The sequence below is a fragment of the Cupressus sempervirens genome, chromosome 8 (assembly GCF_028749045.1).
Source record: "Cupressus sempervirens isolate cs-2001-9-10 chromosome 8, ASM2874904v1, whole genome shotgun sequence".
Taxonomy (NCBI): domain Eukaryota; kingdom Viridiplantae; phylum Streptophyta; class Pinopsida; order Cupressales; family Cupressaceae; genus Cupressus; species Cupressus sempervirens.
The window spans coordinates 410,868,081-411,012,259 of NC_143125.1; the positions used below are offsets into that span (position 1 = coordinate 410,868,081).

At 36.7% G+C, this 144,179-nt stretch overlaps 1 protein-coding gene and 1 long non-coding RNA gene across 6 annotated transcripts; both read right to left on the reverse strand.

The window, feature by feature from the left end:
- Positions 1-13,329: 13,329 nt before the first annotated feature.
- Positions 13,330-14,061, reverse strand: LOC149543010 (uncharacterized). Its single transcript, XR_016355206.1, has 3 exons — positions 13,866-14,061; positions 13,700-13,765; positions 13,330-13,612 (listed from the first exon to the last, which is right to left on the reverse strand). It is a non-coding gene; the product is annotated as an uncharacterized LOC149543010 (long non-coding RNA).
- Positions 14,062-34,654: 20,593 nt separating this feature from the next.
- Positions 34,655-115,749, reverse strand: LOC149543011 (UV radiation resistance-associated protein). 5 transcript variants are annotated; one of them, XM_089797943.1, is made up of 6 exons: positions 115,434-115,749; positions 93,990-94,196; positions 60,154-60,292; positions 59,885-59,982; positions 59,518-59,748; positions 34,655-35,064 (listed from the first exon to the last, which is right to left on the reverse strand). In XM_089797943.1, the coding sequence occupies exons 1-6, from the start codon at positions 115,599-115,601 to the stop codon at positions 34,948-34,950; spliced, it is 960 nt and encodes a 319-aa protein (XP_089654069.1). In that variant the 5' UTR covers positions 115,602-115,749; the 3' UTR covers positions 34,655-34,947. The 5 variants fall into 5 exon arrangements, with proteins under 5 accessions (XP_089654069.1, XP_089654067.1, XP_089654068.1 ...); XM_089797941.1 differs by having other exon boundaries at positions 59,885-60,051; XM_089797942.1 differs by having other exon boundaries at positions 60,091-60,292.
- Between the last annotated feature and the right edge of the window lie 28,430 nt (positions 115,750-144,179).

Genomic DNA, 144,179 nt, shown 5'->3' on the forward strand with positions numbered 1-144,179 from the left:
AGAGAGTAGGGGATGGGAGAGAGAGAGTGGGGGTGGTGGAGAGTGAGAGTAGGGGATGGGAGAGAGAGTGTGTGTGTGTGAGAGAGAGAGAGAGAGTAGGGGATGGGAGAGAGAGAGAGAGAGAGTGAGAGTAGGGGATGGTAGAGAGAGAGTAGGTGGTGGGAGAGGGAGTGGGAGAGGGAGAGTGAGAGAGAGAGAGAGAAGAGGATGAGAGTGTGGGAGTGAGAGAGAGAGTAGGGGATGGGAGAAGAGAGAGAGGGGGGATGGTAGTGTGTGTTTGTGTGAAAGAGATAGAGTAGGGGATGGGAGAGGTGAGAGAGAGTAGCCTGAGAGAGAGAGTAGGGGATGGGAGAGAGAGAGTAGGCAATGGGAGAGGGAGTGGGAGAGGGAGAAAGAGAGGGGGAAGGGAATGTGTGTAAGAGAGAAAGAGTAGGGGATGGGAGAGAGTGTGATAATATGAGAGAGAGTAGGGGGTGACAGAGAGAGAGTAGAGAGGGAGAGAGTGAGAGAGAGTGAGAGAGAGAGAGAGAGAAAATGAGAGTGAGAGAGAGAGTCGGTGGTGGGAGAGGGAGTGAGAGAGGGAGATTGAGTGAGAGAGAGTAGGGGATGGGAGAGGAGAGAGAGGGGGGATGGGTGTGTGTGTAGGTGCAAGGGGATGGGAGAGAGAGAGAGAGTAGCTTGAGAGAGAGAGTAGGGGATGGGAGAGAGTGTCAAAGTGTGAGAGAGAGTAGGGGTGGCAGAGAGAGTATAGGATGGGAAAGAGAGAGAGAGAGAGAGAGAGAGTAAGACTAGGGGATGGGAAAGAGTGTGAGAGAGAGTAGGGGATGGGAGATAGAGATTTAGATTAGGATATGGGAGAGAGAAAGTAGAGAGGGGGAGAGAGAGTGAAAGAGATATAGTAGGTAGTGAGAGAGGGAGTCAGAGAGGGAGAGGGAGAGAAGGGGGTGATGGGAGTGTGTGTGAGAGATATAGAGAGTAGGGGATGGGAGAGGAGAGAGAGAGGGGGATGGGTGTGTGTGTGTGTGTGAAAGAGAGAAAGTAGGGGATGGGAGATGGGAGAGAAAGAGTAGCTCGAGAGAAAGAGAGAGTAGCGAATGGGAGAGAGAGATTAGGTGGTGGGAGAGGGAGTGGGAGAGGGAGAGAGAGGGGGGATGGGAGTGTGTGTGTGTGTGTGTGTGTGTGTGTGTGAGAGAGAGAGAGAGAGAGAGAGAGTAGGAGATGGGAGAGAGTGTGAGAGTGTGAGAGAGAGTAGGAGGTGGTAGAGAGAGAGAGAACAAGATGGGAGAGAGAGTGAGAGTAGGGGATGGGAGAGAGAGAGTAAGTGGTGGGAGAGGGAGTGGGAGAGGGAGAGCAAGAGAGAGAGAGAGAGGAGGATGAGAGTGTGTGAGTGAGAGAGAGAGAGAGAGTAGGGGATGGGAGAGGGGGGGAGACAATAGCCTGAGAGAGAGAGAGAGAGAGAGAGTAGGGGATGGGAGAGAGAGAGTAGGTGGTGGGAGAGGTAGTAAGAGAGGGAGAGTGAGACAGAGTAGGGGATGGGAGAGGAGACAGAGAGAGAGTAGTGGATGGGAAAGGAGAGAGAGAGTGAGAGATAGTAGGGGATGGGAGAGGAGAGAGAGTGAGAGAGAGTAGGGGATGGGAGAGAGAGAGTAGGAAGTGGGAGAGGGAGTAGGAGAGGGAGAGGGAGAGAGAGTAGGGAATGGAAGAGGAGAGAGAGCAAGAGAGAGTAGGGGATGGGAGAGGAGAGAGAGTAAGGGATGGGAGAGCAGAGAGAGTAGGGAGAGAGAGAGTAGGGGATGGAAGAGAGAGAGTAGGTGGTGGGAGAGGGAAAGGGAGAGAGAGAATAGGTGATGGGAGAGGAGAGAGAGCAAGAGAGAGTAAGGGATGGGAGAGGAGAGAGAGAGCGAGAGAGAGTAGGGGATGGGAGAGGAGAGAGAGAGTGAGAGAGAGAGTAGGGGATGGGAGAGGAGAGAGAGTGAGAGATTAGGGGATGTGAGAGAGAGAGTAGGCAATAGGAGAGGGAGTAGGAGAGAGAGAGAGAGAGAGAGAGAGTAGGGGATGGGAGAGGGGAGAGAGAGTAGGGGATGCAAGAGGAGAGAGAGTAGGGGATGGGAGAGAGAGAGAGTAGGTGGTGGGAGAGGGAAAGGGAGAGAGAGAGAGAGTAGGTGGTGGGAGAGGAGAGAGCGAGAGAGAGAGTAGGGGATGGGAGAGAAGAGAGAGAGTGAGAGAGAGAGTAGGGGATGGGAGAGGGGAGAGAGTGAGAGAGTAGGGGATGGGAAAGAGAGTGAGAGAGAGTAGGAAATGGGAGAGGGAGTAGGAGGGGGAGAGAAAGAGAGAGAGAGTAGGGGATGGGAGAGGGGAGAGAGAGTGGGGGTGGGAGAGGAGAAAGAGTAGGGAGAGAGAGAGAGAGAGAGAGAGTATAGGATGGAGATGGTGGGCTAGGGAGAGATTTATTTTCACATGGTGCATATGCACTATAGTGCGTACATGCTTTATAGGGTGTATGCGCTATGTAAAATCACCAAAAAAGGTCATAAAGAAAGTTTGGGTCCCTACTAATCCATATTCTGCTTTTTGTCTATTGTGCATTCTGGTGATCCGATAGAAAACACTAGTTTCAAGCTATCAGAAGTTAGCAAACACTACTTGAAGACTTTTTGAAGCTAGCAAACACCAAATTCAATCATTGGATATGCTATTTGAAGGCTTTTTGAATATTTTTTCTACTAAAAAGGTTAGTGTAGTCCTTTTTAAATGTTTTTTGTTGATATATAGAGACAAATTTGATTATAATTTGGCATGTTTACTATATTGTGAATTCATTGAAATTTGTATGTTTGAATGAATTGTTATTTGGAAATGGTTATAAATTTGGAAAGTTGTTTAATATATATTATGTATTCATTGAAAATAATTGTAATTTTTATATGTATTTGAATGATTTGTAATTTACAAATTGTAAGTAATTTAGGTGTTTGAATAATTTGACATATAGAATTCATCATCATGCCAAGGAAGAAACCAAAAACTCAAACAAAGGAAGAGAGGGAGACAGATTTGGCAATTAAAAAAGATAAAATGAAACTATTATGTGAACAAAGAAAATTGGAAAGCAATAATGAAGAATTGACTTTTGAAGATGAACAAGAACCATCAATACAAAGAAACAAAGAGAAAGAATTGGAAAGACAAAGAGAACGAATGAGATTGTTATGCTCAAGAAGACAATTGAATTGTAAAGCTACACCATCTTCCAATGTTGGATTCATGTCATCCTCTCATGTTAAAGAGATGCTAATTTGTAGATCCAGCAATGTACACACTCCATCATGTCATGTTGAAGGCACAACATCAGCATATCAAGTAGGTGATATTCCATCTTTTGCATCTTATTGTCAAAGCACGTCATCTTCGGTTCAAGGTAACCAAAACACTCAACCATATGTTAATGTTAAAAATGTTGAGGGAATGGAAGAGATTATAATACCTTCTAGAATTCATTTTAGAAGACCAAAATATTTGATTGATATTGATACTAACATTTTGAAATCAATGCCTGACAAGATTAGCAAGCGTACTTGTCAAAGAAAAGTTAATCATATGTGGAGATTATTCTTTGAAGAATTAATTATTATAAGTCAATGCCAATTATTTTTTGAAATGATGAAGAATTTGAAATTTAGGCCTATCATGAAGATTCTTGGACTAATAATGATGGACGATTCAAATGAAAAAATCATTATAAAGAATCTAATGAGTGCGTATGACAAAGTGGGTTCTAAATCACACATGAAAGATAGTAATATCATAAGACGAGTACTTACATCGACAATAGTAAGTACCAAAATGAAGAAAGCTCGACTCATGAGAAAGACAAGCAAAACATTGAAAATTGGTAAATGTACTTTAAGAAGAACCATGCGTGTGAGAGATTGGAAGATCCAACAAAAAATAAGTTATGGACATTTAGCGGTAGACTACCATGAAGGGATAAAGAAAGTAGTGAAGCTTTGAAATCATTGATCAAAGATTTTTGGAAAAATAAAATATGTGTTTTCCCTAATCAAGAGGATGTTGTAAGAAGGAGGATTGGTAGCCAAAATCATGACCCACATGCAAAACATTTTTTGGACTCAACTCAGACACAATTTATTGCAAAATTTATTAGTATGTATCCTCAAATTCAAATAAGTCAAAAAAAATTTGAGATGGGTAAACTTTTTTATGTGAAGATAAATCACACACACACACACACACAACTTGATGTTGTAGGATACATATTGAATTTTCTAACCATTTTGATAATTTTAGGCATAAATGTGTGTTTTTGCATTCTAAGTTTGTTTTGCAAGATTGTGACATGAATGAGCCACCAAGATCTTCAAGGGAATTCATATCCAACATTTTATGTGAAATAGAGGATAGCCAACAATTTTGCAAGACATCATGCTTGGATGGTACATGCTTCTTTTGTGGTTCTTCGCAACTTTTATCAACTTGTGAACATATGGATAGTAAACATGCAATTGGAAATGAAATAGTAGATTATAGAAAATTTAAGACAATGACATATGCTCTAAAAGATGGGAAATAAGGTAAAAGATGTGATTTAGTCATTAAAAAGATTCCAGTGTATGATTTCATGAAGATTTTTAGTGAAAAGATTATTTTTTGTCTAAATAAATGAAAACTTCAAATTGGACCTAGGTGTGGTAGTATGGGTATTGGATGCCATTTATTGCAAACTCGCAAACATGAAGAGTTTTATTTTTGCATTTCACCAATCTCACTGTGTCCATGGTCATTGTTCTCTTTTCATTCATGTTTGGGGGTATGTTCCTGGTCTAGAGCACCAAGGCACTTGGTTTATATTTTGATTTTCATTTTTTTTTTTACCTACTTAGGCTAGAATAAACAACCCTTGGATGAGAAGTCCATGGTTGTCAAAGAAAGACACCATTTTGTATGCTTAAGGCACTTTATGCAATTTATAAGCAAAAGTTACTCATTAGGAAAATTTAGGATTTTTTATTTTTTTGGTCAAGAAATCCTAGGAATGAGTTTTTTTTATTTGGTTTTAGGTATGTTGGAACCTTTTCCAAGTCCTAGAAGTGCAATCAAGTGAAAAATGTAAAAATTGAACTTTTTGTGCAAAGTTGCATTGTTGAAAGTTGTAAAAGTTGCTCAAATTTACAACTTAGTGGGAAAAGGGTTATAACTATTAAAATATTGGTTCTAACCATTAAAATATACATAGGAGATATATATACCTCATTTGTGAGGTCTAGAGGGCATTAATATATGGATTGGAAGAAGTTGCAAAGAAAGAAATTTAGTTTTCGAGTCATTTTTACTATTGTTTGCATGTTGCATGAAATGTACAAACTTTCAGACCAAATGTCATGATTTTTGAGATATATCTTTGAATCATCTTTCTTTTCCTTGGTCTCATAATTCTACGTGTTTTCTAACTCAAGTTATTGCATTTTTAGTGAAACTAAGTTTTTAGGACAGCATTTTGGTGCACACAACAAAAATGGGCCTCTAACTACAATTTATTTGGTTGAAATTTCATGGCTACTTGGTAAATGGTAGTTAGTAGGGTTCTTTTTGAGATTCTAGGGTTTCAAGACTAGAGGACGTGTTTTGTGATTTTTCCAATCAAGCCCTAGGTCAAGTACCATGAAGGATTTGACCTCTTATAGCATGTTAATTTGTGAATGGCAGGAGTTTGGGAATTGGTGAAGGGTTGAGCATTTGGAAATAAGTTACTTTAGTGTTACTAAACCTTCTTGAGCATTGATTTCATTTTCACAACCCTATTTCCTACTGGTTGCTTTGTAAACCAATCATCTACTTGATTGGGACATGTTTGGGAACTAACAATCTGAATTTAAGTTGAAGTCTCCATTTAAAGGTGGAAATGAGCTTTTTGTTTTTCTATTAAGATAATTAATATATTTTGATGAAAACTTTGAGGGATCGTACCCAACTTGAGTATAATGGCTTCCCAAGTCCTATAAATGCAAAGTTGCAATGTTGCTCAAAAAGATGCTTAAGCAACTTTTGTAATTTTTGCAAAAAAGTTTCAAATGGAAGTTTGGGAAGTTGTAACTATCCATGCTCGGGTATATGAGAATGGGAAACATTTTTTTGAAGGTTAGAAGGTTTCCAGTCATATTTTCATTTTTAAGCAACTTTTGCAATTTTGCACAAAAAGTGCAACCAATGCAAAGTTCACTAGATTTCACTTCTAGGACTTGGAAAAGGTTCTAAACTATTAAAAAAAACTAAAAACACCTAATCCTAGGCTATCTTGACCAAAAACTCAAAAAGACTCAATTTGGCCTAATTAGCAACTTTTGCTCATATCTTGCACAAAGTGGACTAGGCATACATATCATGCTCATATCCCTCTCATCGTTCATCGTGGGATCAAACTGTCTATTTTGTTAGCTCTGGGTGGTCGAGTAAACCTAGCCACAAGCTTGTCCTATCACGTTGAGCACTCGAATCTTCTTGGGCACATCAAACCGAAATGTCCCTAAGGGTCATTAATTGCCATAGGGTAGTAATCTTTGACACAGAATATCTCAAAGCTCGTGCAAGGTATGGATGTGATTCTAGGTCCTATAGGACTATGTTGTAGAGACCTTCAATAACCTCTCTCACTTTTTGGAGATCTTACTTTGTTTTGATTTTGCAATGCTATCTTAGGTGATATTGAAACTCGTAGTGTTGGCTAGTACAAAGTTTCCATCTGCCAAATCTCCCTCATTATTCATCATGGGATCGAACTGTCTATCATGTTAGCTTCGTCTATCTAGGTAAACTAAGCCCCAAGCTCATCCAATCTCATTGAGCACTCAAACATTCACGGGCATGCCGAATCAAAACATCCCTAAGGGTCGCTAAATGCCATAGGGCAACAATCTTTAACGGGGCATATCTTGGAGCTCGTGCGAGATATGGATGCAATTTTAGGTTACAGAGACCTACAATAACCTCTCTTTCTTTTCGAAGATCTTACTCTATTTTGATTTTGTGATGTCATCTCAGGTGATGTTGAAACTCGTAGTGTTGGCCAGTACAAAGTTTCCAACTGCCAAATCTCCCTCACTATTCATCATGGGATTGAAATGTCTATTCTATTAGCTCTGGGTGGCCAGGTAAACCCTAGCCCCAAGCTTTTCTAGTCCAGTTGAGTGCACGAACATTCTCGGGCACACCAAACCGAAACATCCCTAAGGGTTACTAAATGCCATAGGGCAATGATCTTTGATAGGGCATATCTCAGAGCTTGTGTGATGTATGGATGTGATTCTAGGTCCTATAGGACTATGTTGTGATTCACTCTAAGCAGTTGGTTAAACCCTAGCCTCAAGCTCATCCAGTCCTGTTGAGTGCTCAAACATTCTTGAGCATGCCGAACTGAAATGTCCCTAAGGGTCACTAAATGCCATAGGGCAGTGATCTTTGATGGGGCATATCTCAAAGCTCATACAAGGTATGGATGTGATTCTAGGTCCTATAGGACTGTATTGTAGAGACCTACAATAACCTCTCTCACTTTTTGGTGATCTTACTCCGTTCTGATTTTATGATGCCATCTCAAATGATGTTGAAACTCATAGTGTTGGCTAGTACAAAGTTTCCAACTATCAAATATCTCTCACTATTCATCATGGGATCAAACCATCTATTCCATTAACTCTAGGTGGCTAGGTAATCCCTAGACCCAAGCTTTTCTAGTCCCATTGAGTGCTCGAACATTCTGGGCACATCGAACCGAAACATCCCTAAGGGTAACTAAATGCCATACTATAGCGATCATTGACAGGGCATATCTCAGAGCTTGTACAAGGTATGGATGCAATTCTAGGTCCTATAGGGCCATGTTGTAGAGACCTACAATAACCTTTCTTTCTTTTTGGAGATCTTACACCATTTTGATTTTGCGACGCCATCTCGAGTGATGTTGAAACTTGTAGTGTTGGCCAATACAAAGTTGCCAACTGCAAAATCTCCCTCACCATTCATCGTGGGATTAAACTCTATATTTTGTTAGCTTTGAGTAGCCAAGTAAAACCTAGCCCCAAGCTTGTCCAATCTTGTTGAGTGCTCAAACATTCTTGAGCATGTCAAACCAAAATGTCCCTAAGGGTCACTAAATGCCATAGGGCAGAGATCATTGATGGGGCATATCTCAAAGCTCATGCAAGGTATGGATGTGATTCTAGGTCCTATAGGACCATGTTGTGGAGACTTACAATAACCTCTCTCACTTTTTGGAGATCTTACTCTATTTTGATTTTGTGATGCCATCTCGGGTGATGTTGAAACTTGTAGTGTTGTCCAGTACAAAGTTTCCCACTACCAAATCCCCCTCACTATTAATTATGGAATCAAAATATCTATTTGGTTAGCTCCAGGTGGCCAGGTAAACCCTAGCCCCAAGCTCATCTAGTCTCATTGAGCACTCAAAACATTCTTGGGCATATTGAATCGAGACATCCCTAAGGGTCACTAAATACCATAGGGAAACGATCTTTGACGGGACATATCTCAGAGCTCATGGAAGGGATGGATGCAATTCTAGGTCCTATAGGACCATGTTGTAGAGACCTATAATAACCTCTCTCACTTTTTAGAGATCTTACTCTGTTTTGATTTTGCGATGCCATCTCGAGTGATGCTAAAACTCATAGTGTTGGCCAATACAAAGTTGCCAACTGCCAAATCTCCCTCACCGTTCATCATGGGTTTGAACAATATATTCTGTTAGCTCTAGGTGGCCACATAAACCCTCGCCCCAAGCTCATCTAGTCCTATTGAGTGCTTGAACATTTTTAGGCACACCACATCGAAACGTCCCTAAGGGTCACTAAATGTCATAGGGTAGTGATCTTTGATAGGGCATATCTCGAAGCTCGTGCAAGGTATGAATGTGATTCTAGGTCCTATAGGACCATGTTGTGGAGACCTACAATAGCCTCTCTTTTATTTTGGTGATATTACTCTGTTTTGATTTTGTCATGCCATCTCGGATGATGTTGAAACTTGTAATGTTGGCTAGTACAAAGTTGCCAACTGCCAAATCTCCCTCACCTTTTGGTATGGGATTGAATTATCTAATCCATTAGCTCTAGGTACTTAAAACATAAACAATAAAAATAAGATATATATTATGATGTTGGTACCCAATATAGACACAGTTTTTTTTTTTTTTAAATTATGATTTCAAACTATTTTGAACTAAGGTTGAAATTTGTTCAAAATGGTTCAAAGAGGCATCTTGCAGGTTCAATTCAAGCAAAGTTTAGAATCCATGTTTGATTTAATACTAGAATTTAGTTGTTGTCAAGATTGAAGTTCAGCCTCTAGTTTTAGTCTGAATTCAAAAGGCTCAAGAGCAAATGTTCAAAAGATCAAATACACAGTTTTTCTCAATTCCATGTGTGATGTCATTGAGGGAGATTTAGGCTAAGTGTTAAGAAGAAGAAAGACATTGAATCTTTATTTTTAAAAAAATGGTAATTATAGTTGTCTATCATGAGATTATCGGACATTGATAACTTATAGAGACTAAAAGTGGAAACTCAAGATCTTTTCTTAAGATTCATGGTACTAGTTGTGAAGACCAAATTCATGAGGTATGCTGGGAAAATGGACTTAAAGAATATGTAGAACTATCACAGTTTGGAAGAAGAGAATAAAGTGCATTGGCTACCATTAATATCATGAGAGGCACTAGAAGCATTTACACATTCACTCAACAAATAGTGCAATTTACAAAGTAGATGAATCTAAAAATGCGAGGAATGATGATGTCAGGTTGCAAAAAGAGACACTCATTATTCTAGGATGTATTGATTATTCCCATGGCCAAATACAGCAATGCAGATATGCTCTTTCTTCATCATAACTTGTTTGTTTGAATATTGGTGGAGATTCAATAGAATGAATAAAGAGACTCAGGTACATTATCTCATGGATGGAATCACTCTAGGGTGATTAGCATCCCAATCTCCACCAAGCCATTCACATGAAAGATGCAGGTTAGTTTCCCTGCCAAGTATGGGAAGATATAATAGAAAGAAAAGCCATTCTACAATGACTAATCGGGACCCCCGATCCCCTCTAAGAGGCACAAATTGGTTTGGTGGTTTTTAACACCCAAATGAAAATCACAATTTATAATTTAACATTAAAAGGTGAGATTCAATGCCATCATCTCCATGTTCAAACACTCACAAGTAGAAAAACAAGTGTGAAGAATTATAAATTCATATTCACCATTCGGTTGGTGCATCCTGAGTTGAGAAGTTGGACTTAACATGAAGCCTCAACAAGGAGAAGTCTCGGATTTCAATAAAAGAAAGAATATTGATGCTCATCTTCTACCATGAAGAGGCAAACTTTTCCAAGGAGAATTTAGAAATCTCACCACAGAATCATCCCTCCTTGCTCTACACCAATCCTACCGCGGGTTTAAGAACAAAGCCAGTGACCCGAGTGCAAAAAAAGATTATTAGCTCAAACTTATTATGATAACTCATCTTTCAAATACCAACAGTGCACACTCTCCATTAATGGGATTGGATAATCCTTGCATAGACAAATTAAAGTTTAACCCGCATCCATCAAGTGTTGGTTAAAACACCTATGCACTTGGGTTGAACGTGATCTGACCCTAGGAGAACCCGCGGGAAAAGTAAAAAGAACATGTGCTAGATTTCATGGAAGGTTCTCCAAGACATAGAAGACAACCACTATATAAGAGATAGAGAACTTGTGATATTGAGGGAGATATGACTGTCATTAATGCAGATTTAGGAGGAGGAATGTTTGAGAACAGGCATAGACATGGCTATAGAGAAGGTTGATGATCAGAATCCATCTTTAGAAAGAATATTGAATACCTTTACATGGACAAGAATATCATAATACATTGTCAAAATTTGTAAATATGGATAAGAAAAAAAAAATTTATTCGAAATACAGACTCCTGCTATCACAAGAAAATGACATAAAATACTAAGATGAAGGATGTAGATAAGGAATTAATTGAGCTACTAAGATGGTTAGCATCATCCCAAGCCAACACATGAAGACTCAAAGCCGTGGCATTCAAATAAAAGGTGGGAGTTTTTCATGATAGGTCAAGTTATTAAAGATTTGAAGGAATCACAATTTATGGAGCACCCTTACCAAAGTTGAGCCTTCTATTCCTCATCAAAAGATGACTATCACAAATTAGAAGTTGTGGGAACCCAAAGAATGTGGTGAAAAGAAGATGTGGTTTTGGTAAGAAATGACATGTGGAGGTTAATATACAATGTACAGAGATTCCTTTAAACAAGTGTCATTACTTATTTCCTAACCAAATATAAATTTGAAGATGCTATCCATTCCATACAAAAGAAGCCAATGTAATTCTAAAAGTGAATCATAATAAAAATTTTAATTATGAATTAAGCATTATGCACATATAGAAGTATAAGAGAACAGAGGGAGGTGGTTTTCTTTCAAGAATCAATTATTATAACTAATATTACTCGTCAAAAAGATGAAAACTTATATAAAGGGAGAGAGCCAGAGGTAGAGAGTTCCATTTTTCTTTCCTGGAGGTAGATTGGGGTGTTACAGTAGGAAAGAGAGACAACAGATCATGGGACTGTAGGAGAGCTGATCTTTATTGTCTTTTCTGCACTTTGTGTTTGTAAGAATAGGAAATTTTGATTTTAGGTGTAATGAAGGGAGATTTTGTTTTATTTCAGATAGTGATTCTGATGCAATATGTGTTGAGGTATGTGTAATCTTATACATGTTGGGGAAGGGAAATTTGGGAGAAAATTGTATACCAAAACTTCAAGTTTGGGCAGATTTCTTTCCACTGACTATTATCTTGGTGTAACTTTCAGTTTTCTCTAAACACATTTAGTATCGCTATTTCCTGAGTATATTTGATTTCAAGATACCTTTAAAGTTTTGATTCTTCGCTTTCTTAGGATTTTCATTCATATTTTAATGCAACATCTAGGTAAATAGACTGTGTTATTTCCTATTCTTTTATTTCAGTCACTTCGTTTCTACATCTATTTCATGTTTATAAGTAGATGTTTGTAAACCTTTTGTGCTTTCTAGTTAAAAGAATCCATATTTAATTCATTGTAAATCATATACGGGGAGTTGCACCCAATAAAATTTCGAGGAAGGTTATCAATTCAATGATAACCCATCCAACTATTAGTGTTGATTCAATCTTCCTATCTGGGCATTTAGAGTTAATTTGTATTTATTTCTTCATAAGATAATCTATTCACTAACATAAGATAACCAATAATTTCATACATGAACAAACATATAATATACAAGGTTGCACGGGGACGAGGGTACTTGGGGTACTTAGGGTATGAGCACAAGTATGGGTACAGTTATTTTTTATAATAGGGGATGGGGGTACTTGGGTATGTCAAAATTTATTTTTAATTATAATTTTATATTTATAGAAAACCTAAATTTGTGAGTCATGACAATGATTTTTCAAATCAAGAGCAGTGATAAAGTTTGCAAATGTAATGTGTATTGTTTTTAGTTTCAGATTTGTCATATGTTTGTAACAATAATTTGTGATAAATGTTTAGATGCATAACATAGAAGGAAGACTTTAAACATGAACAAGAAGATCATAAATCATATGACAATGATATATTGTAAATGATAAATTTATGGCTTTAACATTGATAAAGTTTATTGTTGATCCATATTGTATCAAAGTTTCAAACTGATTAGGTATTGAATTAAGCTTGATAAAAAAATAATAGAGAAGGAAAACTTTAAGCATGAACAAGATCATAAATCATATGACGATGACATATTGGAAATGATAAACTTATGCTTGAACAGTGATAAAGTTTATTGCTAATCAATATTCTATCAAAGTTTCGAACTGATTAGGTATTGAATTAAGCTTGATAAACAACGAGTTAATACACAAACAAAAAATTGAAAAAAATAATCAGAAATCTCAATCAAGGTCCTTAGCTATGATGCTCTCCACCAAGTACCCAGTACTTGGGTACATGGGTACGAGTACCAGGGGTGTGGGTACAAGTACCCATGCAACCTCATAATATATTATGATAGCCAATAATGTCATACATGAACGAACATATAATATATTATGATAACCAATAATGTCATACATGAACAAACATATAATATAAAATAATAACCAATAATGTCATACATTAACAAACACATAATATATTATGATAACCAATTATGTCATACATGAACAAACATATCATATATTAACCAATAATGTCATAAGTCTAATAATGTCATGCATCAAATATATGTCATACATCAAATATAAAATGTCATATATACATCAATGTATATTGAATATGTCCACTGACATAAAATCCAACATATATGTCCATTGATGCCTATACATGTGTGTCTATCAACTATATCTTCTTCTTCCCACAAGGGGGAGGAAACAAATCCCTAGAGGTCTTCAATCATCGTGTGGAGGGAGATGATGGGGATGATGGGGTCTTCCTACACACTCACTCATCTTGTTGTTTAGGCTCTTCTCTAACTCGAGCTAATACAAAAAAAAGTAGATGTGAATCAATAATTAGTATACATTAAAATCAAATATATGTACACGCAAAATTAATTATTTTCTTACCGCCATTAAATAGTCACTTTGCAAGTCCACCTCAAAGGCTCGCGGATGATTGGGTGTAACAAGGCCCTACAACAATTCAATCAATATAATCACTAATAAATAACATTAAAATTTTTGATACTAACTATTATAAACAACAACTAAAACCAAGAAAATTCTTTCATACCTCAATCAATGGCTCTGAACTAGCCATTGTTGCAACAACTCCACAATCGATGGACTATCTAAGATGAGGAGGAGTCTCAGATGTCAAGAGCTGCATTTCATACAATAAACGTTACATGTAAAATGAAGCATGAAACAAATATAATCAAATGAATTAAATTAACATGAAACAAATGTACCTCTACGAAGCTCGTATCACGCCTAGGCTCAGAGTCCCTAGTGAATGTTGATGGTCCAATAGAGAACTAATACACATGCATAAAAAAAAATTTAATCCTTCATATGATTACTTAATAAATATATGTATTAATTTAAATGATTAAATCAATACATTCCTCTGGACTCATCGATGGGACAAAAAATGGGGCCAGGGGATCTCTATTAGGGTTGCCAACACTCTTACCCTAAATTTTGAACAATGTCAATACATGCTAATTAATTAGTGATTCACTATACATATAAAATGTGATCAAATTAGTTTATTATAATTGTAATTTACATGTGTGTCAATTCCAAATGTCTCATTCAAGAACTAATTAGTGACTAGCCCATTATCCATACTCTCTCCAGCATGACTGCCAAATGTGCATAAGGATCTGCATGATGTGCACATGTGACTGTGATGCACAGAGGGCTCCTCCTCAACCAATGGACTCATGCAATGAATGAGGGTCTACGTCAAAGCATTAATAGTCCCTAGAGTGTTGGTCTCTACATATTCCTTCACAACTGAAGGAATAATCACATGCTCACCTTGTGGCTTGACAACAGGTGCCATAACTACATTAGGGTCATGACATGCCCCTGGCCTCTCAAATGATGATCCACCACCTCTACCCTAAGATTCTAATATATCAAAATAATGGGGGATCTCTCCAAGGAAAAATTCACAATACAATTTCCTTAAGAAATACATTGGAAATTCATGATTATTGCAGGGAGGGGCATCAAAGATCATCCACCATCTATCCCAAAAATTATTTCTAATATCATCGTGTATGCACCAATGGATGGGGAACCGTTTAGTTGTCTCTCTAATAGCATTTTTTTCACCAGGCTTTTTAAACAATGCACAAATGCTACCTTTTGGTATATCTTTTTTTTTACATCTTGATATGATAATTTGTTTGCATAATATCTTTTTTGTTCCTCCCTCTTAACACACCAAATATTCGAGTGACCACTAATAGAAGCTACATGGGTCATAATGGACTCGAGGGAGGATGTCAATTGTGATGTCATTGGATTGGTATGTCCACAAGCTTTCAACCTACCAATGAGTTCTTCTAATTCATTTTTTCCTCTTTCTATTTCATTTATAATGTTGTTTTGTGTGCGAAGAGGAGGTCTTCCAATTAGTGCAAGTTGCAAAATTTCTTGTTCTTGTTATGGAGGGTTTTGATTCTCATCTTGTGAAGGGTTTCCATTTGGATCTTGTGGAGGGTTTTGGTTTTGATCTTGTTGGAGATTTACTAGTTCATTATTCACATTTTCTAATAAGAAACCAATTGCAATCTAAATAAATAAACAAATTTAAAGAAAAATTGAAAAAACCTACAAAATAATGCAAAAACAAGGGTAGAAAACATATGGCATGATCTCAATCTTGAACTTCGGCAATGAGGAGGCGAGTGGGAAAAATCTTCAATTCCTTCAATTCTCGTACATGCTGTGAGGAGGAAATCTTGCAAAATGAAGTTAAAATAAGATGGGTTGCAGGTTTGCAGCCCATTTATTTAAAAAAATTATTTCACAAAGCACATACACACTATGGCTTGGGCAGCCCAAGCCATAGCATGTGTGTGCTATAGCGTATACGTGCTTTGTAAAACTAGGAAAAAAAAAAAAAAAGGTGTCATCTTTTTGGCACCACAACTTGGTGCACTTACCCATTGCTTCATGTGCTCCCATAGGGGCAGCCATATATTCAGCTTCAATGGAGCTCTGAGAAAATACTAATTGTTTTCTACTAAACTAGGATATCATGGTAGATTCAAGACTAAAATAACATCCTGCAGTATTCTTGCAATCAATATAATTGCATCCCTGGTCTGAATCAGAATACCCTTTAAGTTGTAACTCTATACTCGTATACTTCATTCCAAGTCCAATTGTTCCTCGTAAATATCTTAAAATATTTACATATGAAATGACTTAACACATTCGTAGCATCGCACTAGGTATATAAGAGATTCATTAATTTGACAATAGTGAGTAGGGTCTATAGATTCTTGAATCTGCAACTTCTCTTTTAAGCTTATGAAGGTTAGTTTCCATTGGAGTTGAAAAAGGCTTACAGTCTATCATCCCAAATTTGGTCAATATATTAGCAGTGCATTTTCCTTGATTTAGGAAAATATAGTTCTCTTTCTACCACACTTCAAGACCTAGAAAATAATGTCGAAGTCCAAGATCCTTCTTATCAAATTCAATTATGAGGTCTTTTTTGCATTTAGCTATAAGGTGGTATGCACCTGTTATGAATAAGTCATCAACATAAGAAACAATAATTAACATGTTGTCATTAGATATTTTGAAATATATGTTAGGATCAGCTTCATTTTTAGAGTATCCTAACTTGGAGAGATAGTTGTATATCCTCTCATACCAAGCCCTGGGAGCTTGCTTAAGGGCATAGAGAGCTTTCTTTAGCTTGCATACATAATGCTTCTTGTCATGTGCGGTGAACCCTTCAAGTTGTTCTATAAATACTTCCTCTTCAATGATTTCATTTAAGAAGGTTGTATTTACATCCATCTGATGTATTTTCCATCCTTTGGATGTAGCAATGACATTTATCATCCTTATTGAGGTGTAACGTACAATTGGAGCAAATGTTCACTTTTGGTTGGATTTAGTCTTGGAGGTAGTGGAGGAGACCCTTGGGGATTTCTCGATGGTTGATTTGGCTTCCTCCAATATCTATAGGACAATGTATGCTCGCATCCTTATGGAGATTGATGTCTCCAAGGGGCTTCCAGAAAAGATAAAGTTGGCTTCTCCAAATGGTTCTTGGACTCAGCTTCTTGATTATGAGGGTATCCCCTTTAAATGCAGAAAATGTCATATGATCAGCCATCTCATTGTGCGATGCTCCTCTGACAGGGTTCATTCGAAGAAATCACCTTCTTAGTGATTGGGGGTTCTGGATGATCACTATACGGTTCAAAAAGTATCCACAGAGGTAGATGGGTCGGATAGCTCTTCTCATGATGATTTCGATGAGGATTCTATTGTTGTCTATGGAAATTTGAATTTCATCCCTTCGATAGTTTTGACTGTTGACACTTCTCTTGCTACTAACTATGTTGATTCGATTGATGTCCCTTTGGTGGATTTGAGTCAGAATGTTGATGTTGTCCCTTTTCTGTCGTTGACTCTATCCAGAACTCTATTGTTGGTGCTTCTCCTGCAGTAGGGGTTTTGGTGGTTAATGGGGATTGGCAGAAGGTTGTTGGGAAGGTGGAGGATGGTTGAATATCAGTTAAAGGAAAATCCACCAAACCCTCATTTGATATGTCTTAACATTCTCAAAAGTTGGGACCAAAATGTAAATCTTGATGGCCTATGGTTTCTTGAGTTGTTTTCCCTCTTGTGGGGAACTTAATTGTGTCCCTCTAGTTTTTCAGGTGGTTTTCCATAGTTGTTTTATGTTCCTCAATGTTATATCTTTCTTATCCCTTTGTACAAGGTTTCGAGCCCTTTCAAAACCTATTTTACTTAAACAAAACATAAAACTAGAGAAAATGTTTCTTCATAATCAATTCTGGCCTTTTGAGAAAAAAAACTCTTGCAACAAATTTGGCTTTGTATTTTTCAATGCTTCCGTCAAGTGTATACTTGATTTAAAATAGCCATTTTGAAAATACAACTAATTTGTCTTTAGATCTAGGGACAATATCCCAAACATCATTTTTTTAGAATGGATTGATATTCCTCTACCATTGCATCTTTCCATGCTTAACATTTTAAAGCATCCTCAACATTAGTCAAATCTATTTTTGTGAGTTTTATTATTAAGGCAACATAGGATGTTTTATTTGTTATTTCTATTTTCCTTATTTTCTCTATAAATCTCATCTAGCTCTACATTGTTCTCTTCAATCATTTTTCTAGCTCACAATGGTCTTTTCTTGTGATTTAAACTTCATCATTCTTAGCATTAGATGCAAGTGTGTCTCGCTCTTCGGAAAAACTCTCCCTCAAATTTCCAATTGAATCATCTTCTATAGTGTTCTCCCTCTAATTCTTAGTATTATGCTCATATTCTATGATGAACTCCCTTTGACTCTCAATTGCCTCGTCTTCTTTGTTTAATGATGTTTTGGAAGTGATATCTTCATCAAACTTAACATCTCTACTGATTTCAACAGAGTTTTGTCCTGGAATATAAAATATGTATCCATTAGTTGTTTCACTGTAGCCAACGAATATTCCTTTCTTTCTTGAAGGTTCTAATTTAGACCTTTTCTCTTTGGGAATGTGAATCTAGACTGGACAACCAAAAATTCTCAGATGACTAAGATCTGGTTTGTTCCCTATGAAGACTTCTTTGGGAGTTACATTTTCTAATGTTACATGAGGACTTCTATTTTGAATGTATATTGTTGTACTTGTTGTTTCAGCCCAAAAAGACATAAGGAGATTTTGGTCATGAATCATGAATTTTGTTGCTTCTATAATAGTTATATTTTCCTTTCTATAACCCCATTTTGTTGAGGGTTATAAGGTATTGTAGTCTCCCTCTTAATCTCAACATAAATATGGAATTCTTTGAAAATGTCAAATGTGTACTCATCTCCATTATCTGATCATAATATTTTTATTTTCTTTCTAGTGTGATTTTTCACTAGGGCTTTAAATTCTTTGAATTTTTGTAAAACTTCATTAGATTCTTTAAGTTTAAGAAAGTATATCCACGTTTTTCTAGAGTAATCATCAATGAAAGTCACATAGTACAATAATCCTCCTAGTGAAGGTGTTGACATGGGTCACAGAAGTCAGTGTGAACATGTTCTAGTACAATTTTAGACTTGTGTTTACTTAAAGGAAAATATCCTTTTTTATTTTTTCCTAGGGCACACCCTTTACAAATACTAATGTGATCAAATTTGAGAGTACGTATGCCTATAGTGATTTTCCCTATGGTAAGAAGGGCACTAAAGCCAAGGTGCCCTAATCTTTTATGCCAAAGTTCATTTGATTTATGGACTTCATGATTTAGTGCTTGTGGTTTTGCCTTAATTTGTACGGGCTTCCATCTCTTGATCCTATACTAAGGGTGTTGTTTATGCTAGAGTTTTTAGGCTATAGTAAAATTGTATCCTCATTGAAGGTGACACAATATCCTTGAGCAACTAGACCCAAAATAGAGATTAGGTTGTTTTTTATCCCTGGTACAAATAGTACATCTTTTAATTAAAGAGTTTCTCCTATTCATTTTTATATTCATGAGTTGTTGCTTTAAGGTCAATATTTTGCTTGCATTGTTTATTTCAAATGTATCTTTTATAGTTTTAAATACTTCATAAGTTGTTTTCAATCTTGTCATTGAAGGGAGAATATGATCTCTAATGGCATCGATTATAATTTTCTTGGCTTTTCCTTTTCATCTGTTCGAAATAGTCCTTTTAGGTTTTTTTTCAGGCATCTTTAGATCTTTTTCTATGAAGGATTCTAACTCAAGTTCTTCAAGTAAGGCTATAATCTGTATTTTCCATGAACAGAAGTTTCCAACCCCTTCCAATCTATCTTCTACTTTGATCATGTTCACCATCTTAGTCTTAATTTACTCTGACTGATATGATAAAATCTTATACTGGTATGTTTCCAATTATTTTCCTCAAACAAGTCTATGATACCATGTTAAGGAACTCAGATCTAGAGAAAGATCACTGCACATATTTATCTCAGACTTGAATGAATGTATATTTATATTTATTTCAGTTAACTAGTAATGTTCAATGTTCAGATCAGAATATTTATATAATGGTGATGACTTGTCGCAGGTGACTGTAATAATCGTTATGCCTTGTTATTGATATTGATCATTAAAGTCACCGATAGCATAGGGATATATATATATGCATGAAGAGTCAATGTCCACAGAGGGACATGAGACTCCCATGGCATATGCCACGGAGTTGTCATGGCCCTCTGTGGGCTTGACTTATAATAATCATAGACATCGATCTGGAACTATCGGTTAGTTTAAGCATTCATTAAATATGGGATTCCATCAAAATAACTAGATTAATCCAAATATATGTATGTCTATTTATTGACTATATATGTATGTATGTAGAACTATAGTAATAATCTGATAACTTCAATTTGAATGAGACTATAATCTTAATAGAGACACTTGCAATTTTACCACACTTCATAAATGCATCTACTAATGACTCTTCTTTAGGAAGCTTCAATGCTTGTGAGACAACTTCAAGGCAATTTTTAACAAGCACCAAACCATTCGAAGTTTTGAGTTTCACAACTCTTAGAATTGTAATGATTGAAACAAAAAATAATCAATCCAAGACAAAGAATAGCAAGGCAAACACCACTCATGTGCTATAAACTTCTCAACAATAATAGAGTTCTAATCTTCCTTCACTCTCCTCACAATTTCATAAACACCCACATCATGTAGTTGTGTGTCTTTGATCCCTTCCAAGCTAATATCTACAATTGGTGATATTAGAAAGGCTAGGGTTTGAAATTTGTAGTATAGAAGATGATGTATCAAGGTTTTTATAATTACAGTTTCCATACAATAGCTACACCTTAGAATATCATCATGAGGCACTCAAAAAATGACTACAAAAGCTAAAATTCATAGAAGCTTTAGTTGCTAGGTAGTTTGCAATAATAATAAAAATTATATAATAGAACTAATCGCAACTACGATGGTCATCCATTGTAAGTGACAATTAGTTCCGACAGATATTTGTCTTTTGCACAACACAGTTGTCGCATAGGCGTCACAAGTATGATAAAAAGTTTCAATGGATGGTCGTTGCTTCTACAGCACAGTAGTCACAATTGTAACGAAAGAGTCAAAACTCCAACTGTCATACTTACGATGGACTTTTGTAGTTGTTTAGTACTATTAACGCAATTGTGACATCCAAAACATGAACTCTTATCCCTCCCTTCCTCCAAGTTATGATTGTGTTTGATGTTTCCATTACAACAGATTCCTTCGTCATCGTAACATGCAACAAAAAAAGTTCAACGGGAGCCGACGGGAGAGTTTATCGCTAGTGCAATAGTTGGACGTTGCAAAATGACCCCAAATGTTGTAGTTCCTCATCCTCATCATGAGATGACTAAGAAGAGGCATGCTCCATCGAAGGATTACGATCATGAAAAACCATATGATCACTAAGGTTCCTAAAGAGAAGAGATAAGATAAGATAAATTTATTAATGTCCAATAGGAGACCAACGAGGGTCTAAGGGATTAGAAACAGTACAAGGGGAAAACGCTAGTAAGGGGGAACACCAAATGGTGTTCGTAGAAAGAGCATGAAAGCAAAACAAAAGAAGAACCAAGAGAAGAAAGAGCAACAACTAAGAACTCAAGATCTATGAGTGGGGCGAGAGGTGACGAAGGAGGTCCAGTAGGGAATGGAGAGAAGGGCAGACTCCCACAAGGCACACGCAAGTGAGTGGAGCATGGAGGTGACATCTCCAGAGTCAGAGAAGGTATCCTGGGGGAGAAGTCATCTAAGGTGGTGGATGAAGAGCTCCACGTCGCCATCAATGAAGCGAAAAGAAGTGTGAGCACGGGGGGGGAGAGGGGGGAGGCCGCTAGAAGAGGGGGGGAAGAAGAAGCAAAGGAGCAAGGAAGAGAAGGTTTTAGGGGAGAAGAATCTAGATCCAAGTGAGCCATGAGTCTACAACTTATCCTAATGGAAACACTATAAGTAAGACTGAAGGTAATAAATCTCACACACTAAGCAAGGCAACAAGACAGAAAAGAAATCTAATCTTATGATATGAATTAAATCACAAACCACACAATATAATATAATGAGAATATAAAGCAAGAAAAGATAAATCTAACACCACAAAAGAAATAGTTGACAAGCCAGGTTCACCAAAGATAGTAAACACCAAAAAAAATGCAATAATACAACTGCAAAATCGAAAGAGGAAATGTCAAAAGTTGAGTTCATTAAAGATGTTAAGGGGAAAATGTGAATCAAGGAAAGAAAATCCTAAGTTCATCACATAACCACACTTACACAACTCATAGAGGGAGTCAAGGAAATTGATCCTTTCAATCCCAATCCTAAAAGACTAGATCTAGAAATATTAGTGCCACCTAGGTGAGAAAGGAGCACCAATGCAAGCTAGATCTAGTGGGCTAGGATAATGGAAAAGATGCAAAAGTCCTTGAAAAAACTATGAAATAATGAGAGCTAGGGCAAGATATGTGAATGTAGTAAGTAGATATGCTGAAATGACAAAGGAGATAGAAGAAACGCCTTTTAAATATGATTTTATGCTTGTTAACTGCTCAAAATTGGTAAATAATGTCGAATTTGCAACATAAATGTTGAAATCTACATAACCCAAAAATCGTTCCACAATTTGGCGAGGGTGACTTATGTTCAGTCTTCGTGGCCTTGCTCACAAAGGTGACCTTTGTGGCCTTGCCAAGAAGTATCCGACGTTGATTCTAATTTCACAATCCTGGAGAAAGTTGAAAAGGCTATCCAAAATTGCAATCTATTTGCCAATCTAAGATATGAAACTTGCAATAAAAAATATTTTTTGTTGTTGATGGGAGGTTTGCCTCAGTCGAACCCCAGTTAGGAATTAACTTTGAATTAAAATAATTGAATTACAAAAATGTAAAGTAAATGTACGAATTCACCACACAATAGTAGGATCTCTTGGATCGAATGCAATAAGATCTCTTTACCAATTGACTTGGATCAAGAATGTGGATCAATGGATGTGACCTTGAATGGATTGAAGGAGATCTTGAAGATAAACTCCTTCAATTGTGTGAATCCTTGATCTTCAATAGAGGGATTGCTTGAATGGCTTGAATGCTTGAAGAAATGCTTGAGTGCTTGAGCACGAATGCTTGATCATAGAGTGCTTGGATTATGGGTGCTTATGTGATATGAGACAAGAAATGGAACAAATGAATGGGCTTATAAAGGGCTTGGAATTGGCTTAAATGGCTTGAATTGACAAACTCCCACAGGTCGACCGACCTAGAAGTTAATACCCTGGAACAATCTAGACACAAGACTTGGGCAATGGACCCGAGATAGGGCCTACTGTATCCTTGATTGTCCCAGAAAGGGCACATTTTGTCCTTGATTGGAAGGTGTACATTGTGGCCTTGCCAACCAGGACCCAAAACCCTCAAGATTCCTTTCGGATCTTGAAACTAGCCCTGGATCTTGAAAATCAGGGGTAGGACTCAAGATATAATTGTTTCAGTACAAATAAGAGATTCTATGAGACTGAACGAAGTAAATGAAGGACCTAGGTGGTTAGATTCTACTCAAGCTTTACATGAGAAAAATAGGAGCTTTAAAGAGGATCAATTAGGTCTTATCCCAATTCCAACTAAGATAATAAAAAAGAAAGAAAAAAGGAAGAAAGGAGGAGATATGCAAGGAGATGATGATATCGCATTAAATAGGTGCTAAACCATCATTAAATTGGAGTGCTTCTAATTTAAAATGATACAATATGCATATATGATAAGGCCTTAGATAGGGAATGTCCCTTCCAAAAAGAACATTAAGGGGTGCACTCCAAAACAACCAAAGATAGTTCTAGAATTCATATTATACCATTCAAATCCTTGAAGACCCTATAGAGGTTAGGAATCCTAATATGGAGACGTCTTTGAGGTTTTGGGTTAGAGTAAAGGGTAGAAAATCATATTTAGAATTGTTATTGTTTGATTTTGACATTCCTTTTGTGGGTATTTCTCATCCCAAAATAACTCTAGTATTGGGGACATTACAAAAATCTATCAACTATGAAGAGGTGGAAGTCTAAGGGTCATTTATAGGGATCAAAAAGCAATATTTTAAATACTTACCATTGAAGATTTGAATGTAATGTATGTTTCACATGGCACATCTTAGGAAATTCAATTTTTTAATCATAACAAATTGACTTCTATTGTGGATGCATATATGACATGCAAGATGGTGGATGAGAATACTCAAATGGATGTTCGCAAAATGTTGTTAAATGTAAAGATGTTAATTGAGGACAACTATGGTTTTTGTTTTGGCTCATTAGTTATGTGCTTGGGGTTTTACTTTACGAGGTTTTTGCATAGGAAAGAACATGTTGAGTGGAGAACTAGCATTCATGTCATTAGGTAGATTTACAAGCACCTAGAAGGACAAGAAAATAAGGCAAATGTATGCAAGGCATATTTCATATTCCTTCAAGAATGACTTGGTTTTGGTTGAGTAGTTGTTGGTATAGGACTAGTACGACAGTTTGGCGGAGATTCCTCTTTAGAACACAAGGAGCTAGAAGTGGTTATCAATGGTTCACCTTTTGAACCTAAAAAGATAAAGGTCAATGTGAAAAGGAAAGGAGATTGTCACAGTATTGGAAGAACTTGATAAAAGAGAATATTGCATAAAGGAAGAAAGAAGAAGAGGAGGAAGAACAAGAACAAGAGATAAAAGAAGCAATGGAAGTTGAAGAGGAAGTGGAGAAATCGTGGTTTCTCTGACAGGACTAGAAGTTATTGATCCTAATGTTGTTAAGGTGATGTTAGATGATAATCAATTTAACAAAATTGGAGGTTAGTGGATTGAATGCTCTTCAACCAACATATAATTTGATTAACAAGGATATTGTAGCATGTTGCTTCATGATATAACTATACAAATAGAGAATAACTTGCTATGATTAAGGGTTGACTATTGCACTGTTGAAAACAAGATTAAGAACAACGGTGATTGTGTAAAGCAAAAACAATATTGGTTTATCAATATGACACGAGCCTGCTCGGAACAATCACTAGTGTCTACCGTTACTATCTTCAATGGCATGCTCCACTTAACAACTTTAAAGACCAGTGTGAGAAGATTAAGGCTTAGCTCAATGAGCATGGAAAAACATGTGATGTGTTCAAGAACAAAGAAGGAAATGAGAGAATTAGAGTGCAAGAACTTCAAGCTGCGCTATTGCTACATTAAAGACAAAGAAAAAACCTACTCAAGACCTTCTGGCTTGTGAAGGATGTTGTTAAAGTGAGGATGGAACATGTTGTTGGCATCATAGTTGATGCATAAATCTATGAACAAAGGTTTCTAGGTTCTCATTGGACAAAGTCTTTTGACAAACTGATCAGATGTGACAATTTGTGTGCTTGCATGGAGGCAACAGTTTCTAAGTGGAAGAAAGGGTTTCCAATTTTGAAAGAGTGGTATAAGAAGCTATTTTTTGTAATATCTTTCATTCTTTGTTGACCCTTTTCCATTGTGGCAAAAAGGGGGAGAGAACAAAAAAGATAATCCATCTACTTAGGGGGGATTGTTCTTATTTTAGTTTGGATTTTTGGCAAATTAGTACTCCAAATTATTATTTTTTGGAGATTTTCATCGATGGCAAAGGGGGAGATTGTTAGAATCAATGAGCCAATGTTAGGAATGATTGTCATTGATGTCAAAGCCTCCATACTGACGCTCTAACAATATTGGTTGGTTGTTCACAACTTTAGATATATCATGTTGGTTGTCAAAGATGGCACAAGCGTTTTTGTTGCACATAAGGAAAGCTTTGTATGAATGTTTCTAATGTCCCCAAGTGCTTCATAACAAGTGTACTATGTTCTATTCATGCTTCACATGTATCGATGCACTTGTATGCATTTGGTGTTCGATTATTTTTATCAGTTCCTGGGTGATCGTTATGGATATAAATATTTCTTCAAAAAAAAATTATATCTAAATAGTGGTGCAACTCACCATCTGGTTTGGTATATTGGCTACAACATAATATGAAGACTATTTTATCTGCCATAACGATTATCTTATGATTCCATCTTTTGGTCTTGGTTCTAGCATTCTTGGATTCAACAAATGTGATGCAAGTTGTAATATCTCAAGTGTGACCTATTTATGATGTAGTGTGTTGATCAAGAGATTCTTATGAATGTCCTAGATTTAGGGTTGGTGCTTTGAAATTAAATGTAATACAATCACATGCTTAATGTGAGGCCAATATGTGTATACATGGATACCAATATAAATAAAGAACTCCTTATATTTGAATAGAGGTGTGGAGTATTGTGATTGCATACTTTGTGAAAACATGTAATGGTGGTGTATGTGATCCAATAGTTTGAGTAGAAATATTTGTGTACTCATAGCAATGGATTACACAATGAATACAAAGAAGAACACATCATTTAGATCTATGTGTGGTAGAGGTAGACGGGCTCCATCAGACATCCTTGAGACCTACTGGTGGTAGAGGTAGCAGAGCTTCATCAGATAATTATTCAAACATATTTAGAGGTAATTCAATCAATTCATGTTCCTATTGTACATGTCTTGTATAAGGGTAGTTGGTGTGTCTAGTAGTGAGCAAACATGCAATGAGCAAAGTCCACAGTGAGGCTCTTGTCAAAATCACCTTAACTGATGTCACCCTCATAGGTGCTTCATTACATGAGAACTAGCTTTTCCATGGTTTTCCCTAGTTTGGGTTTTCATGTAAAGCTTAGTGTTCTTTATTTCGACGTTCTTGTGATTTTCATGCTTACATCTTATGTGGATAATTTAATGTCCTTAACCGATAGATCAAAAGTTCTTATTGATATTGTTTATTAGTTTACCAATAGAGAAAAAGTTTTATAATTTGTATGTGAGTAATTGATTAAGTCACATCTTAGTTATTCAACCTGTTCAACATTGCAAGTGTACCTTAATGGAAGTCAAATGGGTGCAGGAGGAAAGATGGGTCAAGCTCCCAATGTTGGCATGGCCAAGTCCTATGATGGCATAAAAACCCAAAGAGGTCATGTATCAATCTATCATGTGTCAATATTACACATCTCCCACACAACCTCAAGCAATGACTTTCTAAGAACTTCTACCCACATGAGACATGTCCTGACTTCGGTGCACAAGTCATTACATCTATGGGGCCCACATTCTTCACGAGGTGGTATTTTTCAATATAATTGGACACTTTAAGGAATTTCATCTTCTAAAAAGGTACACTTCCCCTTTTTCAATCCACAAACCCCTTTGAAGTCTTATTAGAGTGCCACATTTTTTAACACCAAACTTACAGAGGACTTGTTCAATAGCATTTATTAGACCTAGCTAGGGAATCTTCCTATATCAGCCCAAAGCACATTTCGAACAAGTTTTCGAGAGTTACATTAGAGCCTTATTCAAGAGTTGTTTTAGAGTTTGTTGTTCATTATTCTAAAGGAATGCTTAAATGTAACTATCGTATTATTCTTTGAACTAATCTTTGTATTCAAATGATAAATAGAGAAGACATATTGGATTGTGTCCAACTTTCTTTTACTCTGTGTTTTGCTTTGATTTTACAAAGAATCCTAAGTTTTGTATCATTCTAGAGGAACATAGATATCATTTGTTATTTCAAACTTGTATACTTCTAGTAGCAATGCACAAATCATTGAACCATGTCATGTACTCTTTCAATATTTGTAAATCCAAGCTATACTATGAGTTTTAGGCTCTGTTTGGTTCGTTGAATTGTAAAAATAGAGATTTCTACAAATTTTGATTTAGCCAAATCAAGGTTTTGCAAATCTCGATTCCTATTTTTGGGATTTTACTTGAACCATTTGTTTCACTCAGAGGATGAGTGGGAAGAAACATTTTTATACCTAAACTTGGAGTTGCGGGCAGACTCCAAAATATAATCCAATCTAAATAATTTACGTTTATCGTACTGGTAAAGAAATCAACACATACAGACAATGGAACAGAATAGCGGAATTATATTTTCATATGCCAGGCATTACATTATGCTTGATAAGATAAGATCTATAATAGAAGATGATGATGCTTTACAATGATCCCAGACGGGATATAAATACTACCGCCGAACCTTCCCGAAGGAGTCTGTCGGCCACAACATTACATCCGCTACAAACTATTTACCCGTCGACTACAAAATACAAAACACCGACGAAAGTCATTCCGTCAGCTACAGAAACACCACCGGAACCATCCAGTCAGCTGACACCATCCCCCCTAAAAAGACAAGTCGTCTCCTGATGACAAAATATCTGAAACAAATTAACAAATAAAATATATTAACAAAGTGACTACAACAAGAGAAATCTGCTTCTGTCACATCACTTCCACATTCATCACGTGCCTGTAGCCTCTACTAACACAACACTGCCTCCTTAATGAAGCTAACCTTGATAGCCACCTGTGTTGCTTTCTCTATTTTCAACTCCTCGGTACCCTAAGCCAAGTGTTGTTGCATTGCCTCCAACTGGATGATTAGCTCCTCCCGAGCTCTCTACGCATCCACCAAGACAGCCTCCCGGCCAACACCTACTCCCAGTGCCTCTGGTACACAGAAAGTCCATGCTTGCAGCAACTTCAACTCTTCTCAACTGGTCAGACTCCCACGACTGATATCCGCAACGACTGGGGGTCCAGGGGGCAACGCCCCCGGTGGGGTCGAGGGGCAGCGCCCTTCGCCGCCAAGACCAAATTAGCACTTCGAAACTCACACAGAAATGCATGGAACACACCATTTTTGTCATTTTCTATCGATTCTACACTCTTTCTGGCAACCACTGATGCTTCCCCTTCCCTGCAGCATCATCTGCTACTCATTCCGAACAACTTGAATCTGTCGTCGTTTTTGTTTTTTTTTTACTGCTTCCTCTTTCCTGCTCCTCTACAATCCACCACAAATCCCTCTGCCCACAGAAATTCTTCTCCTTCCCTACACAGATTCCATCTTGGCTCTTGCAATTTTACTGTGTTGTCGCTAAACTCAAAAGCACCCAAACTAAATATGCCATATTTTTCCCACTCCTCACAAAACCCTAAGCTTTTGCTGCTTATACGTATATAGGTGGACGGAAGAACTCTGCACGTCAGATTTCTCCAGCACCTCTTCATGGGAAGGAATTCTTACCAAGAACTTTAGCAACTCCTGCTGTTGTTGATCCTTCCCCGAGCCCATTTCATCATGGATGGCTAAGAAAATCGAAATACACCAAAGGTCTGTGGCGCTGAAAAAAACTGTGAATTTCGTGATTTTAAAACAACCCCACGAGTTGCTTCTGCGAATAAGACAGGCGGCAGGTAGTCGAGTGCGGGGCAAACTCCCATGGAGAAGTGCCCACGGGCCATCTCCCACGGAGAGTTACCCGCGAACATGTGCCCGCGGGTCTCCCACGGAGAGTTGCCCGCATCTCCTGCAGAGAGTTACCCACGGACATGTGCTCGCGAGGTAGCACCTCAATTTTGCCTCCAAGCGTCGCCATTCTACAACGACGACAAAGTCAGCTAGCCATTTTGTGACAGCGACGGAGTCTTCCTGGCACCATATATTTGCAATTTAAATCCGTTGACTACCGGAGGCACCTCTTGCTCATCCAATATCTCCAATTTTATCACCCGATTGTCGCCGACCTCTCGGGTCTGATCTGGTCCAACCCATCTTGCCTTAAACCTTTCCTATTTCATTTCATCCCGACCGTCATACTTGAGTACCAACTGCCCCGGCTGAAACCTACTGAGTTTCTCATGCCACGCCTTATGTTTGTTCTATGTTACCTCTGTCGCTCACTGTGCCTGTGGTCGTCGCGCATCTAACTTATTTCATTGTTGTCGGCACCCTTCAACCAATTTTATGGTGTGATGCGTTCTTTTCCTCCTGTGCGGTTCGTTCACCCTGTACCGAATGATGGGAACTTTCTTTTTTCTGGGTCTGTATTGTATGTCCTTCCCTTCTTCAATCGTAACCTCCTTTGCATCATCTGCTTCTCTGTATTCCTCCGGACACTCATTTTCCTCCTTTTTCTCACCTTCGTCGACCCTTAGCATATTACAACTCGGAAAGAGTTCGTAGTCTTCTATTTGCCAATGGTAAAGGCCATTCACTAAGTCTAGGTCGTCGTCATTAGATCCTCTGTCTAGTCTCAATATTCCTTCTTCGTCTAGTTCCATTCTCTTCTTTCCTTCATCATCACTTTCATCGTCACTTTCTGAATCTGACGATGTTGCCTCCTCACCAACCATTTGTGTGCAGGTCAATTGTGAATCTTTTGCCTCCACTCTCCATTGATAGGGTATTTCGTTTCCAATTATGTTTTACTTTTGCTTGCACCAACCAATCCCGTCCCAGAATAGCATCATATCCTTTTCTTTTCAATGGAATGACTACGAAATCCAATAAAAATGGTTGCATACCAATAGTTACCGGTTGCGCCCTCAAGGTTTCCAACGGTTTGATCACGTGTTGGTCCGCCGTGAGCAACTGGAATGTAGGTGGCCACAATGTCGGCTTTCCCAACTTCTTCCAAGTATCCTCCGGCAACACATTCACGCCAGACCCTCCGTCGACAATTGTGTCTGTCAAAACATTTCCCAAAATCCCCATCTCGACGACCGTCAGATGCCGTCCGGACGTTAGTGCCAGCAACATTGGGTCTGTTGTCATCACTTCCCTACTGTCCCTTCCTATCTCCTCTGTTGCTTTCAGAAACGGTGCATGATTCAAAATGGTCGTCCGTAACTGGGGCATTGTGAGGAGGTCACTTATCTTGACCGGTATCTCCATTTGTAAGATTTGTTACACAATGTTTTGTTCTGCGAAGTCCCTTGCCAAGGTGTCGGTGATGTCCTTCAACTGAAATGTCCCTGCTGACGATGCCTTTCCCATTTCCACCTGCACTTCCCCCAATTTTCTCTTTTCCTCCGCTTGCCTCTGTGTAATTGCCAAAACCTCCTCTACATCCGTGTCGACAGTGATCAAGTTTACTCCAGACTTTGAACACTTCGAATCTTCGTGATCGTCGAGTCCGCACCATCTACATAATAATTTCGATGTGTTTGCTGCTGTACAATCCCGCGCAAAATGACCCCACAAATTACATGCTCAGCATTGAATGATCGGTCATCTGTTTGCATCATACTGAGTTTGACTACGGCTCCCATTAATATTGTTATTATTCGCATTGTTGTTATTTTGCCCTCTGTTATTATTCATGTACCCTCTGGATGTGGCACCTGCACTATTTGTATTTCCACTACTGCCCGACAGGGAAGCCTCCTATGTAAGAAACACCTGCAGAGATCCTCTTGTCTTCATGTTAAAGGGGCACTCTTTTGTCGAATGGCCTATGATCTGACAAATGTCACAAAATTGGTTCTTTGGACACGATCATTTAGTATGACCGTCGGTCTTACAGTCCGTGCACCACAACTCACTACCGTTTGGCTCCTTCTGCATGTTTTTAAATTCCTTCATCATGCGGATGATATCCTTCTGTAGGGCGCGGACCACCTTGCTACTGCCTTCATCGTCGCTACTATCATCTCTGGCAAGCTCATCGTCATCAAAATCAAAGGAGCTAGTTTTCTTCTTCTTTGTCTTCTGCTCACTTTCAAGGTCCGGTGCTCTATTATACGCATCCACATATGACAACGGTGGTACAATTTTCATTTTCCTCCACAACTTCGAGCGTAAGCCGGCCATGAACCATCTTTTTTGTAACCCATCCGTCGGCTTGCTTTCCATTTTGTTTATTAAGTCTTTTAATCTCTGGGCGTAGACGCAGAGAGTTTCGTGCTTCCCCTGTTTGGTATTGAAAATCTCTGCTACGATTTCATTATCATCCTGCAAGAGTTTAAATTCTGCCAGGAACTCCTTTTTAATGTTATCCTAGCTATTTAGCTTTTGTGGATCCGTATCTAAAAACCAATCAATCGCCACACCCCGTAGGGTTGCTGGAAATTGCCTGACCCATTCGTTGGCATCTGTGGTTCCATTTGCCCGCCAGATCGTCTCACATGTCTTACAATGTCGGATGGGGTCGGCTGTACCATCGCCCTCAAACTTCAGCAGCTTTTCTTTGGGTCCCACCATCACAACTGAAGTTGGTAGAGAGGCGTTACTGGGTCCTGCGCTATTTGCTCCAACACTGGAGGTCTGCACTCCCACACCGACGGTCTGCACTCCCACACTAGCAATCTGAACTCCCACACCGGAGGTGTCGACAGCTGTGAACCTTGGTGAAGAAGAAGGATCTTCGGAAGTTGTTTCCCGCGGAAGTCTATCTCGGACGAAGAGGTCACTCCACGCTTGTGTTCCCTGGGCACTGCAAGCGGTGCGAGTTGATGCTCTTCCGTCTGAATTTTCCTGCCTCGGCGAACACAAATTCAAGAACTCCCCCTGTGCTTCTTCCACCAATTCCACCCGCTGCCGAGTCTCCTCCAACAATTCTTCGGTGTTTCGGTTTCCGTCGGCAATCTTCTGAAATCTCCGTCGGCGTTCGGCTTGCTGTGCCAGAATTAAATTCTCTTGCGCAGTACGAGTTCCATATTTTTCCTTGACCTTATTCTGATCTTTGTTAAGCTAATTTGGCATTAATCTTCATTCCTCCCACCTTCCAAATTCATAAGGCAACGGCACCAAATATTTACCGTACTGGTAAAAAAATCAACACATGCAGACAATGGAACAGAATAGCAGAATTATATTCGCATATGCCAGACATTACATTATGCTTGATAAGATAAGATCCATAATAGAAGATGATGATGCTTTACAATGATTCCAGACGGGATATAAATACTACCGCCAAACCTTCCCGAAGGAGTCCGTCGGCCACAACATTACATCCGCTACAAACTATTTACCCGTCGGCTACAAAATATAAAACACCGACGACAGTCATTCCGTCGGCTACAGAAACACCGCCAGAACCATCCAGTCGGCTAACAATTTACACTCCTTAAAAAGTGTGTCAGGTTTTGATTTTCAATTCTAGTTGTTAGTGGGAAGTCTGATAACCTGATTTTGAGACAAAATTAGAAATTTGGTATTATAATTTCATTTTGCCAATTTTGAAACAAATGCAAAAAATCTGAATTATGAAAAAGCCACTTCCCATCATCTGCCATGAACCAAACGGGCCCTCATTCAATAAACCTTTCCTGTATAATTGTCTTTAGCAAAGATAGGAAAAACTCTTGTAGGCCTTTAACAGGCAGAAATCTTAACCTGCTGTATTATCTCCATGACCATTCAATTTTTACATTTCATTCCCTCTTTTCTACGAGTATGTTTTATTCTTTGCCTTGGTTGACAAGATTCCTAGTTGTCTCTGACCTCTGATGGAAAACATGATGAGATTTTGAAAGTTCTGGCAAATTGCCCTCGATTGGCAATTTCCTTGCTTTCCCTCCCTCTTTTCAAAAAGCAAAACTCCAAGAGCACGCTTGTAAAATATCAAAGGTTGATCTACATAGCACATCCTATGTTTTTAATATCAATGTAATATGGGGTGAATGGAAGAATAATATCCAATATTGCATTGTCGGTAGTTAATAGTTACGATTGGAATAATTTTCTACATGTATAAAATGATTCACCTTCATTCAATAAGATTCTTGAAGCATAAGTTGGAGACATGTAGTTTGATGAACGTAAATCTTAAAAATATTATAAATTGCGTGATTCATATTTTAAAACTTTCAATTTTTCAATTTTTTAATAGATGTCCAGAAAATAAAGATTACTTATGTTACTCAACCAGTCTATTTCTTTAGTTCTTTCAGTTTCTGTTATTTAAAATATCGTACAATGGATAAGCAAACTTTAAAGAATGTGAAATAATCTTACAAATTTAAATTAGCATGATAAAGTATTGACATGAATGATTAATTATATAATTTAATTAGCGCTATTTAATTTTTTTGCTTTTGTTGATCAAATATAACCACTTCAGGCAAAGTCGGTATAGTTTAAATGAAATATCTCGAAAAATCTTAGCATGAAATTTATCAAATTTCGGAAGGATGTTGCTATAAAATAAATACGAATACAGAAGGGAAACATCATATGAAGTCTCTTAATATTTGAAGACGACGCCATGTAGACCTCCAAGAGAGGATGTGCTTAGCCACAAAAGATGAGTACAACAAGGCAGGGTACGAGTCAACCCGTAATAATTTCTCAGATTCTCTTGTGGGGTGGGGGACCTGGCTATCCAGCCACGAAAACGTTTTCCTTAAATAAGATATTACATTTTTTTTGAAAAATAAACCCAGTGTTTCCCCTTGGTATAGGAAACTGTTTTCGCCAATGATGACAAATTACAGAAGCCGTTCATTTAAAATATCTATGAAGCTAAAGGAATCTTATATGTTTACAATATGCTAAATTGATTAGGCATGTAGTGGATTTCTAAATTAAGCTTTATTACGAAAAAATTCTATCAATGTTTGGGATCATACTGCATTCACCCAAATGTCAGTGGAAAATATTCTGCAGACAGATTTATCCAGAAATCTACTACATATCTTCGTGGACTGTGGAGACATGGTTTTAAATAATTAGACGTGTTAAACTATCAAAAAACTCGACCATCGATTACAATATCACCCCAAAACAGGTACCTACCAAATAGTCATGTATCAAGATACGCATTCAAGTTGGATGGCAGACAAAAGAACTAATAAGGAGGCAACAAAAATAAGAATCGTCTTAATCAACAGCCTAAACTGATATTTGAAACTATAGAAAGAAAATGGAACAAAACAAATTGCAATAAAGTAATCACGTGTATTGCTTGATTCTTTCACCTAAAGAAGACTGTCAATACAACGATTGTAAAAGTTGAAAATGTTGCTTCTGCAGGTTCTTTTGCAAAAATAACTAACTTCTTGCAGATCTGAAACAATTATATGAAGCTACCATTCTTAGAATCTTAAGCTCAGAGCTATAAATATCACAGAATTTTTTTTACACAAGGATGCCTAGTTTACAACCCGACAGAATTAATAACACTGAAAAATCATCTGTTATGAATTTCCAGAGCTCTCAAAATTTGAATCTTTAAAACATTGAATATGCTTCAGACTTTATAGTTCTGATAAGCTTCTTCAAATTTGGTAAAGTATGCCGTGGCCCAACAGTTGGAACTCCTAAATAGCTTAGCATCTGATCCAAATCCTGTTCACAAAGAAAATACAAATTAAGAGAATCACAGGTTTACAAATTAAGGCTGCAGTCTATTTATCAAGCAGTTATGCGATTCTCATGTCAAGCTTAGACCCCTCTAAGCTCGTAGGAAAAGGCAAATCTGAAGAGAATAACGAGGAAGTGGAAGATAGCTTCAAAAATTAAAAATAACTTCTAACTTTTCTGAAGCACATTCTATGCTGACTAAGAACCGCTAACAAAATAACTACATTCTTCTGTTTAGTGCATGCATCTGACCGATGCATGTGAAACAGACAAAATTCACAAAATGCGTAAGATTCTAGATTATCATTGACAATTGAGAATTCCATGGATGCAATTTCCTCTGCATAGATGGTAGCGTTTAACTCAATAGTAAGATACATATACGTGTATGCATAAAAATATAGACCCATAATCTATATACGCACATGCATGTATGTATCTATATATGTATAAACTTTTATACATGTACATTGTATGTGTATGTATGCATACATATAAATGTATACCGGTATAAATGTGCATATAACAGATATATTTATGTATATACATATGGATGTGTGTATATAATATATATAAACACATGTATATATGCATACATGTATCTGTGATTCTGGACAGGCATATTCATGTATATATGTACATATGTAGCATACAGATATATGTATATATGTTTGTGTGTGCGTGTATATATGTTATACATTTATACATTGTACAAATGTATGCATATATAGATGTACACAAATGTATATGTGTATATACCCACACAAGTATATATGTACATGTGTATATTTACAAATATATGCATGCATGAATAATGCATAGATTCATATGTATATCATATGTTTATACATAGATATATGTATATGTGGGCCTTCTCTGTGACAGAGAAACTAGAATTAACTATTGACAAGAGTGTATAATTAACCATTTATTTTGACAACCTCAGGAAATGATTTTTCTATTCATTTCCTATTTGGTTTTATCTAGAAACTTACTACATTCATGGTCTTTGGCTGGCATGGACATTATGCGATATGCATTAATGCATGAATCTACACCATGTATGTGAAAGAGGAGGATTTCAAATTAAAATTTATTTTGGAAATGTCAGGGGAATAAGCTTTTCTATGCATGGGCTATTAGTGTGTGTTTAATAATCGTATTAGAGTTTATTCAATAATGGTAAAAAATGCAAAATGTGTTTTACATTAGTGGTCGGTAGCTTATGTTGTCCTCTGTGGCATGGACAATATGCTGTAAACATTACTGCGTGAATCTGCCCATGTAAATGATAGACTGTAAATTCACTTATTACATAAGATTTTGGTTTTAAAAATTATTTTGGAAATGCAGGAATCAGCTTTGTTATGCCTAAGCTATTAGAATTTATCTGGTAATTGTGAAGTATAAATATTTATATACCAGATTAGAGGTTGGTATGTGATGCAATCCTCCAGGTAGTATAGATATTAAGCCATAAGCATTATTGCTTAAATTTACATCAATTACAAGATGAATAGGCCAAAAAAACAGTCATTGCACAGGACTTGTTTACTGTTTGTTTTCAAGAATCGGAGAATGAGGTATTGTCTGTGTAGGCCATTAGGATCTGGTAATGACAAGGGATATACTATGCATGCTACATTATTGGTTGCTAATGATGTAAACTTGTGGATAGCATGGACGATATAACATACACATTATTGATAATTACATGAGCATGCCCTTCGTATATGGTAAAAACGCACAGAGCTCATTAAATGCATGGTAATTAGTTTTCTATTTGAGAATTTTAAAGTATGAATTTCTCAGCACGTGGGCAGGGATTTTTTATACTAGAGATGCTAAATTTAAGGTCTAGTGCTATATTAATAGCAAGGCCAATTGAACAAACGTTCTTTGGCAAACAACAAGATTATTTAGGGTTCCATTTTAGCCAAGTGGTCACTGCGCTCAGCTGCAGCCTACATTCCTTCATCCTACCCTATTAAATATACATGCTCTTCACTTAGCTTGGGCATTGATTTTGTATGATGTTGATCTTGGTAGGCTCGATCCTGCCATGCCCTTTTTGGCTTGAGTCCGTCCCCTTCTGTATACAGTATGACCATTGCATGATCCTTTATAGATAGCCAATCTGAGATATTTGACAAAGGTCATCATGTTTGCCCCTGGTTCTGATCCCCTCTTGTCCTCGGTCATTTGCCCATGTTGAAGGTGTAAATTTTGGTCAAGTTTGGTGTCTGTCTTGTGTCCAAGTGTTGGCCTTCCTCTACCTTCATACCCCTTGTTCCTAATTACCCTTGATCCTTTTGTTTCCCTGAGCCCCTCTTGAGTCCTCAAATTTTTGTCTTTGGCTTATCAGGTTTTTGGCCATCTCCCTATTCCTCTATTGCTTTCACTTAATGCATGAAGTCCTCCCCAAACCCTGAAGTCTAATTCATTCCTCTTTGAAAATGCCTAAGTGCCAAACTTGTAGGGCTTTGAACTGTCAACATTTTTTATATTACATTCCCTCTTTAGCTTGCCTCATTTCACATTCCTAAACCTCGCTTCTTGGCCATTTCTTTCAAAGTCACAGAGGTCTTTCATTGGACTTCAAAATGTTGGTCTTCCCCTTACCGCCGTGCCATTTCAATATGAGGTAAGTGCTATCCTCGAGGTCTGCTGTCGGAAGTCCTCCATTGTAATTCTTTTAAGTCCCTTGTCAGACTTCAGGACATCTATATTTCTTCTTTCCTTACATCCCCTCTTGGCATGATTCATGACTTCTTGATTCCCAACTAATGCCCATGATTGGCTTTGTGCTGACATCATCAGAGCCTTTGCTAACATAATCCTCCTTTCATATTCATGTTGACATTACCCCACACTCACACCCTATTGAAATCATCTTTAAAGATCGGACTTTCAACATCTCATCCTCCCCTTCTTATTTGGCAAGCAATAAGTTGTATGCCAGAAGGCAAATGCCCAATGGCCCAATTATGATATGTTCAGTGGGATCTTGTGTCTTCTCCTACCTATTTTGGGGTCCATTTGGCACATGATAGGCATTAGACACAATAATGTAAAAAGCAACTTTTTAATGCCAAATCATTCAGAGGCCTGATAATGCAAAAAGCAACTTTTTCACAGGCTTCGACAACACTTCTCTTCCACCAACTTCACCAGCTTGCATTAATGGCACTGTTTAGCTCAACTACCAAAAGTAAGTGTTCATCATCAACCATGCATTTGGACAATGCTGTAGTGGTAATGATTAAGGTTATGCCCTGTTGAAAAGTTATTTTATCTCATTTTCAGAAGGTTGATTTGTTGTGTGTTCTCCAAACACCCAGAAACTTACAGGACAGTCACTGACACCAGTTAAATTCCTTTTGTCGGTACAAGAAATTGGAAATGAAAAAGATTACAATTGCAAGTGGGCTTTGTTGTTGAATGTCTTGAGGGCTTTAAGTGTGCATTAAGGAAGATTTATTGGTTGTAAACATGCATTTTCCCAGGCCAAATTTGCTGGTGTGAGTTTATGATTAAGGGATTAAGGTAGATGAATGTAATAGCATTTTGATAATGTTGGCAATATTGTAGCAATCTCTCTCAATATAAGCAATCATATTGTGGATAACTAAGAACAATTTGTTAGGAAATATTGTGATTTTTGTTGTATACAAATACAAGGCTGTATTTTTTTATTCTCCTCAATGTGTGGCAAAAAACCCTCACTAATCTCATTTATTCCAGTTCTCCTTCTCAATGTGTGGCAAAAAACCCTCACTAATCTCACACCTTTAGAATCAAAAGACAAACCAGTATAGTAGTACTTTTTTGTAAAGTCACAACCTAGTGTTGTAACCAATGATCTATCTTCAGTGAGCCTCAGATGCATTTGTTTTCTGTGAGTTATGATTGTATGTTGGTATCAGCTATATAGGTGTTATATGCAACCAATTATTCAAGGTTTACTAACAGTCTTTGGGACAGAGACATCATTCATTTTGCATGATCTCAATACCTGTCAAGGTATAACTATAAGAATACTCTCTAAAATCTAAACTAAGCTTGAAGTGTAGGAGACCTAACCCACTCTTGTAGAGTTGGTCTTTAACCCTCTATTATTTGTTGATTTCACTTTCAGTTTCATAACAACCACCTTGCTCTCGTGAGTGAGATTTGATTCTAGGAAGTGAAGCAACAATTTCAGGACCCAACAGAATGGCATCATTGCTGGGATAATCTGAAGTGATGAATAATCATTGTCAGTGGTAGCATTTTCACATTTTGTTGTATCTTAAAATTAACCTCCTGTCAACTTGGGCCCAACAAAATGGCATCATTGTCAAAGATAATCTGAAGGGGTCTACCATTGTTGTCAATGATAGATATTTCCCATTTATTGCTGTGTTCAGGTTTGCATCCAATCAACTCATGCCCAACATAATGGTGCCATTGCCAGAGAGAATTCAAGGGTGGCTTCCTGACATTGCAAGTGGTAAACAATTTGCATTTTTGTTGTATGTTGAAGTTGGCATCCCTATTGCTATTTCTCAAGGCCTTGAAACCCTCTATACAATCTTTAATTTTTTACAACTCAGTATAACGTTTGAACTTTAAACAATCTTTCTTCTAATCTTATCATTGTTCTTCATGCCATTAACCAAAATATTATCTTCAGTAGGGTGGCTGGCAGACATTATATAAGGACGAACTTCAGTGTTATTATTTTCTAAATCAATTTTTTTTTAAAGTTCTTTTCAGGAGCATAAAAACCAAGGTTGCACTGAGACGGAGTACTTGGGTACTCCAGAATGCGTGCAGGTGCAGGGTGCGGGTACTGCTTTTTTTACACAATAGGAGACAAAGGTACTTTCAGTACATCAATTTTCTTTTATGAAATTTAACATTTTATAGAAAATCTGAAAATCTATTGACATTGAGTTTAAAAAACAAGAAAAGTGATCAAGTTTACTGTCAAACACTAGCTTTGAAGATTAATACACAAATTGAAATGCCATACATTCATTGTATCAAAGTTTCAAACAGATTCGTGATTACATATTAAAATAGGCTTGATAAACAGAAAGCTGATACGCAAACAAAAAACTGAAACAAGAATCAGAAATCATAATCAAAGTCCTTCGCTATGATGCTCTCCACTGAGTGCCTGGTATGGGATACACATACCAATACCCGATATGCGTCCCAGGGGTATGGGTATGACTAACTATGATAAAAATGCCAAGTTCGAATTCTATTTGACGTTTGAGTTTGAATAACTGGTTTGTTGGTACAGAAAAATTTTGGAAAGGGGTTTGGGTTTATTCGTACAAAAACATGTAAGAATTATATATATATATGAAACCCAGAAGCATGAGTTAAAATTAGAATGTCACATAGTATCATAAAATCATATGATTTAAACTCTTGCTCAAGACAAAATTTTAAATAACCTATTTGTACACCACAAATAATAGTTAGAAGCCAACATAAGCCTTTCACTTATACTTTTTAGGGTTAAAGACACGAAAAGTTTATTAAATTTGCAAAAAAGCACTTTTTAGCTGTCCATGGGGCCCAGTGCAACCTTGATTTGATCTGGCCTAGACCAATTCGCCCAGGTCCAACTGTCTTGGCACCAAGTCAGAAGGTCCCCAATGTTGAACTCCGGCCAGACCAGACTGCGAACTGTACCAGTTCGTACCCAGGCGGGGGGGGGGAGAGAGCAAACCCAGCTAACCAAGTAAAAATGTAGTACAAGGTAAACTTGAATGCTATTACTTTTTGTATCATTTCCAAAGCAAAAGTGTTTTTCACAAGTCAATTTTTTGGTCATTTTGGAATAGCACCATATGAACCGGATTTGTTTTAAACGTTTTTTGTTAATGGATCAAAAATCTTCAATATGTTTTTTACCTGTAACCAAAAATACCATTCGTTGCTTTTCCAAATCAGAAGAATTCCTCTCCCCAAGAGGCTGTCCATCTTCCAAAGGTCAATTCTCTTTCTATAACCATTGGTGCCATAAATAGCATAGATACCAAACTTGATATTGTTAATTTCAATAATAATCTAGATTCCTCTATTACAAGGGTTTAGTAGTACAACCTTTTTATTACGATAATAGATAGTTTATATTATCTCTATTTAGTATCTAACGGTTATCTATTGGAATCTCTGCGAATATTAGAATATTTCAAATATTTAGTTTCATGTTTCTAGAATAGAAAGTTTCTATTCTTTACGATTGTTTCCTAAGGAAACATCGTTCAGTCTCTCGTATAAGTTGATCCCTTGATCACTGTTAATATCAAACAAATATTTTTCAATTACTTTGTAATACGGTATCAAAGCCAATACTCTAAAAAGTTTCGAAAATAACTATAATTTCTTTGTCAAAATTATCCACCTTTTATTTTTGAAATTATTTTTCACGCATATCTACTTCCAAAACCTCTAGTTCAACTAGGGTTTTCTGCCAAAAAGTTGTCATTTTGTCTGTAACTCACGATTTTTTCTGGTCTGGAAACTCGCACCCTTCTATTTACAACTAGTATGATTGAATCCTCTAACAGTCGAGGGTTATTCTCTGTTGTTCACGTAGAGGTTTGTTGGGCATCATTTCTCTACGACTCACACCCAAATATTTCTGCCGCTCGCTTCCAAATTTCTCTAAAAATTGTGCATCTGTTTTGTGGCCCGTTTTTACCATTATTAAAAAAAAAAGTGATTTTTTGCAGTGTTTGGAAATGTCTAAGGTTCTTACAATCCTCTAGTCTCGATTCACACCCAAAATCATCATTTTGATTTGCAAATCCGCACCATTGTTTTGGTCAAAACCCTAATTTTCTATACCGGATAAAAAAATTATAGATGATGGGTTTTTTGAGAGCTCAATTGGGTTGTCTATTTTTTCTAGGTGCCTTAGATTTTGTGCCTTGATTTTTGAACCAACAGATCCAGAATCCAACAACATATTCTTTTTAGGTTTTTTGAGCTCTATTTGGGTACCTCTTCATTTTTTTGGGTCTCCCACTTTTTTGCCTCGAAGTATGTGCCTTAACAGATTTTCACACTTTTTCACTGAAAAAATGTGCTATGGCATCTCTAACTAATATTTTGCTCGAGGGAAATCAAAAGTTCAACGATCACAATCATTGCACGTGGAAACAGCGGATGCTAACCATCTTCGAATATTGCAGCAGCGATCAGGTGGTTCTAGGTACTAAAACTCGACCTACTCAAGTTGGTCCTAATCAGATTACACATGATCATAATAATCGAGAGGCAATGACGCTTCTCAAATTATCCGTAGCTGATGATCAGCTCCCTCAAGTTCCATCCAGCAAAACAACTTTCAAGATATGGGAGCATATCAAGAAACTTCATGAGACTTTAGACAAAAGCAAAGCCTTCTTTCTCAAGAACAATTTGTGTTGAGATATTGTCATTGATGTCATCAGGATTGTTCAGATAAGAAGAAGATTAATATCAGGGACAAGCCATAGTGTAAAATATAGTTGAAATGGTAAATATAATTGAGAAATTCTGAAGTATGAATATTGATAGAGTAGATTAGATAAAAAAGAAGCAAACATTCAGTCTTACACAGAGATGAACTTGAATTAGAATTCATGTGCATTTGGAATGAATGACTTCAGGCAGTGACAGGATGTACCAACTGTGATACTGTTATAAAACATGAGGAGCAGTGACTATATTCATCAAGGGCAGTTTATTTGAAGGCAATAAATATGATTAGAAAGACAACAAAATGAAGGCTCAATGAATATGAATCAAAACAATTATATGGTACAAGGGAGTCAAATATGAATGAACAAAAGCCAATAAATTGATAGCAAACATATTAAATACAAAGAAGCGGTGATGAGAATATAATGGACAATGAATACCCTGTTCGATTTCAATATGAAGTATGTGCAATAACATAACTACAGATGTACATATCACAGGTCTGAATTATGATTTGTGTTCTCAAAGGACTTGATAAAAATATATGCAGCAATGATAGTATTAGGACCATATAAAATTAAAAATATCAGTGAAATTAGAAGTGAATATATACAGTGATATGAAAGAATTGTTAAGGAGCAAACAGAAGTCATGAACATTTACAAAAGTCTTATACGGAGACTATTTATAGTAGATCCCTTCCTGTGTAAGAACCATGTCAGTATATATTGGCAGCTATGTCTAGGTTTGAAAGAAACAGTGATTAGCGTGAAAACATCTGAATGGAAATGGTGACGTCTACAGTCTTCAAAAGCATATGTATCAGAAGATGGTGTCTTGAAGCAAAGAAATTTAAAACAACAGTTTCCAGCCATTTCTTATTTACGAGTGACTGCATACCTGATAAAAGTATTGTATAGTAATTTCGAACAAAGTTTTGATGGATGGCAGCAGGTTAAGCAAGCTATTAAAATACTGATAGTCTTTTGCTATGCAATTTATAGTCCTTATCATGTCTCGAGGTTGAATAATTTGGACTTACGCTAAAGCCAATAACAATGAGTTTGTGGAATAAACATATGCCAAACATCTACAGCATGAAGAATAATGTTTATCACAGATCATCTAACCTAGAAGCTATTCACACAATAAATCAAGTATCGATATGTTATTACAGTGGCTGTGTGTCAGTCAATAAAATCAAATTATCGAAAATAAAATTCATGGCAAAGAATACATGTGCGGCAATGAAATATGGATATATCGCTGAAGTTTGGTAGCAATGGTTTGTGGATATAAAAATTATATACAAAATTTATCATACTGGTGAGACAATATAAGAACCAGATAATCTTATTAAAAGCTAAAATGATTAAATTATTTAAGGATTGTGATTATATTAGAAGAAATGATCTTTTATTAAGGAGAAGTTATTATTCTTAAGAGATTAGACTTTTCAATATGAAAAGTCACATCTTCCATTGAATGAAATATAAAAATAGAGTTATTTCATTTCAAAAAACAAGTCAACAGCTTGAAAAGCTTGGCAGAGAGGAGCAGAAATAAATATATTCAGATATTCCTAATCTGATATATATTTAATCAGAGTTAGTAAAGAAGAGTGAGGAGTCCAAAATTATATATCAATTGAAGAAGTATTGGCTGACTTCAAAGACAAAAGAAATTACATAGTTCCATCATCAGTTGTAAAAGCAACAAAGAAAAGAGGTGGAGTTTCAGATTTAATATCAAAAGTGGGAGTAGGTGCTTCCAGTAGGTTGAAGCCTACAAACTGTGGGAGTTGTAGCTTCCAACGGGTTGGCGCTCGTAAAATCGAGGTTGGAGCCTCTTGTAGGTCGGAGCCTACAAACATATTGCAAAAAGATTCAAAGTTATATAGAAGTAATTATTTGCCGTGGTTTTCTCCCGCATTGGGTTTCCATGTAAAATGTGTTTTCGTGCTCAAATGTATAATTGTTAATTTATGTATCTAAAATAATATTATGAATACAAATTTTTAAATTGGCAAAAAATATCAATATACTGATTCACCCCTCCCCTCCCCTCCCCTCTCAGTATATTTTGTGCCCTTCACTTTGTTTTCTATTGTCATGGATGAATGGGAATCACTCCAGGATTACCTGAATAGGATTCAGGAAATCAGGGAGCAGTAGCTTGCCATTGGACACAAGATGGAGGAAGAGGGCATTATGGTCATAAGTTATAACCCTCAAAAGTTTACCCAAGTCCTACAAGCATTTTATCGAGACTCTCAACATCACTTCTAGTGGTGTTGATCTAAAGTTCACAAATCTCTGCATGCTTTTACTTCAGCAAGATTGCTGGAAACAACAGTTTAGTGGCAATTTCAGCTCCACCTCCACAGAGCAAGCCTTTGTTGTTGAATCCTTTTAAAAGGACAAGGGCAAGTCTCATTCACAGCAGTCTTCTCAGCAGAGGTCCTCTACTCCAGCTTTAGAAGGCTCCAAGAAAAAGACCATTCAATGCAACTATTGACACAAGTATAGGCGCATCAAGGTTCAATGTCGGAAGCGCTTAGCTGCCCTATCTAAGCAATCCGGTTCGCAGCCCACAGCAAATAGTGCAGAGCACACTAAGCAAACAAAATCTTCCTTTTGACAGCTTCGTGCTCTAGATAGATTAACCATTAAGGGAGTGTATTACAATAATAAAGAGCTTCTATTATCTATGTTTAGTATCTAAAGGTTATCTATTGTAATCTCTTGTAAGTATTAGAATGTTTCTAATATTTAGAATGTTTCTTTTCTTTATGATTGTTTCCTAAGGAAATATCATTCAGTGTCTTGTATAAATTGATCTCTTGATCGTTGTTAATATCAAGCAAATATTTTTCAATTACTTTGTAATACTTTTCTCTTAGTATGATTAAAAATTAGAGTTATTTCAAAAAAATCTGAAAACATTATCCAAATAGTGTGGAGCACACTGAGCGGACAAAATCTGTCTTTTACGCCTTTTGACAGCTTCATGCTCTTGATAGATTAACCATTAAGGGAGTGCATTACAATAATAAAGAGCTTCTATTATCTATGTTTAGTATCTAAAGGTTATCTATTGTAATCTCCTGTATATATTAGAATGTTTCTAATATTCAGTTTCATGTTTCTTTTCTTTACGATTGTTTCCTAAGGAAACATAGCTCAGTGTCTTGTATAAATTGATCACTTGATCATTGCTAATATCAAGCAAATATTTTCCAATTGCTTCGTAATACTTTTCTCTTAGTATGATTGAAAATTAGAGTTATTCCAAACAAACCTGAAAACATTATCCAAATGAAACCCTACAACATTATTTTCTTATAGTGGTAAGAAATCTGAATCCCCCTTATTGTTACTAAAAGCCCTCATGATATAGCTTTTGTCAAAAGATTAAAAAACGCAAATATTTGAGTTTATACACTTCATCAACGTAAAGGAAGATGATAGGTTAGAAGGTCTCTGATTCTTACACTATATATCAAATCATTTTGGGATCTCCTCCTGTCCTTCTTCTCAGATTTTTGTTTGTTGTTCTCCTTTCCATATTTGTTTCCTTTTTTATTATCCTCTTTGTCAAACCTTCCTATAATTTTCAATTAAGTATTTACTATTACAACCTAGTACATCATCAACCAAAACATTCAATTCTATTGTCAAGAATGTCATAGAACTGTAGAATTAACTTCTAAAATTAAAATTAACGATCAAAGAAACCTTTTTGTTTCAGCTTGAACTAGAAGAGGGGTGAAAACCACGGGTCCAAAATTTGATCGACAGCTTTTGGTGCACTCAATGACTCAACAAACGTTTCAGTTTTCTAAATGTTAAGGGACACAAGCCATCAGATTAGACATGATCTAGTGAAAAGAAATTATTTTGAGCCTTTAAAGATTTGAAGGGCTTGGATTCAAAAGGCACCAAAAAAGAAGATCATTCATGGAGGGAAGAGTAAAAGTCTTTTAGATGGATGATGTATAAGAAGATTTTAGCCAATCTACAGTATATGGACCACTCAAGGTCTTTAAAATGCATTTCAACAGACCATCCAAGTAGGACAACTAGCCAGATAACCATGGTGAGGATTAAAATCTTGCAAACAGTGTTTAATTACTTGAAAGAAATAGAAAAGCATGTTAATTTTTGATGGTGAGACTAGTTCAATGGTCAAGATGAATTGAGAAAAAATTTATGAGGTTATTAAAGAGTGCTTCAAAGGCCTCAAAGCAGAAGTTCAAACTTTAGAACTAATAGATATGACGGTAATGCATAAGAGAATTAAAACACAGCAGAAGGAAGCAACATGTATCAGAATTCCATCTTTATGATGGTGATTTGAACTGAAATATAACCATGCAGTCCTAAACTTTGAGATAAAGATTGTCATGTATTTCCTTTGTCAAAGGTTTTCTGTGTATAGCATCTAGAACGCGAAGTGTTTTATCTTCTCTAACATACAGGAACATGATAATAAAAATTGAGTTTAAATGTAAGGTTTTCTTTTGGGATTAAAAAAAGTGGACAGCTTTAATATCTTTAAGAACAAGGATTGTAAAGATCGTGAGTGAGGGAATCCTTTGTGGAAGTAAGTGCAGCCTCAAAAAAAGTTGACAGGAAAGTACATAAGATGAGTTAGATAGAGAATGAGTTATCTTGTTACAATTGAGAATTGAGATTGGAGGAATGGTGTGCTTGAAATTGGTTTAAAAACTGAAATGATTGACATGATAGAAATCTGCCAAGGCCCAAACCATCTGATGCAATTAGATGTAGAATGAGCTATCTTATTACAAATGAAAATTGAGATTGGAGAAATGGTGAGCTTAAAATTGGTAAAAACTGAAATGATTGACGTGGTAGATATCTGCCAAAACATCTGATACAATTAGAGGTAGAATGAGTTATATTGTTACAATTGATAATTGAGATAGGTGAAAAGGTGTGCTCAAACTTGGTAAAAAACAGAAATGATTGACGTGATAGAGATATACCAATTCATCTGATACAATCAGTTTTTGAGAATAAATAAAGCGTGTCATTGTTTCCATTGTAAACATGTGTATGTTTTGGTTCCAATTTAAACCAGTATTCCATGGGGACGCATCCCCCTCCCCAAAACAAAATGTCCCCTATATGGGGACATTTCCAAGACTTGAGAGCTTGGAGGAAACATTCCTCCACAACACCACCACATCTGCCACCTCCATCAGGATGCCGTCAAATCACTTGCTCTATGGCACATGCAATTACATATTAATTGCAACCTTTAACTTTGTGAAAACTAATTTGTCTTTCATAGGGGCACTTGCAGAGATGTTAAATTAAAGATTTTGCCTTGAACATTTCAATTCGCCTCTATTTTATATCGGTGCCGCCCCCATCTGCCACTATGCCACATTCCCTCTACTGTCTCCTAACCATGACCAAATTTAGGCCCTTGATCCTCTGGTCCCTGAAACCCATCCCCACGTCCTTGTGTCCCCTTGTCAAGAAGCTAGATGGAACTATGTTTTAAACATTGATTGAATTAGTGGTTGATGATTGTTGCATTGGACAACTGTTCTGTACAATACCTCTTGAATAGGACCCATGTTCTCTTCCTTTTGTTGACATTAAAATCTCTTTGATTAGAATGCATCTGCCTTTTATCTTGACCCCACATTCTGGTAGGATCACTGTTCTAATACCAATCGTAATGTCCTTTTTGAGATATTTCTAATTTTTGCCTTAATATAATATTATTTAGCCTTTTCAAAGATTAAGAATTTATGATAATATTCAGATTCATAAATTCTAGCATAATTCTCAAAATCAATCATATTGTGAATTCTTTGAAAAAGCTTATAAATCTGCTGAATTAGAGGTTTTCATTCCTAACTCAACAGTGGCAATTCAAGGGCATGGAGGGGTTTTTGTACTTCCAACTCTTAGTCCACCTTGGATGGTTTTTGTGCTCATTAACATCATGGAATGGTTTTGTCCTTCCAACTCTTGGTCCACCTTGGAAATTTTTTGTCTTCCTTGACAAATATTTGGATTCTCGTCCAAGCTCAATAAAAGTAATAACAATTTTTGTCCTTTTCTATCTTGAACTTGGAAGGGATTTCATCAAACTCAAACCTAATTGATTGATGTATCTACAACATTATTGCTGATTGCTTTGGATGATTGATATTCCTTGATGGATAGATAAGTCAATTTTTTAATGATGCTTGAATGGTTTAATGCTTTGATGATTTGATGCTTGAAAGATTTCTTGGATGATCAATGCTTGAATTGATTTGCTGATTTGATAGCTTTCACAAAATGATCTCTATATGTATATATCTTCTTTAAGGAAGAGTTACACACTATCATTACTCTTTAAATATAATTTAATTTTCTTGCAAAGTTACAGAAGATTCTATTCCCAATTGGTTAGTTCAATGATGTTTCCTCTATGAATTGATGATGTATTCCATGATTCTCTCAATGAAATGATTTGCCCCTTATATCCATTTCTTAGGAGTCACCAGCCTTCATTTTTTCCTTTTGAGAATGATCTTTTATTTCCAAATCAATTAATTGCTTCATGTCTTTTTCTCATAGAATGATCTCTCCTCTATACCTTAATCCTTCAATTAGTCATAACTCTTTATTTCTTTGACCATTCATTAAAATTAATCAATTTTTATTCGCATAATTTATTTTATTTTATTCTTATTAATAAAAATATAAATCCATTACAAAAATGAGAAGAGCATGATGTCGTTACTTCTATATCTTCCCATGGCTAGGGCTTTTTCGCCCGTTGGATGAATGCAGGTTCACTGCAATGTTCCAAGGAGGAAGGGTAAAGTGTGTGGAGATGTCTATGAGGGAGTGCATGTTCAGCATGGACAGTGAAGGCTCAGAACAATTGGCAGAAAATGGGAGAGCCAAAAGGACTAGCCAGGAAGCTGCCAAGAAGAGGATTTTGTAGAGAAAAAGAGCCAAATATTAGCAGTGAATCTGAGAAGGTTGATTTGGACATGCCAAAGTAAGCTGTAATGGCCATGTTAGATGAGGAGGCAATAAATTAGGTGGTAAAAAATGAGAGGTATTTTGTACTAGGTCTAATCGGGAGGTTCAAAGGGCTTTGGTCAAGCCTCAATGAGCTACACAAGTGGATTGAAGAAACCCCATTTTGAAAGAGGGTGTTCAAATCTACCCTAGTGCTCAAGGGTCTTGATGGATCCCTAAATTTTGCAAAATTTAGGGGCTCCATTTGTGTATTTGTGTTATATCAAGATTTAGTAATCTTTACATTTTATCGATCGAAACTATGACAGTGGAAATCTACATATCATTGCTTCAGACTAATCCTGCTATTATTTTTGCTTCAAAAAGTCTATGAGCCTGCTGCACAAGAAATGAGAGATTATTTGAAAGTAGATAAAACAGAGGACATTGAATATCCAGTTAGAGACACTGTGTTTTAAAGCCAGTTTATTTTCAAGATCTTTACCAAGACTGTAAAATCTGGAAATAAATAAAGTATTTTCAAGCTTATTCATAAAGGGAAAATTCAGGCTTTTCTTCAATGGTGATCCTATAGTGGAAGAAGATAATATCTTTATCTAAGATAGTCAAATATTTCTGGACTATTCCTTATGCCATGTTCTAAGGAAGAGATATATTTACCTTTACTGCAAGTTTGAAGATAACAGGAGAAGATGGCGACATAAAATTACCAGTACAAATAAAAAAATATTAGCAAATGGACATTATACAGTGATGGCATCTCTGAGCAATCACGATGAGTCGTTTATATGGTAATGTTTCCTAACATTTGTTGCAGAGTAAAAGTCAGAACTCAGATTATTTCTCAATTCAGAGGTATAGCTTGAGAACAAATGAACCCAAATAAGCTACAACAATAAGAATCATAAGAGAGAGCTCTTTGAAAATGTGACTTGGTCACCTGATCTTCAAAACGGAAAGTCACTGATGATTACCAGGCTTGCGAAAATGTTTCATGTTTCAGGATTTCATTATGATTGATGATGGAGTCAGACACATTTTGAAAGTTCATTCGGACGTTTTTCTTCTTCTCTCATGTGGTTTAGTATTGTGGTGGAGTTATCAAATGTCCACGAAGTAATATTGTGAAAGGCGCTAATTATAAGTGATGGCTTGCCGCATTAAATCATAGGCAAGGAATGTCTGGACAAAATATCGCCATCTTCCTCTTGATTTGGACTGTATTGTGGGCTTTGATATGTTGTGTCACCCGTTCAAGTCACGAAACTTTCCCAAGAACCATGATTTCACTAGAAGTCACAGGAAATTCATGGTCACAGGGTGTAGAACGCTGACTCATGTTTATTCATAAAACAAATTCTAACATCGTTCTCTGGTCATTGCAGGTTTGGAGACATGCTGACGGGGAGAAGCATTGCCATTTATCAAGTCATGTAATCTTTCGAGGCTGTAGGAGATGGGTCTAATAAACATATAAGGAGAGGAGACACAAGAGCCAAAGCAGTGTTGGAAAAAATCACAGTGGACATCAATAGCATTCACAGAGATATCTGCAGGAGTTGGTTTTTGAGAGCAACTGCAGGCGACTTGAATATAGTTACTAGGTCTACAGGATTAACTGAAAGATTTATGTTCCAATTATAATAAATTCCAGCTAACCACAGAAGATCATGTGCTAAACAAATTGAAATTGTAATTAAGCAGTTATAATATGGAGCAGTGCATTGTTTCGGATTCCATGTTAAGCACCGTTGGAAATATATAAATATGAGATGTAAAAACGAACGAAGGACACAATATATACATTCTTAAAAAAAAGGCGATATGGATATTCTAGTATTCTAAATTTATTATATTCTCTCATTGGGAAAGTCTGGATTTTGTACAAAGCCTGTGAGTGGTGAATCATTGAGCAAAATTTTTATATGCAATTTTGGAAACGAATTGCAGTGGATCAATCATCAAATATGAGTGTCTTCATTGCATTTTCTTTTCTAGCATAATCAGCAAGCATATTTATTTTATTTGCATAAAGCATTAAAGTCGGAGATATTATTATGTTTTGTCCTTTATAGATATTTTTTAAATTCTGTAAATAGTTTAAATATCAGATAAGCGAACAGGGTCATTTATAGCATTTTAAACTCAATTATCATAGATATAGTGAAACATTGAATTGTTTATGTATTTGTGTCTAGTTTGTCTCCATACCTTGGGAGTAAAACACAATCTAGAATAGTGTAAAATTGCATATATATATATATATATATATATATATATATATATATATATATATATATATATATATATATATATATATATATATATATTTGATCTATCGCATCTTGATTACTAAATTGTTTATAGTTTAAGTGCATAAAACTTTCTAAAGTTGTACATAATAAACTTATAATATTGATTCTATTTGCCGTTTAAATTTTGGCATTGGTCTTTATATTACTCGTGATTCATAATCCGCTCACGGGTAATTATTTCATATTTTTCCTTTGATAGAATTAGTATGTTCATTCATCATCATAATTCATAAGCATTCTCATTTTTAAACATTCTTATTTTCATAAAATATATTCATTGTTATTTTCAATTGAAAAGAATCTAATTTGAAGTACTTCCATCTTGAAGTCATATTTGATGTTGTGAAGTCATCACATTTCACAATTTTATTCAAACATTGCAAGTTAAAAAAATTCCAAATTTCTTGCCATTTAGAAGACTTTCATTGCATTTACAATCAAATTGTCTGCTATAAACATTCTTGGATTTTAATGATTTGTCCAGGATTAGGTGCACCCACCTTGGTTTTGCAGAGCCAGAAGTGTAGAGGAGTTGGATTGATAGTCAATTAGTCCAGTCAAGTTGGTCTTCAACCCGTTGGAATCCCAGCATTGAGTTGGCAAGGCTCATAGAAATGCAATCTGTGGTTTTGGGAACCAAAGGTCTTACATGGTAGTCTTTGATAATGAGCAGGACATGAATAAAATTCTTTGTGGATACTAATGGAGCTGGAAGGAGAAGATCTTACTAATGCTAAAACCTTGGTTCCCAAATTCCAACCCTACACCATTGGATAAGACTCCAATATGAGTAAGACTTTTGAAACTTCCTCTACAATATTGGTTTGAATCTTGCTTGAGCCTATAGACGAGTCATCGAAGAAATATTTAGTAGCAAATCAAGATTCTTTAAATTATTGCATACTAACTATGTCCAAATCTTGGTGGAGATGGATATGACAATAGACATACTAGAGACTGTTTCCCTCAAATATGTTGATGGATGCTAGCAGCAACCTTTGCATTATGAAGGGATTCCCTTTAGGTGATGAAGATACTTGCAAACAAGGCATATTGCTGCTCTTTGTGCAAAACCTCAATCAAACAAAAAGCTTGGTGGAAAGAGATCTCTCCCCTTAATTATTTGGTGGAGAAAGAAGAGTGCTAAGATAGAGCCCCAAAAGAATCAAAGGAAAAAGTAGATTAAAATGGAGTAAATCAACAAACTTCTAAGGCCTTTGATAGGTTGTTGAGTTTGAAAGAGGGCAGCATGAAAGCTCAATGTCACATGGTAATGGAAACAGCTGACAGGTCCTGTGCTCCACAGGGACACATGTCCAGCCTTTTTAGGCTCGTCCCCATACGGGGTATGAAATGGGGACGCGGGTACCTATTTTCACCATCCCCTACAACGTCCCAAATTGGGGAAAGGGGGTACCGTCCCCAAAACTTGCGAATTTTTTTGCTAGGAATTGGGGGTATGGAATTCCTGCCAGGGGCTCCATTCCCGTCCCTCAACCATCCCCTTTTGCTAACGCCATCCCCTTTTTCCCAACCGGTGACAGCTAAGTTAAAGCCAAAAAAAATATTTTTTAATTGTTTTTTCATTTCTGCCTGGGCCCCACATGGGCGTTGGAGATTTCTAAAATAAGGGAACCCTAATGTGGCTTCAGCTAACAAAAGGTAAATGCTAGAAAAGTATTGTTCATTTGGAGTTGTTTGCAAGTTGGGAAGAGGAAGAGGAAAACAGCAACAACAAAAGAGTGTGTTTTAGAGGTAAAAGAGGAGGTTTTGCCTTCATTTCTACTTCATTCTAGGTATGTTTTTTATTTTCTTTTTGTTTGATTCAAACTTTATTGTTGTTTGTTGTCATTTTTTAATTTCTCCAATGACATAGAGAGGGCATGTTGAATGGAACATTGAAAAAAAAAATTTCATAACTTGCAACAGTATAATATGTTGTAAAATCCAAAGGCAAAAACATGAGCAGCAGTGAGAGTGAGGGAAGTAGTGATAGCATGGATGTTGCCATGCAAGAAACTCAAGTGTCACATTTACAAAGACTAAGAAAAAGACCTAGGGCAGCCATGGATGATTTTTCAAGTGCTAATATAGATGTCCCTATGGAAGATGCAATGCCTAATCCATTTGAGAGCCCTTCCAAAGCCCTAAAAAAATATGCCAAAAGCCCATTCAACCTTAAGAAACCTCTCCTACAATTTACCACAAAAGTAGACAACAATAAGAAGAAAAATTCAAGGGGTAGTAGGGAATGGGAGTGTCATATATCTAAGAAACATTATTTTCGGAGCTACACAAGAGTGTATCGTCATCTTTTATGGATAGGTGGGCAAGAGGTGAAATGTTGCAAAAAAATTAAGGATGATGAAAAACCTAAGGCCAATATGCTGTATGTGGAGGGGGAGTTATTGAAATCCGGGGGTCCTACAGGTAGCACACCCACACCCTCATTCACTCCCACACTCACTCCCACTAGCACTACTAGTAAAAGAAAGGGAAAGGGCAAGAGAGATACCAATGTGGCTGATTTATTTAACATACAAGCAAAAGAAAGAGCTGAAGAGTCCATTGGCATGTTTCCCGTTCCTCATTCTATAAACAAATGTGCAAAGATATTTATATTGCTGGTCCCTCATTTGTACCTCCAGGATAGACTAAATTACGCACCACTATCCTTAACAAACAGTACTCAAAACTAAACATTTTGATGGAGGATATGAGACAAACATGGATGAGTGATGGATGTTCTATCATCATGGATGGTTGGACCAATATCAAACATCGGCCACTCATCAATCTTATAGTCACTAGAACAGCAGGAGCCTATTTTCTTAGAGCCATTGATTGTTCAGGAAAAAAGATGAATGCATCCTTCCAATTTCAGATTTGAAGGATGCTATAGAAGAGGTAGGAGCTTCAAATGTTGTGCAAGTAGTCACTGATTCAGCCCAGGTGTCTAAATCAGCTGGATTGATAGTAGAGAGCACCTATAGACACATTTTTTGAACCCCATGTTGTGTACATGCATTTAATAACACCTTGAAAGACTTTGGGAAAATTGATTGGATAAAGACTATGGTGTCTGAGGCTAGAGACGTGCAAATGTTTATTTGCAATCATCACACATCTCTTGCATTATTTAGGACATTTTCCAAAAAAATCATTCCTTAAGCCTGTGGAGACTAGCTATGCTAGCTACTTCATTTTGTTGGAGAGGATGCTTGAGGTCCAAGCGGCCTTACAATCCATGGTGGTCAATGTAGAGTGGAATAGATGGCATTGATCAAGCACCCCGGATGGAAGACTTGTCAAATGAAGAATTCTGGATGAGAACTAGTGGACCGAAATGAGGTAAGAAACTTAAATAATTGACATAATAATTGTTATTGCTGATTCAATAAAAAATATTTCTGATTTTAGCACTTGCTGATTTTTCTAACATATGATGTTTCTCACTTGCAATTTCTTTCATTTGCAGATACATTTGCTCCTTCATTGACCCTATTGTGCAGGTCATTAGATATGTTGATACTGACTCTCCTAGCTTTGGAGAGATTTATGAGACTTTTAATAGCATGCTTGGGCAAATCAAGCAAGCTATTAAAGAGAAGGAACCTACTTTGGAGTTCTATGAGGAGCATCTTAAGCCCATTGTAACGAAAAAGTGGAACACTATGAACACCCCACTTCATATGGCAGCCTATGTAGTCAATCTGAAGTGGAATGCACCAAGGCTTGGGAGAGTGCCTCCATCTAGTGATTTTTAAAATTTTGATTTTATTTGTAAAGTTTATAAACTCTAACTTCTAAATTTTTGTTCCTTCAGTATAGGTGAAAGAGAGCTTCTTCAAGGCCCTTTCAAAAATGTATAATGAGAGAATGCTGCAAAAATTCGAGGGCAATGTCTTGACTTTGCCAATCTTCATGGTCCAACATTTGGTAGACCAGAGGCGAGGACTAATAGAGCTACATTAGCTCAAAGGGACCCGATTGGATGGTGGACATGGCATGGTAGAGACACACCTGAGCTGAAAGACCTTGCCATTTGTCTTCTCTCACAAGTTGCGAGTTCCTCTACTACAAAGAGGAATTGATTTACATATAGCTTCATCCAATAGGTCAAGAGGAACAACCTTACCTCTAGACGATAGGAGAAGCTTGTGGTTGTTCACAGTGTATTGCGACTACAAGAGCAACAAAGTCTTGAGAATCGACAAACTCCAGCACTACGTTGGGATGTTAATCCTAACGATGCATTGCAGATTGATGAGGATAACACTTCTCCAGGGCTGCTTGGTGTTCCATTGGATGAGGACCCTCTACCTACCCCTACCAGTGATTCAAAGGAAGAAACTAGAGCTGATCTTGATTTAGATATAATTTAGATTCCTAGAGTACAACCATATATTTGGCTTTCCGTTTTGCAAATACTCAGATACATTATTGCTTTTGATTATTATGGAGTTGGACATCTCATTTACACTTCTAGAATTTACTTTCATTATGTCATTTTGATTGCATGCATGATGATGATACATTGATACTTGGAGCCTTTGGCCATTTTTGCTAATTGTATGCGATATTCAGATACATCATCATATCATATTCTCATTTTGATTTTACTCTTGATAGTTTTCAATTTCCATGTATTCTATGGTGAATGGTTTATCAATGTTATGATATGCATATTCGAAATATATCTCTAAAAAAGTCTAATTCTCAATATATAAAAAATTAAAAATCCCCTATATTTTATAGCCGTCCCTTGAGGTCCTATCCCCTAAATTTTGGCTTTGACCCGTACACGTACCAAAAACACATTCCCATCCCCTAAAATGTCCCCGTCCCGGAAACTCCGTGGAACATAGGGTAGGTCAGCTCTCACTGACAGTCTGGATTAGGGGAAAAGGAGCTCACCAAAAGAAGGTGCTCAGGTGCTTCATATTGTTGAGTCTCTGGAGAAAGAGTGGAAGGTTGTGACAAGGAAGAGAGTTAAGAGATTAAAGAAGAGGGAAGTTTGATATGCATCTATGCTCTCACACCAAAGGAGATGCAAAAGTGCAGCACTGATTTGTTGTAACCTATTAATGGGTTTTTTACATAAATCCCAATTTAATAAGACATAATATTTCACTGATAAAAAAAAGTTTAACCCCATTTCAAGGAAGGGACATTACAAGACCTCCATTAACTTTCTACACAATGAAGCACACCCTGCTATCAACTCTGTATTATCCCACAAGACTCTAAAAGGGTTGGAGGGACCCACTATCACTGATTATTTATCTTTCAACTGATCTGACAGACCCTGGAAGGAAAACAGGATTTTTTTACAAGACTCGCAGCATTTCCAATAACACGCAATTATAGAGTTGTAGCTGATTTTTGAGCTACTCTTTGAGTTTTCACTGATTGACCTTGTCTACTGCACTTGTAATTTGATACAGACAAAAACATATGAATCGGTATTTTTTGACCTCCAACACTGCAAGTCAATTAGGTTTGTTCTCTTTTGGTTGGTTTTCATAATAGTGCTCTATTGTACTGGCTGTGAACATGACAATTTTGTGTCAGCCAAAAAAGGGAGGCTGGGGTTCACTAATTGATTCAACAGAATGCATATAGTCCCCCATCATTGCTCTCCAACCATGGTCTGCCACATAAATATGATGTGAATAAAAGGGATGAGGCTATCACTGATTATTTATCTTTCAACTGATCTGACAGACCCAGGAAGGAAAACAGGATTTTTTTACAAGACTCGCAGCATTTCCAATAACACGCAATTATAGAGTTGTAGCTGATTTTTGTGCTACTCTTTGAGTTTTCACTGATTGACCTTGTCTGCCGCAATTGTAATTTGATACAGACAAAAACGTATGAATCAGTATTTTTTGACCTCCAACACTGCAAGTCAATTAGGTTTGTTCTCTTTTGGTTGGTTTTCATAATAGTGCTCTATTGTACTGGCTGTGAACATGACAATTTTGTGTCAGCCAAAAAAGGGAGGCTGGGGTTCACTAATTGATTCAACAGAATGCATATAGTCCCCCATCACTGCTCTCCAACCATGGTCTGTCACATAAATATGATGTGAATAAAAGGGATGAGGCTCCATGTAAGATTTAGGCTTTTTCTCTTTTGCTTGGTTTTCATAATACTGATCTATTGCATGACTGGCTGTGATTGTATCTTAATCTTAATTTAACAATTTGCATCAACCAAAAAAGGGGACTGAGCTTTACTGTTGGATTCAATAGAGTTCATCAAGTGCTACAGTGTTCCCTTTTAACCATGGTCTGCCAGATACATGTGATGTGAAAAAATGGGATGAGGTTCCATGTAACATTTGGACAAAATGGTTGGAGTAGTAACCCACAATCCTCACATCTGAGCTGAATGGAAGTTTGTACATGCCCTAAGCATGCTTGAAATAACTTCCTATCAAAAACCTTTATACGATTCATTATCAAATAGAAAATTCACCAGAGTAGACCAGCAGATCGCCAGCATTTTTTCGCACGTCCACAAATCAGAGATGTACCAGGGGCATGGATGGGCCTCAATGTCCAGTCACCATCTTCTATCAAACAAAAAATTGGCTTTGATGTCCTCAAAATGCAAATACTTCACAAGAATGACTGCAGAAGTGAATGATGCCAGGTGACTGTCCCGGGGACAGCCAGCCATCCCCTTGCAATTACACTCACGTATTAATTAAATAAGCCCAAATGAATTAATAAATATTTTGTTGTTCTTTTGTGGGTCCAAGTCACTCTAAGCTGAAATGAGAGATTTTGGTCTGCAGACAAAGAACGATTCAACCTCCATAGCATATGACAGTTGTAGTTGACTTTGAAAGATTTGAAACCACTTTCCAGCCGTTTCAGTTGGTAAAATATAAGGGTTTCCAAAATAAAATCAAGTGAAATGATAACTAGGATCGCAAGCACCATTTGTACCCCTCAAGATAGTGTTACAATCACAAAATCACAGGTTTGCAATATATAATGGCAAAGAGTTCAGTCTTATTGAGGCAGCCATCTATTCAATCTCAACACAAAGTCAGGAATTTGATCTTGTGTCAACCACTAGAATCCCAAGACAAGGGAGATTAGCTCATCGATCACAGAAATTCTTTGCAAGCTCGGACAAAGCAGCATAATGTCCATTTTTTCGTCTTGTAAGAAAACTTGCAGCCTTCAAGTTTTGAATTTTCTTGTAAAAAGTTATGTATTAAGGATCTGCATAATTATAATACATATGATGAATAAAAAGTAAAATATATGAATTTCCCCTATTTTTTTATAGACATCCCCTTTCTCACCCCCTAAAATGGCCTCCAAAAATCCATCCATGAAAAATATTCGTCTGTCCCCTGCCATCCCCGTCCTGGAAATTCGGTGGAACATAGCTTTGACACTATTGTATGACCACCTATAGCCAAAAGGTTAACAACATTAATTTAATTAATACTAATCCATCAGCACTTCATTTGAAATATGTATCAGATTTCCTTAGAGCTAAACTGGCATCAGTTACAGCTAGAACAGTTCATTTGATTAAAGTCAACATCTATGCTATCTAGCTTAAGTCTGATGACCAATTCACAGTAGTTTAATAGAACGTACCTTATTTAGCAGGAAAACTGCATATGCTGATCTGGTGGGTTCTTGGCCTTCTGAAAATAGTGGAAATTCAACAACATGCTTCTGTAAAAAATCCATCTCTGAAGTTTCCTCCTGTTCATTTATTGATGGCTCTACCGGAGATGCATAATCTTGAATATAAGAGCGTGAACCTCCTAACCTTAACGGATATCGAAGAGGAATGTCCAAATATGATGCAATCAATTTGATAATCTGCAAAGCCCCCAATTATAACAATAAATCAATAATAACTAAGTTTCAAGACAATTCATAAAGAATTTCCACAAAATGTAAAAAGTCACATATAAAGATTCTAACATGAAAAAAATTTAGTATCAATTTCTCTCACGTGGGCAACATATCCAAGAGCTGTTGCAGAGCTTTGAAATTCTTGCTTATCATTGAAGAAACCCAGCTTTTTTAGGGGTGGCCCAAACAACTGTAAGCCTGCAATGGTCAAGGACTCTACAGGTGAATCAGTGCAGGTTGAGACTGGAGACAAACCAGAACCTTCACCTGAAACAACAAGCAATCTAAGTTATATACACAAATCACCTTGAACAATGACATTCCCGGATGAGACTATCACAGAATCTAAATAAGAATCAACATGACAACCTGAATTAGGTTGCTCAGCACGAGCTATGGGGTAAAGAGATGAAACTTGGGTAACCATCAACTTCTGCCTTGCCAATAGCATTTTCTTCAAATGCCAAAGTTGACCATTACCCCCTTCTGCCAGCAATTTGTTAGCTTCCTGTCCATAACAACCAAAATAATCAATTAACAAGACCTACAAGATTTTGAATAGTATTATAATGCTGCTTAAACAATGTCAAGAATCAACTAAAATGCTGTGGTCTATCATTTTGTAAAGACACAATCTGGGATAGTCCAGTTCGTGTGGCATAAAGGACCAATACTATATTATGTTCTGATTATATTTCATATATATAACTTCAAGTGATAATTCATAAAAAATTGGCTCTAGGAAAAAGTAAATGAATGTCCTGTTAAGTTTGAGGAGGTAATGTCCAGCGGGAAATGATCTAGAAGGTTGAGCAATTTGGATGATTAAAGCCTACTTCCCACCTCATGCAGGAATGAACCCTATGTTCTCAATGCGGATAGCTCAAGATGAATTTCAGAAAATAATATACTTCCAGTATTAGTTGCATGGTTACATATCAATATACTTCCCTCCATTTATTGCAAAACTCAAACTTGTTATACATTTAATAAGATTGCATTTGAGTGTCAGTAATTTGCTGCAGTAAAAGGTTTTTAAAAATCAATACGAACTTTTCCCAAGTATAAGTTTCATATTTAATTCAAAATGACTACCCAATCCTGACATTATGATATTTGCATAAAAAATGTATTAAATATAACTGTTTGTGTGCATCAATGTCACCCTCATGTTTGTCATCTGAAATGTCAAGTTCTATTGAAGAAATTTTAGAGGTATGTTCAAAACATTGTCATTATAAATTTCTCACTTTCAATAATTGATCTGTTTCCCCTCCTGTTTGTGCTGAGCTTCTTCACCTATTAAGTGGACATTAGTTCCCACATATTCCATCTTCCAACTTCAGTTTTAAATGTTTTAACCATGTCAAGTCCATTCGGTAGTACTTGTGAGTCTTAAGACATGTACACTTCTATATCAGAGCAGAAGATGATACAAGCTCTTCATATTTAACAGTACAAGAAACTAGATATGGCTGTCATCCGAAGTCATAAATATCACAGTACAATATGTTCAGATTTAAATTGGAAAAGGTGATGGGTCTAATGCATGCAGAATCAGATGTATGAAAATGTATTGAAAAATCATCATACAATCCAAAGGTGAAAAAAGGTTAAGGATAATTATGTTTATGGGCTTAGTTCAAGTATAATATAAAAGCATACAATTTGCATGAGCATAATTCAAAGAAAGCCCTATTTTGAATTGAACTCAAAATTGTTAGTGAAGCACCTTGATAAATGATCATCAGAGTGCAAAATGCAAAAAAGGCTATGATAAATCCAAGCAATCAAAGAAGTGTTAACTATAAGTGGAATAAAGAACTCAAATTAGCATTTCATTTACACAACATCGACAAAACATGGAAAAAGTGTAAATGGAATTCAATTACTGAGGCTTAAAATGGGGAAAACAACTCAGGAAAGTTTTGGGAAGCTAAAAATCAATGCAATATTCATAAAATAAGGAAAAAAATGATTCTCTTATTACATGTCAAACATAGTGGCTAGAGTCATAGAGATAAAGAAAAGATAAATGGATTAAAAGTTGTTCCAATAATTGAAAATAATCTGATGGTTAAAAAACTAGTTTATTTTAAAATACAATAAACTGTCGAGAATGTTGTTAATGGCACTATGTTGTAACTAAAACCTTGCAAGAAGATCTTATAAGTGCTTCCAATTGTGAATAACAGTGCAGGAAACCCTCTAACAGAATGAATATGTAGCAAAACTGCCATAAAAACTAGTGTAGATGCCTGAAAAATATGTTGATAAGTGATCAATATGCGCTAAAAGCCTAAATCTGCTGGAGCCCACTAAAAGTCTATACTCACGCCTGCAAACTTGAATGTGTACCCTTGACTTATACTTTGGCAAGGTGTTGTAGTCCTCATTACCACACTCTTTTTGTGGTGCAATTTGTTGCTCTAAAAACATCTTTCTTTAGCAATTAGAGTCCTTATTGGTTCATGCTCATAGCTAATATTTCCTCCTTGTTGAAGCACTCCAAGTGTCTATGTGCGCACTTTCTGAAAATTCAAAACTCTAACCCTCCTATATACACGAACTCGCCAACATACACGAACTTGCCACTTGTCTTGATGACCATTTTTTGTTTTTCAAAACTTCCAATCGCTCCTTTTAGGTTGGCATGCTCTATCCCATGGTAATGCCACCTTTTATTTAATTTGTTTATTATTTAACTTTTGGACCTCTTTGAAAAAAAGCATGCTTCTAACCATTACTTGCTATTTCTTTATTTTAATTCAAAATTTACAGTATAGTCTTAGGGTGCTCGATAAATCTTAAGCACCCACTAAATAGTACAAGCAAAATATGAAACCATAAAAAGGTAATAAGGATTTGAAAAACCATGAGCTAAAACCAATCAAAAAATGTCACCCAAACCTTGAGTCAAATTCAAAAATCCAAACCCCAACATGAGTCCACAAGCTAAAAACTGCATATTCTTTACACCTGTCATAAGCTCATCATTATCCACTCACTAGCTTGTGCACTCCATTTTGGCTTCAAAGTATCTCTCCATTCATAGATACCTACTGAAATTCCATTATATGCATCATAAGTTGGTCGGTTGGTGTGACTCACTCTTACAGTTCACTTATGCATCCAAATGCTCTTACATTTCCAAAGTGGGAGGCCCATGTTAGTTTGTGGTGATTGATCAGGGAAGTACTGTACATACTTCATAAATTCTTTGGGGTTCGAGGCAGCACCCTGAAAAAAATTTTGGGCCATGTTCGACATTGTGGCCAATGTATGGCCAACCTATTGCCGATATGTTGTAACCCTAAACTGGCATAAAATACTTGTATAAAAGGGCTTAGGGTTAGGGATTGTTTCATTGTTGTGATGCAGAAATTGGTTCTTGCGGCGGTATTGAGCTGTAAGGGATTACGAATTGTAATCAAGTTGTAAACACTGGATCGTAATAATATCGAACTTGCTATTTGGTGGACGTAGCCCAGGGATTGGGTGAACCACATTAAATCTTGGTGTCTTGTGTTCTTTTCTATGTGATCTATTATTTTTTGTTATTGGTTATATTTGCATGTAATTATTATTTTTGTCAGTGGTTTAATCCTAACAAGTGGTATCAAAGCCAAGTTGTTTTTTCAGTTATCTTCTGCAGGAAAGTCTCACGGTTGAGTGGGAGTCTCCCAGTTGAGTGGGAGCGATGGCAGATGAGGGTAAGCTAAGGGTCAACAGGTTTAATGGGCAGAACTTTCAGTTATGGAAGATGCAAATGGAAGACTATCTTTATCAAAAGGATTTATGAAAGCCGTTGGAAGGCAAAACCAAGAATCAAGGATCTATGTCAAATGACGACTGGGATCTTTTAGACAGAAAGGCACTTGGAAGCATTCGATTATGCCTGGCACCATCAGTGGCATTTAATATTACAAAGCAAAGACGACAGAAGAGTTGATGCAAACCCTAGCAAAACTGTATGAAAAGCCCTCCGCTTCAAACAAGGTATTTCTCATTAAGTGTTTATTTAATATGAAAATCGCAGAAGATGGATCTATTGCAAATCATTTAAATGAGTTAAATATTATTACTAGTCAGTTATCTTCTGTGGGTATCAATTTTGATGAAGAAATTAGGGCTCTCTTGATTTTGTGTTCTTTGCCTAAAAGTTGGAATGGCTTGGTAATGGCTGTGAGTAATTTTGTTCCTGGATCTAGTACCCTAAAATATGATGATGTGATCGGTGTTATTTTGAGTGAGGAAACTCGTAGGAAATACTTAGGCGGATCTACATCTGGAAGTGCTTTGAACGCACAAAGTCAAAGTAGAACGACTGAGAGAGGAAATAATTCTGAAAATCATGAGAAATCAAGAAGAAAGTCAAAGGGGAGGAGGTCTCAATCGAGAGGACCAAACGATTGTTGATACTGTGGGAAACCAAGGCATAAAAAGAAAGATTATTGGACTCGAAAGAAAAATGAAAGAGATAAACCAGATGGAGACAAAGAAGCAAATGTGGTAAATAACAAATCCGAAGAGGATGCTTTGCTTCTATCTTTAAAAACTGTTGATGATTCATGGGTTTTAGATTCTGGTGCTTCATTTCATGCTACACCTCATAGAGGTTATTTCATTGATTACGTCCAATGGGATTTTGGGCTTGTTTATTTGAAAAATAATGAACCCTATCAGATTGTTGGAAAGGGAAAAGTTAAGATTAAGTTGCAGAATGGGAATCATTGGCTACTGCATGAGGTAAGACATGTTTCAAGGCTAAGTAGGAATTTAATTTCAGCAGGGCAACTCGGTGATGAGGGTTGTGTAGTCACTTTTAGTGATAAAAATTGGAAGGTTTCAAAAGGTTCCCTTGTAGTGGCAAAAGGTGTGAAATTAGGCACTTTATATCTTTGTACAGGTCATATTGTTCCTTCTACTTTAATTGTTTTAGAGAAAAATGAATGTTTAGGAACAGTTGTTGCAGTTGAGCAGGGAGAACAATTAGCTGCTGTAAATTCTGATATAGCGTTGTGGCACAACAAACTTGGGCACGAGTGAGAAAGGTATGAAAGTACTTCATTCAAAGAAAGTTTTACCAAGTTTGAAATGTGTTAATATGGATTTCTATGAAAGTTGTGTGTATGGAAAACAAAAAAGAGTGACTTTTGTGAAGACTGGGAAGGAAAATAAAAGAGATAAATTAGAGCTTGTGCATACAGATGTATGGGGACCGGCTCAGGTATCTTCCCTCGGTGGCTCTCATTATTATGTTACATTCATTGATGATGTAGCTAGAAGAGTATGGGTTTATCATCTTAGACAAAAATTTGATGTATTTCAAACTTTTAAGAAATGGAAATGCTTGGTTGAAAATGAGACTGGTAAGAAATTAAAATGTCTCAGATCTGATAATGGTGGTATGTACAGTACTTCCCTAATTAATCACCACAAACTAACAATCTCCCACTTGGGGACTAATCAGACTCCACAGTAGACAACAGCCCAATTTCCAAAAGCCATAGCTTTATATCATCAAAGCAATTGAGTCCCTCTTATGTCACCGTTACACATTTCTTAAGGAAATATTCAGCATTTTTAGTGGCCAAAAAACTTCAAGAGCCCCAAGTATTGCACTTTTTCATTCTTACAATAAGGATTCAAGGTTGGGACACCTTTCCAAGTGCATTCTAGCGTGCTCTAAAGCATTTTAAATTATTTTCAGCATTTTAAATTCTGGGCACTGTCATGCATCACACTACCCTTTTTACATCTTTTACAACTTTCTAGAGATTAGTACACTCAATGTATTGGAGCACTCCAATGCACTAGAATATATATTTCAGTGTTCCACAGGGTTTGGGGATGTTTCTTCAGGGTGGCAGGGAAACGCATTTTTGGTATAGGGGTACTTGGGGCCTAAGTTTGGGAACGTCGAGAGGACAATAATGGGGGAGCGGTGCTAACATAATGATAATGTATATGGTATTTCTATTAGCACTTGAAACTTTACTGTTAGATTTAAAAATATAAAGATGTATAATATAATAACTAGAGTCTAGTAGTGGCTGTGTACAACATATAATCCTACGTCAAGCTACACTACTGAGTCACTGACTATGGTGGTTGTGCTTCTAAGGAATCTGTTGGTTACTCTGTGAGTTCTCAAGACCTTACCGTGAAGGAAAGCAAAAGAAAAATGAGGGTTCTAGGAGGATATCTACAACTAACAAGGAGACTACCTGATGGAGCTCTAAAATTTTAACAAAATTTAGAATCCCGAATGCAACAACTAAGGGAGAGTCTTCATATTTTACCCGTTACTTATATTCACAATATACGTTTCAAGCTACTAAAAGCCATGATTAGGATAATGTGAAGAAGAAAGTTGGTTCATTTCTTTTTGGATTATACAACTACAGCGGTAATTTATCATCAGGGGAATATGTAAGAAGCTGTATTCAAAATACATCGATTGTATGTTTTAATCATAGAGATAACAAACATCAGCAAAGTATGGTATCACATCACCAGCAACTAGCAAATATGCAAATCTGAAACAGATGAATATTATTAATATACCACATCCAACGAAGCATCAAGTATATATATTGAAGACATTTGGAATATATGCAGGAGTGGTGTATGTGTGAGCAAATGTTTACTGTCTAAAATACTTTAGCACAAAGCAGACAATTTATTCCAGTTAAAGGTTATTAAATTTTGAACAGATGCTAGATTTATATTCCAGTGTATAATTTTGAGATTTGGTTGTGAGGGTCAATATTTCAACCACTGGTAGTTGGTAACAGTTGCCTAGTGTGAGCAAACTTGCGCAAGGTTTTGGATGTACCTAAAGGTGACAGAGGAGTGCATTAAAGATCTGCATCAAAGGAGAACTAAATGAGAAGTCACACTTGACATATATTTCTCAGCAATTACAATATCCCTCAAACGGATTGTGAGCATATGCATGGCTACCTTGACATTAAGGCTTCTTATTTCTCGGGATTTCTCTGGCCAAATATACTTAAGTAGCAACAAGCATATTAGATTTTGCACAGCCAAAAAGGCATTTTCACCACACATTCAAAACATCAAGTTGGTCATATTAGATATTTACAAGCATCATATGGCAATTCGAAGTGTTTGAAATTGACAGAAGGCGTGCAGGAGTTCTGAGTAGTTAAAAGAAATTTGGAGATCACAGGACAGAAGATAAATGGTGGCATGAAGGTCGAGCATATAAATTCTTCACAGCATTAGTAGATATCCGCAATCCATAAGATCTAACTTGTTCTTCTTATCGTCAAACGCTTTCCACAGGGCTTTCCGGTAAATATTTCCCATAAAATTATTATCGATGTAGTTTACTTATAGCATTTTGAATGTTTGTGGCATGTGTGCATTTGGATGGAGCCGTCTAAAATCAGGAATGTATCATGGTGCTTCAAATCATTCCAATGGAGACACTCGAATATGCGGCAGAATCTTTATGCGACGTCTCACGCATACAACAATATTATAATCCTGAGATGCAGAATGAAATGGAGATAGTCAAAGCAGTTTGGAGAACAGATGGCCTCGTCGGGAGTGTTAATAGGTGTGCGATAAAGGAGAGGTTCACGAAAATGAAAAGGCCTTGCGGAATATTGCTCGCGGTTGATGTTCAAGGGATGAGAATCGCACAGAAAAGGCTACCACAGGCATGAGAGACTGCAGCAAATATTATAAGCCGCAGGAAGGATACAAGTGTCGGTTATATTCAAATAGTTTTTAAATCACATTTAATATTGATTAGTTTTTATTTATAAATGGTTGCAATGTTTGGTTGGGCAACTGACATCTCCTAGTGCTCTACAAATATATGACATGAAAAATCAAATAAACTACCATTTGATTCATTCAAAAAAGATTATCTGCATTCCTGAGGCATATAGGTTATTGTAATTTCTTTGCTAGAAGAGATTGATTTTGAACTAAGTACTAGGAGATTGAAATTATTGAGCATATTGTTTCAATATTGCATGATGTAAAATCGTGTTGGGTGGAGCATCTACATTGGAGTGTCTTCAACACAAATTTTTCCACAATAAAATCAATAAGATTCTTATGTGTTGTAGAGTTAAAAAACTATATAGTTCATCCTTTGTGATCCTTTTGCTTTCTATTAATAATTTATTATTGGGATAAGTAAATCAAATTATTAGCTGCTATTCAAACCCGACAAATACAAATATTGTGGAATATTATAATTGTTTCCTTATTTGTATCTATTACATCCTTTTAAAAAGTTAAAACATTATAGATTGGTTTCAGTACGCATAAAACGAAATAATTTGATGCATCCCAATAATTGAATTGTTCATAGATTTAATATTCATAATATCATAAAGTTGTATGTGAAAACTTATAAGATTGACTCTATTGCCCTTTTAAATTTCAGCACTGATCATTAACTTGCTCATATTTCTTTATCTGTCTATTAGCAATATTTTGATCTTTTTCTGTTAAGTGTTTAATATCTATTTGTTTTAGTAATTCATTTTAAATCGTATTTCAGCATTTCCAAATTTATTAATCATAATTCAAAGATTAATACTCACAGTTACCAATCCAACAATTTCCTTAAAATCTTGTCGTATCGGGAAATTGTCTTTGCGTTGAATTTATCTGCTATCAACATCTTGGATTCAAGTTTGTTGTCCAATATCAGGTGTACAGGCCTTGGGCTTGCAGAACCAAAAGCGCAGAGGATCTAGGTCAAATTGATCGATCCTGTCAAGTTGATCCGGAGGATGTTTTCATTGAAATTTGAAGTATCTCCAAAACTCCAATAATCAGTACCACGCTGAAGTCCTCAATTCTAACTCCAACGCAACTTGAACAGACAGAATTGGAGTTTAGATGACAAAGTTACGACCAATCAAAGTTTGGTCAAACCGGGACCAAAGGCCATAAAAAGGTGAAAAAATAATCATCTCAAAAGTGGTCAACAATGGATTTCAAATGAAAGCGGTCGTCAAAAGCTTTCCAATGGCGTTCATTTCGTCAAAAACGGAGATTGAATGTGAAAGTTATGATGGTTTTAAGTTCAGGTAAAAGTGTGGATTCTAATAACATCAGCATGACATCATAAAATCTTAAAGAGAGGGAAAAAATTCATATTTGAATTAAAGGAATTAGATGATGGGAGTTGAACTCCCAACCATTGCCCCCCTAAAAATAAGGCCAACCAATGGGCTATTTATGGTATATTTGATATTAGAGGAAGAGTTGTTATATACCCATAACAAATCCGCCCAACATTATTTAAAATAAGGGTTTTTGTTATTTTATTATAACTTTTAACCCCAAATTGTTAAATGCCAAAATAATTAAATTGGCAAAAAGGGGGTGTTTCGAAATTTAATTTGTTAAAGGCCCTATTAATGTAAAATATGGTTTTTGCCTATTTTAGGCTGTTTTTATGTATAAAAAGAGGGTTTAGGGACCTTTTTCAAGGCATTGAAATTTTGAAATTCAATTTGAGAGGAATCAGAAGGACGACCAAGTGTTGAAAAGGAGAGAAATTTCTAGAGGACATTTTTTAGTCCCATACATCGGAGTAGAGTAATGCTGATGTATTTGAAGGGGCTGATTCTGTAACACATTGTAATTGATGTTTTTGGAGTTAATCGGATCGGTCCACCAGTTGGAGCAGGACCCGGAGACATAGTCCGGACAAGGTGAACTCCGAGATCAAATTGTGTTGTGCCTCTTATCTCTCATTTCTTTCCTATCAGTTGTTTATGAGTTGTTCTTTTATGCATTTTCAATTATGTTAATTTGCTTCAGTAAAAGCATTAAATTAACTTTATGTAATTGGTTAGAATTCCTCTGTATCAGTCCTAGATTCTTCTTCTTTGTAAATTCAACAGTTTTAAATACATAGCCATGCATTTACTGCATGGATTGAGAAAGTATATCTGATTGTTGGGATTAAGTCATAAAATTTATAGATCCTAAATCAGATCACAAGTTGGCCACAACCAATTAGAAATCCCAGCATCTAGTAGGCAAATGCTTGTAGGATTCTAATCAACGGTTTTGATAGCCAACACTACCGTTGGGGATTCTAATGCTGGAATTAACCTAGAGAAGGTCATTGAGAATGATGCCAATGTTGAAGGGGAGAATAATAATATTGACTGTGGGCATGGATATGAAGTCGACTAGGGCTCTTGTTAAGACCAATGATGCTGCATCCCTTACCAATGATGCCAATAAAGATGTCTTTGATGCTGATGTGGATTTGGGGGTTGAGTTGAGAAGGATAATCTCGAGGGGATGATAATAAAGTTGTTGTGTCTAAGGTCTTGGCCTCGGCTCCTAAGGGTCTCGCTGAGGAAGATGCCCTTGCTTCTATGGTTCCTACTGAACAAACAGCCCCTGCTTATAACATGACGAAAGGCTTTCTCTCTAATGAGAAGGATAAAGATATTTCTCCCCAGCACTGCTTTCAGGATACAGAGAGTTTGGACAGCAGACTTGAGCTCCTTACCAGAGCCAAACTTCGTGCAGATAACTCTCTTGCCATGGACAACAGGATTTACATTCAACTAAAGACTCTGAAGAACAAAGTTGAGAACCTGCAAGGCCAGCTGGATGAAGAAGTGAATAAAAGGAAGGAGCTCGAAGCCAGAGTTGGTAATACTCCAGAAAAGTTCCTGGAATATGAAGGTAACCTTTGTCAACCACTCGAATCTAGTGAACAAAATATGCAAAATGTTACCACTGGCCTAATGGAGGCTGCTGCCAAGATAGGAAAAGAGGCTATCACTGCTATCACTGAGGTTCTTGCTACAGGGTTCATGTTGTTGGTGTTGGTGCTGGTTGTGTGAGTAAACGTACAGGGGCCAACACAAGGAAAACTAACCCTATGCCTTCTAACACTACTGTTAAAATTACTATTGAGGAAGTTGCTGGAGTGGGAAAGGAAATGGCCAATATCCTCAAAGAGTTGGTCTAGTTTCGTTCTTTGTTGTTGTTCGTGTCTTTTGTTTTTGTTGCTGTCAGCTTTTAGGTCCTCTTGCTGGTTGCTGGTCAGTCCTGCAGGAATTTTGTCTTGTCCAGCAGATGTTTTTGGCTTTTCAACCCCCGCTAGGGATGTTATGATCTTTTTTTAATATCAATTGCAATGTGTTGTTTGGGGTTTCGGGTTTCGGGTCCCCTCAAAACCTGTCTTTTGGCTCTGATAGGAACAATGTGGTATCTTTGAACATCTTTTGTATCTTGATGTAAGGGGTTTTGGGTCCCCTCAAAACCTACTTTTACCTTAATCCAAAACTAGAGTCTAGTAGTAGTATTCAAACGGCAAACGTCAAAATTGAAAATATTAATATCAAAAATTGACCATGCAACAACGATTCTGAGCTTGCTTTCCAAGTGTAAAATCACCAGATTTAAGACGTTGAAGAATTAAAACTGCATAAGTTACAGAAACTCAAAATAATATCTAATGAGTCTATACTTAATGTTGTTTTCTTTTACCATCTAATGTTTTGAGGTCATTTCAGTGCACTGGTATTTTGCAGTGAACATAGATCTAGAAAAACCAGTCTAGAGAAATTATCTAGTGACAAACAACTGTGGGATTAATTTATAAAGGAGTGTGTTTTCAAATCATTGTTTGCGTTTGATAAGAGTCAAACCTGTTGCAGTGAAAAGTTGAAACTTGAAAGTGAAAAGCCTTAAAATACAATAACATCACCTTTGATTCTTTGAACTCCTGAAGTCTCTTTTAATATTTTCTTATCTTTGAAAACAACTTTGGGTCATATTGCTCTAGTTTATTTAAGTTGTCTTATTTTGATTTTTAAGATTTTTGACCTTTTCAGAAGGAAACACCTGGAAGTTTCTTTGATGTCAAAGGGACTTCTGGGCATCTTGGAGACCCCGACGTGCTGAAAACTGGTGCAACTGTGAGACAGATCTTATTATTTATCAGCTCTACAATTAGAGATTCCTCTTATATTTGTTGATTCATTGGCTACATATTGGTTGCTCCTGTCATTGTCTGAAGAGTTTATTGTCATTCTAAATTCTAATGCTCAGCATTGTATATGATGTTCATGTTAATGCTTTTGTTGTTGTTCGACCTTTTATGCTAAGTTCCGAGTCAAGATTGCTTGAACTATGTCTAGGTGTTGTTTGACATCATCATATTCTGAGTATGATTCACGTGTTTGCTGAGTCGGCTTCCATATTCAGAGTTTATGTGGCTCCTTATCATATTTATTTAATCCCGTGGCTCTTCCAGATATTCTTCCGTCGGTTCTCCTTATGCATATTTTTCAATTTATCATTTGTATACAATGAGACATCAAGATATATGAAACAGCAAGTCATATAAAAAGGTTATGCATCAACCTGCACCTGGATGCTTATTATTGAATCGATTCCAAACCGCATTCTTTTGGTGCATGCAATAGTTTATTCATCGCGAGTCCATTACGGTGACCAACTATTGCAGTCAAAAGAAATCCTTGTGATGTTTTGAAGCTTTCTGATGATTATTGATTGCTATCTGCAAGTTCTTGTGTGAATATTCAGGTGGTCGTGGTAATTGTCTGAAAGTTCCAGTTTTGGCGTGCATGTGATGGCAGCAGTATTGATCGCTATCTTGCAATAAGTTCTAGTCATAGAAGTCATATTATTATATATTCAGCAGCGTTAATCATCTTATAATAAGTTCTGTTCATTGGAGTATTTCTCTCTACATTCTGTCTACAGTTATAAACCTTGATCAATAAGTGATCATGGAACTTTGAGTTTTATCAGAGGCAGACACATTGTAATTATGTTTTGAACGTCATAATAACAGGAATTAATCATGTTTGATCAGAATCCACCTTCAGAGATTCAAAGGGAGAATGCAGATTCAGATGATATTACTGACCCAATTAATCCAGTTGACTATATAGATACTTCAGTAGGTCCCAGTTATACTCAAGCCAATAAGAAAAGACCTTTATGGGCTAGAAACATTATGGAGGAAGCTGAAAATTAGGCCCTCGTGGTACTTTCAGTGAAAGTAAAAAGCCTCAAAAATTTGCTGGTTATGTTGCATTAATGAGTCACATAATTGTATCAGAACCATCAAATGTTGAAAAAGTTTCAAATCAGCAAGTATGGAAGGATGCAATGATGCATGAGTGTCCGTCTATCCTTAAACATGATGTATGGGATATAGCTCCTAGACAAAAAGGTAAATCTATGGTTTCTTCTAAATGGTTATTTAAGATTAAACATGTTGGAAGGTAGTATGGAGAAATATAAGGCCAGATTTGTAGCTAGAGGTTTCTCACAAAAAGAAGGTATAGATTATGAAGAAACTTTTGCTCCTCTAGCTCGCCATACTTCCATCAAGGCTATCATTTCTATTGCAGCTGTCAAAGGCTGGAAACAGCATCAAATGGATGTAAAAATGGCATTCTTAAATGAAGTAATTGAAGAGTAAGTTTGCTTTGAGCAACCTGAAGGGTTTGTAATTCATGATAGAGAGACACGTGTGCAAGCTAAAAAAGGCATTGTATAATCTTACGCAAGCACCTCGTGCTTGGTATGAGAGAATTGATAGTTACCTTCGAAGCTAGGGCTTTCAAAAGAATGATGCAGATCCAAATTTATAATTTTAGGTAAATGATATCGAAGTGCTAATTCTTGTGCTTTATGTTGATGACTTATTCCTAACTGGTCATGATGATCTTATTGTCAAGTGTAAGAATGAACCTACTTTAGAATTTGAAATAGAGGATAGTGGATTGTTATATTATTTTCTTGGGCTTGAAGTGTTAGGATTAACCTCAAACAGAAATAACAATTACATTCAAATATAAACAATATCAAGAAATAATAAATTGCACAGAAGAAAAAATAATACACCAAGATTTAATGTGATTCACCCAATCCCTAGGTTATGTCCACCAAACAACAAGTCCAATATTATTACAATCCAATAATTAAAACTTGCTTACAATCCGTAATCCCTTACAACTCAATACCGCCGCAAGAATCAATTTTTGCATCACACATAATGAAAGATACCTAACCCTAAGCACTTTCATACAAGTATTTTCACCGCTTTAGGGTTATAATTAATTATTACTTGTCAGCCCAAAATCTTGATAAAATAGGGCCCAAAAAAATTCGAACCTCAAAGAATTATGAAATATGTATAGTACTTTCCTGATCAGTCACCACAAACTAACAATCTCCCACTTGAGGACTGATCAAGCTCCACACTAGATAACAATTTCCCACTTGGAGACTAATCCTATAGCTATGCCACTACTCCATGGGGCTCCCACTGGATCAAACCACCCTAGACTTTGATGTTCTTTTATTCTCTATTCAGTCTAAAAGACCAACCGAAGCTAAAGAGGAGTTCAGCTTCTCCCTTGTCACTACATTTGTAAACATATCCGCTAGATTGTCATTTGTATGTATCTTGTCCAAGTTTAACTGTTCATCATCCAAAACTGACCGAATGAAATGGTACTGCAATTGCATGTGTTTTGTCTTTGAATGCAGAGCAGAATTCTTCGCAAGATGAATGGCACTCTATTTGTAATAATTATCCCTCTGAGGGTGTCCCAATTCTTCCAAGAAGAACTGAAGCCATATCATCTCCTTGGCTGCCTCTGTAGCAGCAACATACTCTGCCTCTGTAGTGGATAAAGCATTAACCTTCTGCAATCGAGAAACTCAGCTCACTACTGCCCCACCAACAATAGATACATAACTTGTAGTACTCTGCCTGGTATCAATATCCCCTGCCAAATCTAAGTCAACATAGCCCTGTAAATCAGTAGTAGAGCCCCCATAATGTAAACACTTACTGGATGTTCCTCTCAAATATCTGAGAATCCATTTAATTGCATTCCAATGCTCAAGCCCTAGATGACTCATATACCTTCTAACAACTCCCACTATATGTGCAATATCTGGCCTTGTACATACCATAAGCATACATCAAGCTTCCTACAGCTGAAGCATAAGGTACTTTCGACATCTTATCCTCCTCTTCTTGTGTCTTTGGACACATCTCTTTAGTCAACTTCAAATGACCAGGTAAAGGTGTGTTGACAGCTTTAGCATCCTCCATAGGGAAACGTTGCAACACCTTCACAATATAATCAGTTTGAGATAATGTCAATTTCCTGTTCTTCCTATCTCTACAAATCTTCATACCAAGGATTTGTTTTGCTGTCCCCAAATCCTTCATAGAAAATGCATGTGCTAATTGGCATGTGCTAACCCCAAAGAATTATGAAGTATGTACATTACTTTCTTGATCAGTCACCACAAACTAACATGAAGTTGTGCAGAGATCTCAAAAAATCATTTTGAGTCAAGGAATATACACAATAGATATCTTGAAAAGATTTGGTATGCTTGATTGTAAATCTATGGTTACTCCTATGGAAGCAAATCTGAAAAAAATACGAGAATGCAGTTGTTTCAAATTCAATTGATCCCGCTATGTATAGGCAGCTAATTGGTTACTTAATGTATTTAGGTAACACGAGACCTAATATATATTATGCAGTAAATACATTAAGTCAATTTATGTGTAAACCAAGGCAAAATCATATTGTGGGAGCTAAACATATTTTGAGATAAGTACGTGGTACAATAGGATATGGTTTAAAATACTCTGTAGGTGCCAAACTGAATTTACAGAGATCTTCTGATTTAGATTGGGTAGGGTGTGTCCCAAACAAGAAGAGTACTTTAGGATGTTGTTTTGGTTTGGGTTCAGTTATGATTTCTTGGTGTAACAGGAAACAATCTTGTGTTGCTCAAAATACTACTGAAGCAAAATATGTTGCAGCGTGTGTGGCTACAGTATAAGTTGTGTGGCTTAAAAAAAAAATTGCTGGTTTATTTGGACAACTTTCTAAACCTGATATAATTATGTGTGACAATCAAAGTTGTGTGAAACTTTCAGTTGATCCAATTTTTCATGACAAGACAAAACATGTGAAACTTAAATATCATTTCTTGAGGTACTTGGTTCAAAGAAAAGCCATTGAGCTTAAGTACATTTCTACATTGCAAACATCCTCGCCAAGCCACTTTTGAGGGTGAAATTTTGTTATTTTCAAGACAATCTTGGCATCATGGAAAATGGTCTTACTGAGAGAGAGTCTCAGCGCCAGTGATTTATTTCTTGTTAATGAGTTCTCTATGAAAGAAATTCAAAGTGAGATCCCTTGTTCCACCCTTTGCGAGTAGGTATGGTGGATCCACACTCTGCGAGTAGGCAAGGTTGAAATGCATTCTTCTCTGAGAGTTCTGAGGTGAATGCCCTCATTCCACCCTCAACTAGTAGGCATGGTAGATGCACCCTTTGTCAATAGGTGTAGTGGAGGTGTGTGACTCCATGACTCTATTGTTATGCTTTTATAATTCACCCAGTAGGAGTAGCTATGGTGAATATTTCATGCCTTTTCAATTCATCCTCTGGGAGTAGCTATCTTGAATATTGTTATGTTGAGATAACAACAATTTCGTTAAAAAATCTATAATGAAGTTTTTGATAATATTATTTTCGGTTGCAGCTATGAGCAATTGCAATGAGAAGGCACTCTAAATATCCCTCTCTTGTGAAGAGGAAGTGTTGTAAACTGGCATAGCTACAAGATAGATCTTATTATTTATTAGCTATATAATTTTGTATTCCTCTTGTATTTGTTGATTCATGTTCATGTGAGTTTTGTTCCACTACAACATGCAGAATCAAAAACTCAATGTTTCAAGGAGAGAAACCCCAGTCACTCAACCCTCTCTTGACATAAGGTCATCTCTCATGCTAAGCTTGCAAAGGAAGATCATGAAATGACTGAAATGACTTAAGGTTCCTTCTTAATTGTGGACTTCACTCAATTTTATGATGTGATACACTGGTTATTACAAAGGGACTTACACTATTCATCTAATGGATATCAACTCTTCCACCCCTAAAGATTTTGCTTCACAATGTGCAATGAAAATATAGCTTTTGATTCTCCAAATTTTCCAAATCAATTCCAACTTTTATAACTTCTATTTCTACTTCTACTTCTAACTATGAATGCAAAGAATCATGGATGACTTGGACTCTACTAGATGTAATCTCACTAGCGACTCCACCCACCTAGTGCAAGCTTCTAAGGAACACTCGATTAGTTCTCAAATCAATATCTCCTCTTCAATCCCATCAAATGGATGTAAACTAAAGATTCAACATAAATTGAAGTTAAGTGCATTCAATCATCGTCTTACCACACAAGGCACCCTTACCATCAGCAAGAGGCTATTGGCCCGGATTTGTTTGAGTCAAACAAGTAAACATCCTCAACAACTTCCATTCAACTAAACTAATTCAACATGAAAATAAATCTGCTCCAAGTGAAAGATTGAGGAAACCATGCAACACTCCAAAGCAATAACAAGTAATTCAACATGAAGAACCAACAATGAATTATCCATTACTTTGAAAGCATCGTAGCAACAATTTGATCAAGTCTCCCCCTTAGCTATCCTACTCTACTCTAGCTCTCTACTCTCACCTCCTAAACTCTAAGTTAATTAATTACAAATGAGAAGGCCTTGGCCTTTTATAGTAGTTCCATTAAAACAAAGGGCCAAGATCAATTCAAGATCAATGGCCAGGATTTTTCCCACAAACCCTAATTAGGGTTGCCCAATTTACAACCAATTACATGAAGGCACCAATCCATGGGCCAATAAGCAAATTACAACGATTTTCCCAATCAATGAGAAAATGAAACACTTGGCACGATTTGATTGATTGCGCTTGAAACTGAAATTTTCTAATTGGAGAAGGCAAACAATTGCCACCTCATCATCCTTATCCCATGCTTGGAGTCTTGGCTTGAGAGGATGTTTGTTAAAATTGTAAAAATTTCTTGCTTGATTGTTAGCAAGCATCTCTTAATGTTTGATATTTTCTCCTTCCTTTGAATTTTCCTCATTGAATTGACTTGAATCACTTGCATCTTCATGAACCCATGAATGTGATCTTTCTTGATTCTCCTTAAATATGTCTTCATGTAGCTGGACCTTCTATGCTTTCCTAAATTTTCTCCTGATTTCAATCTTACTTCGTGGGTTGATAGCTTGAACACGGATTCCTTCCTTCTCACTTGAGTCCTCGAGTCTAAGCCATATTCTTTTAGTATTCACTTGAAGCTTTGAGGCCTTGATCATCACTTTGCCCTCTAGCTTCTCCTTCTAGTGCCAATTTATATTGATGTGATGACAGAGGGTATGTGCACCAACAACGCTCTAATTCACCAAAATTTTCTAGGAATGAATTTCAATTCAACCTTCGTTCTTCAATTCACCTTGCAAAACAAAGGAGAAAAGTATTAAGTTTGCGAAAAAAAAAATTGAAAATAAAATCACATTAATAATGAACAAAATTTATCCCAATTTTAGTTACTTAGCATTAAAATTCATTTCTCTCCTAACTCACCAATCTGCCCATTCAATTTGTCTCGAGGTAATTCAGATTTCCCTTTTTAAATCATCGTAAGCTAGGCATTTCAGTGGTGATAACACCCAGGTTTTAAATTTAATTGCAAAATTAAAAGCGCTCGCCTCGAAAAAAGAAAAAAAAAACCATAGGCTGCGAGAATAATTTATGGAGGGCAGTTCTAGTGATTACTGAGGATGAGAGTTGGCTGGTGGAAAATCCTTGGGGCCAGTTTGGATCGTGGATTTGAGAAAGAATTAGAATTTGGAATTCTCAAAAATCCTAATCCACTACTTGGGTCTACAAAATGGGAATGGGAATTCAGAAAATAAAAGAATTTGGTATCCTCATTTACCCCCCAAAGCCAAGATTTGGTATTCCATCTAAATATGTGGAATCGCTCCAATTCCCATTTTACTTCCAATTTGTCAAAAACTTGGATTACATATGAATTGAAATGAAAAAAAATTGAGATCCACTTTTTCTCAATATAAATGTTTTTCATGAAAAACAGAATGCTTACGATCACGAAATGGTCGCCAGATCTACTAGGTTTCGTCCATGTTGAGCAATGCAACTTCTTTGCTATTCTAAACGCGTAAATTATAATTTCAAATATTTGACACTTGTAATTTGTATTGATGTTTGATAAAATTTTACACTTATATCTTCATGCGGATGTATGTGATGTAATCATTGGAAAAGCATTCTCTCTAGACATTGTTCTTTTTATTTCAATAGAAAAATTATTTAGTTGGCTAAACTGAGAGCTTTTTGTTTTGTAAGGGTTCTGCAAATCGTTGGGTTGATACGAAAATATATCGTTTGTTTATAGCACAAAACTCCCTAGAAAAAAACAATCCCATCCTTTTAAATCCTCGAATGATTCGACAACTCCTCCAGATCAAACGATAAATAAACTCTCTATAGCACAAAAATCATTTAATTGTGTATTAGGAGCTTGTAAATAGATCAATTTATCTTTTCATTTGTAAACATTTCTTCCGAAGTTCAAAACCGCACAGCGTAGTGTAATAGCGATTTTTGTTTTGATTTTTTAATTGAATCTTTCATTGACAGTCCATGACATTGATCTCATGGAAGGATCTCCCAGGATGACCTAAACTTACAATGGTGGATAGGCAATCGAGCAAAGTGATAACAAATATTCGAGAGTTGCAGAAGATTGCATTACAAAGTGGGTATTTCAAGAGCATAGAGTTGGTTTTTGCATACTAGACTTCATACGGAATGACTCCTAAGAAAATGCCATATTTTTAGATTTGAACCAAACATGTTGAGAATAACAAATTCAAACTAATAAATATTGTTGGGTTTGAACCAAACGGTCCCAAATTAAATTCTGAAAACTGTCATGTCCCCATTTTTGGAGGCAATTTGATTTAATTGATTTAATTAATTAGGTTGTCCAAAATAATGAATATTTTATGAGGATGACTAATTAATTATTTTAATTAATTAAATAAGTGATATTAAGTTAATTATTTATAAAGTTATCAAATAAATAAATATTAAAAGGTAACTTTATATTTAATTAATTTAATAAAGTGACTTGAATTATAAAATATTTATAAAATCACTTAATAGATAAAATAAAATAATGTTCTAGAAGCTTCTGGAGAAAGTGGAGAGAAAAGAATAAATAGGCACCCCGGGCTTCATTCTAATCATCCAGATTTGTTGTTGTTGATGTTGATGTTTGTTGATGTGCATTATGGAGCCTAGGGTTTCTGCAATAGTCACAACTGGCCATTGAGAACGAAAACTCTCAATTGGTACGCAATTTTGAGGGTGTGAAATATCACTTGAATTATTGCAGCTGGGAGGAAGATACTTCAGTCTTCTATTTGTGCTACATTGAGAAAAAATATTTCAATTCGAAAAAGCAGTTCGAAAAAAAAGCAATCCGAAAAAGCAAATTCGAAAAAGCAAAAAAAATTATTACAGCCATCTACAATCAGGGGCGGCAGCTAGAGAGGCACGACTTGGGCATTTGAGGAAGTTATTTTCTGTTCAGTGGTATTGCAATACATCTATTCTCAAAGGCGACTTCATATGCCAAGTCTGATGTGTATTTTCATAGTTGCCTTTCACTATAGAGTGTTGTTGTAATTGTCATTTCGTATCAGACCTATCATTCATTAATAGATATATCATTCATTTTTACATTCCTCACAATGGTATCAGCAATCCATGGCTTTAGTTGTATTTAATCATGCATGTGATTAGCGTACTGCTATAGGGGAGTATTGAAGTTAGATATTTAGGGTTGCATTAGTTTTCATTGGCAGCTGTAGGTGCATATTACTTTACCAGCAATCATCATATTTTGATATCTTTGTAAATGCCAAGAGTCTTGGCTAACTTAGTATGAATATTGTATTGGATACTCATTCTCAATTAAGGAGATACAATTGCTGGTCATTAATAGTTGTCTTTGAGCGTTAATATATCATTTTTTTTATCAGCTAGTTAGCTTGCATACCAACTGTTTGTTAAAATACCAGTTGGCTGTAGGTGATCATTTTCATGATTAGAACTCATATATGCATTCACTATTGCCAAAATTAGTTCCATATTTATGTTAGGACATTGTTTAGACAATTTGGAGTCTTTGTAAGCATTCTCTTTGAGGCAAATCCAAACAAGAATCATTGCAGCAATCTGAAAAGTTATATCAATCAGATGACCCTTGCTTGCAAAGTGTTTGACGAAATGTCAAACAACTGAAGTATAAAGATTTCTGGTGTTTGAAGAAGTTATAACCTATTGGAGTTATTACGGTGGTATCAGAGCAGTTTTCTTGCCATCCTGTGGGGTGAGAACCGACTTACATGAGTGATCAGCACTCTACTTTATCTAGAATGGACAGGTACAGTACAAAGTCTCTGAGGACACAATCTTGGACAATTGATAGACACAGTATCCAGAGTCGGAATTGTGGAAAGGATGGCTATTCAGACATTCGAGATGAACTTAGGAAAATAAGGCATAACATGTCTGAACTGTTGGTCAAGCACCACCGTATAAATGACAGGTTGTCCGACCCAGCTAAGGTGGATAAGTCGACTGGATTTCGATTTGGCAAATCTTCTCGCAAAGCATTGACTGATACAGTGAGAGATGTTACTAGGAACCTTAATGAGGAGTTTGAGAAACAAGTTTGCAACCAGTCAAAGGTTTCAGTTCAGCCACAGGAAGAAGTGGTGAAGGATATTACGCTGATGGATAGTAACTGTCAACTTGGTACTCAAGTTGAGACAGTTGTATATAGGCTGCCAAAGGGTGATGTCTCAGGTACTCAGGATGGTTTGGTTCCAACAGGCAGTGACTACAGCATAGTGGGTTCAGATGATGATTATAAGGATGTTGTTGTGCATGATGGTGAGATACCTGGTAGAGACGAGCAGACATTGAGCATTCATGACTTTGCTGAGAGAGAGTATCAGGCACAGATAGATGCTTCGTCACATGAGGTTGAGGCTGGTAGTACTTCACATGATTTGTCCAGCCAGCTGAAGGTGAGCAAAGACAGTATTGTGACTTCATTATCTCATCATGACAAGATGCGGGATATGATAGAGGATCACATTCGGATGATTTAGTTACAGGGTAAACACGAGGGAGTTCAGGCAAAGTCTTCTTGTGTTGACTTACAGGCGATTAGCGAAGGAATGGGAACGAAGAAGTTGAATTATTTATATCTTCTATCAGATCGTGACCATCTTGTTAGCCTTATCGGAGACTATTCAGATGCCTTGAGGAGAAAGGAGGGGGAAGTTGACAGGCTTTCTCGCGAACTTGAGGACATTCGAGCTTCTTGGATGAATACTCCATTGGCATTACAGGACTAGGAGAGACATGGGAATGAGCATGGCATGGAGCTGAGCTTAGTTTCATCTTGCACTCCTGATACTCAGTTTTCTGCGGCAGGCGGATCATATGTGGTCGTTGATAATGTTGTGAGTTCATCTTGCATTCACATTCAGGATACAAGGAAAATGTCAGACAGGTATGTGGAGTTAGTTGGTATTAGTCATATTACTCAGGTGAGGAGTTTGCTTGAGTTACCAACTGATTCTAGTTTACGGATATGGATTCGAGATTGTTATATTGGCGTTTGGGATTTAGTCGACTGGAGATCTTTATCACTCTTTGGTAGCAGTGATTGTTTGGGTGCTATCATGGATTTGATTAGCAGATTGCACGGTGTTGTCTTTTCTTGTGCCAGCAGCTTGTTTGATGTTGGTATTAGTTTTTATTCACCGGTGTTGGGCTTTGTTCATATATCCAGTCGACCATTCTTGTTGGAATGTGTTGATGATCTTTCATATTTGGCAGTGTGTACAGATAAGTCCCAGGGTCATATTGGCATTGATGACATCCAGGAGGATGCAGTGGACAATTTTGAAGACTTAGTTCCCTTGGCAGTTTCTTTTGGTACAGAGGAGTTGGATAGCAGTGCTACAAACTTTGATACTACGTATGTTGATATGAGCTTTGGAGTTGATTCGCAGGATATGGGTGGTAATACTCTAGAGACCAGTAACTTTGAGGATACTCCTTTAGACAGTGCGTCAGAGGAGGTTTGTAGGAGACAGTCTAACCAGTGCCATCATGTGTCTAGTCAGTTGAGAGTTAATGAGCGAGACATTGCTATAGTTTGCCAGCATTTCGATGTTGCTCGTCAGTTGTTAGCAGTTTATGGATGGGGTTCTCCTACTAGTGATGAGCAGGGAGACAGTTATTTTTCTTTGACAGAGATCCACTCTTTATGGGAGGCTATTCGGATTCTAAGACAGAATTATATGCAGCTGGTAGCCGACAGAGATTATCTTATGGAGTGGGGGAGTACAACATACAATGCATTATTGGCCAAGGAAGATGAGGTGAGTGAGCTTACTCAGCAGCTCGAGGTGACTTCTGAGATTCTTGAGAGTACACAGTTGGCTTTCGAGGAGTCACAGTTTCATTTGGCTAAGGTGACCATGGAGTTAGAGCGATTGCAGTCTTTACCAGATTCTATACAGTCACAAGCTATGGTGTCTGGTGATCCGAGGATGTCCATGGTCGAAATTATCAGAGACAGTGGAGATGGGGATGCATCCATCCTTGATACTAACATTGGCATATCAAGTTCGTTCCCACTAGAGTCAGGTTCAGTTGAGTTGGGTGCTGCAGCAAATTGTTGTATGCCTGACATGGTGGTGGCCTCTAGTACTGATGGCACGGAGACTAGAGATGTTGTATCAAAGATCATGTGTGATGTTGGTGAGCCGACAGTTGGCATGGTTCCTACTAGTAATACTACTCCCTTGGCGATGTCTTCGGAGGTAGTAGTCAGTTCCAACTTGGTTAGTGATCGATTGCAGTTAGTTTCATCTGGATTGCAGTCTGAGCCACTGACTGAGATTGGCGCATTCTATTGGCATTACACTGTGAGGTATGTTCATCAATTTACCTTTGATGACCATGTTGATGAGATGATGATACAGAGATGTACTTTGGTTCCTAGTGCTTGTCATTAGTTATGGGACGGTTTGACGTCTCGGGATGAGAGTTGTGATGAGCATGACATGGCAATAGGTTTTGCGGTTGACAGCTTGATAATACACGACTTAGAGCAGGAGTTTGGGAGTGATGCTTCAGCAATTGTTGTTATTGATTCTACTCCTTTGGCAATGACATCTCCTAACTTAGCTGGTGATCAGTCACAATGGGTTGTATCACTTGTTCATGGTGAGCTGTTGACTGAGGTTGGTTCTTTTTATCAACATTATACTATAGGGTGTGTACATCAGTTAGTATTTGATCCTTGTGTTGAGGAGTTGATGGCAGGAAAATTTGGTTTGGGTTCCATTTCTTGCTGTTTATCTTGTGATGTCTTTTCACCATCAGCAGTGCATGGGAGTTATGGTTATGAGACAGTGGCCGGTGATCTACAGAGTTGTGTTGACTGCAGGAGTTGTAGAGTGTGTGGATTCTCCATACTTGGTACAGTTTCATTCGGAAGCGTTCACCATTGTTGTAGAATTGGATTGTACATTCCGTATAGGCCAGTGGGATGCGTTGATGGTATTTATTGTGTTGGCAATTGTATTTTGGAGTTTGGTTGAGCTATAATTGTCAGTTTGATTATGGATTCCTCTTGGTTATATTGCAGAGGATATTGCAGGAGCTTGTGTTGATTGATAGCAGTATAGTTCATGACTACATTTGGGATCCAGGCGGATTGATTGGTTTATTGTTCAGCCATTGCTTGGGGACAAGCAATTTCAGGAAGGGCGGACTGTCATGTCCCCATTTTTGGAGGCAATTTGATTTAATTAATTTAATTAATTAGGTTGTCCAAAATAATGAATATTTTATGAGGATGACTAATTAATTATTTTAATTAATTAAATAAGTGGTATTAAGTTAATTATTTATAAAGTTATCAAATAAAAAAATATTAAAAGGTAACTTTATATTTAATTAATTTAATAAAGTGACTTTACAAAATATTTTATAAAGTCACTTAATAGATAAAATAAAATAATGTTCTAGAAGCTTCTCGAGAAAGTGGAGAGAAAAGAATAAATAGGCACCCCGGGCTTCATTCTAATCATCCAAATTTGTTGTTGTTGATGTTGATGTTTGTTGATGTGCATTGTGGAGCCTAAGGTTTCTGCAATAGTCACAACTGGCCATTGAGAATGAAAATCTCAATTGGTACGCAATTTTGAGGGTGTGAAATATCACTTGAATTATTGCAACTGGGAGGAAGATACTTCAGTCTTCTATTTGTGCTACATTGAGAAAAAATATTTGTGGCCATTGAGAATGAAAACTCTCAATTGGTACGCGATTTTGAGGGTGTGAAATATCACTTGAATTATTGCAGCTGGGAGGAAGATACTTTAGTCTTCTATTTGTGCTACATTGAGAAAAAATATTTGAGTACAAAAAGCAGTTCGAAAAAGCAGGCCGAAAAAACAGTTCGAAAAAAGCAGGCCAAAAAAACAGTTCGAAAAAGCAGGCCGAAAAAGCAATTCGAAAAAAGCAGGCCGAAAAAGCAGTCCGAAAAAAGCAGGCCGAAAAAGCAGGCCAAAAAAGCAGGTCCGGAAAAGCAATCCAAAAAAAAAAGCAATCCGAAAAAGCAAAGAAAATTATTACAGCCATCTACAATCAGGGGCGGCAACTAGAGAGGCGCGACTTGGGCATTTGAGGAGGTTATTTTATGTTCAGTGGTATTGCAATACATCTATTCTCAAAGGCGACTTCATATGCCAAGTCTGATGTGTATTTTCATAGTTGCCTTTCACTATAGAGTGCTGTTGTAATTGTCATTTCGTATCAAACCTATCATTCATTAATAGATATATCATTCATTTTTACATTCCTCACAATGGTATCAGCAATCCATGGCTTTAGTTGTATTTAATCATGCATGTGATTAGCGTACTGCTATAGGGGAGTATTGAAGTTAGATATTTAGGGTTGCATTAGTTTTCATTGGCAGCTGTAGGTGCATATTACTTTACCAGCAATCATCATATTTTGATATCTTTGTAAATGCCAAGAGTCTTGGCTAACTTAGTATGAATATTGTATTGGATACTCATTCTCAATTAAGGAGATACAATTGCTGGTCATTAATAGTTGTCTTTGAGCGTTAATATATCATTTTTTTTATCAGCCAGTTAGCTTGCATACCAACTGTTTGTTAAAATACCAGTTGGCTGTAGGTGATCATTTTCATGATTAGAACTCATATATGCATTCACTATTGCCAAAATTAGTTCCATATTTATGTTAGGACATTGTTTAGACAATTTGGAGTCTTTGTAAGCATTCTCTTTGAAGCAAATCGAAACAAGAATCACTGCAGCAATCTGAAAAGTTATATCAATCAGATGACCCTTGCTTGCAAAGTGTTTGACGAAATGTCAAACAACTGAAGTATAAAGATTTTTGGTGTTTGAAGAAGTTATAATCTATTGGGGTTATTACAAAAACCGTAATCTAGATTTCAAGTTCCAGAATCCCAAAGTCAGGATTCTGAATGCCAATTCTCAAATCATATTCCAGCAACCAAATGGGCACTTTGTGTTCGGAATTTCCACTTGGGAAAATCCTTAGTGTCGAAAATTCCACCGAACAAGGTGTAATCTATCCTTGTCTGTAAAACTTCCAAACTTCACCATTGTCGCTTAATTCCATCCTAACTCAACCTCCTCTATCCCAACACTTGCCTAAAATGCATTTTGATGAAAAACGAAAAGGCGAAAAAAGTGATGGAAAATCCTTAGCAACAGGAAACTCCACTGGGGAGAATCCTTAGCATTAGGAATTTACACCAACTAGGATTTTCTCAAATTTTACCTTATTTCAACTTTCCTTGGCGATTACTTGGTCTATTCTTGCTCATGATGTTGCCTTCATGCCATAAATCAATCTTTAAATGCCTTAGAGGATGGTGGAATTTGGGAGAATTAATGTGGTGGAAATTCCTTGGCATTAGGAATTCCCACTAGTGGAAAATCCTTAGCAAGGAATTTCCACCCGGAAGAATCCTTAGCTTTAGGAAATTCCCCCAAGTATGGTATGTTCACCATCCTTCTCCTATTTCTCAAACATGCAAACCTTTCTCATTTGGACTAAAATTCTATCCACCAACTTGGACTTGGGCTAAGAAGAAACCTCGGAAGGCCGCAAAACTCTCATCCAAACCCCGAACAAAACTATTTCCCAGCGAGCCAAAATTGCTCAAACTCACCCCGGACTTAGAGACTTGAAAAAATGTTGCCAACCAAAACCACCTAAGGCAACGATTCCTACTTGCTAAAGCAAAAAAATGGGGGGTCCCCATTTGCAATGGGGTGATGGTGTGAAAACGACACAACATTTCATTGGCTATATTTTGGTTGCTCCTATCTTTATTTGAAAAGGTTATTATCATTCTTATGCTCAGCATTGTATATGAAGTTCATGTTTATGCTCCTATTATCGTTCGACCTTTCATGCTAAGTTCTATGTCAAGGTTGCTGAAACTATGTCTTAGTGTTGTTCAACGTCATCATATTTTGAGTATGATTCACATATCTGCTGGGTCAACTTACTTATTCAAAGTTAATGTGGCTCCTTCTCAATTTTATTTAATATCATGGCTCTTCTGGATATTCTTTTATTGGTTCTCATTGTGCATATTTTTTAATTTATCATTTGTATACAATGAGACGTCAAGATATATGAAACAGCAAGATCATTCCTAGAAACGGCAAGCCATATGAAAAGTTATTTGTCAACCTCCACCTGGATACTTATTATTGAATCAATTCCGAAAGGCATTCTTTCGGTGTGTGCAATAGTTTTTTCATCGTGAGTCCATTCTGTTGATCAATTATTGCAGTCAAAGAATTCCTTTTGATGTTTTGAAGCTTTCTAATGATTATTGATTGTTATCTGCAAGTTCTTGTGTGAATATTCAGGTGGTCGTGGTCATTGTCTGAAAGTTCCAGATTTGGTGTGTATGTGATGGCAGCAGTATTGATTGCTCTCTGGTCATAGAAGTCATATTATTATATTCAGCAGTGTTAATCATCTTATAATAAATTCTGTTCACTGGAGTCATATTTCTCTCTACATTTTGATTGTAGTTATAAATCTTGATCAATTAGTGATCATGGAGCTTTAGTTCTATCAGAGGCAGAGACATTGTAATTATGTTTTGAAGTTTATAATAAAAGGATTGATTTTGTGGTGAGCTGGGTTGTTTCCCTCTTTGAGAAGGGTTTTACCCAGGATGCTTCTTGGTGTCTACAAGTTTTTGGCTGTTATTTATTTTTACTTCTGTGATTGCATTCCTATATTCTTCTGGTTGAAATTTTGACACATCCCCCAATGGCATCTTCTCTGAAGGAAGTATCTCTTATTGGCTTGAAATCAAGGGAAATGTCCTCGAGTCAATGAAGAAACATGGCGGACATGGGGGTAGTGCAAAGAGACATTTTGGAGGCATCCCGCTATCACTGAAATGTACCCATCTCAGAAACTCCATGATTTGGGGGGGGGGGGGGGGGGGATCTAATATTCATCTCATTTAATACTTTGAAAGACTCCATTGGTCAACGATGCCATGAAAATAATTATGGCTAAGACTTATTGCACTAAAACAAACCAAACTAACATAAATCATTGAAATAATAACACCTAGAAACATGAATTTTCTGTTCTTCAAAAGCTCTTGTTTGAAAACATACCGTACACCAAGTAGAACTCCAACAAGCTGCCTCGAACCCTCACAAAGGTGTAGCTTCCAATTTCAACTTCCAAGTTCCCAGATTACACCACCACAAGCTCTCGAATCACTGATCTCTCAAACCATTAGACAACAATCCACACTAAGCTACACTCATAAAGCTCTGTCAAGTTGTCTCATAAACCTCCTCAGGGTATGATTCCTAGAACCCAACCTAACCAAGCAACCATCCAGTTTGAGCTTTGTTTACATTGGCTTCCTAACTATCTACAAAGAACTAGACTCCTTTATCATCTTGTTCACCATTGTGAACCTCCAAAGGGTCTTCAAAAATAGCTACATTAGCTCCTTTGAGCTTTCCTTTGAAAACATTGTTCACTCAAGCGCGCAATTCCAAGTTGTGTGCCCTATTATCTTGCAATAGTAGCATTTTGACCCACTATTGTCCTTATCAGATCATTTATGATTTGATTATGATGCTACCTTTGTTTGAGGACATATTTTGGTTCTCTTCTCTTCAGCTCAGAGAGCTGAAATCATATCTTCCAACCTTCCAAAAGAAAGTTGACTAAGAGTAAAGATGATATTGCTGAAGTATGAAGATAAATTGTTAAGTAAAATAGCATTAACATCCTCACATTCACTCCACCATTGACTTTTGCTAATTGTCAATGAGGACATCTCAGATAGTTCACATGGCTTGACATAGTGTCTCTAACAATCATCTTGAAATTGAAAAGGTGAAGCTTCAAAGAAAAAATTGCATTATCTATTGTCGCTCCAAATAGGGTATTTAAATTCTCCCAAATTTCCTTAATTGGTTTTGCCAAATCTATAGATGTAACTTAGAATCAAAGACAGCAAGACCAATGTTAGCTTCTAGCTTCATCATATTTACTTTTCCATTCCAGTACTTTACTAGCATCTATAGGAAGTTTCTCCTTTCTATTTACTGTCTTCCTAGGCTCTTGTGGATCAATTACATAAGGATTTTTACTTTCTAGGTGTGGAAGTTGAAACCGGAATTATTTCACCATTAAAACTTCCATTTTCAAAAATCAAACAAACACAAATATCAATTTATAGAGTTGCTTTGAAAAAAGTGCCCACTCTAAATAGTAGAAAAAACACTAGATGATGAAAAAAATTGCAAACTATGGTTGTTGTTCTTGCAAACCATAACCACCAATCTTCAAAACTTGGTTTCAAAACCCTGGTTGTGAAATGATGATAATGATTATGGTGTTATGGATACTCATGTACATTTGAGAATTGGCACATAGTCATGTATGTGGTCGATAGGATTGGGTTATGATATTTTATTCATTTAAGATAAATTGGGGTGATGTGGTTCACTGTTAAAATGTTATTCTTATCTGCTAGATAATGGTTTGGTTCCTTGACTCTGGTTGTCTGTTTGTGGATTTGTATAGCAATGGTTTGGTTCCTTGACTCTGGTTGCCCGTTTGGCTCTTTTTGTTGATCTAGTTTTTGAGTTGTGTACAAATATCCTATTTGTTATCTTCATTGTAGGTATACTAATGCGATAATAAGTTTGCATGTTTCAATGGTCTAAAATCTTTGAGTCATATGATTGTGTGGGTTGCACCACCTATTCCTTAGAACAATGACTCAAGCATGGATTGTCTGCATCCTAGGACTTCTTAGAGTATATGCAAATTTAATCAATTGATACGGTCGGTAACCATTTGCACATCAATATGTTGCATTGGGATAAAAGGAGCGATAATTTGAGTGCATAAATGGTTATTGGGGCTTTTAGCATGTTGTTTGTCTTCTTGGCTTGGAGATCCTGGTCCAACTTTATTCTCTAGAGTCATTGGCACTGTATATGATTATGTATGAAGCATGGGTAATCTTCATCTAGGAGATGGTTATCGCAATGCAATAGATAGATAGCTAAGTAAGTGTTATGATCCAATGGGAGTTTTGGTGATGTTGGTACATCACTTGCTATGGAAGATATTTTGCAATGGTTGCGAGTGTCATGGAAAAAATTTGAATCATGATTCTTGTATACAATCAAAAAACTTTTACATTTGATTTCCATTAACAAAGATCAAAGATTTGACATCTTGGTTATCCATGGCAGACTTCTGAATTCTTCAGTGAGGTATCAGCAATAGCTTGTCAGTTTTCAAAGGTGATTCTTGGTTGAAAGGACTGTTGGTATTGTGCCATGGTGAACTATTGATTCAAGTTTGGAGTTATAGCATGAGCAAGATACATTCATCAGAGAACATGATCTCCTAGGAGAAGATTTTAGATCACATATCAGGGTGAGTTCCTAATTTCTACAATTAAAGCTTTGACGATTGTTTGTTTAATTCTTTTAGGGCCCAATTATACATGTGTAACTATGTATTTGATGAATAATTCTTAATAAATTGATATTGACAATTATGTGGAATGACTAGATTTCTAATTTGTTTGTCAATTTGCTACAACCAACCATGACTTTAAGAAAGGAATACAAGGAGAAACTATTATGAGGTCCTTTCTGAGCACACCACCCCATGCTTTCCAACTTGTCTGTCAATTTGCTGCTACCAACCATGAGGTTAGCAAAAAAGTACAATGAAGAAGAAACTCTTATGAAGTCCTCTTCCAAGCACACCACTTCATGGTGGTGACGGATAGTCCCATAAGGCTAATGGAGTCCAAGTGGTGCCCTGCCCTTGAGCTTAGAAAAGAAGAATGCTCTAGACACCCTATTGTGACTTCCTCATCAACCTCAATGATTATTGATTAATGCGATCTCAATTATAGACAGCAAATCACGTGGCACAAGTAGGGAGAGAAGGTAGAAGTGTTCTCACTAGGTACACCACCTCGTGAAGGATGGATGGTGGAACGCCACATGAGACGAAGAGGGATAGCATATTGGCCCTTCGACCTAGAAGTACAAGGAAGAAGAAACTGTTATGATGTCCTCTTCCAAGCACACCACTTCATGGTGGTGACAGATAGTCCCATGAGGCCAATGGGGTGCAAGTAGTGCCCTAAGCTTAAGGATGCTTTGGACACCCTATTGTGACTTCCCCATCAAGCTCAACAATTATTGATTAATGGGAGCCTGAGTTAAATTGTAGCACCAAGGATAAGGAGCCATTTGCTCTAGTTTCCACCATCAAGAAGTGGATGCATTACCTTGTGAGGAAGAAGACCATGTTTCATACAAAATCATACGCCCCAACAATACTTGTAAGCACAAAACAAGTTGCAGTAGTCTAAGCATTATAAATGGATGGGATTGATTCCATTGGCAATTCCATCATGTGGTCAAGCATATATATGGACTCACAAACAAGGTGGCTGATATACTATCCAAGCCACCTTTTTCATCTGCATTAAGTAGCTTCCCCAACTTGGAGCTTTTCTTTGTTGAGTGTCTGTAAAAGTTTATGAGAACAACAAATTTCAGCAAGGTGTACCAGACTATACATGGTGAGCAATATGCAGAAATTGAGCCTCACCAAAAATACTTCCTACACAATGGATTTCTATATAAAGCAGTTAGGCAGGGCCAGTAAACCCAACAATCAGATCTTAAGATTGTGCCAGCCATTGCCCATGTCTACGATGCACTAGGAAAGCATCTCTATGAATTTTGTCAGAGTTCTTCCCAATGCTAAGCAAGACATTGATTATATTTTTGTAGTGTGGACCATTTCGGCAAGATGTGTGCGTTGCTTGCTTGTAAAAAGACATTACCATGGAATAATGCAACAAAGCTTTTCTTAATCACATGACAATACATTTGGTATTCCTAAAGCATCACACAAGATAAAGATTCCCGACTCTTGAGCAAATTTTTGGTGCATATTGTGGGAGAGAATGAAAATGAAAATTAAACAGTGCACCACTTTCCAATAACTAACAGGTGGGGTGAAGAAAGTTATGAGAAGAACTTTGGTACATCCATTAAGGGGTTATAATCAAAAGTATCCCACGGTTGGAAATACTAATGTGGTGCATATCAAGCATCATACAGCAAAGTTGTTCATTCTTTATTGAATCTTTTGCATTTGAGGTATGTTTTGCTTTTATGCCTCCAAATCCACTTGATATTTGTTTTTTGAAAATGGAACTCTGAGGTTGACAAAGGTCCCATGTTTATGAGGAAAGTAAGGCAAAGCCACCACTGCTGTAAACCTGAACCTGGAAATATTAACTACAGCCAATACACAAATATGAACTAAAATATATAACAGGAACATGAATCTGCTTCTATGTTGTTTCTCACAAAAAAATACTTGTAAAAACAAAAGAATTAAAATCGGTTCAAGCATCACCAATAAATAAAACAGCCCAAGCTCTTCAGTGAGCCACCCCTACTGGAGAAGCCGACAGCTCCTCCCTTGCAATTCCAGGGGGAACCTTCTTCATTCCAAAGAACCCTTATAAACGATTATACAGCTTCATATGACAGGGAGGGGCAGGGAACAGAAAAGGAAATCTGTGGGCAATAAACTTCCTAATTGAGCAATCACCCTCAATCTAGGACTGACTGATCATTGTCTATTTATTTAGCGACGTTGTGCAACAAATCCTCATACTTCTAACAAGGTGCTAATTGTCCTTTATTTTAGAAACTCCTATAAACATGCTAAATGCCCCTTTCTTTTAGAAACCTGTCTGAAGTGCAAAATGCCCCTTTCTTTTAGAAAATCCTATGAAAATGCTAAATACTCCTCTATTTTAGGTATTCAATCTATTTAACTATGGGCACAGATCCTAACTAAACTTCTAATTCAGTACAACTGTCCTTCATTTTAGGGAGATGAAGCTCATCTATTATTGACTGACTTTGGCTTGCTGCCAGTTCATTATAATACTACTCCTCTTCTTTTAGAGTAAAAAAAACTATTTTAAAAAATGAAAGCAAATGCAGAATAAGTAAAAGCATTGACAGAACAAACTAGACCATAAAATCCACTCATGTTTACAAGATATACTTCAGTTCAACAAGAACGATTCCTTTCCCAAATATGTCATTTTAAAGATAACAAGAGCATGAAATAGTCAAACATCAAACAGTAAAGAATACAATGCATAGAAGTATGCTTCTCATTTGAAGAAATACTGAGTTGTAATAGCAAATTTCTCAAAAAAAGTTAATTTGTAAAATATGTCCAACCAAATTTGAATTATTTGCAGTCGAAGATTTCTTATTGCTTACTACACATTTTTTCATCTTAAGATTTCCCCTGCACATAAGCTTAATTTCCCTGTCAATAATTTCCCCCATGCTGATCATAACACAGTTTAAGTGTAAGAACATGTAGAAAAGAACTAATGCACATCGTAACTGAGAACAAGAACTAACAACACGAAGTATCTTTAATTCATGCCAGGCTAATTAAAACTTGCAAAAAAAATAACTATATAACCATTCTGATCTCTCACCTGTAACCTCCCATGAGCAGCAGACAAGGATTTTGCTGCTCCTGAAAGTGATTGAAGTAAAGTTGCAAGCTTCTCCTCTCTAGCTTTTACTTCTTGTGACATTTCTTTCAATGACAACAAAGAACACCCAAGTCTCTGTCTGTGCAGTTCCAGCTTTCTATACATGGCTTCCACTTCATCTGAACGGGAAAGAGACTCCTTTCGCACCTGAGCATAATATTGCGGCTCCACTAAAGAGTAAACTTATAAATTAAAAATCCAAATAAACTGACTTTTATGCTTTCATTCTGTCTCCCACTCTTCCTGACACAAAATTAAGTATTTCCTTACTTTCCTATGTGAGAAATAGACATGAAATACAATAAATGACCAGGTTCCGATGAAATTTCAGTACAAAATCAAACCATACTTTGAAGAAGTTCCATAATTAGCAAGGTCAAACAAAAATGCACTCAGCAGACTGACAAAAATCTAGATCCGCCTAAAAGTTGCCATGACTGAACATTTTGTTTAAACATTACCCTTTCGAGTGGAATAGGAATTAACTCCACAACCCCATTTTATATGATCTCCTCTTATATTAATAACAGAAATAAATATGCAGCATGAATGCTGGATAGTTTCAGTTTGACTTGAGGTTTTGGAGAGTTAAAAGTCAAACAACCTTGTGTCCTCAATATTGTGGAGTTAATCCATTTAAATATAGCTATATTTTACTGAATTGAGACTAATTTTGCCTTCAGATACGTCACAAGTGATTAGGGAAAAAATTCTTCAGACCAGCAGCAAACTAAAAATCAACTAGTCATGCTATTGCCCAACCAAGAATTTAAAAAGTTTCTGGTTATAGCTAATGCTGTGGTTGAAAAACTTGGAAAATCAGTAGATCAAAATTTTGACTTGGACTTGAGACTTACAAAAACTTAACAGATTGAAAAGAATGCAAAAGCAAGTAAAATAAACTTAAATAACCTGGAAAATAGTGTTAAACAGTTAAAAGCATAAGAAATTAAATTAATTCTTGCATAGCTAAAAAAATTGTTCAAAATTTGTTCAGGATGGAAAATAATTAAAAGAGATTTAAAGATTTTTTGAAAAAAATGCTTTTAAGATATAGCTAGAGAATTTAGAGAGTACTTAGGAAAACTTGGCAAGTACTCACAAATAACTCAACAGCAAATTGTATGGTGTGTAGCTTCCTATATAACTCAAGTTGTCAAATGGTTTAGCAGGTTCTTAAACTATAGTTAGTGCACAAGCAATTAGAAGCTAGTAAAGATTGTTGAAGTTTGTAGCTGTGATAGAGATCTTTATCTTTGCACTTATAAAATGGAGATATGTTTGTTATGACCGTTATGGTCACCTTCAGCTGAAAGAAACATTTGTGAGAATAAATATGTAAATATCATATAAAAACACGTATCATATGTCATGCGAAGAGGCATACGTATGAAAACGTGTAGTGTTAAGTTGTTAACGTGTGGAAAAATCAAGGGTCTTATTTTTGGGACTCAAAGAAACCTTCATGTGAAAGATGAAGAGTCTTATGATATCTATTTATGTTATTGCTTGGTATATTGTAAATCAATGAAGTGAAAGCCTTGTACCATGAACATTTCTTGATCAATAAAAGAAATGTTTTGTTGGTGTGGCTGGGCTTTTCCCTTCAAGTGGAAGGGTTTTCCCAGGACAAATGTTTTGTGACCTTCATGTATTGTTTATGCTCTATTATTGCTGTTTATCTATATTTCTAAGCCAAGACGCTAACATGGTATCAGAGCCAAGATAGTTATCAGCAGTATAGGAGTGCTAAAGTTATGGTCTTATTGTGAGGTTTGTAGCTCAAAAGTATTTTTACTCTGCCAATTAAGAGGGAGTGTTGAATTCTCATATAGAAGCAAAATGGATATTTGCAGCTCTGCATTTGTTTTTGGATTCTCAATTCCAGCTATCTTATGGTTCTCTACTAAGAAAATTTCAACTCTCTGAGCCAAGATGTTACCACAGATTTGCATGGAGGGTCTGAGAGGCGTATTTCTGTCCACATCAAACCAACCAATGAGTGGATCGTGATCATTTGTTTCACTGACTGAATCTAGCAAATTTGGCGTGGTCAATTCAGCCAATGGAATTGTAGAATGAATGAAGAAATTCGGAGGTTGTGCAGCCAATAATGGTGGCTTCCAGGTCCTGCCAGAGGGCGGATTCATCCTTGCCGTCTGTCAAATTTTGGGAGGAGACAGAGCAGAGATGGCCAAAGAGGAGGCCATCGTAGTCCACATTTGATATGATGAAGCATTTCATTTTCATTGCCAGTGCTGGCATTTTCTCCACTAGAGGATCCACCATTGCAATGTTCTGCCCTCAGAATCTTATGGATTCGTATGTACAACTGAAAATTGTCTGTTGTGAATATTATTTGCCTGAGTTTAATCTAATCGGCCTTCCAAAAGCTTTGAAAGTAACATTGTTATGGAGCTAAACCGCGCGCGCGCGCACACACACACACACACATATATGTGTTCACTTGAGTTCTGCTTCTAGAAATGTGGAACAGTGCCTTCAACTGCTGGAGCATTTTGCATTGGCTTGGTTTGTTGTTCGAGCATTGATGTTGAGCATCGTTGAACGTGAATCAAACCATTTTGACACTCTCAGACTTCATGGAGCCCCATGTCTGCATCGTCGATGGTGGAAATGTGTGATATGAGAACATACGACATCATGTTGTGTACTCAGCATCATTCCAAAATTGCAGTTCAAGTAGATGATGGCCCTTGTGTGATCTATGTTGGTAACCGTTTTCTCTTTCATTTGGTATCTTTTTTAACTGTTGAATCTTCGATGACATGGCATCATTTTCTATAGCCCATTTTGTATTGTGGAAGTTGTGCTGTGCTGTTTCTTCATTTATCATCAAGAATCATTCTTTATATAAATGCATATGTCTAGAATATGTTTATGTGGCAGAAAAATCATATTCTGGAACAAGTCTTCTTTGTCAGGTGAAAGGCTCCTGTTTGAAACGTTGGGTGAAAGGCTCTTGCTTCAGCCTCTGGATCCTAGTTGAGGCTATATGCTTTAGATCGTTCATTGGAGACACTTTCACATACTGGAAAAGAGCATTGGTGGTTCCACTATATAGGGGAGACCTCGGCAACACAGAGTTTACCACAACGGTATTTGCAACACTTACAGATTGGATTTTAAAATATGTATTGCAAGAATCTTCGATGGGTATTATTGACAGGAATGGCTTTCGTTTTGTTGAGATTTACAGACTTATCTGATAAATATATTCTTATCTTAATCCCAGAAATAAGGAATATAGATAGATCAAAATGGTGAATGCTTGATAATAAAAGAATTATATTTTCAACAGACTGAGCAAGGTGACTGTGATCACAATTTATATTTTCTGCAGACTAACCAAGGTGACTGCAACCCCAATTTGACTGAGCTAGTGCACTACACGGTGGCCTGAGACTTAATCGATCTCTGCAGAAGACGGTGAAGACTGATGTAATGATGTGTTCAATGTCTTTGCAGAAATCTGAGAGCATGTATAAGTATATAGATGGGGAGCCATGTCCCTGATGAGGAGTGACTCCACCGTGGAGTTGTGTCCCATCAGGTACGTGGCTCCCAGTGACAAACAAACAAATTCCTTAAACAAAAATCGTCAGCCAAAACTCAGTTGAACATGTAATTTGTCGGTCAAACAAATATTTAGTCAATCGGTGATATTGGATGGTATGAAATATATGATATATAATATTTTAGCAATATATATATATCAATTTTACTTTAATATCATATGTAAAAAATAATACTCTAATATATTGAAAACATTAAGATAATATATTACACAAATATATTTATCTTTCAATAATAGTTTTATCTTGATTGAACTAACACATCAACACTCCATCTTAGTTTAGAAGGATAAACACATTAAAATAGAACACCATTGGTAATATTTAGAAATCACACATCAAGGAAATCTTTGATCAAAAGACTTCCATAATATCATTTGGACATTGACCTATCAGAATGTCAACATGACATTCACCAAGTACACTTTTAATATCATATTAGGTAACATGGGTATTGGCCTATCCAAACATCAATCAAATGATATTCACTAAGTACTCAATGTAATGGCCTATCAAAGCATCAACTAAATGATATTCAATGCAGTAATGGCCTATCAGAATATCAAGGCAAGTACTTTTCATTTATCTATACAAGCAACTTACAAACAGTAGATTAAATGACATCTAACACTTAGTTGTTGATTTATAAGATAAAGCCTTTCATGGTCTATTTCAACATTTACACAAAATGCATATCATGATTTAAGTTACTGTATGATCGTCACCTTTCAATAACTTCTGCAAATACAAGTGATAATTATTTGGAATTTGTCACTTCCTCATGACGTACATAGGGGACGGCTCATACATGCATGATATCAAACATTCACATGAAGTCACCATGGATACTGTCATGTGGTGTTGTCATGAAACATATTAAAAAATAAGCTTTCACCTCAAACTTATCTCTCATAGACAAGAATGTAAAACAAAGGATTGCACTTGGAAATTCTTCTTCACAAAGAAACATTAACCTTTTGACCTCCTTATCAAGGTTACAAATAAAGTGTCAAAACTCCATCTGAATCTGATATCAACTTTTTTGGCCTCTTAGTACAAGGTTCTCTCCGATGAAGTATCAAAATCCCTCTGAATCTATTATCATTCTTCTAACCTCCTAGCAACAAGTCATGTCGTGCTTCCCTAGTTCAATAGGTGTCCTAATAGCATAAGGCCTTCTAGCTTACGTACATGAAACTTTATCCCATGACTCATAGTCCTTTAACTGCTATACTTTATGATCACTGGAGAATCCATCTCAACATGGTCTACTCCCTCTGAATCAATACAACCAAGATCATCAAAAGTTTGACTGAAGCATATTTTCAATCTGCTCCCTCTCTTTGTCCAAGGCTGCCTCTAATGAACTGTCAGACTCCCTCTTACTATAGAAGGATACTCATAATCTCAATCATCAAAGATATTTACTTCAAGGGCCTTACTTTATCCGGCATGATCATTAGATGACTGATGAATTCTCAATCAAAAACTTCTTTAGAGCTACCATCATAAGATTGAGTTCTGCACAATATTTGGTAGCATGTGTGAAGTACCAACCTTTTTTTCCTGAAAGAACATATCCAAAGACAAAGGAAAAAGGAACATGGCAAATAACTCTATAAGATAAATAGGAATATAAAAAGAAATTGATGGCAACAAGCAAATAAAAGAAATACTCAAGCGACAATGAAAATACTTTATCTCATTATTCAAAAGCAAACACTCGTCAATATCTTTCTTGATGCAAGTTGCTATGATGAAAATCCATATCTAATTCAGTTATGAAAGACCCACATGATATCACATGCCTTGAATTAGCAAAAACATCCTCCAACACATACAAGTGTCAATACCTTAGGGCAAGCAAAGAAGCTACTAGCTTAACCCTTGGTTCCTTCTCATGGCAACATAAGACCAATCTCCTTTCTTCATGCTATGAAAATTGCCTCTAATGAAGACAATCAATGTTGCACAACCATTCACACACGATATTGACAAATACTTTATGTTGGTTTATAACAACCTAAATCTATGTACAAACTAAGTATTGGAACCACCACTACTGTCGTCACCAGTACACAGAGGTATGATTCGTGGAGAATATCAAGCATCACCACCTGAAGTTGTTTAATCACAACACTATTAATGTTGTCTTTAAAATGCGAATTGTATGCTTGTCAACTCTTATTTGCTTCTTAACCTGTTGAGAAATCTGGATCAATATTAGAGAGAACTTGATAATCTTTTTATTCTAGACTGCCTCAGAATTTTATCACAGACTTGATACCACTTCTATCTCTCAGACTTTATCAATTATATTTATCTGAGGCTGTGACTAATAATATAAGTTATGTTTACTGTCAATGTATATATTACCGGTATGATGAAATACTAAATCAAATTCTGAATCAATGTTCTGAAACAATACTTTGAATATCTTCAAATAATAAATTGAAAGACTGCTGTGAATGACAGTATTACCGCTGTGATTGATATGTCATTACAAGCATCTTTGAACTCATATATATATGAGTATTGTAGTCAAGTCCACTAAGGGGCATGAATCCATCGTGGCTTATGCCACAGGGAGTCATGGCCCTTCATGACCTTCTCCATATTACTTTCAATAAGGACATTGTTTCAAGGTAGATCGCAATAATGAATTTATCGGGTATAATATGAATTAGATCATGGAATAGTTATGACACCCGATAAGGGTTATAAGAATGCTTAAACATACTGCAGTTTTAAGCAGATGTTTATTTATTACTAAATGTTTCCTTTCAATATATATTTGTGATTATATATATACTATTCTTATCATAATTTCACAAATACAAATATATATTAATAACAATAAATTACATGCTTCAATCCGAATGAAACTACATTCTTAACATAACCAACATTGTTTATGCATAAGAATCATAGTTTTTCAACAAGACAAAACTCTTATTTGAATCGCTCCTTTAAAGCTTATTTTCATACCATCACAAAACTTTCATTTTAATTGATGTTGTAGTAGTGATATATTATCACTTTACCCTGCAGTACCTACAACATGAAACATAAAGAGGCAGAAGGATCTGCAAAGATAATCAGAGTTGTTCCTTAGTCTCTCGATAATATACAATCTGTCATGTGCTGCTTCACGAAGGCCAAACCAATACTCCCGGTACTCTGAAAGGATCCCATCTGCATCATATATTTATAACTCAATCTGTGGCCCCAAGATCCACAATCAATGGTGATCGAACTCTCAAATTTGAGTTACTACTATTCATGCCAGATGTTGCCTTCTAAAAAGATGAGCAAATTACAATAGTTGATTGAGACGTAAAACAGAAAAAGTGCAGATGTTTCCTCTTTCTCTGCCAATATATTGTCCTCTACGTCACAGTGGGTCGAATCATAGGGTTGCCCCTATACTTCGAATACATTTCCTCCTATACTTCTATGGTGGCACTATGGAACGTCATTTCTTAAATGGTCACATCGTTTGATTTGGCATTGATATTTCACCAGAAGCCATGTCAGCATTTGGTATTCGCTGCTTGGTACTTCCAATTGTCTACCCCTTTGGATATAACCGCAACCCCACAAAGTAGTCATGCTGCCAAGTAGTGAGTCTTCTCAGATATGTGTGGATGCTTGGAAGGAATCATGGCACCAGTATATATACGTTGCCTCAAAACCTCCTTCCTCAACCATAGCAATGGCTGGATGTCTAAAACACAGATTTAAGGTACAACTGTGATGAATCCTCAATCCGTCTAAATGCTTACAAAGTTGCAGATGATTTTGCCGATGTCACTACACGAGTAGTGTTTGATCAAAATAGACACACAGGAATGCATCATCGTTGTCATAGTCTAACTCCTTGGGAAGACTCCCATGCAATGAAGTGGACACCACACAGAAGCCTCACCTGCGAGCCTCCACCAAAGCTGAGGTCAAACCACGGATTGGTGATGGTTTGTGCAGAACAACAGAGGACTTACAGTTATCGCCTACATAGACTGTATCAACAATGAATGTTCCATCTCTTTTGAGGTAACTCTTTGATAGACATTTTGCTTTCCTTTTCAGGTAATGTTCCTCATCAAATAATTATCGCTCCTCCTTATAATAATCAAATTAGATTCTTTCATTGTATTCAGAAAAATAAGGAAACTAATCGCTGAAACATTTTAATACTGCAGATACCATCTTCATAAACAAATAATTGTAGACACGTTGCTAGGAATATATCTTTCTTATATGGTTGCTTCCGCCTTTTATTTATTTATTGGGATCGAGCAGTCCCTCCACAAACATTTACCAGATGTACATTTCAGATGCATGTCTTTAGGGGAATCCACAAAGAGAGGGAAATTGAATTTTCCTTTGAATCTCGTATACACAATATGTAGTAATCTCGATTCATGCAACTATATTTGTAGAGGTTATCGACTGCAACTCTGGACGGAGGGTGGGATCATAGCTTCAAAGATTTCTCATATCAAATTATTTCCTTTATTACTAACAGGCTTGGGAGTCACCTGCTCTGATACCATGTTGAGATTTACAGACTTATCTCATAAATATATTCTTATCTTAATGCCAGAAATAAGGAATATAGATAGATCAAAATGGTGAATGCTTGATGATAAACATAGTAATTAAAGAATTATATTTTCAGCAGACTGAGCAAGGTGACTGTGATCACAATTTATGTTTTCTGCAGACTAACCAAGGTGACTGCAATCCCAATTTGATTGAGCTAGAGTAATGCATGGTGACCTGAGACTTAATCGATCTCTGCAGAAGAATCAATTTCTGCAGAAAACAGTGAAGAATGATGTAATAATATGTTCAATGTCTTTGCAGAAATCTGAGAGCATAAGACGGGGAGCCATGTCCCTGATGGGAAGTGACTCCACCATGGAGTCACGTCCCATTGGGTACATGGCTCCTGGTGACAAACAAACAAATTCCTTAAACAAAAACCGTCAACCAAAACTCAGTCGAACATGTAATTTGGCGGTCAAACAAATGTTTAGTCAATCTGTGATATTGGATAGTATAAATATATGATATATAATATTTTAGTAATATTATATTAAAATATATATATATATTTTACTTTAATATATCATATATAAAAAATAATACTCTAATATATTGAAAACATTAAGATAATATATTACACAAATATATTTATCTTTCAATTATTATTTTATCCTGATTGAACTAACACGTCAGCACATTTATGTCAGGATATTTATTGACAGGAAACTGTCATCTCTTGTACACATATTTGCTTTGTCTGACCATCATTGATGGAGACATCAAGCTGAAATATCTATGTGCCCATAAAGAGGTAGTATGTGAGATGGCGTCTCTGGAATTTCCCTGGGGAGACATTTCAGAGGACTACGGAGGAGTGATACCTTCTATTGGACTTATCGCTCACGCCTTCGTGATCCTTTTTTATTGATTTGTTGATGCTCTCCAAACCTTTCAGAAATATTGTTCAATGAAAAGATCGGAAGTTTATGAAAGGGTGTTCAGGTGATTCGATAGAAATGTTCAGAAAAGAGTCACGTTGTGTGTATGTGGCGTTAGTTTCTTTGTGCTGAGAGACATCGAGTCATTTATGCCCCTTGACTTTCGTAACACTTTCTATTCATGAGGTGTCTTCAGACCTGTTTCTTTGTGTCTGTTTAGTGACATCTCTTCGTCTGTGTCAGCTTTTTGTTTCTCCTCCGACGGTTCTTTTCGAGTCTGTTGGTATGATTCGAGCAGGGAGTAAATCAAGTTGAGTATTCCAATAACTGGGTTGTTGTCATGACCCCCCTTGAAAGAGAATCCTACAAATTATAACTGAATAAAATTATATAATAATGTATTATATGAATAAAATATATCGATTATTCTCACAAGGAACATTATTAACAACTATATAGATAAATATATATAGTCCATTTACTCTATGTAATTATTTTGTACCATTTATAATATTATAAATTTATATTATTCCTAATATTAATCATTATTAGTGATATATATTAATAAATTATTATTATTATGTAATATACATTAATATATATGCCTAACCGATGGCATTTACATTATAAATACTTAAACATAATCCAATAAATAAACCTAACCAATAATTATATAATCAATATATATAATTATGCAATAAACTACATATAAATAAAACACAAACAAACACTAACTCAAATCATAAAATTGATAAACAAATATGTCATTACAGCCGACACTCGATGGAGGACTTTAAGGGACACGTCCACTTAAATAGGATAAGCGATATTAATGTGGAGTAAAAGGGGTGCAAGATCATCATAAAAATCACATTTGACCGAAACACATCAGACAAGGAGGTACGAACAGCGGTGCCAAATATTCCACTAGCAAGTAAAGACGTGGAACGAAGGCAGAGGAGGGAATCACATCACTGAATCTCATTTAGCGGAGCATATTGAAATAACGTATGAGCATCCAACTCAGATTTTACAAATGTCATTAATGGGAAGGCCACAGAACGCAATTTAAAATTGCAAATATTTGGAAGGCATCGGATGTAAGGGTGTATTGAAGACCTAGGAGCGGGTGAACAAGCCTTACGAGCACTTAGGAAGTGTGAAGTTTGGGGTACACTGACATCCATTGACCTAGAAACCGTGGATGTGTCATAAGTGCCACTAACATTGGAATTGGTAAAGCAAGCAAGTAGAGCATTATACCTTTGCATACTGGTGCTAAGGAAACCAAACGAATTAATATAAGTATATATGGAATGAACATTAGATAAAAGGGTCATTGTTATAAAAGGATATTAATAATAAGTGGTGAGCTTAATTTACTTAAGGTAGAAGGGGCATAAAGCTATAATAAAGAATAGTACAAACTAATATACAATTAAGAAAAATTCTTAATTACATATATTATATATGAAGTTATCATTTCCTATATGTGTATAGATTATCAAGAATTTGGAAACCCTTAAGAATAAATACTAATCCTATATAATCCAAGAATAGAACATATATTTGAAGTTATTTATAAGATCTTAAATTGGAAACTAAGAGCAACTTGAAGACAGTCGAAAGGGGACATTACATGGAGTTTGCATTTTTGCATGGATGTATGGGGAGCACTATGAAAAAGGCCAGAGTAGAGTGTGTAGAGGCTTTGTCCAGGGAAAATGAAAAGTCCATTATAGACGGCAGAATATTTCCATGGCCTATCAAAATTATCCTGAGCTTTAAGCCTAGGATATGGTTATAGAAGAAGAACTTCCTCCAAAGGCCTTGCATACATCTTGAAGTATCAATCCACAGCCATCAGGTAGAATCTTCAGCCCATATGGTGCTTGGTGCCAGCTCTTGAGTGGGAATTTTCAAAGGCTTTTGGTTTTCATTGGCTTTCGATCAAGTACATTGGGGAGTTGGTGTTGCAATTGCAAGCAAGGTCTTTCACCTCTCTCACAATTATGGATTATCGAGTACCTTGAAAGAGGATGCCAGCCTAGGATTAACATAGGATTCAAACTGGAATGTATGAACCTAGTGCTGCTGGTGACATATAAGTATTGATTGTTATGTTTTTTACTTTATTCTCTCATCAATTGTTAAGTCTAGAATTATTATGCTCATCGTGTTTGGGATTTGATGAATTTGATATGTAAGCAGTGTTTTTAGATTGGCTATTGCCACTGCTGAAGTTCAAGGGAATCGCCGCTAGTATCATAGGACACATCAAGATAAAATGATATGATGCTAGTTACAGTCTTGGACTGATTTGATATCTTCATAAAAGTGTGAAGATCATGTACAGGTGGATTCTTTGTTGAGAGGGTATTTCAATCATTGTATGCATGCTGAGTTATACTATGTGTGTATTGGAATGATGGACTATATGCTGGCTTCATCATTAGGGGCTATGGTAAGTTTTTTGAGATAATATTATTGCAAGATGTTGATGATCGGTTGAATGAACAATCATTCATACGAAGTTTTAATTTTCAGTGCCGTCAATCAAAATTCAATCATGTGTATACTACCTTGAATTTATGCAAAAGTTTGTGATTAGACTGGTAGGTTATTCTGGAAGATGCCAAAACTCATTTTCATTTATGGGTGCAATGGGATAGTGAGATTTTGCAACTATTTTTTGCAGTCTTGATACTAAATTGATGGCACTTTATTAAAAGGGGAAGATCATATTTAGAGAGAGAGACTATTCAGCTTCAGAGGGAGATAGTGAGACAGTGGGAGATGTCCAACCCTTTGCAAGTTTATGCAATAGTCAGCCATCTTATTGTGGTGATTAAAGTTGTCCCTGCTGAGAGGGAGTCTTTGTCATTAAAGAGGGAGTCTTTGTCATTAAAGTTGTCCCTGCTAAGAGGGAGTCTTTGTTAAGAGAAAATCTCAGTTAATTAATGCATTCTTCTCTAGGAGAAGTTTGAGATGAAAGCCCTTGTTCGATCCTCTCCGAGTAGGTCGGTGGACCACCCTATGTGAGTAGGCATGGCAGAAATGCATTCTTCTCTGGGGAAGTCTGAGGTGAAAGCTCTAGTTCCACCCTCTGCGAGTAGGCATGGTGGATAGGTATCCTTCTCCCGAAGAAGCTTTGAGATAAAAGCCCTCTTTCTACCACGTATGAGTAGGTATGATGGATCACCCTCTACAAGTAGGCATGATGAAAGTCATGCGTGTGACTACATGACTCTTATTTTATGTGCTTATGAAGTAATTGTGGTGAATTATGTTATGCTAAGATAACATATGTTATGTTATGAGAGTATATCATTGACATCTTTGGTTGCAGCTATGTGTACCTGCCTCATTAAAAATCTATCTCTTGCTAAGAGAAAGTTTTAAAGTTTGTAGCTGTGATAGAGATCTTCATCTCTGCTCTTATAAAATGGAAATGTGTTTGTTATGACCATTATGGCCACCTTTAGCTGAAAGAGACATTTGTGAGAATATTTATGTTAATATTATATAAAAAGACATATCTCATACATCATGCAAAGAAGCATACGTATGGAAATGTGAAGTGTTAATGTGTAGAAGTATGAAGGGTCTTATTTTTGGGACTCAAATAGACCTTCGTGTGAAAGATGAAGAGTCTTATGATATCTATTTATGTTATTGCTTGGCATATTGTAAATCAATGAAGTGAAAGCCTTGTACTATGAACATTTCCTAATCAATAAAAGAAATATTTTGCTAGTTTGGCTGGGTTTTTCCCTTCAAGTGGAAGGATTTTTCCCAAGATAAATGTTTTGTGTCCTTTGCGTATTGTTTATGCTCTGTTATTGCTGTTTATCTATATTTCTGGATCAAAATTTTAACAAAGATTAGCATCATTTGGAAGCCTTTCCCTTAAAATATAGGGGAAATATATCAACAGGCATGCTATTAAACAAAGGTTGAACATTTTTCTAAATAGAAAATTGTGGAAAAAATTTACATACATATCTTCAAAAACATGACGTTAGCCAAATAGCCAAATGGATTCCCTGAATTGGAAAATTTATGGGTCTCGGATTCTCTCATATAACTGCCACATTCAGCAAGAATTGCACAATAGCTTTATTAGTTGTATCGGATACTTTCTTCCACTCTTGAAAATCAAAGGAATTTTAAGACACGAAACTATGCACCCCTAGATTCAATCAAAAAAACTGGGAAAACAAGTGTGCACAGTGGATAATTCCTCCATATTGAATGCTTTCTTCATAAGCAGTTCCTAAATAGCTTAGAAATAAGTCTAAAGCTACAATTTTCTATGACTTAATAGTGAAAACACTATAAGAGCCTAAAGTTAGTCTAATATCTCAAATATATGATTGTGCAGATTCATTCTAAACAGCTGGGTATGAGTCCACACCATCCCTACACCTGTTACTTGAGTGAATTTGATGAATGTTCAGAAGAATCGGAAGCATAAAATTATGTACTTCTACAGACTCAATGTATGATATATAAATGGTAAAGAAGATTTAAGAACCCAAAAAGTAGTTTCAATAAAATGAGAAAGATAGAATGTTGAATATGCAATTGATGATTTAAAGTTTGCATTTGAATATAACAATGCATTAGACTCCCCCGTCAATAAAAAAAGAGAAAAAAAAAATAGCAATAGAGAGAATTCCAAAATTTGATCTATAACTCCCTTGTGTAGTACACTACTTGTGCAAAGTTTTCTCCTTATACTACTCCCTCTTTGACAACAATGACAAATGTGTGCAAAACTTTCAAAAATACAAAAATGTATGACCGGTATACACTTATAGCCTTTTGAACACTTAATCAAAGTGGAACTTCAACACCCACAAATCAGTTTGCCATGATATCCTCAATTTTTCAATCAAACTAACTACATATCTAATACGCTAATTCCTCTAAGGCATCCATGGTGCTCATATCATGGAAGGGCTAAGACCACCTCTGCTTCCTTAACTCCCTTTTGCAAAATGTCAAGTTTAGGAATTAGTTGACTTTGTAGATCCATCAAACTACTGACCCTCTTCTCATTTTCACTACAGTAAGTTTTAAGCTTGTGATTGACAATATTTACAAATGCTCCAAAACTTGTAGTTGATTGCTTGATAGGATCAAAGTCCGCAATTATCAACCTAAGCTCTTGTTGAGCTTCGCACCTCTTCCTATCTAAATCTTTAACAAAATTTGCATAATCTGAAATAGAAGTATCTTATCGACTGCTTTTAATGCTTCTCTCAAATGATTGACTCCAACAGTCAATGCTCCCTGATGCAAGACAATCCTCTATGTCCAATTTGTCATGTCTTCTTTTCATACCCTCTCTCCACACTTCGTATGGAAGCTTCCTCAAGACTCTACATTTGCTCTCCAGTAGCAGACACTAATTAACCTAATTGCTCAATATGTGTGGCCTTTTTCATCAAATTTTGCATCTTGCACCAAATTGATAATATGTCTATGGTCGATTCAACGATTTGTTCCGCCTTCTTTTGATCTCTTTTGGCTTTAGATTTGATTGTCATAGCTACATTCATCATCTCTTTAGGACTCATTGAACTTGGATCAATTATCCCTCTAATAACCGATAAGTTATTTTCATCATCAACAGTAATTTTTTTCAATGTAGACAAGGTTTTGAGAACATCTTCTTTTTTTCCCATGCCTCCAATATCTTTCTCTACTTCTTATGGCTTCTCCTTTGCTCCTTCAGTTTGTACATTCTCAGTTTATGCTTGATCAACTTTGTTTTCATCATTATTGGTAGCATCTTTCTCTATTTCTTGCATCTACTCCCTAGTAGGAGTATTGATAGTGGCATCCTCAATCATTAAGTCCTCCATGACTTGGTCTATTCCTGCCATGTCTAGTACTTCCATTGGTTGTTTAGTGGCACTATGAATAGAGATTCCATCAAAAGTTACCTTGGCATTGCCTATCTTTTGTCCCTAATTTGTATGTGTAATCTTCGGTTAATTTTCTTCTTCCTTCTCTATTTTATCATTAATTTCTCGAACCTCTTCTTCTTCCTTCTCATCTAACAAAATTCCTTCATATTTCTGAGTCTCCTTCTGGCCTAACTGTGTCTCTCTACAGAGTAATTTGGTCAAACTCTTCTTGATCTTAAAGTATCATCTTGTTTGGCCAAGAATCTCCTTGATCTCCTTAGGTGATGACTCTGATTGGAGTTGCTTCAAGACATACTCTATCAACTCTTTATCCTGCCTCAAAGCAATCTTCCATCTAGCATCTAATGTGTTGTACATAGAGGTAGCTATCTAACCTTGCAACTCTACCAATGCTTTACTTGGGTTGTTCATTCTAAATACTATTGCACATTCAATCCTCTTTTACTCATCTTCCTTAAAACTATCATAGTAACTCTTAACATTAGCCATTATTCTCCATTCCTCTACTTTATCGACAATTTTATCAATAGGGTGACAACTACTTATGTCTGAATAGTCTTCTTAGAGGGGGCAATAACTACCTCGGACTTCTTTTCACTTGCTCTCATCTCCTGGTGTCCTTCATTGGACTTTATTCCTTCCCCTTCACTAGGTTCATCTGATTTCTTTCTTTGGGCCTTTTAAGACTAAGATTCAAGGAATACCTTTTACAATTTCAAGCTTAAGATTCAAGGAATACCTTTTAAGACTGTAAAACTAGGGTTTCTTTAAGAGCACTTGAACATAGCACTCAACCTTGTATTAAATCGCCAATTAATCTTTCATTTGGTAGCTTAAATGACTTCAATAGCTCAGATAATCACTTTTGTCACTTTTGTGCTTGCTCTCTAAATGCGTGAGTGACAAATGAAGTCAAAATCGCCTTTTATCAATCGTTGCACATCACCATTAAATGCATCATCAATGGAGCAAAACAACCACCATTTCACTAAAAGAATCTTATTCTTGGAGGGCAAATCATCTCATCATGCAACCAAACTTCATACCAAATCTCATCACATCATCATGCATCTAATTATGTAGATAAAACTTACTACACATGCATCTAGGGGACTCATAAATGCATTTGCCAATGAATGCTCCCCCTAAGTTAATGCAAGCTTAGTTAGCAGATGAATTTTCTACACCTAATGGAGATGCAGACCCTCGACAACTCATTCTCATCCTTCTTGATCCATACCTCGCTCATTTGATTCTGTCTCCTCAACCATAGCAATTTTCTTTCCCTTCTGGTCTTTTCCTAAGTCACTAGTAGCTTTTCATTATTCTTTATCGTGCATAACCTTACTATATGTCCAATCTTGTGACAATGAAAACATGACATCCCAGCAAACCTCCAAGGTCTAGCATTACCTCTATTGATCCTCAATCTCAAAGTCCTGCATTACCTCTGTCGATCCTCAATCCATAGTTGTCGCAATGTGAGCATGTAGCATTCCACCTATGCCCATTTTGATAAGGACCCTTTTCACTTACAAAGGTCCTTTGATTGATCAATCTTGTCCTGCACTCATTAGCTTTATGACCAAACTTCTTGTAATTATTGCAATGACCATTAAACACATTTAGCCTATTTCTACAAACTCTAGTAGTATGAACTGTTGAACATTTAGGAGTATTGCACCTATTCCTACAAGTAATTGCAATATGTCCTACCTAATGGCAGTCAAAGCAAACAGATTTCTAGGCTTTCTTACCGAGACTTTTTTGGTTCACCTTGGGTGGAGACTTGCCATCTTGTTTGGGCTTCTTGGATCTAGATGATTCACCAACTTCAAATCTGGTATAGCCAAGACCATGAGTCTCACCATGCATCCTTTGGTTCCTAAGTTGCTTATCCATCTTTGCAAAACTTTCATTAAATCTCTTTAGCAACTTGTTTGTTGCATCTAGTTCATTCTGCAATCTTTCATTCTCTCTACCCAAACTTTCAATCCTCATCATCAGATTGTTGAGCACCTCTTAGATCTTGCATTTCCTCATTAGTCTCATGAAGATGTGCATGCAAGGTGCCAACTTCCTATTAGATTTGAAGAGCTCATCAAATTTTGCTTGTAGGGCATCTTCTACAACCTTTCTTGCTTCCTTACCAACTTTCCTAGCTTTCATTTCCTAGCCCATCTTGATGAGCAAAGCTTCTAACTCCCTCTTTGTATTCTTTTTGGCCTTGTGCAATCGTTCATTCTATTGAGACAAGGCTTCTAGGGCTTCAACTTCCTTGGATTCATTGTTACTTACATGCCTCCAATTGATCACATAGGCTTTTCCTCTTTCCTCTTGAATGTTTTAGTTGATCCTTCAACCTCTCAATTGCATGTTCAACCTCTGCAAGTTGATCTTCAAGACTTCATGTCTCCTTCAAGGACCTTCCCCAAGTTGTTAGGCTTCTTCAAGTATTTTTCATGTGGAAACCATTGGTCAAAGGGGGAAACTACAGTGGGAATTAGTACCCGCAACTCAATATTGCAGTAATAAGTTGCCCTATTAGGAGCATTACATCCACCCAATTAAGAGTATTTAGCCCTGTTAGGAACTTACAATGAAAATATGTTATGATATACCCTGTGAAGGGATTTAGAACTCTTTTTATGAGTCACTTTGTTAGAAGATTTGATCTTCAGACCTGTTAGGATACTACTCACCCTGTTAGAGGATTTAACTTGTCAACCTACTAAATCAAGATGATCTGATTGTTGCATTCAATGCATGACAGATTCAATAAGCTATTGACCAGTCCTCTGCTCTTGATTGCTTTTAGCACACTATACTACTGCCACAATATCAAATATTCCACCAAATGTCATTGCACATTGAATTTTCAATACCTTTTATTTGTTCTTAACGCGGTGGAAAAACCCAAAACATATTACCCTTAGTCGGTCCCAAAAGCAATTCAAACTCCATAAGCGAGTGCTATAACCTTGAATTTTGTGCCTTGATATCAGCCTAATCACAACAAATCACTTTGACTTTTCAACTAACAACATAATCTTTACTAGATTATTGGATCTAAAGAAGTATATTGTCTGTTATTTGTTCTTCATACTGTGACCTATAGACTTCATCAAATGTTCACTTCGAATGAATCTTCGTTTGATATTTCTTCAGAAATTGAGACATATACCTCTAATAAACACATCCTATCAACCAAACACAATAATTCGTCAATCGTATTACCATGCATACAATTTACTACATTTAACCATGTTTTACCCAATACACTATACTCTTCACAATTTTGTCTATTTGATCAATCTGGCCATCAATATAGTCAATCTATGACCTATAGATCATTTTGTTGCCAGTAATGAAAATATTAGTATGATGATCCAACCAATCTGACACTTTAATCATCTCAATCATCATCATCATGCCAACATCGAATGGCCTAGACCTTTGGATGGTTTTTGGAAATTGAACTTGATGTGGCATCTTGGCTCAGCCCAGTTTTCGCTACAGCTGATACAGTTCTTCAAGACTCTTTAGGAGCTTTTGCACATAGGGGTTATTTTTTCTTTCTCAGAGTGCATTCTAATTATGAAGTGGAATAGTTTGAACTTGTAAAGTGTTAAAGGTTTATACTTGGTAGGCTTTGTGGGATGGAAAAGACCATAGTAACATGGAGACGTGTCCCCCCCTTTTTGCCCCACGTCCCAGAGACTTGGACGCACCGGGGACTTGGGGACTTCGTCCCCCCGTCCCCAGTGGCACCACCAAATTCTGCCACCTCCACTGAAGATGGGGGACATTCCAATGTTGACGATTGGCTGATTTGACTTATTATGTTCAATGTTCCAATTCCATCCAATGTTCAAGTATTTACTCTTTTACATCTTTATATCTTATATTGCAATAAATCTTTTCATAACTAGCATTTAAAGTACCATATGTATATATATACACACACACCCTCCTCTCCCCTGCCACCGTCCCCACCGTCCCCAAATTAAGTCCCCTCTGTCCCCCCGTCCCCCCGTCCCCTAGGGTGGTGTAACTATAGAAAAGACTGGTTGTGAGCAGTGATTCCAAGATTATTATCTTGGGCTTATTAATGAAGTCGTGTCCAACTTTGAGAGGTAACAGTTTCCAAAAAGAAGCACTTGTCTCATTTATGCCCTCTGCAGATATCTTTTTCACATGCCGATATAGATAAATTAACAGCCGATTCTTAGCCATTGAAGTAATTGATTTGTCCCATTTTATAGTTATTCAAGTGATTAGTGGTTTGGAAGGTTTGTTTTGAAATGAGGGGATACAGTAATGTTGTCTTTGTTCTTATGTTCTGGTCATTAAAGGTGGCTTGTGATTGGGCCTCACCCGTGTTTGCCTAACTTTCCTTGCACTCTTCTATTTTTTTTAAGTGGGCATTCTTTGGCGATTTTATTTTTGGCAATAGCCTGAGTAGGCTCCGGTTGCAATGAACTGGATGCTTCCTGCATGTGACACTCAGGGCCTCTTACTTCTTTAGCTTGTGGAGACCAGTTTTATCTGTTCTGTGTGGTGTTTCACTGTGGACTGTCTCTGGATCTTCTAAAGTGTTGGAGTGTAGTGCAGTGTCTGGTTTGTGTTACATTTAGCAAGGGTTCAAAAATGGCTAGAAATACCAATTTTTAGGAGGCCAGCTTCGACTACAAGATGACAGTAATTTTTTATTGTTCTGTGGCTGGATCTATTTCATTGACCACATAGAACTAGCCCAGTAAGGCGAGGATGATACGGTGTTAATTGTTTGCAAGGTTAAGTCCGTTATGAGTTTCAGCTTGGCTTGAAGGCAAAAGTCCCCAACCCAATTGTTAAGAGCTAGGCGCAACATTTGGCCCAAGAGAGCAGAGCATATGGGTTTCTAGAAAATGAGGCAGGACGTCAGCACTGCTAGGAGCTATCTGGCTGCCACAGTGGCTTCCTAAGTCACAAGGATTGAATTCAAGTTTAGCAATCAAAAAATTCAAGAGCAAACATTTGGGGAAAAAAATGTCTGCATTACTATTTCCTTATATAAATTTATCTATTTCTAATTATAAGAAATAGATCACCAAAGTTGTCAAAATAGTTTAACAATGCTAAAAAAAATTTAAGAAAACAACTAAATAATATTTTTTTTTAAATAATATTATATTAAATATCATAAAATTCGGATGCAGTTTGGGGAGAGTAAAAATTCACCAAAATGTCGAATCTCGTGAATGAAGTTCAACAAAAATAATGACTTGAGTGGCTTCCTTTCCTGAGGTTAAAGCTCTGAAATAGGTGCTTAGGATACATACATAATGGGCTTAAGGAGGTAAGAAAAAATTGCTGCTGATATTAATCTGGCAGTAAAATATTTGCTCCTCTCACACAGAAATAGTATTTAGAAGCGTCTAGTGTTTAGCTCCCCTGCTCTCAAGCTGGGCTTCCAAAAACAAGGAAAGGATACAACTGCAGCTTTCCTGGTTTACTGATTAAAATTTAAAACGGTTACAGCAGTAAAGAAAAAATTAAGGTATATTTCTCACGATAAAGATAGCGGACACAGTCCTGGCTGGGGGACGCTAAAGATTGTTTGTTCCACTTTTGTTGCGTATTGTTCGATGATGGCCTTATTTTTTAACTCGTTTTAACCCTCGAGCATTTACAAGTAGATTTAAGCTGTTATTTTACCTTGTACATGGCTCACGGCTTGTTTGTTTGTAAAACTCTTTCTTGCTGTGTTATGCAAGGATGAGGACCCCATCCAAAACCCTCGTTTAATTGTAGACAAAAGGTTGCATCCAACCATTAAATACCATCTGGGGAAAATTTGAATGGAAAAAGATTGGCATTGTTATGCTACTCTTTTCAGGTGGCTGAGGACTCCCATTTTAACTTACTTCTCTGGGATATTATAGTATTTGACAAGCTTTTGGTTTATTCCTTATCAGCTATATTGTCATAAAAAGCAAGAATTTCCAAATTACACCATCGTAGGGTCAACTGAATTAAGTCATCGTGGTTGGGAGTTTGTTTGAATTGTAGAATCTTGTTTTTTGTCATGCCAAGTGCTTCCCAACTGTAAAAATAGTAAATGAGCATTATTCAGTTTGTCGATCAATGACTCTTCCATCGACTCGCATAGAGCGACCCAAAACAAGAACAAAAACAAGAGAAGAACAAGAACAATATCAAAAGGAAGGAGAAGCATGTACGTCGAATAAAAATTCAAAATACGAACTCAACGTTTAAACGAAGAAATAAGAAATTGAAAATGTGGAAACATGCGAGCTACATTTTTTTGAGGGAGGAGACAGAGTGACAATGGTAGATAGGGCAAATGGGAAAAACCTGGAGTTTGGCTTCCAATTTAACGAAGAGATCGTGTCTCTTGGCTGTGGCCGTCTCCACACTGCTCCGCAAACTCCATATGCGGACCGCTTCCTCCACATAAACATCCCATTCAATCACCTCGACTTTAACATTAATGTCATTTTCCCTTTCCCATTCCCTCTCCATCAAGCCCGACCTTCATTTCTTCATTAGCCCTGCAGATCAAGGATCCGCCGTCTCCTCCAGCCCCCCTCCCCGCCTCCACCTCTTTGTTTTCTGTTGATTATTCAAAATGCCGAATTCCCAAAGTTGGCCTTGTGCCTGCCACGCCAACGCAGGTACTGTTATGTAGAGGCAGGCAAAATAGCGTGTTTGAAGAGCCGTTTGGTGAGAATGACTGGTTCACATAGCTGTCCACAGGAATCAAATGCTTGTGTTAAAAAGAATACACTTTACATCTCCAAAATAATTTAGATATATATCTAGTCAAGATTTAGATACAAATTCACCAAGTCACTGAAGAAGTATGGGATGTCGATATACTTTTCTTTTTTAATAAATGAAGTTTTCCTATATATATATATATAAGATTAAAGATTAAAGTATATTATTTATTTTCAAAAAGTAAGGAATATAGAAATACCTTTTATAAGTTAAATAAACAAGTAAAGTTCGAAGAACAAAATATAAACAAGAGATGCAGTGTGTCATAGTTCCTGTCAATAGTTATATAAGTATAATATAGATCAATAGAAGGAAATGGAAATAAAGGGTATGAAACATTGAAATAAAGAATGAGAGGAGAAATGAAAATTGACAATTGGAGAGATGAGTATGAAAATGGTAAATATAGAATGAAAGGGGATAAGGAGAGCAAGTTTTGGATAAGATAAACAGGTTTTAAGAGATCCTGAAACCCATAAGTTTTACAAAAACAAAGTTGATAATAAGCAAAAGAAGCCCAGCCAAAACAAAGGTCCAACAACTGAAATAAAAACTCGAAGGCCTAGCCCAAAACAAAGGCCCATAGAAAGGCCAGAAAACAAACAAACTAAAACAGACAACAGAAAGCCTGTCCAAAAGCCAAAAGCCAGGAAGACGAAAAGACAAAAAACAAGAAAACTAGTCTAGTTATCTTCTCCATTTCCTGCATAGTTTGAGCTACCTCGACTATCTTTTGTTGCTCCTTTGCCATTTGATCCTAGATCTTCTCCATGCCCTCATCCATACTGGTGAACATACTGATTGTGGCCTTGTCATCATCCGGCCTGGCCTTATCCCTGTTCTGTCCTCCCTCCTCCACTAGCAAGCCCCTGTCCTTAAGTTTACCATCAAGGGATTGGATGTTGTCATTCATCGAACTCAAGAGAGAAATCATCTGACTTGCCAGGTTGTGGTTGTAGTTTTCAAGATTTCTAAGTCTCCTTTCAATTAAGCTTTCTCTGTTATCCTGGTCCTCCTGGCTGTCATTACCTGTCTTATTCTTAGTACTTTCCATCTGGGATACCCTTTCTCTAACTTCCTCTAGCTCATGGAAGAGCCATTTGATTGATCTGAAGTTGTTAATCATACTACTTCGGGCATTATTCAGAAGGTTCATTCCAGTCTCCCTTGCGTTGTCTGAAATGGCCAGGATAGTAGGGTCTATGAGCTCATTGAGCCTAGGCTGCTCCAGGTTGTCCACCAGGATTTGAGGGTTCATAACTTCCCTATAAATCCCCATAGTAGAGTTCTCACGTTGAAATTTTTCCAAGCCTTTCTTCTATTTTTGACCTGCACTTCCCCCTCGTTCTCACCAGTGATGACATTCACTTTTTCCAAGGAGGCTAAGACTGGACAGGGGAGAGGGGAAGAGGAATGGCATCCGTCCTCTGGTTTCTAGTCTCCTCAACTCTCCCTACCTCCCTCTTCTGTTTTTTCCCAAGTTTCTCCTCTTCCAACTCCTCCTCTGACACTTTGTCAGAATCTTCTGTATCCATTTCCTCCTCCTCCTCAGCATAACCCTCTTTTGCTTGAGCATGGCCATGATCCCTAGGGCTTTTCCTGCTGGGAGTTGTAGCTATGGATTGTTTCCTATCTTGACCTTTTTTCTTCTTTCCTGAGGAAACATTCTCCTCCTCCGAGCTAATGCTCTCGATGTCATCAGAGTCAGAAGAAAAGTTGGAGCTGCCTTTGTCAACATCCTCAACTTGAGGAGGGTTATTGCATATAGACTGAGCTTTGAAATGCTCGTAGATGAGGAGCAATAATCCCCCATGCAAAGCAGGGTTAGCTGTGGCTTTCTTCTTGAAACTAGAGATTGCCTTGTTCATAGAAGTGAGAAGGTAAAAGGGAATGGAAATTCTACTCTTATGGCAAAAATGATTTAAAATCACAAAATGGTGAGTTCTGACCCGATCAGACCTAGGGTCCAGGGTAACATAATCAATGAGGGCATATAAAACATACCTCCATAACTTCTTTATAGTCTCTGTCACATAGAAAGACTCTTTCTTTTCCAGCTTGTTCATCTCTGCAAAATTTTTCACGAACTCCTTGACTGCATTGGACGAAAGTTTCTTGTCCCTGTAGAATTTGAAACCCTCCATAGGGATACCAGTGACCTCCGCAACCACCTCCTCTGTGATTTGGAAAGAAAATCCATTCACCTTGACCTTGCCATATTCCACGAGTTCACCATGTTGTTGGTGACCTCAGGGTCAAAACCATGAAGTTTCTCGAAAAAATTCGCAACCCTGCCCTTTTCTAGTTTTTTCCAAACTTTGCCCATTTTCTTCCACTTCTCCACTTCACCCGCCGGCTCCTTTCTGCTCCGTTCTCCAGTCATGGCATCCATTTTTTCTTCAACTATTCTCATGAGCCCCAATCTCTGCAAATTTTTTCCAGCCAAGATTTTGGCTCTATTTCTATTATTGGGTTCGTGATCATTCGCCACTCTGATAAATAGCAAGTGAAAATGATAACGATCCTCCAAATGTGTCTAAATGATAGAAAAAATCCCTTGAGATTACGAAAACCAAGAAACTTATTATTGCTCGTGCCATCATCTACTCTTTCTTTATTAAACATGATAATAGTTAGATTGACCCATACTTCCGTGGATTTTCTCCAGCTCGACAAGTGACTTAGCCTCCATCGAAAAATCTTTTCCGGAATGCCAGATCATCTCTTTGTCTACTCCCACCCCTTTGTTAGCGAACCAGTCAGCTACTCGGTTTGCCTCTCTAAACGCATGAGTGACGTGGACCTTCTCAAATTTTGTGAGAGCGGCACGTGTCTCATCAATTATATTTGCAATCAACCACGAGGGGGGGGGAGATTCCATTAATATTGTTACTTATGTTTTTGGAGTCCCCTTCAAGCCAAAGTTTGTAAACGCCAGCTTCAAAAGCTAGCTTTACCACACTGCACGCGGCTCTGGCTTCGGCCAAATGGTTGGTCTGGGTTCCAATCCAGAGAGCAAAGGCCGCAATCCCCTCCCCAAAACTGTTTCTTATAATTCCACTGCTTCTAGAGGGGCCAGGGTTACCCTTAGAAGTGCCATCAAAGTTGGCTTTTGACCATCCTTCCGCGGGTAGAATCCATCTGGCATCCTGTCTTTTTCTTTAACCGCCTTCCTATCCCCTATATCAACTTCCCCCTCCTTCATCACTTGAAGGTTTTCTTTTATGTTATTCAATATCTTCCTTCCTAGAATTATTGCCGGCTCCTCTCTGTCCCTGAAAATTCTGTTGTTCCTTTCCTTCCAGATGCTCCAGCAGAAGTGAGGCAAAATCCAGGCATAATTGTCCTGTCAGCCTGCAATTTTACAAAGGCTTTTCCAATGACTGAAAAAGTTGATAAGGTTATCCGGCCAACACCAGAGAATCTCCATTTCCTGATTAAGAGAACTCCACACCTCCCTTGCAAAGTCACATTGAATGAAGATATGATTTCCTGACTCAGATTGGTTTTTATAGAACAAGCATCTACTGGGCATAACATGGCCTCTCTTAATGAGATTATCTTGCGTTAGGATTTTGTTCTGAAGGGCCAGCCAATAAAATATGTTGATCTTTGGAGTGAGGCTCGTGAGCCAGGCATCCACCCAAGGGGGTTTCTCCTTTAGACCCCAGAGAGAGTTGTAGCCAAAAGCAATAGAATAACATCATTTGGAATTATCCCTCCAAACCAGCTCATCCTTATTATTACTAAGGATCAAAGAATTAAGCATAGTCATAATTGGTTTCAAATCCTCGGAAATGAGGGAAAGGTCTCTCCATTCCTGACCAACCCTATAATTGTTTACTTTAAACCCATATAGCTCCGTGCATTCTTGCACCCATCTCTCAAAAACTGGGTTGTTAGAAAGTGGGCCTTGACATAACCACCTGTCAGACCAAAACTAAATATCCTCCCCATTGCCTAGTTTCCAAGAGACCCTCGCCTTAGCCAGGTCCCTGGCCTTCAAGATGCCATTCCAAATAGTCGACCCTTTAGGGATGTTCTCATTGAATAAAATAAAATGAAGAGAGGGTCTTTTGAGGTATTTATTTTCCAGAATGTCTCTCCATTCACCAGTGTTATTGAAGATTCGCCATATTTGTTTTGCAAGAAGCGCCTTATTGAGATGGGTAAGCTTTTTGATGCCCAGACCACCATACCTCTTGGGGAAGCAGACCTTCTCCCAGGCAACAAGAGGGTAACTTTTCTTTCCTTCAAGTCAGGTCCATAGAAATTCTCTTTGGATTTTCTCCATTTTCTCTGCAAATTTCACAAGAATTCCAAATAGGCTTAGAGCATAAATGGGAAGGTTCTGAAGAGTGGATTTGACCAGTAAACATTTCCCAGCCTGGCTGAGAGAGGCACCTTGCCATCCAACCATCTTCTTGTTGAATCTGTCTAGAATACCATTCCAGAAAGAGTCAGGGGGAGAGGAGCCCAATGGGAGCCCAAGATAGGATGAAGGGAGAGAGCCCACCCCACAACCAAGGATTCTGGCAATTTTCCTTTGTCTGACTTCAAGGGTGTTAACAAAGAAGGTCGAACTTTTGTTCCAGTTAATCAGTTGTTCGGTCCCTCTGGAGTAAGTATCAAGAACCTCTTTCAAAGTCTTAGCTTCTTTCACAGAAGCTTCCCCCCCCCGATTATAGTGTCGTCCACAAATTGCTAGTGAGTGAAGGGGACTTTTCTCGAAGAAGGCTTAATCCCTTTAAGACTTCCTTCAGACTTTTTACGTTCAATAAGCCTCCCAATGCATTCAGCTAAAATAATGAAGAGGATAGGAGAGAGGGGGTCTCCCTGCCTGAGACCTCTAGAAGGTTTAAAGAAATCAGAGGGGGCTCCATTAATCAGAACAGCAAGAGAGGAGGTGGACACTAATTGAGAAATGAGTTTACACACTTTATAGTCAAAACCAAAGGCCTAAAGGACCTTCCCAAGAAATGACCAGTCCACCCGATCATAGGCTTTTGAAAGATCCAGTTTGAGCAACATACCTTCCCGCTTGGAAGCTTCTAAAGAATGAATAACCTCATGAACCATCAGCACTGAGTCCAAGATTTGTCTCCCAGGAACAAAGCCAGATTATTGTTGCGATATGATCAAATGCAAGATTTTAAGCATTCTGGAAGTGAGAACTTTAGAGATGATCTTGTAGAAAGAGTTGCACAAACTGATAGGCCTGAACTCGTCGAAAGAGTCTGCCCTTGGGGATTTAGGGATAAGAACCAAGAAGGTAGAATTTATCTCCTTAAGAATACTTCTAGCTCCGAAGAACTCCTGAACTGCCTTAACCACATCCCCCATGACCACTGGCCAGTACATTTGGAAGAAAAAGGTGGGAAACCCGTCCGGACCAGGTGATTTGTCACCAGGTAGGGAGAAAAGGGCCTCTCTAACTTCCAAAGCATTAGGAATAGCATAGAGAAGTTTATTTTGGTGGGGTTGAATAATCTGAGGAATACAAGAGATGATATCCTCTTGGTCCACCTTGGAAAGCAAGGGGTCCTCGGAGAGAAGAGAAGAGAAGAAGGAAACCGCTTCAGCCGAGATATCTAGATCTTCAGACAACAACACTTGCCCCTTCCTGATTCCAGAGATCCTGTTGTTAGCCCTATGTTTTAGGGTGGAGAGATGAAAGAACTTCATGTTCCGATCTCCATCCTTAAGCCATGTGATTCGAGATTTTTGCCTCTAGAACTTTTCCTCCCTGTTGATGATGTTATGAAGATTTGACAGGATCAACAGCTCAGCCTCCCTGTTACTCTCATCATATCCTTCCTTCTGAATACTATCTTGGATAATAGATAGATTGTCTGACAACTCCTTCTTGTCATGGAAAATATGGCCAAAATCAGACTTGTTCCAAATTTTTACCATCCTCTTTACATTGCTGAGCTTTCTGGTGACTCTGAACATGGCTGAGCCATCAACACCAATCCCCCACCATCTTTTGACATTTTCCAATAGGTCGGGGTGAGTAGTCCATATTTTCTTGAACCTAAAAGGGCAATTTCTCCCAGGCTCAAGAGGGGACATCGAAAGAGAAATGGGGGAGTGGTTAGAACCAACTCTAGGAAGCAGAGATAATCTACAGCTAAAAGAGTGCAACCAATCCAGGGAGATTAAAGCTCTGTCCAATCTGACCTGAATGTAGTCCTGACCAGCTCTCTTGTTAGACCAGGTAAAGGTACCCCCCGAGAGCTCCAAATCCATCAGGGCCAAGTCATTGATGAAATTGGAAAGATCTTGCTTACTTTCCCAATCCGGGGGCAAACCTCCCATCTTCTCCTTGTCCTCCAGCGGAGAGTTGAAGTCTCCCAGGATTATGCTTTTCTTAATGTCACTGGCTTTCACCAACTTTCCAACTTTGACCCAGTAATTTTTTCTATCTCTCTTGTTGTTGGGAGCATAAATGTTCACTAAAAACCAACAATCATTAGTTTGCAAATGATGAACTCTACAGAAGAGGATGTTATCCTCATCAAACTCGGGCACAATATTGATTTGTCTGTTATTGAATAATAGCAGTAGCCCTCCAGATGCTCCTTCTGAGTTTGAGGCAATTCCATTCATGTTGTTGTTGAATCTAATATTTTCCAGATTTTCTTTCTTCATCTTCATTTCCTGAATAAGAAATATATCAGGCCTATGATCCCTTATCATATTCCTTACAACTTCTTGCTTGTGGATTCCATTGAGTCCACGAATATTCCATGAGAGGATCTTCATGCTTTAATTGATGAGCAGGCTTCCTGGATGGTGCGTTGCGTTCCATCCACGATGTTTCTTCTTTCTTCCTCCTTCCTAATTTCATTCTTATTTTTCCTTCCCACCGGGTTGGTTTTATGACCAAGATCTGCCTTGGCCTTGCTTCTAGTTGAAGCAGGAGAGGCAGGAGAGGGGTCCCAACTATTCTTCTTCTTTCTTCTTCTGACTTTTGTCCAGGGTGGCTCTTCTTCTTCTTTACATAAATCAAACAAAGCATCAAGCCTGGCCAGTTGTTTCGATGTTGAAGCAAACAATCGTTCTAAGATTCTATTCACTATAATAGGGGGCTCCCTACTAACTGGGTTTGTGGAGTTTTGAGACATTGGTTCCCCTTCCATTTGTTCCTCCATAGAGTCTGAGATAGAGGATAGGTTTGGATCAACCTCCTCAAAACTCACAAGGATTTGAGACTCCATAATACTTGCCTCTTCGAGATTATCCTTGGTTTCCTTCATTTGGGAGGGGTTGGTTTTGTCCTCAAATGTCTCTTTCCCTTCTCCTTCCAATGCTTCCACTACAACCTGGAGGTCCCAGGGTTCAGCTTGGAGATCAGGAACAGAATCATTAGCTTTTCCTTCAGCCTCTCCATTTTTCTTGACTTGAATTTCTTTCTTCTTCCAAATCTTTTTGGGAACATGAGCAACTTTCTTCCCACCTTGAGGGTGGGCCTTTCCCCCCATTCCCTTTCCTTTGAATAGTGGGCAGAATCCAGCCTTGTGGTTTGCCTTCTTACAATGGAAGCACGCAAAAGGCACACTTTCATAGTCAATCTTTTGGATTCTGCTTCCCAATCGCGATTGAAATTCTATAACTTGAGGCATATCATGTCCTTCGGTCACTCCTACACATATCCTTGCATAGGTAAGTCTCTTCTTAGCTACCGTTACAAGATCAATGGAAAGAAGCTCTCCAAAAGACCTGGCAATGCCATCAAAGACGTCCTCATGCCAGTATTCCATGGGAAATTCTGGGAGTCTAATCCAAACTGGAGCCTGGGATAGGAAATCATTATTCAAGTCCAGATTGGAAGACCATTTCTGCAAGATTAAAGTAGATCTCCCCAGAGACCAGTTCCCTGCGCACAGGATTCTGGAAAAGTCTTTCGAGCAAGAAAATTCAAAAGTCATGAAACTGTTAGCCATTGCAGTCACCTCTACATGCCCCTTTAAATCCCATTTGTTTCTTGTAAAAACCCTCACAACATCAATATTGGGCCTTGGCCCTATGTATTTTCCCACTAGAGTATTCGCCATACTGAGGATATTGTGGTCTATTATTTCTCGAGGAACTTCCAGAGCAAAGAAACCCTTCTCCTTGTCTGATTTATCAATGACTTTCGAGAATGTCGACTTACCTGATGGTTTGACTCCAAAAAGGTTTGACCAGCGCCCCCAGGCCCCAGGCGGCCCACCTCCCAAGTAAAGGGGAGGAATCTTCTCACTTGGGTGATGTAGCAACTTTCGTAGGACCCCATCCTTTGAGGCGTCCGCATCACTCACCTCTGATTCTTGCCCTGCAGCTGCAGATTGCCCCCCAACGCCCGTGTTCTCCCGATTCTTGCCTAGTTGTTGATTCAAAATCCCATTCCCGCCTAGCTACTGATTCAAACTCCCATTCCCGCTTGCTCCGCACACTCCACTCCCCATCTTGAACGTTGTAAATTACGGATAAGGAGAGCAAGTTAGAAGAGATGAAAGATAACTTTATTAAAAGTTATTTGTTATAGCTAATTGGTGTCACAATTAAGATATAACATTGTTACACCCAATAAGTGTCACCATAGAAATTTAACAAAATTAAATGAGTGTTAATTTATTAAGTATTCTAGTAGACATTTCATTTATTTTTAATGTAAGTGAGTATTTAGGTATTCTGTTAGACATTAAATATAAAATCTAAGTCTTGTCACCAATTCTATGTATAGATTTTTTATTGCTTTTTAAAAATATTTACAAACTAAAAAATGTAGAAAAATATGAATATGAAAATAAATGAGTATTGTAATAAAATTAAAATAAATAATTTAATAATAATTATTGATTTATATAAAATTAATTTCTCAAATTTAATTTAGGCATTTTAATAATTTTTTCGCTATTCAAATGTTTTAAGAATTTTTTCTTTATATTGTCCTCAAATATTTTAAGATTTTTTTAATATTTATATTTTTAATATGTTATAATTTTAAATTAATTTATTTTCTAACTTTTAATAGAGAAGATTCAAAATTCATAAAATTAACTTATTTGTATTATTTATTTTTGAAAAATGTCATTATTTAATTTTTATCATTGTTTTCTTTTTCTCTTTCCATTCTTTTTGACTTCTAAACTATTCATCTATCTTTCTTTATCATTTCTTTTTTTGAGGATTCTCAACTATTATGAATACAATTAATTTTATGATATCTAAATGTACCTATTTTCAATATTTTCAATTAAATTTATAAAAAAAGATAAATATGAAAATTTAAATTTTAAATATAATTAAAAATTTTAATAGATATTTAAAATAATTAAAGACAATGTAAAAGGGTGAAAATATTTTTAAAAATTCTTTAAAAAAATTAAAATTAAATCATTTTTAAATTATCTAACTTTTTTTTAGTTACATTCATCCATTCAATGTTTTAGATACAATTAATTAAGATTAATTAAGCAAGACCACCGATGAAAAATGTTTGTGGTGTCAGATATGTTAGAATAGAAAGTCAGGGCTCTTGTCTTGCGAATTTTTGGACAGGTGTATATTATAATAATAAAATAATAGGAGTAATACAACTTCTTGTATTATTTACTACTGCACACTAATAAATGTACATTAATTAGTATTATTCACTACTTCACATTAATAAATGTACATTAATTAGCTTGCATAGTCTGAGTCAAAAATTATGTATTTTTAGCTAGGGAAAATTAATTTTCATCCCTACTAAAATTACTATAATCCAATCAAAGTGAAGAAAAATAGGTTTTAATTAAATCATGTAAAATGGAAAATATATATATGAACATTAGAATTTGGATTTAATTATTTTAAATTCTAGAATATGATTGGTTAATCTAATTGAAGAAATGAACCTACATGGATGCATAAATATCCTACCTTTGGCAGGAACTGACAAGTAAAAGTCTATTAGAAAATATAGACAAAATTCAAAAATAAAAATAAAAATCATTGAACAGTTGAAGAATTAGCATAGGGCAATAGTGACAAATCTTTGTCATCCTATATATTAACAAAGTCTACAACTACAATTGAAAGGGATTGCCCTTCTTCTCTAGTAACCTCGTCTTTATCCTTGTCTTTCGTACAGGGTTAGATTGCAAAAACTAGGTAGGTGAGCCATTTGGATGAGTTGGCATATCCATTATTGTCGTACAATGGAGAGGTGGAGCACTACCTGTTGAAACCACTTCTGCCACCAAATTAGCATTAAAGAGCTTAAGAACACGAGGCTTAGGAGCGACAAGCTAAAGAGTTATGACCAGATTGATGGCCATGAGGCAAAGATTGGTCATAAGAAGTGGAGGTGTTTAGAGGGAATTTAGTAATTGTACAAGGGGCATTACCCCGATGTTTGAGAAGTTGTAATGTTCCCGTTATAAAATAAATTATTAATCAAACTAATGTTAATGGGTCGATTGATTTAATATATCTTAGACACTTTTTTGTTTTATTTTTGTAGTTTTGTGTAGTCCTCAGCTATCTTTGTACACCCTCAAAAAGTTTCCCCAACAACTATTTAAGGATGATGTGAGGCCTCACCTTGAACCATCTTAGCATAAACATTCTTACTTGCATTTTGACATTCAAGACTTTGATATTTTGACACTTATTTGAGACTTAGATGATAGTGGTTTGTCTTATCTATTGATTTTGACATTACAATAGTGTTTTGCATTTATGACATGTACTAAGAACCTGATACTGAGTATGAAATGATCAAACACATATGGATGCAACTTTATGACAAGATAGAAATTAGATTTTTGATGTGATGCGAAATGTTAATTTGATTAAGATAATTCATGACTTAATATGATATGCAGATAGATGTTAATTCAATTGTGATGGTTATGATATGCAGATTTGATATTCTAACATCCTAAATGATTGATTTGAAATGATCAGGAAAGGAAATTTAATTTGAATTATTTTAATATACATTTCATAAAATTTGAAATTATATGCATTTATGATATACATTTTATATGGCCTCCTTGGACTATTGATGCTCGAGTTTAATGTACAGGAAGTGTGTAATGATCCCATCTTTTGGCCTTCACGTTCTCCAAAGTCTATGTGGAGGATAAGAAGAAATTAAATTAATTTCTTATAAAGTCATTCAATTAAAAATTAAAGGTGATTTTGTATTTAATTAATTTAATTATTTACAAGGGAGTAGCTTCTAGGGTATGTATTAATTATTGGAAGGACAGAAGCCTCTCGTGATTTAATTAATTATTGCCAGGGAGGAATTTCTGGAGAACGCATTAATTATTGGAAGGAGGAAGCTTCTAGCTCTTGCAATTAATTAATGTTTTAGTTCCTTCCAAAAGGATGAGGAAAAGGATAAATAGGGCCGAAGGTCTCATTGTTGATCATCGGATGATTATGACTTGCATTTGATAAGAGCTTGGATGTGTGAATCACACTCCCTTCTTTTGGCAATAACGAACATTCATTCTCTGTTGTAACACTCTAGACGTTATTCCCTTAGGGTTTAGCCTTTGGAATACATCTCTTTGTAATTGATTGCAACATTATTAGCATTAATATAATTTCAGCCATGGTTCAACTTTTGGGCATTCCTGGGTGTCCATTACAGTGGTATTAGAGCTATTAGTCCTACCATCCTGTAGAGTTCTTATAGGGAATTTGGAATAGCGAGATAAAGGGAAAAGAGTTTGACAAAATGTATACCAGTCCAGATCAAGAAAGTGTAATGTTTAGGATACTAAATACATTACGGGAGGGGCAACAGATGCAACAGGAACATAATAGGCGAATGGATATGATGTTGCAACTTATGGCTAGACAGATGGGCATCAATATTGAAGATTTGTATGTTGCTCCAATACAGGAGGTAGTTGCTTCCTCAGGTGGGATCGAGATACATATAGAGCCACCCATCTATGATATTTGTGATATGGGTGTTTCAGAAAAATCAGTAGAAACATGTGTGCAAAGTCAGGAGACCACATATGAAGCTTTGTCGAGAGATGGTGCTGCAGTAATAGTGGGATTAGGAGAACATGAGGATACTATCATATAAGCAGCCACTTCTGTGTTAGTTGAACCATCCAATGAGGAGTTTAATGGTATAAATGCAGTGGTTGATGTATTTTCTAATGAAGCCACACATGTTGATGATTATGATTTTTCATCAACTACAAATTTGGGTCAATTTTCTGTTGCAACAGTTAATGTTGTTCCTATGTCCATATATTTCGATGTGGCAACACCTATTGTTGATACAGTTAGCATGAGTACATATGGTTCACCTGCAGCTACATCTTTTTCAATGCATGTTGGTGATAATATGCATTCCAGTCCAATATATATTATGTGGATGGATACAGGGAAGAAGACGTTTCATAAATCTTCTCCAGAGTTGCCTTATGGTGACATTTTGACTTCATCAACACAAGTTTTGAATGTTAGGCTACAGGGGTTGGTCCTAATGATGTGGGTTTGCAGTTGGTTTAACTTCCATATGGATATCACATATTGGGATCCAGGTGGAGGTTGGAGTCCATTAGGTTACTTAATTGCTTGAGGACAAGCAATTTCAAGGAGGGCAGATTTGTAGTGATCCCATCTTTTGGCCTTCACGTTCTCCAAAGTCTATGTGGAGGATAAGAAGAAATTAAATTAATTTCTTATAAAGTCATTCAATTAAAAATTAAAGGTGACTTTGTATTTAATTAATTTAATTATTTACAAGGGAGTAGCTTCTAGGGTATGTATTAATTATTGGAAGGACGAAAGTCTCTCGTGATTTAATTAATTATTGCTAGGGAGGAATTTCTAGAGAACGCATTAATTATTGGAAGGAGGAAGCTTCTAGCTCTTGCAATTAATTAATGTTTTAGTTCCTTCTAGAAGGATGAAGAAAAGGATAAATAGGGCTGAAGGTCTCATTGCTAATCATCAGATGATTATGACTTGCATTTGATAAGAGCTTGGATGTGTGAATCACACTCCCTTCTTTTGGCAATAGAGGATGTTCATTCTCTGTTGCAACATTCTAGATGTCATTCCCTTAGGGTTTGGCCTTTGGAATACATCTCTTTGTAATTGATTGCAACATTCTCAGCATTAATATAATTTCAGCCTTGGTTTAGCTTTTGGGCATTCCTGGGTGTCCATTACAAAGTGGAACCATGGAAATTCTTGGGGGAAACAAGTTCCAAACCTATGTGAACATGATTTAACCAAGGCGAATCTTTGGAAGATTCAAAAGCCTCATTGTGATGTATTTTATTTTGTAAATGTAAGTTGCTTGTATGTGGAAATGTTTAATCATAAAGATGTATTAGGGACATGTCATGGTGATGTGGAATGTGCTTTTATGTGTCACTTGACACTTGTGGACTTTGTGTGTAATTTACATGTCATTTAGGATTGTGGCCATGGTGGCATTTTACCCTAAAACTAGTTACCTTGTTAATGAGTAAGTAAACCCATTTGACAATGGGTAGGATGGGTCACAATCAAAGGAAATTTGAATTTGGACTTGGCTAGAGTTTTGAGGGATCATTAGGTGGTCCCAAAGTGTCTTTTATGTGAAAATAAGTTACCCATATGATAATATATCATGTTAGGAACCTAATGTTGACCACGTGAGTGCCTAGATAGCCTAGGAGGGGCCTTTACCCATGCATTCTTCCATCAATTCAAAATTTGAGTTGTCACATGTGTTTTCTCCCATGTTTCCATTAAGTCAAATATAGCAAATTTAGAGGGAGACAAGTTTGTAAGAGTAAGTGGCTTGGTGTCTTTGCTAAAATAGTTAGTGAGAAGGCCTTATTAGAGAGTCTTGGACAAACTAGTGGGGTATCCACTCACTCTCTAAGTTTAAAGATAGTTATGGTTTGGAGGGAGATTAAGGAAGCTCTACAACAACTATCATTTCCTTTAGCTTGGACCAAGGTTGATGTGTCAAACCATGTTCATTTTCTTTCATTTAGTTTTGCATAATTAATCTGCAAGCATGGAGTATGGGTCATGGAATCATGCATTGTGTTGTGAATATTTGTATTGTAGATTTGGGTATTGTGTTGTGACAGTGTGAATGTGTAATTTTGTTCATGTAAATTTCTTGGCTTTCCTTCTTGATTTTCTTGTTTTGATTTGAATTTTGAATGTGATCATGGGCGTGAAGGCTTTACTCACCCTTGGGAGGGAAGAAAAGCCTTGGGTGAACGGATTAGTTAGGCTCTACAATGTAGTAGAGAGCCTTCTCTTAGAGAGAAGGGGGAAATTTTCATGGAGTATGGGCTCCATTGAAGCCATTGTCTTGATATTATAATTGGGGGTGATAAGTGGAAATATGAATTTGAGGGTGATAAGTGGAAGATTGTGAAGAAAAGCATGTACGATGCAAGCCTTGTAGAGGTATGGTGAAATCAATGACTGTGATTTGTATTCACATGGCAAATCTCCTCTTGAAGAGCCCACCTTCACCCAATGTTCTTATGATTCCAATGGTGAATCAATGTGTAAACCTTGGAAGGGAGTATTATGTGTTGTCTAGTAAGTTTCTCATGCATTATCATATGTTGTATGTGTGTATCCCATTTGGATCTTGGTTCCCCTACTTGGTGGTTGGCTTTAAAGAAGCCTAGGATGGGAGGTGAGCCTCCATGGTTCCTAGTTTGTGTGTGTTTGCAGGTTTTGTGAAGCTGGATTACTTGAAGATATTAAGATTTCACCCTTGACAATGTTGAAAGATCAAGTGTGTAGAGAGACCAATCTTCCCATGTTATCACAAAATGTGCTATGATGTTAAGTCTCCATTTTGTTTCAATGTGATGTAAAATGAAATTTTTTATATTATTGCATACTGTTGAAATTGTAAAGTTGAGAAAATTGAACAAAGTAGTCTTTGCAAGGAGTTATTCATTATGAGTTTCACAATATGTAAATTGATGTGTTGAGAAGAAGTTATGTAATGAGACCCTTCTCCTTACGTTGATTGTAGATCATTTGGTAGAAATGCTTCATAGTTGTTGTGCAGAAGATTATTATGGATATAGTTGAATCAATTCAAAACATAGGTGATTGACTTGTAAAATCATATGTCATGAAAAAGAAAGCACTTGATTTTGATAGTTTATTGAATATGTATGGAAAATGATTCAGTTGTTAGAGAATTTTTTTTGCATATAAGTGTTAAAATTAAGTTAGATAATAGTAATGAACTAAAGTATCACTAACCCATCACTTAGAAAACTCTATAAGATCTATAGTAGTGGAGAGGGAAGAAATTTCAACATAATTCATACTCTAAAACTATAAGGAAATGTATATTGTAGGTGCACTTTTAATTCTCTAGAATTTGTACGAGGAATGGAAAAAAAATTCACTTTCCATTACAGTCTAATATATTATTTAGAAAAAAATATTCTTGGAATCTTGTACATGAAATACTAATAAACTATATCTATATTAAGGGATAAAACTTATGCTATAATCATCTAGTTCCTAAATTATTTGTAAGAAAAGGCCCTTATAAATCATGTGACACTTAAGTTCACATACTATCTTTAAGTTCACCTTTCAAAAAAAAAATTGGGTTGAGTTTTGCCTTGAATAAAATTTAGGGCATGACAGATGGCTTGTTGGTAGTCATTAGGTATGTTGTTGGATTATTTCTTTGTACTACGAATTCTTGTTGGAGTTTTGGATTTCTTTGTCATTTCAGAAGTGAAAGATCTTCCCTATTTGGCTTGTGCAGTTTTTATGGTATTCAACCCTCACCCTATTCTATTGTTACATATAATACTTCACTCAGATCGGGCAAATTGGAGCACCATCTTTTGGCAAATATTAATTGAAGGATTATCATGTTTGATCTCTATTATTGTTTGGTGTTGTTTCATAAACTTGGATCTATAAGCTTTGCATGAATGATCATTCCCTCTAGCCATACCTCACCGCTCCAAACACATCTTCTATATCACAAACTTACCCATCCATACATCTATACTGCCTTGAGTTTCTCCAATTTTACTCACCATATGGCCTTGTTTGTATACATCCCTATACAACCTCCTTACATCATTTATGTGGCCCTTTCTGCAACTCGTATGATCATTCCCTCATACCGTACGACCATTCCTACACATCGTACGACCTTTCTAGATATCGTACAACCATCCTTGGAGATTGTATGACCAATTCATTATATTGTACATTATATTCTCTACCCATCATACACTACAAACTGTACGGCTTCTATCCTTCTTGGGTAACTGTATAGAGCCCTCCTCATATTCATATTGCTACCATCAGTCCGTATAGCTTCTATAATAACACCATAAGGTGAAGTTCTTCTATAACTAACATAGGAGATTATTTTTCGGAGGAGATGTAGGACACAAAAACATTTTAGTGGTATCAAAGCTTCGATATTTCCAGCCTATGGATAGTAAATGAGAGTTTATACCTGAAGGAGAAGAAGAACTCATTCTTTTGATAGAATGGTCACAAAACCAAATCCCACAGCTCCTAAACTCACGACACTACTGACAGAACTTGTGAGGAATCAAGCACAGATCAATGATACTTAGTGTCTCATGGAAGAAACTCTCAAGAAGTTGGTAGACAATAAAATATCTACTGAACAAAATGGTCACAGTGCAGACTTGGTGTCAGGTAAAGCAAACCCTCATCTAGCACACTCTCGACCTTCCATGCCATCTTTTCCCCCACAGACAGAGGCACCACATAGAGTGAAGCAACTAACCTTTGAAGAAATGCAAGAATAGTTGACAGAAGACTAGAAGAATGTGAATTTGGAGGAAGATATATCCTACAAAGATTACGCAGATCTAAGAATGAGATATTCGGGAGGCAGAAATTGAGGATATTTTAATGATGATCTCATAAGGAAGTTTAGTAAAGTAAATTTGTCTCCATTTGATGAATTCAGATCCATTTCTATGCAAGCATGGGTAATGAAGGCCGATATTTACTTCCAACTTAATCTTATGCCAGAAGAAAATGCAATTAAATTTGTAACATTACACTTGGAGGGAGTTGTGCATGAATGGTGGCATCACAACACCATCACACTAGGGCATGATCAAATAAATACCTATGCAAAATTCACTAAGAGATTAATAAATCATTTTGAGGGTAATGATCTAGAACTCAATTTCAAAGATTTGGCCCAGTTGAGGCAAACTAGATCAGTTGACTAGTACATTGCAAAATTTCAGAAACTCTATGTTTTGGTCATAGATATTCTGAAAGAAGATAGATAGTGCTCTTCATGGATGAACTGATAGAACCACTAAAATGTTGGGTAAAAGGGTTCAATCCTACCAACCTATTGGAGGCCATTAAGAAGGCATGGAGTATAACATCATCATCAACATCATCCTCATGAAGTTACTCACATTCCAAACTATCAATGTTTTTTAGGGACAAAGATAATAAAACCTCTACCAAGAAAGTCATCATTGGACAAAGCTACCTGATAGGAGCTCTTAAGGAATAAACTGTGTGTGAACTACAAGGGACCATGGGAACCTAGGCACAGATGCCTCAGGAAAGGGAAAATCCACTACATTGAGGTCACATCCAATGATGAGGATGAATAAGAAGATATACCCTCCAAAGATAACCGACCCAATGAGGACACCAAAATGGTTAGTTTGAACCATACAGAAATAATTGTATCATTTGTACAACACAAAGGAACTATCACCCTAGTTGGTAGCCCAACGTGCATGATGTTTCATGTATGGGGAACACTCCAAGGACAAAGGGTTATGGTAATGCTTGATAGTGGAGCCACTCTAAAATTCATCTCTGGTGAAACGAAGAGGTCTACCTATGGAGATGCATGTAGGATTCCAAGTCAAGGTTTCTAGAGGCACTCTTCTACCCTGCACACACCTTATTCCTCAGCTAAGTATCACAATAGTGAATCACATAGTGACCAAGGATTTATTCATAGTGGACCTTGATTATATGGAGGTTATTCTAGGCATACAGTGGATGAAGACACTTGATGAATTCACTCAAAACTTTAAAAGGATGGACTTAACTTTTGTTGTTGATGGAAAGATAATTGTTCTTTATGGAATGGAAAATGAGGGTCCAAAGGAAGTTTCTGCACATCAGATGGAGGCAATGTTTCAGTGTGATGTTGTTGCTTGGGTTGCACATTGTTTTGTCTCGGTAGAACCTATAAAAGGGCAAAAGACACCTCCCCAGGATGATGATCTCCATAATATCTTGAGTAATCATGATAATTTTTTTATAGACATTCCTCTTAGCATACCTCCTCATCGAGGGTTTGAACATTCTATCAAGTTGGAGGTAGGAGCCAAGCCAGTCATAACCACACCCTACCACCATCCCAAGAAATTCAAAGATGAGATTGAAAAGATGATTGAGGAACTGTTGGAGAAAAGATGGGTTTGTCCCAGTTCTAGCCCTTTCACATCATTAGTAGTATTGGTTGAAAAGAAGGACAGGATGATGTGCATGTGTGTAGACTACCATGCATTGAACAAATAAAAAATAAAAAATAGATATCCCATTCCAAGGATAGATGATTTTTTGGATGAATTAAATGATACAATTCATTTTTTCGAAAATAGATCTCCATTCTAGATACCATCAGATCTGCATTAGGGAAGAAGACATGGAAAAGACAACTTTTCATTATTGCTATGGGCATTATGAGTTCTCGATCATGTCATTTAGACTAATGAATGCACTTGCTACATTCCAACCATGCATGAATCACATCTTCAACAAATAATTGCATAAGTACTTACTGGTATTTTTTGATGATATTCTTATTTATAGTAGGACGTGGGAAGAGAACCTAAAGCATCTGGATAAAGTCCTAAGGATCGTGAGGGATCAATCCTTGTTCACTAAATGATCCAAGTGTGAATTTAGTATGATATAAATATTGTACTTGGGCCATATTGTCAGTAAATGCAGAGTTCAAGTTCATTAGGAGAAGATTCAAGCTATCCTTGATTGGCCTCCCCCAAAATCACTCACAAAGTTGTGAGGATTTTTTGGACTGTGTAGTTATTACTAGAGGTTTATGAAAGGATTCTCTCAATTCAACGCCCCATTAATAGATATGACAAGAAAGGGCTCCTTCTAGTGGAATGAAAAGGTGCAACTCACTTTTAATAAGCTAAAAGAAGCAATGAACACTTGTCTTCTACTCTCATTACCTGATTTCACTCGACCATTAATTCTAGAGTGCAATACATCCAAAGAAGGCATTGGCACGGTAATGATGCAAGATAGACACCCCATATCCTATGAGAGCAAGAAGCTTACACAAATAGAACACTTATATTCCATTTTTGACAAAGAGATGTTGGCTATCATGCATGCACTAACCAAGTTCTGGTAGGATCTGGTGGGTGCCAATTTGTTGTTCATACGGGTCACAATAGTTTGAGATATTTTTTGGAGCAACAAGACTTGAACAAGAGGCAACAAAGTGGGTAAGCAAGGTTTAGGCTTTTGATTTTGACATTGAATATGCGAAAGGAAAGATAGTGTGATTATAGATGCTTTGTTTAGGAAATCTTCCATTTGCTTACTAACCCAAATTTCAGTTGACTAGAAAGCAAATTTATTGGTGAAATATTCCAAAAACACATTTGCCTATGAGATAATGGATGGAAACACCCAGGATGTGTAGTAAAAAGTGGTGGATGACATCATTTACTATAAGAATAGGATATATTTAATGTCAAAATCCAAATTGAAGCATAAAATCTTGAAGGAGGTACACGACTCACCCCTAGTAGGACATCTAGGCTTCCTCGAAACTTATAGATGTCTTAGAGAGAGGTTTTCATGGAAAGGTCTTAAAGTAGATGTATTGCAGTATGTAAGAGAGTGTGTGATCTACCAATAGAATAAATTCGAACATACTCTACCCATCTGGTTACTACAACCTCTACCAATTCCAGAATAGAAGTGGAAAAGTATCTCGATGGATTTCATTACTGGCATTCCCAAGGTGAATAGAAAGGACTGTATCTTTGTGGTGGTTAATAGTTTGACAAAGTACACACATTTCTTCACCATCCCCTTAGATTTTTAGGCCACACAGGTAGTCAATCTATTTTTTAGAAAAGTATTTCATTTGTACGGGTTACCCCAAAACATTGTCAGTAATCAGGATGGGCAATTTATTAGTATTGTTGGAACATAACTATTTTAGCTAGCAAGAACAAAATTTTCACCCAGTACTAGTTACCACCCTCAAATAGATGGACTAACGAAGATTGTAAATAAATGGCTTGAAGACTACCTTTAGAACTATGTTTTAACACAACAACAAGTGTGGGTTAAATGGATACACCTAGGGGAATATTGCTACAATACCACTTACCACATGTCCTTTGGGATGACACCTTTCAAATCACTATATGGGTACAAACCCCTTTCCTTCATCGACACAATTTTGCATGATATTCATGCACCAAGGGTGAGGTACGGGCTTCAAGAGGGATAGGACATCCTAAGATGGTTAAAGGAAAATTTACAATGGGCACAAAATTAACAAAAGATGTACATCGACAGTCACTGAATCGAAAGAAGTTTCAAAGTGGGAGACTTGGTCTATCATGCAAAGCTTATAATTCACTACATCGATGAAGTTACCTATGAGAATTTCCAGAGGGGAGTTGTATTCATAAAGTTTTTCATGTCTCCTGTCTTACGAAAGCTGTAGGATAGAATGTCACGATAGCTGTAAACTTTATGCCACTCAATGGAGAAGGAAAGTTCATTTTGGAACTGGCAAAGATCATCGAAGTATGTGAGAAGACCTTGCATAACCGCACAGTGAAGGAATATTTGGTATGTTGGAAACACTTGCCATTGGAAAATGCGACGTGGGAGGGTGATCACATTCTATAGCATCTGACATTGCATTTGCTTGAGGACAAGAAAAATTTGGGATGGGAGCATTGTGATGTTCCCATTATAACATAAATTATTAATCAAACTATTGTTAATGGGCTAATTGATTTAATATATCTCAGACCCATTTTTGCTTTGTTTATGTAGTTTTTTGTAGTCGTAGGCTATCTTTTTACACCCTTGAAAAGTCTTCCGTGACAAGTATTTAAGCATGACTTGGTGGTAGTTGTTAGGTATGCTTTTGGATTGTTTCTTTGTACTACAAATTCCTGTTGGAGTTCTAGATTTATTTGCCATTTCAGAAGTGAAAGATCTTCCCTATTTGGATAGTGAGGTCTTGGTGGGATTCAACCCTCACCCTATTCCGTTGTTGCATGTAATACTTCACTTGGATCTAGAAAATCAGCGCACCATCTTTTGGAAAATATTAATTGAAGGATTATTTGTGTTAGATCTCTATTATTATTTGGTGTTGTTTTACAAACTCAGATCTATAAGCTTTGCATGAATGATCATTCCCTCCAGTTGTACCCCCCACTGCTCCAAACATATCTTTTGTATTAGACTTACCCATCCATATATTCATACTACCTTGAGTTTCTCCATTTTCCCTCACTGTACGACCTTGTCTATATACATCCCTATACAACCTCCCTACATAATTCGTGTGGCCCTTCTTGTATATTGTACGACCATTCTTGCACACTGTACAACCTTTCTAGATACTATATAACCATCCTTAGGGACTGTACAACTAGTTCATTATACACTATAAACCATATGGCTTCTATCCTCCCTAGGTAACCATACACTATACACTATACACTATACACTATACACTATACACTATACACTATACACTATACACTATACACTATACACTATACACTATACACTATACACTATACACTATAAACCATATGGCGTCTATCGCCCCTAGGTAACCATACAGAGCCCTCCTCACATTTGTACTGCTACCAATAGTTTGTACAACTTCTATAATAACACCATCAGGTGAATTTCTTCAACAACTTATAGAAGAAGATTGTTTTCCAGATGAGAGGTAGGAAATAGGAACATTTTAGAAGCTTATGAAGGTCACCCACATCTAAAGTAACCTTGTTTGTTTACATTTGAATCTAGAGCATCACATAATTACATACCTATGCTTTAGTAACAACTCAAACATAAAAAAAATAAATATTTAGAGTTTTTGGAGAAGTGTTGCGCAACTCGTATGGCTCTGAGAAGGTTCATGTCTCACCTTCCTCAGAGCATGTATCTACATTGTTGGCACTCCATGAGGGTTTGCTTTGTGTAGTTGGCTTGCTTTTGTGTCTTATTTTTTCTTGGGTAGCGTTCTTTTAGTCTTGTTTGTTGTTTATTTATTTTGAGATTATTTTAAAAAAATTTCCCCCTTTGTGTGTGTATGTACCAAACATTATTCAACTACCATGGTTCAACCATGTGAATTTTAGTTGATTGATGGTATAATAGCATAGACAATAATGTGGAGAAGGATGGTACTAATATCATTACAGAAAAGGAGGAAAGTGGGATTAATAAATCCATAGACCCTTCAACTTTGATGTAAGTTAAACCCACATACAAAGTCATGGTTGCAAAGTACTAAGCCTGTATATGTCCACCCTCGACGAGTTTTTATGGAGAATTTTATAGGCAACCTAATGTGGGGGTAGGAGTAGGTGTGGGAAGGCATGTAACTAATGGAGGTGGACACCGGGATGGAGGCCAATTCAAGTTTGGAGACCCCATTGGAGGCAATAATGATAAGTCATTTACCTGTGGTTTGAAAACCCTCTCTCTTTTTCCCAATAAAGATATGGTTAAGGCTATTAAATATGAGTAGTCATGTTTAAGGACTATTGCAATTTTCACGTGTATGGATTTTAAACATGTGGGGAAAGAATTTAGGAATTCATGTGAACTTTGGCATAATGATTCAAAAAGGATTTATTTGTTTTTGTTTTTTAGAAATCACATAATATAGGAAAGAGTTTTGAGAAAGAGTTTATGGAATGTGGCTCATTCTCTATTCAATGCATTTCCCTAGTCGCCCAAAGCCAATTTTTGAAAATGTCACAGTTAGGACCTCCCCAAATTGGGTTGAGATTAAAAAATTTCAACCTGAACTTTGGCCATTTATTCATCAAATTCCCAAGCATTTGAGCTTTGTGTTATAGGTAGAAGATTCTAGAGTTATTCATGCACACCTTAATACTAGAGTGCTTCATTGCATCTTCACATTGAGTTTCCTGGAATTATTTCTCTTAACTTGGAAAATGAAAAAATTTCATGTGAGATTTTTTATGCTAAAAAACATAGGGGCATGCTTCCACTGTAAACTTAATGGGCATATGGGATGTGAATGATTGTTTCTAAAAAATCCTCAAATGTGTTTTCAAAAGTTGACTTGGGTGGGAACCCCATTACTAGTCCCCTAAATGAAAATAGTAGCAAGGATTCTAATATGACTAAGGAGTTTGGCCCCATATTTGACCTCAATTGTCATAATGAGAAGGCTTCTTCTTCTGAGATCACTCTCTTTGAAGAAGAATTTAGATTATTTCCTACAAATAATGGTATCTACACTTACTCTAATGATCCTCCCTCTATCCTAGTCGAGGATCAATCATTTGCAAGCAACTCAACAAAGTATATTATAATTAAAAATTTAGATACCCCCACCAAATTAAATGCCCAAAAAATTGCACTTGCCACTATTGAAAGCGATGAACAAGCTAAAAATTCTAGGAATATGTTGGCTAAGAGAAACAAGCCCTCGAATGAGACCTTGTCTTCCATGATGGAGGTCTCTATAGAGAACTCTGAGTAGTTCACAAAAGTTCTCAATAAACATGCTAATAAGAAAAGGAAATTTATAGACAAGTAATCATTATCCAATAGCAATAAGCAAAAGAATAATGATATTCCTAGTTGTTTCAACAAGTTTTATAGTGAAAACAATATAACCCTCCAAGTAATCATGATCTTACGTATTCATAGCTGGAATGTTAGAGGGTTGTATATGACTAATAGGAAGTATGTTGTGAGAAGATGGTGTAATAAGCTTAAAAATATACACATCGTTTGCCTTCAGGAAATAAAGGTTGTTGGGTTTTAAGTGTAAACAATGTTAAAATTCCTATAGGACCAAGCTATTGGTTTCCACTTATCATGAAAGAGGCAAAGGTAGCACAACCCTACTACTTGGGCCTAAGTAGGCTGCCAAAATTATTAATAAGGGTGTCTCCCTATGTCAAAGGGCTTTATGGGTCACATCTAAGAAAAATGGAAAAGTATTTGACATATGCAATATCTATGTTGCAAATGATTATAGAGATATAGCTAGTTTATGGAATTGGACTGCCATTGGACTTCCTATTACACACTTGATGTTTGTGACTATAACATGATTGAACATTGTTAGGATAAATATGGTGGTGATATTTTTTTTTGGAAAGGTAATGAACACTTTTTTTGGCTAATTCAAGAGGAGATTTAACCTTATTGACCCTCTTGAGAATAATAAAAATAGGAGATATTTTCCACAACAAGTCAAATTATGATATTGCTAACAAGATAAATAACTGTGTAAGTTTTTTAGTCCAACTCATTGACCCCCATGTTTCATGAGTAGTAGTTCACAAAACCCATCTCTCATGAGAATGAATGAAACACTTAACACACATTGGATCTAGGTGATTCTCATAGAGGTGAAGCACTAGAACTTCATGGGAGGTCATCTGTTCCAGTTCTACTCCATCTTGAGCATGCTTAACTACGAAGTTTCCTCCATGGTTAAACCCATTCTACTTGAAAACCCATTTGCAAAACCTTCACCTAGTTTTGTGCCTTATGAACCATTCATTAGAAAGCCCCTTAAGTTCAATAAGTTTGGCTCCAAAAACTATATAGTTAAATCTTGATAGCAATATCATAATTTGACTTCTTGTGAAAAATATCTCCTACTTATCAATCGATGAGCTTAAAGGGATTTCTAATGAATGGTTTGTAAGGCACAACACTTGGTGAAGGTTTTGCATATGAGGTCGCAAGAAGAGTGGATTTAACCATGGAGGAAACTTCATAATTAAATGCACTCAAGTTGGAGTTGTACTAGTATAGGTGACCACTCAGGAAGTCTTGGTGCTTCACCTCTATGAGCATCACCTTGATCCAATAAATGTTAAGTGTTTCATTGATTCTCATGAGAGATAGGTTTTTCAAACCACAACTCATGAAACATGGGGTCAATCAATTTGACTAAAAAAACTACACAATTAAATCCTAATAGCAATATCATAATAAGAAAAATGCTTTCTCAGACATCTAGTTCACATGGTGCAATAATCAGGTGGGACAATAGAGGATGTATTGTAGGTTAGATCAATTCTATGTGTGTGCTTCCTTCTTTCATTCTCTTCCCCTTTCTTTTCCAATATTAGTCTTGATTTAGTTGCATCACTTACATTGTAGAACCCCTAGGGAAAATGGCTTCAAATTAAATGTTGCATTTCTACAATACAAGGACTTAAGGGAAGCCTTTTATTAGCATATTTTTGATGATATTACTTTGGGGGAGTATCCTGAGCATTAGAAAGTATTGACATGTTGCATTCATGATTGTGTTTGTCATTGATGTCAATATAGTATGGTTTCTATAAAGATTGGATGAGTAGCAGACAAAGATCTTAGTCATATAGACAATGGTTTGATTGGTTGGTGATGTGCAGTTATGGACATATTCATCACATTGTCCTAATGATGTGGTTTAGTGCACAGATTCAAAGTTAAAAATGTATCAAAGTTGTACCTGATTTACATAGAGAAATACAAAGATAGAGCATTAGGAAAGTAGTTCTTGATGGTTGTTTGCTATCTTACATCTAAGATGTAATGAGAAGATGCATATTCAAGCATTGATAGAGGATAGTCTACTGGTGATGTCAGCAAGTGCGCAAGCCCTAGTATCACACGTGTGAAGTTTTGTATAGATTGTGAGCTGACAGTGCTACTATAATTGCAATTAATTAATTATCTTATTATAATTAGTTGGGAAAGCCTCAAGGCCGACTCAAGGAATTATTTTGAAGATATGGTATCAAGGAAAGATGTTTTCCCTATTTGTAAAGTATCTATTGTTGTATGAAGTGCAAAGTGCAAAAAGGAGCAAAGTGTTTGGTACATGCATGTAAGTGATCCAAGGGATTATTGGATGTGATTTTTGTGATTTGATTACAAGATTAGAAGGAGCATAAGTCTGGTTGACATGACAAAAGGAGAGGAAGGAAGTACATTTTGTTTCTATTATTCTACAAGGAGTAATAATAAGATCATTTGGATAGTGGGTTCATTGGTCTTATGTTTGAATTTTGTTTGGGTAGTGGGTCTAATTGTCTTCCACAAATTCTAATAGGGTTGGCATAACTCGTAATAGGGTTGGAATCTTCTAATAGGGATTCAGAGTCTCCTAATACAAACTCATATGTATTGAATGTATTCATGGACTCCTAACAGGATCCATCCTCTAACAAGGAATATTTATATTAGTACATCATCTTGTGGGTACCATCCCCATCGAGGTTTTCCCTCTGATCAAGGACTTCCCTAGTTAATATATCTGGTGTTATTGTGTATGAGTATCTTGTTGTGGTTTCTAATTTTATTTCTCATTTAGTTAAAGTTTAATAAGGTTGATAATTGTGATATTAGTTTGATAACTGATTCACCCCCCTGCCCCCTCTCAGTTATATTGGTGGACTATATTTTCTAACAATTGGTATCAGAGCATCAAGTCCTTGAAGGATAAGCTTAATAGCTTTGGGAGATCAGTAGGAAATCATTTCACAAAGGATAATCCTAAGTTAGTAGAGGAAATTTTGACACCCACAAGATGGAGATTCTTACTGAGTTATCAGATTTGTGTATAGAACAGAGCATTGAGTTCCCAGATCCAAAATCCTTTTTTTGTACACAATATAATAGAAGCACAAATAAAGATAGATCTAGATCCAAAGAAGGCAAGATGATCAAGGAAGGTATTGATCTGCTTATGGAAAGTAAGCCAGAAGGTATGGAGATTTTTGTTTGTTGGACATGTAAAGAGTTTGGTCATTTTTCATCTAGATATCCTAAGAGAGTAAGAAAATCTAGAAAGAGTTCACTTTATGATGACGATGAAGAATTTAAAGAAAGTATGGAAAGATTCTTGAATGACTGTGATGATAAAGATAATGAGCTTGAATTGGTTAAGAAAGAGAAAGTAGTAGAAGCGATAGCTTTGGTAACTATTGTTGATCCAAAGGCTAACCATGAAAATGTGGAAGTTATCATTAAGACTAACAATGATCTACAAAATGATGTGTCAATTGTTGAGCACAAAGGAGAGTAGAGATATGAACCTAGAGATGAGATAAGAGTTGAGTTGTCAACTCCTACCCCTATCAGGAATTTGATGAAGAATTCCCCTCCTGAGCAAATAATTGGAAACAAAGTCAAAGGTGTGATGATAAGAAATAGAGTTAATGAAGATATATGTTTTTATTTTTCAAGTTGAACCTAAGAGTGCAGATGAAGCATGCAAAGATGGTCAATAGATTTAAGCAATGAAGGAAGAATTAGATAAGATTGTGAAGAATGAAACATGGGAGTTAATTCCTTGACCTAAATATAAGAATGTGATAGGAACCAAATGGGTATTCATAAATAAGATGAATGAGCAAGGCGAAGTTGTGAGGAACAAAGCTAGACTTGTATGCAAAGGATATTCACAACAAGAAGGCATAGACTATGAGGAAACATATGCACCTATAGCTAGAATGGAAGAAGTGAGAATGTTCCTAGCTTATGCAGTAAATAAGAAGTTTAAGGTTTATTTGATGGATGTTAAATCAACCTTCCTGAATGGAGAGCTTGAAGAAGAGGTATACATTAAGTAGCCTAAAGAATCCCCTCCGACAGAAGATAAAGACATGGTATATAGGCTAAGCTAAACTCTATATGGTCTGAAGTAAGCACCTAGAACCTGTTATGCAAGGTTGGACAACTATTTGACAAAGCTTGGATTCGCTAAAGGTATGACAGATAGTAACTTGTATTTGAAAGAAATTAAGAATGGTTTGTTGATAATAGTAATATTTGTTGATGATATCATATTTAGAGGTAATCATGAAGCAAGTGATAAGTTTTTTGAAGGAATGAAGAGTGAGTTTGAAATAAGCATGATAGGAGAAATTAAGTTTTTCCTAGGATTGCAAATTGTACATACTAGTGATGATATTTTCATTTCACAAGCTAATTACCTAAAATATTTGTTGAGAAGATTTGGATTAGAAAGTT

Coding starts and splice junctions, on each gene's coding strand:
- LOC149543011 (XM_089797941.1), bottom strand. CDS start 115,601: ATGGAGAGGGAATGGGAAAGGGAAAATGACATTAATGTTAAAGTCGAG. Junction 60,052..60,153: donor TGCTGAGCAACCTAATTCAG/GTTGTCATGTTG, acceptor TTGTTGTTTCAG/GTGAAGGTTCTGGTTTGTCT. Junction 59,749..59,884: donor CTCTTGGATATGTTGCCCAC/GTGAGAGAAATT, acceptor GGGGCTTTGCAG/ATTATCAAATTGATTGCATC.